This window comes from Nicotiana tomentosiformis, chromosome 1, assembly GCF_000390325.3.
Source record: "Nicotiana tomentosiformis chromosome 1, ASM39032v3, whole genome shotgun sequence".
NCBI classification, from domain to species: Eukaryota; Viridiplantae; Streptophyta; class Magnoliopsida; order Solanales; family Solanaceae; genus Nicotiana; species Nicotiana tomentosiformis.
In genome coordinates this window covers 154,306,343-154,445,293 of record NC_090812.1, presented here as the reverse complement: position 1 = coordinate 154,445,293, position 138,951 = coordinate 154,306,343, and the positions used below count along the sequence as shown (strand labels likewise).

General features: G+C 36.8%; 7 protein-coding genes, 2 long non-coding RNA genes and 4 pseudogenes across 15 annotated transcripts; 6 read left to right on the top strand and 7 right to left on the bottom strand.

Moving 5' to 3' along the window:
• Positions 1–24,304: 24,304 nt before the first annotated feature.
• On the top strand, positions 24,305–24,721 carry LOC138891637 (uncharacterized). The gene has a single exon (XM_070175280.1). The coding sequence runs from the start codon at positions 24,305–24,307 to the stop codon at positions 24,719–24,721; it is 417 nt and encodes a 138-aa protein (XP_070031381.1).
• Positions 24,722–24,778: 57 nt separating this feature from the next.
• LOC138891636 (uncharacterized) lies at positions 24,779–29,515 on the top strand (annotated as a pseudogene).
• Positions 29,516–36,436: 6,921 nt separating this feature from the next.
• On the top strand, positions 36,437–37,431 carry LOC138891635 (LRR receptor-like serine/threonine-protein kinase EFR). Its single transcript, XM_070175277.1, has 2 exons — positions 36,437–37,265; positions 37,424–37,431. Exons 1-2 carry the CDS (start codon positions 36,437–36,439, stop codon positions 37,429–37,431), a joined length of 837 nt encoding a protein of 278 aa, XP_070031378.1.
• A 4,836-nt stretch (positions 37,432–42,267) lies between these two features.
• Positions 42,268–45,551, top strand: LOC104103142 (probable LRR receptor-like serine/threonine-protein kinase At3g47570). Its single transcript, XM_070175276.1, has 4 exons — positions 42,268–42,298; positions 42,343–44,016; positions 44,705–45,071; positions 45,306–45,551. The coding sequence occupies exons 1-4, from the start codon at positions 42,268–42,270 to the stop codon at positions 45,313–45,315; spliced, it is 2,082 nt and encodes a 693-aa protein (XP_070031377.1). The 3' UTR covers positions 45,316–45,551.
• A 1,415-nt stretch (positions 45,552–46,966) lies between these two features.
• Positions 46,967–50,486, bottom strand: LOC104103141 (cysteine proteinase inhibitor A-like). Its single transcript, XM_009611025.4, has 2 exons — positions 50,127–50,486; positions 46,967–47,417 (listed from the first exon to the last, which is right to left on the bottom strand). Exons 1-2 carry the CDS (start codon positions 50,226–50,228, stop codon positions 47,223–47,225), a joined length of 297 nt encoding a protein of 98 aa, XP_009609320.1. The 5' UTR covers positions 50,229–50,486; the 3' UTR covers positions 46,967–47,222.
• Positions 50,487–54,813: 4,327 nt separating this feature from the next.
• Positions 54,814–60,654, bottom strand: LOC104103143 (mannan endo-1,4-beta-mannosidase 1-like; annotated as a pseudogene).
• Positions 57,488–59,999, top strand: LOC104103144 (uncharacterized). The gene is made up of 3 exons (XR_011409095.1): positions 57,488–57,693; positions 58,025–58,681; positions 59,784–59,999. It is a non-coding gene; the product is annotated as an uncharacterized lncRNA (long non-coding RNA).
• Positions 60,655–63,018: 2,364 nt separating the features above from the next.
• On the bottom strand, positions 63,019–70,246 carry LOC104103145 (4-diphosphocytidyl-2-C-methyl-D-erythritol kinase, chloroplastic/chromoplastic). Its single transcript, XM_009611029.4, has 11 exons — positions 69,756–70,246; positions 68,940–69,035; positions 68,638–68,706; positions 68,343–68,447; positions 68,196–68,252; positions 67,900–68,100; positions 66,484–66,576; positions 66,296–66,395; positions 64,930–65,029; positions 63,729–63,814; positions 63,019–63,311 (listed from the first exon to the last, which is right to left on the bottom strand). Exons 1-11 carry the CDS (start codon positions 69,969–69,971, stop codon positions 63,205–63,207), a joined length of 1,230 nt encoding a protein of 409 aa, XP_009609324.1. The 5' UTR covers positions 69,972–70,246; the 3' UTR covers positions 63,019–63,204.
• On the top strand, positions 68,640–69,015 carry LOC138904131 (uncharacterized). The gene is made up of 2 exons (XR_011413364.1): positions 68,640–68,773; positions 68,902–69,015. It is a non-coding gene; the product is annotated as an uncharacterized lncRNA (long non-coding RNA).
• A 1,483-nt stretch (positions 70,247–71,729) lies between the features above and the next one.
• Positions 71,730–74,380, bottom strand: LOC104103146 (probable E3 ubiquitin-protein ligase RHC1A). Of its 5 annotated transcripts, none has more exons than XM_009611034.4 (3): positions 74,232–74,347; positions 73,841–73,914; positions 71,730–72,910 (listed from the first exon to the last, which is right to left on the bottom strand). In XM_009611034.4, the coding sequence occupies exon 3, from the start codon at positions 72,891–72,893 to the stop codon at positions 71,943–71,945; it is 951 nt and encodes a 316-aa protein (XP_009609329.1). In that variant the 5' UTR covers positions 72,894–72,910; positions 73,841–73,914; positions 74,232–74,347; the 3' UTR covers positions 71,730–71,942. The 5 variants fall into 5 exon arrangements, with proteins under 5 accessions (XP_009609329.1, XP_009609328.1, XP_009609326.1 ...); XM_009611033.4 differs by having other exon boundaries at positions 73,861–73,914; XM_009611031.4 differs by lacking the exon at positions 73,841–73,914 and having other exon boundaries at positions 71,730–72,952; positions 74,232–74,380.
• Positions 74,381–75,732: 1,352 nt separating this feature from the next.
• Positions 75,733–120,502, bottom strand: LOC104103148 (THO complex subunit 7A-like). Of its 3 annotated transcripts, none has more exons than XM_070192594.1 (4): positions 120,401–120,502; positions 89,044–89,651; positions 76,505–76,662; positions 75,733–76,001 (listed from the first exon to the last, which is right to left on the bottom strand). In XM_070192594.1, the coding sequence occupies exons 2-3, from the start codon at positions 89,635–89,637 to the stop codon at positions 76,528–76,530; spliced, it is 729 nt and encodes a 242-aa protein (XP_070048695.1). In that variant the 5' UTR covers positions 89,638–89,651; positions 120,401–120,502; the 3' UTR covers positions 75,733–76,001; positions 76,505–76,527. The 3 variants fall into 3 exon arrangements, with proteins under 3 accessions (XP_070048695.1, XP_070048694.1, XP_070048693.1); XM_070192593.1 differs by lacking the exon at positions 120,401–120,502 and adding an exon at positions 106,997–107,171; XM_070192592.1 differs by lacking the exon at positions 120,401–120,502 and adding an exon at positions 90,831–91,003.
• Positions 101,684–106,985, bottom strand: LOC104085960 (ABSCISIC ACID-INSENSITIVE 5-like protein 2; annotated as a pseudogene).
• On the bottom strand, positions 115,088–120,379 carry LOC138904130 (ABSCISIC ACID-INSENSITIVE 5-like protein 2; annotated as a pseudogene).
• Positions 120,503–138,951: the final 18,449 nt, after the last annotated feature.

Here is a 138,951-nt window from a genome sequence, read left to right as displayed (position 1 = left end):
CTTGAATCTAACATGGTATCAGAGCAAGGATTATGCATCTGCTCGCTCAGCTCTTTCGATCGGTACTAAATTCACACGATTCTGCGGTGGTTTGCTCAATTTTGGTTTTGATTTCAATTTTTGTGGGAAAATTCGTCATTTTATGGTGTGTAAGTCCGTTTCTAGAGATTTGCAGTGGTTTCAGGCACTTTTGTGGTCTTCCTATTAGCTTGTGATTTTCACGAAGAGTTCCGTTAACACCTTTTGTTCTAGGGTTTCACATTTATTTCCAAGGTCTTATTTTCTTCAGGTAGCGAAGCAGGATGATAACGATTCTCTTCGCTTCTACTAGCATTGTATTGCAAGTTCTCCTATTTGCATGTTTTCAGTATCTTCTAGTTGTACTTAGCTATTTCAGCCATGAGTAGCCCCGAAGCTAATTCTCATTCTTCGACAGTAGATGGTTTTGAAGGCTTTGTTATACCTCCTTCTTATCCCTTTTATGTCAATCTCTCAGATAGCCCAGGAACTCACCTAGTTTCTCCCCAATTTGATGCGAGTGGATTTCTTATTAGGAGAAAGAACATGTTGGTTGCTCTTTGCTAAGGATAAATTAGGCCTCATTACTAGTAGAATTCTTAAGCCATATTTTGATCGCCTTATTGTCCTTCTTGAAAATATTGTAATGACATGGTTATTGCTTGGATAACCAACTCATTGTCTAGAGAGATAGCTACTAGTGTGATGGGATATGTTACCGCTAGGGATATCTTGACTGACATTAATAAAATATTTGGTCAATCCAATAGATACAAATACATCCAGATACAAAGAGAGATTAGTAGTACTTCCTAAGGGCCATCAAACATTGTTGCTTACTTCACTAGGCTAAGAAGTCTATAGGATAAACTATCTAAAGTCTATGTTGGTCGAGTATGCTCCTGTGGAGCCTTACCAAAATTCATAGAAGAACAGAAAATTTTCCAATTTCTTTGTAGATTGAATAAGTCTTTACTCAACTTGCAAAAGTAACACCCTGATGATGCCTTCTCTGCCTTCTTTAAGTAACGCATACTCCATGCTCCAAAATGATGAAAAATAGATAGAAACTTTTGCTCCTATGCCAACTTTTTCAAATAAGTCAGATTCATTCATTTCTCCTTCTAGTCCTATTAATGCCAACACTAGGAAGTTCACCCTAAGAGTCCAATTTTATCAAAAAAGGGTACTATATCAGGTTTTTAATTGTCCTGCAGGTATTGTAAAACTTTCAGTGTAACGATCCAGTCGGTCGTTTTGTATATTGTAGCCTCATTTTCCTATTTATTGCTTCTTCTATATTCGTTTGTGATTTATGTGACTTATCGGAGTGGTTAAATTTGGTTCCGAGTTGGTTCAAAGTGAAGTGGGACACTTAGTCCCAAGGTTGAAGGCTTAAGTTGAAAGAGTTTATTAGAGTTTAAATTTTTGTGTAGACGACTCCGGAATAGAGTTTTGATGATTTTAATAACTTCGTATAGTGATTTTGGATTTAGGCATATGTCCGGATGTCGATTTGGAAGTCCGTAGGCTGGTTTGAGGCTTTTTGGCAAAAGTTGGAAGTTGAAGGTTTGGAAGGTTGAGAGGTTTGACCGAGAGTTGACTTTGTTGATATCAGATTTGAATTTTTAAATTCCAGAAGTTGGAAAGGCCCGTTATGTCATTTAGGAATTGCATGCATAATTTAAGGTCATTCGGAGATTTTTTGGTATGGTTCGGCCTTAGTTTTGGAAGTTGGAAGTCCATTAGTTTCGTTAGGCTTGAATTGAGGTGCAATTCCAGATTTTGGTGTTGTTTGATGTGAGTTGAAGGTTCGAGTAAGTTCGTATAGTGTATTAGGACTTGTTGGTATATTTGGATAGGGTCCCGGATACCTTGGTTGCAATTCGGATGATGTGCGGATCATGTTTGGACTTAGTAGAAAGGCTGAAGGTTGCAAGTTCTGGTGCAATCGCACCTGCGAGGAATTAGCTGCAGGTGCGAGACCGAAGGAGTGGCCCTGTGGTCGCAGAAGCGCATTTTGGCTGGAGCTGGGAAAGCCGCAAATGTGAGGTATTTTTCGCATCTCCGAGCCCGCAGATGCGAGGAATGTTCCCCAGAAGTGGATATAGACCGGATGAGCTGGAGTCGCAGAAGCGGAAGGTCTCCGCAGGTGCGAGTGCGCAGGAGCAAGGTTTTGACCGCAGAAGCGGTCCCACAAGTGCGAATTTTGAGCCGTAAATGTGAATGGTCGGAGTTTAATGAATTCCCGCACCTATGATGGTTTTTCCGCAGGTGCGGCACTGCAGGTACGACCTTTTGGACCGCAGATGCGGTATTGCTGGGCAGACTTATAAATCGAAGGGTTAGAGTATTTTCTTATTTTGGGAGATTTCGAACTCGGCTAAGGGCAATTTTTGAGAGGGTTTTTGCTACAATTGAAGAGGTTAGTGAAGTTTAATCACTTTTGTTGTTAGATATTGATTACTCATTGATTATTACACCTAGTTTATGTAAATTTGAAGTTAAATTTGGGGAGTTTAAACCATGTGGTTGGAGAGCAATATTTGGTGATTTGGGGGTCGACTTGTGGGTGGAATTGGATGAAGTTAGTATGGTTGGACTCGTAATTGAATGAGTGTTCGAAATTTGTGAATTTTGTGAGATTCCGGGGTGCGGGCCCGAGGTTAACTTTTTGTGTTGACTTTTTTATTTGAGTTAAAGATCTTAGCTTTATCATTTGAAATTATTTCCTATAGTTATTATTGATGGTATTAAGCTATTATTGTGCTCATTGAGGTAAGTAACACATCTAAACTTGGATTTGAGGGTACTTGACCCTGGGGACTATGTTGTATGAAAGGTATTGGGGTGACAAATGCGCTTGATGACGGGTCTGTATATATGCACCGATGTACTCATGGCTTGGAAAGGCTTTTAGACTATTTCCGGACTTGTTTTGCTATCATACCCTATTGTACCCATGTTTTCCCTACTTGATCGATTATTTGAACTGTGATTCATGTTAGATACCATGTCTAGGTTGTGTGCTAATTGTTTGAGACTTGATAGGGCTATTCTTGCTGTTATGAGCTATATGCCTTAATTGTACACATGCTCTCAGTCATGATACTATACCCGTATATGAAATATGTCTCACTACTTGCTTATTTGATTCCTCACATATGCCTCATATGTGCACCATTGTTGAACTGGGTATTGTGAGACGTGATTATCTGAGACTTGAATAATTTATGACTGAGTTTGGCCATAAAGTCGATTTGGTATTGATTTTGAGGTGACACATACGCCAGACCCATATTGGGCTAAATGTTATTTTTTTGAGGTGACGCGTGCACTAGGACACACTATTGGGCTATATGACTATGATTAGCGCTTGGGCAGGATTCGCCTCTCCAGAGTCTGATATAGCAACAGTGGGCGTAGGCACAATATTTTATATACGTGCTTGATGATGGGCACTTATGTCAGGCACCCTTATAGTGCTAAGTGTGAATATTTTGATAGATCCATTATGATATTGTTGATTGACATGTATACTTGACATGTAGGCATAAAGATGTAGTTTCTCATGCTAACTGATAATTGAAATGCTTTATATGTGTTGGGCTTTAACTGTTATATTCGAAAGTGTGCCTAAATTCCTGAAATGTGAACAAGTTAAACACAATATCATTGAGCTACATGTTTCTACTAGTTTCCCTTTATATTTTAAACTATTACTAGTTGTTAATATTGTCATCTGTTTATTATTTCTGAGCTCGTCACTACTTTCAGCCCAAGGCTAGTGTTGTTACTTATTGAGTACATGCGGTTGATTGTACTCATACTATACTCTGTACTTCGTGTGCAGATCCAGGTACATCTGGCCGAGGTGATTTCCAGAGTTGAGTTGCTATTAGCTATTGGGAGACTACTGTCGCGCCCCATTTTCTCGCGAAAGCGGGTTTCGACGTGTGACAACTCTTTTAAACGGGTATTAAAAGAGGAGAGTCGCCATCGAACGATTTTTAAGGTGAGTTAGGGCACCTATTTATGAATGACTCTGATTTACTAGTCAACGCCACCAAAGATCGGGTAAGGGCTCAAATTACCTCAAAGAGAAAGTATTAGGCACTCTTCGAGGTCCACAATTGTAGGGTCCCGGCCGAACTTAAACTGTGTGGATTATGTAATTAGGCTAGGTGATCAAATAGACAAAGAAAGTATAAAAGCCGAAGAGTTTTATTATAACACAAAGGGAATTGATACAAATCTTAGCTATTACAAGGGTACATACATATTGGTCTATGTTGGATGACTAAGTGTAAATAGCAAGTATATAAAAGGAAGGGGGTCCTAAGTTTTTTAGCCTAAATGATCACCCCGTGCAACATAAATAATATTTTGCAACTCCTTTTAGATAGGAGTTTCTCATATTATTCAGCGGGCACAGACTATCATCTCCTGCTACTCGATTACTATGTTAAAGTTGTTTACCTAAAGCGTTCTAATTCAATTCTAAGTCGCATCCTATGCGTGCACTACCCGTCCCATGCCTATGATCCAGGAGGTTTTAGACCTCTATTGGGGTGGTTCTAGACTTACTTAGGTTGCTCAAAAATGATAAAACTAATCGCACATTCAAAAACAAATAGGACCGCACATAATATCAAAGAATGGCTCATGTTAGCCTCCACGTATAAACAAAGAAGCACACAGACTGATTTATGGTATTAGGCAGTAGAACATCTCAAAATTAAGACTTAGAATTCTTTAGTCCTATAAGCATGATCTCTATATGATTCCGGTATCAAACAAACAATGTTGCATTTTTTAGGCTAATGTACGGGCAGATTAGATGGTTATAAGTCCTATAGACATGGTTTCTAAGTGATTTTGATTCCACTAATACATGGACAGTGCAACAATTTCTGGGTTAACGCATTGGCAAAATGGAATGTTGCATAGTCCTATAAACATGATATCTAATCGTTTTGCGTAAAAAAAGTTAGTGGAAACAATCATAGTTCTGAATTATTAATGTTGGTTTTATAGGCATGCATCTTAAACAGGCGGCAATGTAATAGAAAACAATGGGAACACTCGATTAGAATATTAGAACCCTATAGTCATGATATCTAGATGAGTAGTACACTAAAAGTAATTGAAGCAATTGATTGATTGATTATTCAAAGTCCTATAGGCATGGTATCTAGATAAGTGAGGCATGTGCTATTGCATCCTATAGGCATGTTGTCTAAGTGTGCACAGTAGTGAAGACAGGTTAGCAAATACTTGAAATAACATGTTTTGACAAGTTAAGTGATGGGTGTGCGCGTGACTCCTATAGGCATGCTTTCTACACATGAAATTAAAAGCGTGTAAAGAAAATAAACAAATAAACCACATAGGTCCTATAGGCATGCTTTTTACCCATTTTTATGAGAATTAGAGTACCCTACCCCCTTTATACTAATTCCACCATCTGTTTTGTTTGTAAATTATTACAGGCCCAAAATAATGAATACAAATGCAAATATTACATATTGAAAGACTATAGGACCAATAAACAGAGCAGGCCCAGAAGAGAAATAACCTAGTAACACCTGGGCCTTCAGTAAGCTCACACGAACAGTAGACCCAAATCCAAGCACACCTCAAACGTGAGAGTGTATCAATTACACAATCCAGGATCACACACGAACTCGCACCAGTCTTAGAGGGAGGGACCATACATGGCAACTAATTGACAACTCTAAAGTCTATTAACAGTGATACCTCATAGAGGCACGATTACATAAACATATTATCATTCTTAGAAGCTAAGGGAATAAGATTGATCAAACAAGAGGGCTTGAACATGCCGACTAGGTGGATAACTTTAACATAGAAAAAACTAACACCATGTTGAGCAATTATTCAACAAAGAAAAGGGTGTAGCATGTTGAACACATTTACACTTTAAGAGGGCTTAAGAAGCAAGTCTATTAAGCTAACAGGACAAACACACACACATGCTAATTTCCCAGAAATTAAGTTTAGCACAAAGTATTAACCAAATTGGCAAGAGAAGACTTTAAACAAGAGAGTCTTATTCAAAATAATTATAGTTAGTGGGATATGCAATTTCACATGAAGATTTCTAATATGGGAGCCTGACATGACCACAAACAACATAACAACAAACTAGTAGCATGGTCTACAACAAACCTCAACAGTGTCCTAACTCATGAGAATATACAACACTTAAGGGGAATGAGACAGGCAAGCATAGTCATTCGTACCAATCACCTAGAAAGAAGGGAAACTGACATAGAAATTTTCCATAGAATCTATTCTAACAGACCAAACATACAACAGAACTTAAATAGCATGGAAACATGTTTAACTAATTAATACAGCCACAAAGATCTATCATATTGTGCAAGAAGAACTCAACAAGGTCTATAACACAAACATAGAAATACAGGATAAGGTAGGGAACCCATATTAGTCTAGAAGCACTCAAGAAAGCTGGAATCCACTCCGATAATGAAAGCATATTACATGTACTGAAGCCTACTGAATTCAACTGATAAAGACCATGGAAATGCAGGGGATTGTTAAAAACAATATCATGGCAGCAGAGAATACAGTATCAAGGATCCATGAATAGCAAGGAAACTGACTCATGCTTACGAGATTTAAACAACATTAGCACATAGAACACACATGTCACAGACAGACAGGAAAGAAAATAGTTAACATTGTAAGAGTCAAGGACACTAACCAGTAGCAAAGTTAAACGAACAAAAGAGTGAGGAGTTTAGAATATTGTCAGGGATTCAGTAGCATCAATTAAAAGAGAACCCCAAATCCCCGATGCTTCAGAGTTCACAAGAGCCTCGAGAAGGGCTCCGAGTAGTGATTGCACCGGAGGAGGTCATTTTAACAATATTATGGCCTTGGCTTTCAGCCGGCCAAGAATCCAATGATTTCAGAAAATATTCAAGTGTCTCAGAAGAAGTGAACGAGTGATGGAAGAGTATATCGAGTGTAATAGCAGTAAATTCGGTCCCCTTAAAAGGGAAATCGGGAAGGGTTTATATAGTAGCCAAAATTAACATAAATAAGGAAGCAGAAGCATGCAAAATTGTTCAGAATTAATTTAAGAAAAAATCAAGTAAACCCTAGTTCAAAAGGAAAGCACAGATGGTCAAAAATCTCATTGAATCAGACCATATAGCCTGGTAGTGAGTGCATATAGACGAAATAACGTCTAAATATCAAAGGCTGAAGGCGGTGGCACCCGATTTGGGGATTAGTACTTGCCAAAATTGAGGCAAGTACTATGTAACACCATAGCCTTGTAAGAAACGATGAGATGATCCACAAAAGGTAAGAGAATCGTAGGAAGAATCCATGATTGATCGGATTTGGGATAGATTTGAGTGAGGCGGCTAGGGTTTGAGAGGAGAGAGTAGAGAGGATTTTAGGGTGGCGGTCTCAGAGAAATGGGGTTAGGGTTTATAGGTTAGGTTAGTTAAATAGGGAGAATAAACGATAACCGTTGATCTTGAGAGATCAACGACCAAGATCTTAAAAAATTAAACGGGGCGGGTCATGGAGATGGGTACCGACCAGGTTTATTAAAGGGTCATTTGGCTTGGGATGGATCTATTGAGCTAAGGATTTGGGCCAAATTTGGTCCGAAAATTATTTTAAAACTGGGCCATAATTTAAATACACAAAATTTATCAAAAAATAATTTATAAAAGTAATTAATAAATAATAAAATATCACTTATACAATAAAATGATTGAAAATAATAACTTACATTATAAAAATATAAAATTCTATTTTGGCACAAATAATGTAATAAAAACGTAATTATACGTGGATATAGGCTATTATTGCAAAATTATGTAAATAGTTTTAAAATACAAATGTAATTATATGAAATGAAGTAAAATATTATGAAACATATATGTAGATGAAAAATAGTAATTTGGATTATTAAGTCATCATAAAATAATTTAAGTAATAATTATTAAATATTTAAATAATTTAAATGCAAGAAAATTAATTTTAAAGCCCTAAAATCATGAAAAAATTATAAGAATATCTTTATAAATCTTGTAAATTGAGTAATGATGCATAATGAAAATTTGAGAATATATATACTATTAAAAAAATATGAGAGCAAAATTGGGTATCAACAACTACGAGGTATCTGCTATGTCGTCCGATGTCCTTGAAGTTCTCTTTTAGTTATTTTTGTCTTTACTGTTCTATTGTTCAGACAATTGTATTAGAGAATTTTTCTTGTATCTTGTTATTCAATAGTCCTCGTGTATTCGTTGACACCAGGTTTTGGAGATAGTTGTAGTAGTATTATGGCTATGTTTTCAGATATTTTTTGATATTTTTTGGTAGTTGAGTTATTAAACTATGTTATTCGATTTCATAGTTATTATGTGACCACTGGCTTACCTAGTGGGTTGGGTTAGGTTCCATCACGACTAGCGGATTTTTGGTCGTGACACCTAGTCACACTATTGAGAAGTGTTTCAAACTTTATGATTTCCCTCCAGATTTTATGTTCACTAGGAATAAAAAGGTTGCTACTTGTGTTCAATCTGAGGGTTATTCAGGATTCTGGGGTCTCTATTAAACAGTCTCTTGAGCACTGATCATGGTTTGAGCAGGGAATATTATTAGCACCTCATGACCTTATTTCAACAAGCTCAGTTATCTGCACATAACGATAACACATGCTTTGCACATTTTGCAGGTGTGTACTACCATCCTGTTGTTAATTCTGTTGTTTTTATGCATGTGCAGTGTCCTAATTAGGTACAAACCCTTGGATCATAGATTCAGGTGTCGCCAATCATATGGCACAATACAAACACCTTCTCCACAATCTCACACCACTCACCATACTATTTTTAATTACTCTACCTAATGAATATATAGTGAAAGTCATATCCGCTGGTTCTTTGCATCTCAGGCAAGATATGACTTATACACAATGTTCTAGTAGTTCCCTCCTGCCATTTTAATCTACTTTCTGTACACAAACTTCTTAGTAAATATAAAGGCATTGCAACTTTTATTATTTATGTTTGTATTTTATATAGGCCCCTTCTCGGAGGAGGCCACTGAAAATTAGTAAAGCTGCCAATGGATTATATTTCCTTCACTCAGATGATTCAAAATCTATTCCTTCATTTCATGTTCCTATTTCTAATTCTGTTCAGTCTGATGTCTCTAATTCTATTCCTTGTAATGTTGCTTCTATTGTAAGTCATTGTTCACCTGTAATTCCCCAGTTAATACAGAAAACTGATTTGTTTTGGCACCAAAAATTGGATCATATGCCTTTCAATAGGATGAAGTGCATTCCTTTCTTGTCTGATTAAATATCTTCTAAGCAATAATTTTTATGTGATGTTTCTCCTATGGCAGGGCAACAAAGGCTTTCTTTTTCTGATAGTAATATTCATTCTTCCACTTCTTTTCAACTAATACATATTGATATCTGGGGTCCCTATAATACTCAGAATTATAATGGTTTAAGATACTTCTTAACTTTGGTTGATGATTTTCTTCAGTCACCTGTACTCATTTGCTTTCCTGTAAGAGCAATGCACGTTCTGTGCTTAAAGCTTTCCTAGCCATGGTTCAAGATCATTTCAAAACTAATATACAACGTTTCAGATATGATAATTCCTATGAACATAGCAGTTCTGAGGCACAATAATTTTTTTTTGCAAATGGCATTCTTCATCAAACAACTATTCCCCATACCCCTCAACATAATAGAGTGATAGAAAGAAAACACAAACATGTTTTGGAGGTCTCTAGGGCCCTGTTAATTCAGTTTAAATTTCCCTCATGTATTGGGATGATTGTGTTCTCACAACCACTTATCTCATCAATAGGATCCCTTCTTCTGTCCTAAATAACCTTTCTCCTTTTGAGAAGTTACATGGATCTACTCCCTCCTATGATCATTTAAGGTCATTTGATTGTCTTTGTTATGCTGCTAGTCCAAGACTTGGAAATGACATATTCCAGTCCAGAACTATTCCTTATGTCTTTTTGGGATACCCATGTAGTAAAAAGGGCTATAAGTTGCTTAATTTGTCTTTCCATTCTATTTTCTTTTCGAGAGATGTGTCCTTTCATGAACATATCTTTCCTTATCATCATCCATCCACTTCTTCTTTTCCTCCCCTTACTACTTCATTTCATGTATCTTCCTCTATACCTAATCAGTCTTCCTCTCCCACTTCTGTTCCTACCTCTAGCATATCCTCTTCCTCTTCACCCACTTTTATTCTTCTCCAGTTCCACTAATTTCACCTTCTTCCCCAATCCTTAGAAGTTCTGTCCGAACCACCCATCCTCCTCCTCATTTAGCTGATTATATTTGTCCTTCTCTCCCCATTTCCAACTCTTCTTCTTCTATGACTGCCAAGGTTTTTACTGTTGCATTACAAATGCTTGAGCCTCAGTTTTACTAGCAGTCAACTTCTCACCCTACTTGGCAAGAGGCCCTGCTCAAAGAGTTCCACGCCCTTGAGGAAAATAATACATGGGATTTTGTTTCTGTCCCATCTCACAAGAAGCATATCGTAATTTAATTTACCAACGAGTCACCTATATCTTACAGGATCGCTAAGCAACTCCCCCTACGCTGGTAGAAGTTTAGAATTCGGATCCATAAGAGTATCAACTGGTTTACAACCTGTCATTTATTTCTCCTCAAAAATGTCTAAGGCATACTTCTGTTGTGAGATCATAATACCTGAGCTAGACTGAGCGACCTCAATACCTAGAAAATACTTTAATCTGTCCAGATCCTTAGTCTGAAAGTGTTGAAAGAGATGTTGCTTCAACTTAGTAATACCATCCTGATCATTGCCGGTGATAACAATATCATCAACATAAACCACCAGATAAATATAGAGATTTGAAATAAAATACCGATAAAACTTAGAGTGATCAACTTCACTACGAGTCATGCCAAACTCCTGAATAACTGTGATGAACTTATCAAACCAGGCTTGAGGAGATTGCTTTAGACCATAAATGGACCGGCGCAACCGACACACAAGGCCACTAGACTCCACCCTGAGCAACAAAACTGGGTGGTTGCTCCATATAATCCTCTTCCTCAAGGTCACCGTGAAGAAAAATATTCTTAATATCCAACTGATAAAGAGGCCAATGGCGAACAACAACCATGGATAGAAAAAGGCGGACTGATGCTATTTTAGCCATGGGAGAGAAAGTATCACTATAATCAAGCCTAAATATCTGAGTATACCCTTTGGAAACAAGACGAGCCTCAAGTCAATCAACCTGGCCATCTGGACCAACTTTGATTGCATATACCTAGCGACAACCAACAGTCAATTTACCCGAAGGAAGAGGAACAAGCTCCCAAGTACCACTCGTATGTAAAGCAGGCATCTCGTCAATCATAGCTTATCGCCATCCTAGATAAGATAGTGCTTCACCTGTAGACTTAGCGATGGAAATAGAGGACAAAGATGATACTAATGCACAATGGGGTGATGACAGACGATGGTAACTTAAACCGACATAATATGGATTATGATTAAGTGTAGACTGTATACATTTTCTTAGTGAAATCGGTTGACTAAAAGGAGACAAGTCCGCAGTATTAGAAGGGTCAGGAGCAGGACGTGAATCAGATGGGCCTGATGATGGGCGTGGATGGCGACGATAAGTTAGGAGTGGTGGAGCTACAGAAGGTTACATTGAACTAGGTGGTGGAGCTGTAGAAAGTTGAACTGGACTAGGTGGTGGGACTGGAGCTGTAGGTGGTGGAGCTGCAACTGGAGCTGTAGGTGGTGGAACTGGAGTTGTAGAGGAAGATGAATGGGAGATAATGACTGAATCTTCAAAAGATGGAACTGGTAGCACCTCAGAAATATCTAAGTGATTACCTGGACATGTAAAGTATGATTGGGTTTCAAAGAAGGTAACATCAACGGACATAAGGTACCGCTGAAGGTCATGAGAATAGCATCTATGCCCCTTTTGCATTCTCGAATAACCCAGAAATATACACTTAAGAGCACGAGGAGCCAACTTATCTTTTCCTGGAGTAAGGTTATGAACAAAACACGTGCTCCCAAAGATACGGGGTGGAAGAGAGAACAAAGGTAAGTGGGAAAAGAGGACAGAGAATGGAACTTGATTCTGGATAGCTGAAGATGGCATACGATTAATAAGATAGAAAGATGTAAGAATTGCATTCCCCCAAAAAATGCAACGGAACATGAGACTGTATGAGTAGGGTACAAGTGGTTCCAATAAGATGTCTATTCTTTCTTTCAGCTACACTATTTTATTGAGATATGTACGGACAAGATGTTTGATGAATAATTCCATGAGAGTTCATAAACTGTTGAAATGGGGAAGACAAATACTCTAGGGTATTATCACTACGAAATGTGCGGATAGGAACCCCAAATTAATTTTGAATTTCAGAGTGGAGGGTCTGAAAAATAGAAAACAACTCAGACCGATTTTTCATCAAAAATATCTAAGTGCACCTGGAATAATCATAAATAAAAATGACAAAGTAGCAGAATTCCAAAGTAGAACTGACCCCACTAGGACCCCAAACATCTGAATGGACTAAATTAAAAGGTGACTCTACTCGATTATCAAGACGTCGAGGGAAATGGGAGCGGGTATGCTTACTGAGCTGACATGACTCACACTCTAGAGTGGACAAGTGAGATAAATCAGGTACCATTTTCTGAAATTTTGACAAACTGAGATGTACCAACCGTTTATGTAATAAATCCGGTGAATCAGTAACAAGAAAAGTTGTTGAAGGAAGACAAGAAGTGAGTCTATGTGATTTTACAAGGATAAGGTAATAAAGTCCATCTGATTCACGCCCGGTACCAATGATCCGCCCTGCACTGCATTCCTGTATAAAAACAATATCATCAAGAAATAAAATAGAGCATTTAAGTGATTTGGCTAAGCAACTAATGACTATGAGATTAAAAGGATTATCGGAAACATAAAGAACTGAATCTAAAGGTAAGGAAGGAAGTGGACTTGCTTGACTTATTCCAGTTGCCATGGTTTGAGACCCGTTGGCCATTATGACTATTGTAAGAGATTGAAAATATGAAATAGTAGTGAAAAGAGATTTGTTACCAGAAATATTATCAGATGCACCTGAATCTATGACCCAAGACTTAGAGGTTGAAAAATGGGAGACACAAGTCACACTACTATCTGTTTGAACAACGGAAGCTATCCTTGAAAATGTGTGTTTACATGCTTTATACTGAAGGAGCTCAATATAATCCGGTAAAGAAACCATCAGTATTGGATCCAACGGATTGAGAGTCAAAGGCTTTTAATACGAATGCCATTATAATATTTACGCCGGAAAAAGCAGAAAACTTCTGGAATTACTGTTCACAACGAAAAAAATCACTGCTCGCACCAAAAAAATATATAAGTGGTAGAAATTTAATTTGAATTAGATGGATAGGCTCAGAATTGTGAGGAGAGCAGACTCTACTGAAGAAGTTTCGTGAAAAAATGGTCGGAAAGAGGTCCACGCGCCGGTACGTGGGTCAAAAGCCTCGCCGGAAAAGTTTCTGTTGCCGGCACGCGGCAGCTTTCCTGCTGGAGAAATATTTAGGGATTGGTCGCTGGAGGGTGATCTACCTCGTGGTGGTGTTAGTTTTTTGCACAACACCTACAGAAAGTGACTTTCACATAGACGGGTCTTAGGTCACCGGAAAAATTGCACGATGACTAAGTTCTTTCTTCCCGGTTAACGCTGGAATGACGCACAATGATCTTTTCTCACTAATGCTCTAATACCATGTGAGGAAGTATGAGAGAAAATATTATTATTATTAATATTAATTATAATACAATGAACACTTTTTATAAGTACACATAATATATAACCTACTCCTATTACATACAGGACTCGGACTAATTACATATATATTCACAAAGCTATTCTAACATCAACCACTCACACCACATGTGGAAAAATCTTATTGGTTCTGGACAATAACTATTTAGTTTAATGCCTACATGTAAAAATGTGATTGGTTAAACTCCTTTATTTTACTAAAACCAAATAAATATACTATGGCATAGGACGTGGATATGTATTTTTTCAGGTAACAATGCTTCAACATCACCCATCCAAGTTGATGGCATTGAAACTAGGTCTCTAAATAGTATGAGAGTTAAAACTCGTACCGCAAGAAATTGAAATTGATTAAACAAAGGTAATTAAAATGTTAGAAATAGGATATCGAACATGGAGAAGGTGGCAGTTAGACTTGGAAATGAAGTGGCTTATCTTTTGTCTAAGGAAACTTCCAAGCAATTCAATATAATTTAGTCTATTTTGAAGTTCCACCTCTACTCGTCAAGTCCAAATTATTGGCGAATAGAGAAGGAATACATGTTATTAAACTTATTTTGAATAGTATCTGTATTAAGTTGGCTGAATTTGGTAATCAAAATGTCCTAAGAGACATAACTATGTGTTGTAATATTTCTAAACAATATAATGCTCATACTAATATAAATTTTCCAGATTTAGGATTATTGAGTTTGTATGATGCTTTACATGTAGAGACTCATGGTAACGACATCTTAGAATATGCACTTGCTTTTTCTACTATTCATCTTGAATCTATAGCTCCATATTTGAAATCTCTATTTAGGAAACAAGTGACATATGCCCTTGAGCGACCTTAGGGCGTTCCAAAGTTGAGACGCGATTTTTCATCTCATCAATCTATGAGAAGGAATAATTGACGAAAAATATGTTACTTCGATTTGATTGCCAAGTTGGATTTCAATTTGCTTCAGATGTGGCACAAATAAGAACTTGCTGAAATATCAAGGTGCGATATAGAAAAATGATAAACCCATTTTGGTTGATCATTTATTAAGTACTGATGTTAATTTATTATGCTGCAAATGATGGAACAATTTGGATTTCAAGACAACACTTCCACATGCTAGAGATAGAGCAATTGAATGCTATTGTTTGGGCATTAGGAGTATATTTTGAGCCACAATATTCTCAAGCTCGCGTCATGCTTGTTAATACCATAGCAATAATTTTTATTGTGGATGACATCGTTGATGCTTATGATACAGTAAAAAACTTGACACATACACGGATGCCTTACAAATGTATGAACGTCATCAAATCAATTATTTGGATATTCCTTGAAAGTGAATATCGTGAAAAAGAATAAGACAAGCTTATACTCATTATACTTATGCTTTTTAAAACAAATAAATTTGCCTTAATTTTTTCACCTTGCAGATGGGATATTAGCGAAATTGATCGACTCCACAATTATACAAAAATCAGTTATAAAGCTCTTCTAAATCTTTAAAAGATTATGAGAAAGAATTGTCTGGTGATGGAAGATGTCACGACCCAAACCGATGGGCTGTGACGAGTGCCCAAGTTCTACCTACCGAACACCCCTAAGCATACGTCTAAGATATAAACATGAAATAAATGTAGGTCATGCATAACATCTGCCTCTAAACTCCTGAATCATGTAAATAACATACGTGAAGAGACATACTCAAAAGACATATATATATATATATATATATACATATACATGCGGAATACAATAGGGCAAGCCGACAAGGCCACATACTATCCAACTATACATGACTGTCTACAGACCTCTAATAGAGTGTAAACTGTATAAAGAGTGGGACTGGGCCCCGTCATACCCTTATATATATACAAACGTATCGTACAAAAACCCAATAGCAGCTCCGGATCAAATGGAGCACACCAACTCTCGCTGAGCTAGGATCCTAAGGAGGGGGGTCGTCAGCCTGTCTACCTGCACCTGCGTGCATGAAACGCAGGCCCCCAAGCAATAGGGGAGTTAGTACGAATAATGTACCGAGTATGTAAGGCATAAAAATCAATATATAAAAGGCTTGAAAGAAACATGGAGTAAAGAACTCAACCTGTAAGTCTGAATAGCTCTGTGAATCATGAAAGTATTTATAATATCATGCGCATGCGTATAAATATCATATCATGCATAGGTATATGTATACATAACATCATCAAGCCTATGAGGGCATCCCATCATATCATCTCAGCCTTTGTGGGCGAAATCATAAACGTATACCAGATGATCAAGTGGTGGTGCGTATATAATGCCATAACCTTTCCTCATATCCCATATACATATAATATACGCGCATATAACGCTATCTGGTCATGTGTCAATGTACATGTATAAATGAATGCAATGCATAAGGAAGTAAGTCTATAAGATTCTCGGAATATCATAAGACCCATGGACAGACGATATGATAGTAAGACATATGGGGAATCAAGAACATATGCAACCCTAGTACTTCTAGGAATAGAATCATTTGTGAAAGTTGCGTGCTTGCTCATTTCATTGCATCATATGGATCATGCCAAAAGGAAAGAAGGGATAGCCTTAACATACCTGTATGATCTCTTCCTTATTACTCAACCAAGCTCAACACAACTTCTTGCATCTACAACAACTGAAATGATATTGTTGTTAATATATAATGTCGTACCATCGTATTTGGCTAGTCGTATGGCTTAAGGAAAATTGGGCAGCAACTCCCCAATTTTTAATACATCCCAAAGACTACTAGGGATCATCAACAACCTAACAACAACAACTATAACCAACAATAGCAACAACAACAATATAATCCAATATGAGTTTCTCCGATTATCTTAACAATCATATTTAGCGGCAAGCTCGTTTTTACTCATAAAAAGATACAAATTGAATCCAACTTTTAATCCATAAATTAGTTTATAACCTTCAGAACATCATACCTATATGTACTATATTATTTCTAGTTCAAAACATCCACAAAATGCCTTCCAAAACAGCCCCATACGTCTAGCACCTTAATTATCGTCAATCACTTATTTTTCATCTTTTCTTCTTCAATCAACTTAATTAACACCTAGAAAATCTTAACAAGAGCAGCCACAATTATCAAATTATTTCTTAGAATTTCCAGCCACCACAAATCATCTATTTAGCCACAAAATAGTCCAACCAAAAAGACAACCACATATCATATTCTTTCAAGTGCTATCTTATGTTTTCTCACTCAAACAACACAACCAACATAAGATTAACCTTAGGCACAATTAATAAGATATTATACATACCTTGGAAAGCAGCTACAACTCGAAACCCTGTCTCAACTTAGCTCACAATAGCCCTCAATCACAGCACAACATCATAGAAGCATTCTTTTTTAGTCTTTAACACCTTTGATGATGATTTGAGTTGATTTCCCTTGAGTTTGGTTCTTGGGATCTTGCGATATGTTAGGGAGGGTTTTGGAGAGCCGTTGGACGAAATTTGGGTGAGAAATGACCCAAATGAGGCTGAAAAATATTTTAAAAGATGTTAGGTAGGTGGTCTTCTCAAGTGGGTCCCAACCGAGGTGCTTGCGCAGTCTCGCGAAAACGTAGATATCTCTATACTCCGATGTCGTATTGACGAACGGTTTAATACCCACTTCTGCCTCTACCACGACCAGCTGGTTCTTGTGAACCTTGCCCAGGGGGCGTACTAATGATGACGAACTGGCTACAGATCTCACTGACTGAACTATACCTCCACCACCTCTCGTCGGACAATCTCTCATAACATGGCCTGGATAACCACAAGTATAACAAACACCCAACCCTACAAGGCACTGCCCGACATGCTTCTTACCACACTGAGCACATAGTGGCAAGGGTGGCCTCATCTGACTTGACTCACCCTTATACTGAGAACTAGATGAACTGGAACTCTGACTGGGCCTTGAATATGTGGAACGATCAAATCTCCTACCGGTAAACTGAGGGGGTGCACTAGCCGATAGCTGGGTTGGATACCTTGGGTACTTCTGTCACTGACCACCTTGAAACTCACTAGAAGGACCTGAAGATCTCGCTCTCTTACTCTGGACCCTATCATGCTCACGATCGGCCCTATGCTTCTGCTTACGCTCCTCTACACCCTGAGCGTATGCCTGAATACAAGAAATATTTATGCCTGGCTAAAGTGAGACCGACATACAATTATTAAGCAAGTACAGCTTCATCCCCATCACGAACCGGTGAACCCGACCCTCCATCTTAGCTACAGTAGTGGGAGCATACCTAGACAAAGAATCAAACTGAAGGTTGTACTCCCGAACACTCATATTACCCTGTCGAAGGGTCAAGAACCTGTCAACTCTGGCATGTCTAAGATCTGGTGGCAAATAATGGTGAAGAAAATCCTCTATAAACTCTTTCCATATTGCTGGAGGGGCATCCTTACCTCTGGACAACTCCCAAGACTCGTACCAATTAACTGCAACATCCCGAAGTCTATAAGAAGCTAGCTCAACTGACTCAGTTGCAGTGGCCTTAATTACCCTCAAAGTTCTCTGCATCCTATCAATAAATACCTGAGGGTCGTCGTTTGGATCTGCTCCAGTTAATACTGTAGGGTCCAAATTAATGAAATCGTGAACCATTGCACTGATGGCCCTATCTGCATGACCGATACCTACCTCCTGACGCCGAGCCTGTGCGATCACTAATCGAGTTATTAGTTTAATATCATCTCGCATCTCCTGACCCGGTACATTTGGATGAGGAACTGGGGGTACTGGAGCTGGTGCCCCTCGGATCTCCTCCAGAGAGGGTAGGGTATGTGAAGTCTGAGATGGAGTCTCACTATGTGACTCTCCCCGAGCCCTGGTAACTCGTGGCGCTCGACTTGTAGTCTCATCATCCACAGACTTGCCCTTCTGGGCAGCTATAGCCTTCTTGGGTATCGCTGAAAACATAACATATCGTTATGAAAATGAATTCTTATATCGCACGATCTAAGATAAGAAGGGAGGGTAACATCCTATATGTCCTGTAGCCTCCTGTTTATAAGTGTGGTGCACAACACACTCATAAACAAGACTCTACTAGACACGATCTGTAGATAACCCTAGGATAGAACTGCTCTGATACCACTTTTGTCACGACCCAAATCGATGGGCAGTGACGAGTGCCCGAGTTCTACCTACCGAACACCCCTAAGCATACGTCTAAGATATAAACATGAAATAAGTGTAGGTCATGTTTAACATCTGCCTATAAACTGCTGAATCATGTGAATAACATACGTGAGGAGACATACTCAAAAGACATATATATATATATATATATATATATATATATATATATATATATATATATATATATATATATATATATATATATATATATATTTTTGAGTATGTCTCCTCACGTATGTTATTCACATGATTATATATATATATATATATATATATATGCGGAATACATAGGGCAAGCTGACAAGGCCACATACTATCCAACTATACATGACTGTCTACAGACCTCTAATAGAGTGTAAAACTGTATAAAGGATGGGACTGGGCTCTGTCATACCCTTATATATATACAAAAGTATCGTACCAAAACCCAATAGCAGCTTCGGATCAAATGAAGCACACCAACTCTCGCTGAGCTAGGATCCTAAGGAGGGGGACCGTCATCCTATCTACCTGCACCTACGGGCATGAAGCACAGGCCCCCAGGCAATATGAGCGTCAGTACGAATACTGTACTGAGTATATAAGGCATAAAAATCAATATATAAAAGGCATGAAAGAAACATGGAGTAAAGAACTCAACCTGTAAGTCTGAATAGCTCTGTGAATCATGAAAATATTTATAATGTCATGCGCATGCGTATAAATATCATATCATGCATAGGTATATGCGTACATAACATCATCAAGCATGTGAGGGCATCCCATCATATCATCTCATCCTCTGTGGGCAAAATCATAAACGTATACCAGATGATCAAGTGGTGGTGCGTATATAATGCCATAACATTTTCTCATATCCCATATACATATAATATATGCGTATATAACGCTATCTGATCATGTGTCAATATACATGTATAAATGAATGCAATGCATAAGGAAGTAAGTCTATAAGATCTCTCGGAATATCATAAGACCCATGAACAGACGATATGATAGTAAGACATATGGGGAATCAAGAACATATACAACCCTAGTACTTCTAGGAGTAGAATCATTTGTGAAAGTTGCATGCTTGCTCGTTTCATTGTATCATATGGATCATACCAAAAGGAAAGAAGGTATAGCCTTAACATACCTGTATGATCTCTTCCTTATTACTCAACCAAGCTCAACAAAACTTCTTGCATCTACAACAAGCGAAATGATATTGCCGTTAACATATAATGTCGTACCATCGTATTTGGCTAGTCGTATGGCTTAAGGAAAATCGGGCAGCAACTCCCCTATTTTTAATACATCCCAAAGACCAATAAGGTTCATCAATAGCCCAACAACAACAACTATAACCAACAATAGCAAACACAACAATATAATCCAATATGAGTTTCTCCGATTATCTTAACAATCATATTGAACGGCAAGCTCGTTTTTACTCATAACAAGATATAAATTGAATCCAAATCTTATTCCATAAATTAGTTTATAACTTTCAGAACATTATACTTATATGTACTATATTATTTCTAGTTCAAAACATCCACAAAATGCCTTCCAAAACAGCCCCATACGTCTAGCACCTTAATTTTTATCGTCAATCACTTGTTTTTCATCCTTTCTTCTTCAATCAACTTAATTAACACCTAGAAAAGCTTAACAACAGCAGCCGTAATATTATCAAATTATTTCTTACAATTTCCAGCCACCACAAACTATCTATTTAGCCACAAAACAGTCCAACTAAAAAGACAACCACATCCCATGTTCTTTCAAGTGCTATCTTATGGTTTCTTGATGTGTGGCTATAATTCCATAGTTTCGTACATTATGTGTCTTGCATTTTACATGCTTTAATGATAAATTACACTTTATTTGTGCATAATGGAGTCTATTTTATGTGTAGGTGAATTGGAGATTAAAGTAGAGCAAAAGGATACTTAAACATTGAAAGTGTGCTCGAGAACAGTGAAAAGGAGAGACCAGGCTTTAGCCTGGCGAGGCCAGCCAAAGGCCAGGCTGAACCAGGCTTTAGCCTGGCGAGGCCAGCCTAAGGCCAGGCTGGACCAGGCTTTAGCCTGGCGAGGCCATCCAGATTTCAGGCGTTAGGCTGGCGACGCCAGGCCTAACGCCAGATCCAATCCGAGTTTTGAAGACTTAATTCGTTCCAGGTTTGACTAGGACCCGACCCACATGTTTAGGGTTTCTTCTACACATATAAATAGACCTAAAACACCACTTGAAGACTAGTTTTTGGAGGAGCCAAAACGTTTTTGGGCAGCTAGAGGCAAGAAGAGCTTGTGGAATCACTCCTTAGAGTTAGAAATATCATTTTTACACCTTTTCATCTTTACTCTCTATTTTAATTATGCAAAATATTTGGGATATTGTTACTATGAGTATGAGTAGCTAACTTTCTAATCTAGGATTTTGATGGAACCTATTGAAGGATAATTTTCTTGTTATGTTAATATAGATTTGCTGTAATATTTTCTCTATTTATTCAACTATATTATTCTTGTGGCTGATTGAAGGGCTCTCAATTAGCTGTGCCTATTTAGTATGTATTACTCGGGAGAGAGTGCATATTTAGGTAGTTGTTGAACAACATCACTCCTAACCGTATATGAGGGATCAATACGGAGGTTTAAAGGTGGGCTTAGGGATAACAAAACCTTGGTGCGATCTGAGTGAGCTGTGCTTAATGCTAGCTAGCGTAATTCAGGAGAATATGTCTAGTAAATTGTAGTAATTACTCGGGAGAGAGTTACGACAGTTAGAGTGCTCATGGTCGATAGAGAAGACTTAGGCAAATTTGTAGAAAACGTAGCGAAAAAGATTCCGACAATTGGGGAAATCATAACTCTAGACCTCCTTAGTCTTGTCTAGAATTCCGTCCATGTTGGTCGATAATTTTACTGCTTTATAATATTTTCTAGTTAATTAGTAGAAATAAAAATTAAATCTTTATTACTAAAAAATTATTTGAACTTGTGTTTCTTTGCAATATTGAACAGTTGTAGCTAAGCCTTAGTTCTCTGTGGGATTCGACTCTGAACTTGTAAACCAGATTATATTTGTAACGACCGCTTAGTCCTTTTTATAAGACATAGTTGGGTGTGATCAAATTTTGGCTCCGTTGCCGGGGAGTTAACGGTATTAATTACAGCTAAAAAAAGTGCTAGAATTCTTAGTGTAGTCAATTTTCCCCATTCTAAACCAAATACATTGAAATTTTAACGTTTGTGGTCTTGGGTGTTACAGGTACATGCCTAGGAATTCCTCAAGAACTGGTGAATTGCTTGAAGCGATATCAGATCCTGAGAAAGTTTTCAAGGCACTAAATCGTGCAAACAAGATAAGCAAACAACAACGAAACTCGAGAGAACAAATCGAACCAAACATGGCTGACGGAATAGAAAATCCAATAAACAACAGAAACAATGAGAATGAACCAAACATTCGGGGTGTGGTGCCTCTTGTACCAGAAACAACATTATATGATTGGGCACAACCCACCGCCGACAATCTGGCAACCGCAATTGCAGTCCCTTAGATACAAGTAGAATCACTCCAAATCACAAATAACATGCTACATTTGTTGCGGAACAAGAGACTGTTCTCTGGGTCACACATTGAAGATCCTCAACAGCACCTGAAGAATTTCATGTCAATATGTTTAACGCAAAGGCAACCCAACGTAACACCAGACGTAATAAAGCTTTTGTTGTTCCCATTCTCGCTGACAGGAGAAGCTCAGACTTGGCTTAATTCGCTCCCCATAAATTCCATCACTACTTGGGAGGAATTAGTCAAGCAATTTTTGAACAAATTCTACCCACCAAATAAAACTGCCCAACAGATTGATGATATATTGAGCTACAGGCAGAGACCAACAGAATCACTATAAGAAACATGGGAGAGATTCAAGGGCATGTTGGTTAAGTGTCCACATCATGGTATCCCAGATCAGATGTTGGGGCAGAGATTCTACATGGGATTGGCTGACAGCTTAAAGGCCAATGTTGGTGCTTCAGCGGGTGGAGCATTTCTGAGTAAAACATTCCCAGAATGCAAGATCCTACTTGATAAGATGGCACAAAACTCAGGTTGGATGACTAGAGCTTCCACGATCACTTCGGTAGTTCACTCAGTGGCGTTGGATCCAAACAACTCCATAGCTGAGAATGTGGCCATCCTAATGACACAAATGAGTATCCTCACCAAAAAGATTGATGAATCGGGCCAGAAGCAGCAAGTTCACATAGTTGACACAACTAATGGGGGCTTATGTACACCATGCATTAACCAACCATATGTTTGCTCGTGGAGTGCGAAAGGTGATAACCAACAATATCATGAAGCTATAAATTATGTAGCCAACTATGGGGGACAAAGGCAAGGTGGTTTGAATTGGGGTCAACATAATCAACAATATAGACCAGCGCAGCAACAGTACAATAACAACAACAATGTTGGAGCTATGCGACCAACTGGTTAAGTTGTGCCTTACCAAAGGCAACAAGGTTACATCCAGCAAAATCAGCAGCTGACTTATCAACAACCTCAACAACAACAGATTATGAGACCAGAGGATGGATTTACTAAACTTGAGGGAATACTGCAACAATTGATTGGATCCACGAAAAAAATGCAACAGAGGGTAGACTCGCATGAATCAACAATAAAGGGTATTGAGATTCAATTAGGACAGATTTCTATGGCCCTAAACAATCGTCCCCAAGGGGCATTACCTGCAGATACACAAGTCAATCCAAAAGAACAGGGCCCAAAACAGCTTATGGCAGTGAGTCTACGAAATGGTAGAGACCTAGATCTGGAGCAAGAGATGGCTCGCGAAAGCCGGCCTATTGAAACACTTGTGCCTATACCCATCGAGATAGATGACTCAACGGGGTTAACAGAGGTGATGGTACAATATGCGCCAGTCGAAACAAGCAAAGAAAAAGAAGTCGCAAAGGAAACTGAGTCAGAGCAAGAGAAGGCAGCAGAAACAGTGCCAGAGCAGCTTCAAAATCAAAGCACATTAAAGAAGCGGCTTCCAGCACCCTTCCCCCAAAAATTGGCCAAATATCAAAAAGATGAGAAATATAAGAAATTCTTGGAGATGTTGAAGAAAATTTAGGTAAGCATTCCATTGATTGATTCCTTAAAGGAAATGCCTGGTTATGCAAAAATTATGAAGGACTTGATGTCTTGGAAGTTCGACTTTCAAGACTTGGCCACGGTTACACTGACTCAGACATGTAGTGTTGTTGTGAAAAGACCCATAGCTGAGAAGTTATCTAATCCAGAGAGTTTCACAACCCCATGCACAATAGGCAACTATGCGTTTGCTAAGGCACTTTGTGATTTGGGGGCAAGCATAAACTTGATGCCCTTGACTATCTACAAAAGGTTAGGTATTGGAAGAGCTAGACCCACGTCTATGTTGTTACAGTTGGCCGACCGGACAGTGAAGAGGCCCTCTGGTATCATTGATGATGTATTAGTACAGGTGGGGAAGTTTGTTTTCCCAGCAGATTTTGTCATTTTAGACTGCCGGGTTGACGAGGAGATCCCCATAATTTTGTGAAGGCCATTCTTGGACACTGGGAGAGCCCTAATTGATTGTGAAACTGGAGAGCTAAAGATGAGATTGAACGATGAAAAAACGTTTAATGTGCAAAAATCTATGCGGCGACCTAGTGAGTTTGCTAACTGCTCTATGATAGAAGCTGTGGATGTGATCTTGGAGGAGGAAGATGAGACTCTGAATGCAAAAGACCCTCTAGCAGCATGTCTTATGAACTTAGAAGAAATGAATGGTGAAAACTTGACATAGTGGGTTTTGGCCCTTGAAGGGCGAGGGTACTGGAAAAGAGAGCTCGAATTCGAGCCCTTACACTTGGAAGAAAGAGAAATATTTCCAGCTAAGCCGTCAATTGAAGAGCCACCACAGTTGGAACTAAAACCATTACCTTTTCACCTCAGGTACGCTTTCTTAGGACCTAAATCCACTTTACCTGTTATTATCTCATCCAGTTTGTTAGATGTGCAAGAAGAACAACTTTTGTAGGTGTTAATGGAATGCAAGACTGCAATTGGCTGGACCATTGCAAATATTAAGGGGATCGGCCCGACATTTTGTATGCATAAGATTCTATTGGAAGATGGCACAAACCTTCCAGAGAACATCAAAGAAGGCTAAACCCCAACATGAAAGAAGTGGTGAAGAAAGAAGTGATCAAGTGATTAGATGCGGGAATCATCTTTCCAATCTCTAACAGTAATTGGGTTAGCCCAGTTCAGTGTATGCCAAAGAAGGGTGGAATGACTGTAGTGCCCAATGAGAATAATGAGTTGATCTCAACTCGTACAGTTACGGGTTGGCGAATTTGTATGGATTATAGAAAACTGAACACAGCCACCCGGAAAGACCATTTTCCTTTACCATTCATTGACCAAATGTTGGATAAACTGGAAGGGAGGTCTCACTTCTGTTTTTTGGATGGGTATTTGGGGTACAATCAGATTTCTATAGCCCCTGAGGATAGAGAGAAGACATCATTCACTTGCCCGTATGGTATCTTTGCCTTTCGGAGAATGCCATTTGGCCGATGCAATGCACCGGCTACCTTTCAGAGGTGTATGTTAGCCATTTTTACTGACATGGTTGAAGATATTATAGAAGTCTTTATGGATGATTTCTCTATGGTAGGGGATTCGTTTGAAGACTGTCTGCACAATTTAAGAAGAGTATTAAAAAGGTGTGTGGAGACAAATTTAGTGTTGAACTGAGAGAAGTGCCATTTTATGGTACAAGAAGGTATAGTGCTGGGGTATCGAGTGTCCAGTAAGGGTATTGAAGTTGACCATGCTAAGGTTGAGGTGATTGAGAAGTTGCCACCGCCCTCTTCAGTTAAGACAGTAAGAAGTTTCCTTGGGCACGCCGGGTTCTACAGGCGATTTATAAAGGATTTCTCAAAAATTGCTAACCCCTTATGTAAACTCCTTGAAAAGGATCATTCTTTTGTGTTTTCTGATGACTGCAGGTTAGCCTTTGAGGAGCTGAAAAGGAGACTGGTGACTGCACCAATCATCGTTGCACCCAACTGGGAGCAACCATTTGAGCTCATGTGTGATGCAAGTGACTATGCTATAGGAGCAGTTATGGGGCAGCGGAAGGACAAACTGGTGCACCCAATTTACTATGCAAGCAGAACGCTGAGCGGTGCACAACTCAATTATACCGTGACTGAGAAAGAGATGTTGGCTGTGGTGTTTGCATTTGACAAATTCAGGTCTTATTTGATTGGTTCAAAAGTGATTGTTCATACTGACCATGCAGCACTTAGGTACCTGATAGCAAAGAAGGAGTCAAAGCCACGCTTGATTTATTGGGTTCTTTTGCTATAAGAATTTGATTTGGAGATTTGCGATAGAAAAAGGGTAGAGAACCAAGTGGCAGACCACCTTTCAAGGTTGGAGGGAGCTGAAAAGAAAGTCGAGGTAGAAGATATAACTGAGACATTCCCAGATGAACAATTGCTAGCAGTGATATTGGAGGAAGCGCCATGGTATGCAGACATTGCAAACTATCTGGCAAGCGGTATTATCCCCTATGATCTTTCCTCTGTTCAAAAGAAAAAGTTCTTTCGTGACTGTCACATGTATTATTGGGATGAGCCTTACCTGTTCAGAATTTGTGTTGATAACATGATCTGGAGATGTATCCCCGAGATAGATCAATCTTCTGTTTTGCAGGCTTGTCATGCATCACCATATGGTGGCCACTTCGGAGGAGTAAGGACCGCCGCGAAAGTGCTGGAATCAGGCTTCTACTGGCCGACAATGTTCAAGGATGCACACTTATGGGTGAAAGGTTGTGACAAATGCCAACGAACTGGGAATATTTCCCGTCGACATGAGATGCCTATGAACCCAATTCAAGAGGTAGAAGTGTTTGACGTATGGGGAATCGATTTCATGGGGCCTTTCATCAGCTCATATAGCAACAAATACATACTCGTAGCTATGCACTACGTGTCGAAATGGGTGGAGGCTGCAGCGCTCCCGACGAATGATGCTAAGGGAGTAATTGGCTTTTTGAGAAAGAATATATTCACCCGATTTGGCACTCCAAGGGCGATAATCAGTGACGGAGGCACTCACTTATGTAATCGAGCCTTCGCAAAGCTGTTAGAAAAGTATGGTGTACGTCACAAAGTTGCCACCCCATATCATCCTCAAACGAGTGGGCAAGTAGAAGTGTCGAACAGAGAGATAAAGAGTGTTTTGACAAAGATTGTGAATGCTACAAGAACGGATTGGGCAAGAAAGTTAGATGATGCACTCTGGGCCTATCATACAGCTTTCAAAACTCCGATTGGTATGACGCCATATAAATTGGTATTTGGGAAGGCATGTCACCTACCAGTGGAGTTGGAGCATAGAGCTTTATGGGCACTGCGACAGTTGAATCTTGATATAGAAGCTGCGGGCACAAGTAGAGTCACAGAGCTGCACGAGCTTGATGAATTTCGTTACCACGCTTTTGAGAGCACAAGATTATACAAGGAGAGAATGAAAATAATGCATGATAAAAATATTCTTGAGCGGAGTTTTAAACCCGGAGATAAGGTATTGCTATACAACTCGAGGTTGAGGTTATTCCCGGGTAAGTTAAAGTCACGATGGTCGGGACCATTTAGTGTGGTGGAGATTCACCCCACCGGAGCCATAGAGATTGTTGCATCAAATGACTCTCGCACGTTTAGAGTCAATGGGCACAGGTTAAAACATTATTTGGGCATGGAAGATGTGAAGGTAGTATTGGTGACTCATTTGCTCGAGCCACCAAGGTTAAGTGAGCCTAAAGTGCAATTATCTGCGTCGTGCCACGACGTTAAATCAGGCGTTCATTGGGAGGCAACCCAATTCGTAGTTGGTTTTAGTGTAGTTAGAATTTTTCATTGTTTTGTTTTTGTTTTTAGGTACTAACAAGTATGCAGGCGAGTTGGGAAAGTCGAACAGCGTTTCAGCATCAACTGACGGATAACAGGCGCTGGGGCTGGCGACGCCTGGCTAATGCCAGGTACTGGGCCAGGCGACGCCAGGTAAGTTATTTCAGCCCAACTCACGATATTTTAGTCGAACCTCCTCACATTACACCTCCCTTAAACACTGAACACAATACACATAACCCTAACCTCACTTAAACCAAAACATATTAAGCTTTAGAAAAGAAATTCACAAACACACACATCTTCTCATCAATGTTGCTCTCAACCAAACACACTGCATGAATTGCCCTCATCCACAAACACTCAACAACACATTGCCATAGTGGTATCCCCCATACCCATTGAAGTCAAGTTTAGTCTTGCTATTCTTTCACACTAATCAGAAATTCTCAGGCAGCTTCTTCCACTCAAAAACTTCAAAGGTATGATTTCACTTCTTCCCTTTGCAATTTCGGCAGAGGTACATGTATAATATTACACACAAAAATTGGTGGTTGTTCTTCATTGTGGTATTGAGTTTGTGTGCCCCAACCCCATGAAACCCCATAGGAATGGTGCTGCGACTATGAAAACATATGGTAGTACGGAACCCCCAAGCCGATTTGGGAGGATGAGGCAATCCCTCATGTCCATAAGAAATACCATGGCACTATTGCACGTTAAATATTTGATATAATGCCTCAATGGCATTCCTTGTCCCCATTGGAGCCCGAGTTCCGGGATTAATAGTGTTATGAAGTCATACACCACGATAAAATCTTAAGTGTGGGGTGTCTCGCGGGTAACCCATATATTGTTCTTTGATTCTAATATTAAGGAAATACGAGGTGAAGTCTGAGTAACCTCGGAAAGCCGGGAAAAATTATGTGTGTAGTGTGTAATGCAGTTTGATCTGACTACTGCTTATTTGTGTAGGAACAACGATGCCTCCCAGAAAAGACACCGGAAAAGCCAAGGCTACTCCCACTGCGCCGGCTAAAGTAAAGGCGACCTCAGCACCTCCCCCAAAGAAGAGAAAAAATGGAGGGGGGAGGGGGAGAGCTACCTCCAATCTAAGTGGAATACAATCTGTGGCAGCTATGCGTCAACAACCACAAGGCCAAAGGGAGTTTGGCATCAACAGCATACCACCGCACACTAAGGATTGGTACATGCGTTGTAGGCCTAAACATGTACACCCGAAAGCAGCTATCAATGAACACAGCTTGAAAGCAAAGTATCAGGCAATTTGGAGGGGCATTCAGGATATGGGGTTGAGTTATGTATTCAAGAACACAGGGAACATTAATCTCAACTTAGTCCGAGAATTTTATGCAGGGTTTGATCTGCAGAGTACTGAACAGCTGGTGCCGATTCGTGGATGATTGATAGATTTCTCACCCACGGCCATGGGTAACTTTTTAGGTGCTTGGGATGTTCCTGTGGAGCCATTAGACCACTTCATTTGCCGGCCTACATACAGAGAGTTGAGACACATGCTTTGTGGTGCCGATTCTACGGCAGCATGGGTCCGGGATAAGATAACTAATCGCCACAAGAGGTTTCCCAAAAAGAAGATGAGGGCGGAGGCTCAAGTGTGGCTTAAACTGATAAATGCACGGCTCCTACCGTGCAATCATGACACACTCATTAGCCGTGAGAGGACTTGTGTACTCTACTTCCTCATGACGGGTCAAAGGGTAAATGTGGATCATCTGATTCGCTACCAGATGTCTGTAGTCAGAACGAGTAAAAAGATCGATCGAATGCCATTTGCCAATTTTCTCACTCAGTATTTAAGGCACGAGGAGGTTGAGGAGGAGCCAGAGTTTGACCACACCATTGATCAGCCCCTACGACAAACGGACATCACTAGCCTCTGACTGAAAGAAGAGACTGCCATGACTTCGTTGACAAGTACCGAGCGCAACGCTCGGGATGATAGTTTTATGGCCCATCTCTATGGGATGATGGATTTGCAGCTAAGGATAGGAGGTCGACAGGCCACATCTGAGGAGAGAACTGAATTGGAGCACCGGTACCCGCTCAATGCTCATGCCCAGCAGCTGGTTGGGTTAGGAGATGGATACAGACTACCCAATGATGATGATATCAACACACCAGAGCAGTCTGAAGCTGAGCCAGAGCAGTCAGATGGTGAGGGAGATGATGATGATGAGGAGGACGAACATGATGAGGAGGACAAACATGATGAGGATGAAGCGGTTGCTTGATCAGGGAGTCTCTTCACACCCTACTCATTTTTCTTGTTTTGTCATTTTGTGCATGTACTGAGGACATTGCATGATCTAAGTGTGGGGTGGGGACTTGTACATGGTTAATTTTAGTCATTTAGTTATTTAATGTTAATCGTGTTAGTATGTGTTGTTAGTAGTTTAGTAAGTGATTTGGCTTAAAAAAAAGATTTTTTTTTGTTGTGTGCAGGTAGTGTAGTAATTTCCCCTTGGTTTTTCTTTGGGCCGCGGTTCTTTTTCAGGGGCGTAGTTAGTTTTAACTTCTAGGAGTAGAAACCACAAAGCTATGCATTTAATTGTAGCAATATCTCTTAGCTTTGTTATGCCTTGAGAATAGTTAGCACTAAGGTTGTGACGCTTAGGCTCAATTTTTGAATCTCGCATAAGTACCTTAAATCGTAGATTCCTAATTTTGCTTAGCTGCTTTAACTGGAGTGTCGCGATGAAACCAATCCTGAGTTAGTTATGTGCCATGCGTGTGTGAGTTTTGTATGTATTCTGTGCATTGCATTTGATGTCTAGAACTTGTCCTGTGTGTGTGCAAAGCGAAATAGTAGTCTTGTTCAGTCTGAGAAGTGATATAGACATTTCTTTGTTAAGCCAGATATATATAGTTTACCCACCTAAAAGTTATGTAACGTAGTTAACCCCTTTGAGCCTATAATCCTGTTTCTTTGGCAACCACCACACTACAAGCCTTACCCAATTGTTTGAATTAACCGTCTATTTGAATCTTTTCACCTCGAATGAGCACTTGAATTGTTATGAACTTTGTAAAAGTTAAAGTGTGGGGTGATTGGTTTGGTTTTTGAGTGGAACCAATGAAATAAGGAGAAAGGTGAACTGTTTTGAAAAAGTAAGAGCTGCTTGAATCGAAAAATAAATAAAATAAAAATAATTAAAAAAATAAAAAAATTGAAGAGAATATTCGTTGAAAAGTGGCGACTCTTAATGTAATTATGCTTAAAGAAATATGGGGTAATATAAAATGAAGTGAAGGTGGAATGTTTGGTTTGGCACAAGTATGGGATGTGTGTTAAAGTATATGTATTAAAGTACTAAGGGAGGTGTAGTCACTCATATCCAAATGTATCATACCCGACCCGCAGCCTACATTACAACCAATGAAAGTCCTACTTGATCTTAGACTGAATGAACTCGATTCGTAGAGTATTACACTACGGGCAAGCCTATGGTGCATCATTTGTAGCATATAAATATTATTTTTGAGAGCGAGTGAATTTTGTCTATCTTGAGTTCCTATGTTCTTAAAAATTCATTGTGTGTGGAACTAAGCTCTTTGATTGGGTGAGGGCACATGACTCATAAAGGAAAGGTAATGTTGTTGATATCCATGTCAGAGTAAGTAAGTGAATTGTGAATAAGGCATGGTATTTGTGAGTCGAATCTTGAGGCGAAGATGTCACACTTGTGGGATTAAACTGTTTTAAAAATTCTTGGTATAATGAGTTAGGATAATTGCTTAAAAAGGCCGTATCTATAAGTGTAGTTTGATTGCTCGAGGACGAGCAATGTTTAAGTGTGGGGTATTGATGTGCGGCTATAATTTCATAGTTTCGTACATTATGTGTCTTGCATTTTACATGCTTTAATGATAAATTACACTTTATTTGTGCATAATGGAGTCTATTTTATGTGTAGGTAAATTGAAGATTAAAGTAGAGCAAAAGGATACTTAAACGTTGAAAGTGTGCTCGAGAACAGTGAAAAAGAGAGACCAGGCTTTAGCATGGCGAGGCCAGCCTAAGGCCAGGCTGGACCAGGCTTTAGCCTGGCAAGGCCAGCCAGATTCCAGGCGTTAGGTTGGCGACGCCAGGCCTAACGCCAGGTCTAATCCGAGTTTTGAAGACTTAATTCATTCCGGGTTTGACTAGGACCCGGCCCACACATTTAGGGTTTCTTCTACACATATAAATAGACCTAAAACACCACTTGGAGACCAGTTTTTGGAGGAGCCAAAACGTTTTTGGGCAGCTAGAGGCAAGAAGAGCTTGTGGAATCACTCCTTGGAGTTAGAAATATCATTTTTACATCTTTTCATCTTTACTCTCTATTTTAATTATGCAAAATATTTGGGATATTGTTACTATGAGTATGAGTAGCTAACTTTCTAATCTAGGGTTTTGATGGAACCTATTGAAGGATGATTTTCTTGTTATGTTAATATAGATTTGCTGTAGTATTTTCTCTATTTGTTCAACTATATTATTCTTGTGGTTGATTGAAGGGCTCTCAATTAGCTGTGCCTATTTAGTATATATTACTCGGGAGAGAGTGCATATTTAGGTAGTTGTTAAACAATATCACTCCTAAACGTATATGAGGGATCAATACGGAGGTTTAAAGGTGGATTTAGGGATAACAAAACCTTGGTGCGATCTGAGTGAGCTGTGCTTAATGCTAGCTAGCGTAATTCGGGAGAATATGTCTAGTAAATTGTGATAATTACTCGGGAGAGAGTTACGACAGTTAGAGTGCTCATGGTCGATAGAGAAGATATAGGCAAATTTGTAGAAAACGTAGCGGAAAAGATTCCGACAATTGGGGAAATCATAACTCTAGACCTCCTTAGTCTTGTCTAGAATTCCATCCATGTTGGTTGATAATTTTATTGCTTTATAATATTTGCTAGTTAATTAGTAGAAATAAAAATCAAATCTTTATAACTAGAAAATTATTTGAACTTGTGTTTCTTTGCAATATTGAACAGTTGTAGCTAAGCCTTAGTTCTCTGTGGGATTCGACTCCGGACTTGTAAACCGGATTATATTTGCAACGACCGCTTAGTCCTTTTTATAAGGCATAGTTGGGCGTGATCATTTCTCACTCAAACAACACAACCAACACAAGATTAACCTTAGGCACAATCAAGAAGATGTTATACATACCTTGGAAAGCAGCTGCAACTCGAAACCCTGTCTCAACTTAGCTCACAATAGCCCTCAATCACAGCACAACATCATAGAAGCATTCTTTTGTAGTCTTTAACATCTTTGATAATGATTTGAGTTGATTTCCCTTGAGTTTTGTTCTTGGGATCTTGGGATATGTTAGGGAGGGTTTTGGAGAGTTGTTGGACAAAATTTGGGTGAGAAACGACCCAAATGAGGCTGAAAAATATTTTAAAAGACGTTAGGTAGGTGGTCGTCTTAAGTGGGTCCCAACCGAGGTGCTTGCGCAGTCTCGCGAAAACGTGAATATCTCTATAAGAACGGTTTAATGCATTCAATTTGATATATAATATGTCCCAAAAAGACCCCATACAACACATGAAATGTATTGCTTAAAAAGCTCTGTTACAAGGCAAATCCTTAGTCGGTGTTTCCGCAACTTTAATCCGATTTTTTCCAAACTTTATATTTTCTATCCAAATATCATATATAGACATATTATGACTTTAAACTCATTGAAATAATGATTAACAAGTCTCATATTCATTACGTCACCTTGGGACGCACAGGGTGTAACAGAATATCTCTTGTTGTCTACCATGCAAAAGAAAGAGACCTAATTATCCTTAATTTATTTCACACTTTGTTTTACTTTGCGTATATCTTTTAGTGATCATAAACCTGAAGCCGTCAAATTAAAATTTTCTAACACTTGAATTCATATGATTGTTGTTCATAGATAAAACAAGTAGTAAGGAATTATAATGTTGAGTCAAAATAGTTTATTGAAAGATGCATGCCACATGCTTCTGAATACCTAAGCAATGCACTAGCAACTACCACTTATTATTTTCTTGCGTCAACATCGTATTTGGGCATAAAGTCTGCTATACATGGAGAAGAATTTTGAGTGGTAATCAAAGAATCCTAAAATTCTTAAAGCTAGTGTGATTATATGTCGAGTTATTGATGATATAAATTACAACACGAATTGAGTGTTGCATGAGAGATTATAGTGTATCAATAAAAGAGGCAATGGATAAATTTCAAGAAATGGCTGAGGCGACATGGAAGGATCTTAAAGAAGGAATTCTTAGGCTCACTCATGTCGCTACCGAGTTTTCATCTCATATTCTCAATCTTACTCATATTAAAACAATTTAGATGGATATACTCATCCAAAGAAAGTCGAAAAACCTCATATTATTGTCCTACTTGTGGACTCCATCAAAATTTCTGCTGCCAATTGTTGCACATCTTAAGGAGACCTGGTTCCTTTGTTGAGAAAGTAAGTACATATATATATATATATATATATATAGGCGTGTGTGTGTGTGTGTATTTATTTATTTATTTTTACCTGTTGTATAGAGTTGTTAGCGGAGCTGCTTCTGCGATTGTGTAATCCCTGACTAGGAAAGAAATGTGATATATTGCATTGCATTGAAAAAGTAACTAGTCAATACTACTGTGGAATTCTTGAACTGAATATTTTATTTCAATATTTTCTAAGTTAATAAAAGATTTCAGCTGGAAATGATAGATTTCTCTTAAAAGGATGTCGAAGAATTATCTAAAAAGAAAAGAAAGAAGGAAAGATGAGAGAATGAAAAGAAAATTTTCGGAAGTGCCGTTGTTCAACATCTACCTAATCTTATGATTTGTTCCAAGTAAAATATGATATAATGACGCGTTTAATTGAGAGGTCTTCAATTAAACAAGAATTAACACATAGTTGAACAAACGGGATTAAAATGACTCGATTAATAGGAAAAACAGTCAAAGAATTCAACTAACGGTCATAAAAAAAAACTAGATAATGAGTTTAGCTACTCATGTTTAAAGTAATAACAACAATAAAATAATAAGAACTTATTATTCACAGTGGAAAGATTAATACAAATCCAGTGACAATGATAGAGATGTTGAAGATTCCTCTCCAACGTGAAAACCTTCCTATTGTGTTACTCAATTGCTTTTACGAAACAAAAAAGATAACCTAAGTTATAAAAATTGTTCTATTTATACTCCAATCACTTAATTAAAAGACTTAATAAAAGCTGGATGTCAGTGCCTGAATTACTCCCTAACAAAAACGGGTCTATACAAAAGGTTTGAACTCGAGATTTGTGATTAAAGTAGCTATCATTTAAATTGTTAATTCTTAATAGCTAATGCTGAATTACATTGTTACAAGTTCCTAATTTTTGTGGGTACGCCTCCTATGAAATAGTTGACCAATGATTCGATGCTTCATGCACTTGCCTAAATATAGAATTAGATGAATTAGTATTTAAATTAGATTAATGAAGGATTGAAGGATTAATGAAGTTCCTAAATATTAGCACATGCTACAATCAATACCGTTAGTCATTACTATTATCAGCCACTATTAGCCATTATCACCACCAACTATATTTTATTGATATAGAATTAGATGAATTAGTATTTAATTTAGATTTTATATTTATTAATTTTAAATCAAAATAAGTTATATACATTCAGATGTTAAAAAAGTAAACAATGTTAATTATTCATTATTCAGATCTAATTAATTCATTAATATCTATATGGTATTCAGAGAACATGTCAATCTTAATACATATTTTAATATTCAAAGTATTAGTCTTAACAAAAACAAATGAAGCCTAAATATAAAATCGTTGCAAAGGTGGTGAAGATTCTTTTTCATGTGTTAGCATTTAGTACTAGATCTTGAACATATTTTCCACCTTTTTAATAGCATGAAGCGTGCATAACGAAGTTAATAATTGCTAGCATTATATTCTTAATTAGTTTCAATAATAGAACTTCTTAGCATTATCTTCTCAATTATCATTAATCAGTTCCAATACATATAGATTACGGTCAAACTTTTTTATAACAATTGTGTTTGTTCTAACATATTTTAGTTGTTATAGTAAAATATTGTTATAGAAGACATATATTACAACATAATATAAAAATCGGTTCTGAAAAAAACTGTTGTCTTAGAGAGAAAGACCGTATAGTGTTGCAGAGATCCAACCAACAAACACACTTCCTTTCAATGGAGAAATCCTCCTCCTCCTCCACCTCCGCCTTTTCGCTATTAGCATTGTTAGTAATATCTCTTCGCGTTATAACAACATGCTTAGCCATGAATATAAGCACAGATCAATCTTCTCTTCTAGCGTTAAAAGCGCGCATCACTTCAGATCCTAATCACATTCTTTCAACAAATTGGTCTTCTTCAACCACAGTTTGTAAATGGATTGGAATCACTTGTGGCTCTCGTCATCAACGAGTTACTGTACTGAATATTTCAGGTTTAGGGTTTAATGGTACTATCCCTCCACAACTTGGAAATCTCTCTTTTCTTGTTTCACTTGATCTAAGCCACAACGATTTCCATGGCGAACTTCCACCAGAAATTTCTCATTTACCAAGATTGAGAGCCATTGATCTTAGTAACAACTACTTAACTGGTCAAATTCCTTCGTTTTCGGGTGATATTCGAATGTTGTCTCTTGAAATGAATAGTTTCAGTGGGTTCATTCCTTCTTCTATCTCAAGAATGAAGAATCTTGGATTCTTGAAATTAGGTTACAACAATTTGGAAGGAAATATTCCTAGAGGAATAGCTACTAATCTTCACAGTTTGAAATTGTTGAGCTTTGGATTCAATAAACTCAATGGCTCTAATGTGCTATCTGTGTTCAACATCTCATTACTAGAAGATTTGGATCTTGAAAAATCTGGTTTAACTGGTAATCTTCCATCTGATTTGTGTCGTCGCCTTCCCAGATTGCGAAAGCTTGAACTTAACTTTAATAAGTTAAGAGGACAGATACCAAGAACCATTTCTGAATGCTCACAACTTCAAGTCCTATCTTTGATGGAAAATAACTTAGATGGAATAATTCCAAGAGAACTAGGTAACTTACAGCTGTTGCAAGATTTAACTCTTGGAAATAATACGTTAGAAGGTATGTGTTTACCATTTTTCTTGGGAGTTCAATTTTTGGTATACTATTATAGAATTTGACATATATATATATATATATATATATTGACAATTTTTACAGCATGTTTGTCAAGTTTCTGGGAAGCTAATGTTTTCTTTCTTAAAATGTGCTTATTTTAGAGAATTGATATATGTAGCAGTTGTAATGGTCGAAAAATATACAAGTGCCCTGAACACACAGTTTTTAACCTAGCAAAAGTAGTTTTTCTGCTATGAAGAAGCCGAAAGAAAGTAGCTTTTCCTTGGAGTCAGAAGCCATTTTTAATTTTTTCCATCACAAAGATACCCTTCCCTATAAATACAAACCTATTCTCCTCTCTATTTTTTTTTTCTAAGGTCCTCTCATCACAAACTAAACCTTTGAACCGTAGAAGATAATAGCTAAAAATAGTAACGGTGAGAAAAGAGACGAGAGTTAAAAATTTACTTGTTTTTCACTAACTATTTAGTGGGCGTTTGGACATAAGAATTGTAAAATTTCGAAAAAAAGTGAAAAATATTTTTTTAGGTGAAAATGATATTTGAAAATTAGAGTTGTGTTGGGACATGAATACAATTTGGAGATGTTTTTGAATTTTAGTGAGTGATTTGAAGTGAAAATTTTGAAAAACTATTTTTTGGAGTTTTTAAAATTTTCGCAAAATTCCGAAATCCAAACTTCAAGTGAAATTTGAAATTTTCATGGAAAAATACCGATTCTGAAAGAAAATGAAATTTTTTTGAAAAAAAAGTAAATAATTTCTTATGACCAAACGGACCCTTAGCTTCTTCTGATGTAGCTTTGTACTCCCTCCGTCTCATATTATGTGTCGTGTTTCTCTTTTACATGCCCTTAAAAATATTAATTAGGAAAGTGATTGGACTATTATACCATTATTTATGTTATAAGATATAATATCTCTTCATTGAATATTTATTCTATTCATGTGTTATCTCCATCTTCAAGAACGATTATTACTAAGGGTAAAAAAGGAAAAAAATAATGAATTTGTCTTGAACTTCTAAAATGACAAATAATTTGAGACAACTATTTTTAATAACCACAACTGTTAATATGAGACGGAGGGAGTATTCTAGTAGTCAGCAGCCGATATTTCTGTCAAGCCCTAGTATTGTAGGGCATGAAACATAGCATGTAAGAGCATTTATAGCTAAATTGTAAGAATCATATTTCTTTTCCCGAAGACCATAGCTAAACCGTGACATGCCTCATGAAATAACGCTCCTACGATTCACTGCGCTCAATTCAGGGTCGGTTTGGTATGACTGAAAATAGTTTGCATGGAAAATATTTTTCATACTTTTTCTCTAACGTTTGGTTACCTAACAGAAAATATTTTTTTGAAAAATATATAACTTAAGCATATATTAGGGACAAGGGTCAAGGTCGAGATCATGAACAGAAGTTCGAGTTTAGGAACGAGGTTGGGGTTGTGGCCCAACTCAAGTAGGAGTTCGGGGTCAGGAGTCGCGGTTCAGGATTAGAGTGGGGATCAAATCGGGGTCAGGGTCAAGGATGGATTCAGGGTTGAGGTTCGAGGATCGGGGTCGAGATCGAATTTGAACCCGAATCCCTACCCCGACCCAAAACCTCAACCCCAACCACAGACCTCGAACCCGACCCTAAATCCCGACCTCGACCCCAATCTCCGACCTCGACCTCGACCCTGAAACCGACACATAAACTCGACCCTAACTTTGAACCTAAAACTCCAATGCTGACCTCGAACACCAAACCCGACTCTGAACTTCGAACCCGACCTTAAACCTTGATCCCCAACCTCGACTCCAACCTCGGTTATAAGCTTGACCCTGACCATGAATTTCGACCTTGATCCTAACCCAAAAATCGACCTCGACCTTGAACCTCAATCTCAAAACCCGATCATGATGTCTAATCCTCGATTCCAACTCTAATCTCGATCTTGACTCCAACCTAAACCTTGGACCCCAATCCTGACCCCAAGTCTCGACCCCGACCTCGACCTCACCCTAGGGGAAGGGAAACAGGGAAGAGTGGGTGGTAGGACGGGGTGGGAGGTTAGTCGGGGCAGGGGGTTGGAGGGTGGGTGGAGGATATAGTGGTGGTGGTGGGTTAGGAGTATGGGGGTTGGGGTGGTAAGGGTGTGGATTGGGGGTGGGGAAGATAGAAAGAAAGTTTTAGAAAATATTTTTTCTCCTCTCTTGATAGGAAAGTTATTTTTCTCCATTTGGAGGAAAATGAGTTCATAAGAAAAATATTTTGCAAAATATTTAAGCCAATAAAATATGAAAAAATTAAAAAATATTTTCCTTCATACCAAAAACATAGCCTCAATCTTAACAAACATAACATCAATTTTATCAATTCAAATTCCACATAATCTGCTTGGGCCTTAGTGATTGGTTCTAGCCACCAAGTCTTCACTTTTAAGCTTGAAGTGAAATCTTGATATGCCAACCCATTCCCCCTTATTTGAAAGGTCTTAATGCTACTTGGGTTATAACAAGACCCAATTATTACTCAACATTATTCATCTTCTTTTTTAACCTTCCAACTATCATAAATTCTATCTTCTCTATTGTGTTAATTCTATTATCGCATACCAAATCCTCTGTCATGCCTAGCTCCTCTCTTGCCTCCCCTTAAACCATGTTGATATTATATTTATTGCATCACAGCTTGCAAGATGTCGTCAGCTCCTTCGGCTTGAACTGGAGTCTTAATAACCACTGGAACTATCCTTAACGCCAGACATTCTCTCAGAATTATAATTTTTTTTTCTAATCATGTTTATCTTCCTCACTCTCTTGGAAGCCCCTCAAGGTTCGAACCGAACTCAAAAATCACATATGCTTCAACTACCCAACCATCCTTTCTTCTCTCCACTTTTTTCTTCAAAAACTTAAGCTGCTTAGACTGATGCTAGCGAATATCCGGACCTGGGATGCAGGGGGTATATAGCCAAAAAAAGCATCGAAGGGGTCGGATTACCCTGGTTGCTAAAGAGTCATCCGGAGTATGCATATATTGGCTTACCAACCTCACAAAATAGGTTATGTCAGGTTTAGTGATAGTAAGATATCTAAGTTTTTTCACAAACCTCGGATGCTTGCATCATCCAAGGGTTCCTTTCTCTTTTTTTCAAGTTTATGATTTTCTTCTATAGGCTTTTTCACATACACCGGGAGAAAAGGTTACGATAGCAAGCCCCTTCCCTGCGGAGATCTCAAATACAATGAGGCAGTGATCATAATGAATTTCTTGAAATCAATTTTAAGAGTGGAGTTATGCAACCAAGAATCGGACTTTAAAAGCTAAAGACATGAGCCAAGAAAATTATGTGAAAACAATGAGAAAAACACGAACAAATTGGTACGAAAGAAATAATTAGGTTTCAAATATTAAAAACTATTTAATGTAAACTAGCACTATATATGTTACTTATGCAAGGGCAACTCGACATAATATAGGGCCAAAGACGAAAATAAAAAGTGAGGCCTTAAGTTTTTGTAATTATTTTTCTCTCTTATAATTTATCGAAATCTAAAGAAGTTATAATCAATTTTAATTATTGTCAATGTCTAACCAATTTGTTTAATATCTCTTGTGTTATCATGTTGAACTTTATTGATTTAGTTTTGAAAAACTTTTTCAGCCGAGGCAATGATATAAAAATTGTTAATGGTAACTGAATTAATACTTTTTACCTGATTGAATTTGTCCATTAGAGTATTTTTCTACTCATACGGTTTTCTCTTAGTACTTTTAATTCTAAATACAAGTTGAAACAAATAATACTTTAGTAACTACTATGTTTCAAGAGTCATTCCACGTTAAGGACAAATTTTAATAGTTACTTATCAAAGTAACTTGAAAAATGTCTATAAAGACACTCAAAGAATTAAGAAAAATTATTCGATCTAAACTAACATTGTAAGAAGATCGATTTAAGTTGGGACAAATTAAAGATAGGAAACAACTAGTAACTACAATTTAAGATGTGTAAATTATTTAGCTATAACTATTTTAACCAAATGCTTTAAAAGTTCTATCAATAGTGCATAATTATTAAATATTATATATATTATTTAAAGATTCTGGGCCCTAAGTATTTTGGGTCCTAAGGCCATTGCCTTATGGCGTTAGGCTCCAGCCTGCCCTGTGCTTAAGCTATTGTCAGCTGCAAATATATTATATATGGTTGGTTTGATTTTCTATGAGCATTATTGTATAGAATTAAGCTTTTGTTAAATATATGATTTTTTTTAATGTGATAATTTTTTGACAGGCACAATTCCATACGAGATTGGTCATCTTTATAACTTGAAGCTGTTAGTCATGGAAAAAAATAAATTAAAGGGCTCGATCCCTTTAACCATATTCAACATTTCATCACTTGAATTTTTATTTATGAGTGGTAACATGCTTGAAGGACCTTTACCAAGAGACGTTGGAAATTTGACTATGCTTACCACACTTGATCTTGGAAATAATTTCCTAACAGGTATCGATAAAAAATCCAATCCACATAATTTTACAGTTCAGTTTTATATTTATTTATAAAAAAAGGGAGTTTGGTACACAAAGCATCTCGCATTCACGCAGGGTACGGGGAAGGGTCGCACCCCAATGGGTGTAACGTAGACAGCCTATCCTAATGCAAGCATTAATAGTTGCTTCCACGGCTCGAACTCGTAACCTATCAGTCACACGAATACTCTGAAAAAATATGACAGTTCTTTTCTTTCACCTTTACTTTTTGCAGGTGTAATTCCAGATGAACTTGGTAACCTTCAAGAGTTGGTGGACCTTTCATTGTATTTGAATAACTTTAGTGGTTCTATCCCTATTGGTATCTTCAATATCTCTACTCTTGTATCTATTTCACTATCAGATAACCACTTTTCAGGTCATCTTCCTTCCACTATAGGCCATGGTTTACCTAATATTGAAGGAATATTTCTAGGTGAAAACAATATTAATGGTATATTACCAAGTTCCATCTCAAATTTGTCTAAGCTTACAGTTCTTGAACTAGGTGGAAATGAACTTACAGGTTCTATTCCTAAATCTCTAGTAAACTTAAGACTTCTTGAAGTTCTCCACTTACAAAGCAACTCCTTTATTGGTGAAACTTCAACACTGAGCTTTATTACTCCTTTGATAAACTTAGTAGATTTGAGGTTATCTTTCAATCCCCTAAATGCAGTGCTTCCAAAGTCTATTGGCAATCTTTCTCTTCAGTGGTTTTCGGCGATAGGTTGTAACCTCAAGGGCCATATTCCAAATGAAATTGGAAATTTGATAAATTTATCTTCTTTGGAGCTAGAAGACAATGACTTTACTGGCATTGTCCCGACGACGATAAGTTCTTTGACAAACCTTCAACAACTTTCACTTGGTGTAAATAGAATAAGTGGTCCTTTTCCAAATGGTTTGTGTGAGCTATCTAGCTTGTTTTTTCTAAAACTTTCACAAAATCAAATGAGGGGAAGTATTCCTACATGTTTAGGGGATTTGACTTCCCTAAGGGAGGTTTATCTTGATTCAAATAACCTCACTGCTAACATACCTTTAAGTCTATGGAATCTCAAAGACATCTTGAAGTTGAACTTGTCCTCTAATTTCTTCAATGGCTCTCTACCACCACAATTTGGAAATCTCAAGGCTGCAATACTTCTAGATCTTTCTTGGAATCAATTATCTGGTAACATACCTAATACATTAGGAAGTCTACTGAAGGTGACTCAACTATCTTTGGCTCATAACAGAATTGAAGGATCAATACCTGAAACATTTAGGAAACTCGTAAGTTTGGAAGCGTTGGATCTTTCATATAACAATATGTCTGGTGTGATTCCAAAGTCATTAGAGGCACTTCAGCAACTACACTCCTTTAATGTATCATTCAATAGGTTACACGGGGAAATTCCGAGTGGAGGACCTTTTGTCCATCTTCCTTTCCAATCTTTCATGTCGAATGAAGGATTATGTGGTAACCCTCAAAAGCATGTCCCAGCTTGTCCTTCTAATTCAAAGAAAAGAAGATTGATATGGATTTTAGTTGCCTCTTTGGTTATCTTTGTAATAGGGGTTGTTTCATCAATAGTTTTCATATTGATGAGACGTCGGGTTAAAACAGTCAATGCTGAAGATGAGTGGTCGCCTGAGATAGCGCCACAAAGAATTTCTTACTATGAACTTCAAAGAGCAACTCAGGGATTTGATGGAAATAACTTGATAGGTAGTGGAAGTTTTGGTTCTGTTTACAAAGGGACATTGGCAGATGGGATGATAGTAGCTGTTAAAGTTTTTAATGTGCAGATGGAAGGTACATTTCAAACTTTTGACAGAGAATGTGAAATCTTGCGGACTCTTCGCCACAGAAATCTCACCAAAATCATAAGCAGTTGTTGTAACTTGGATTTTAAAGCACTGATACTTGAGTACATGCCAAATGAGAGCTTAGACAAGTTGCTACATTCGCGAGATTATTGTTTAAATATAATGCAGAGATTGAATATCATGGTTGATGTTGCATCTGCTCTAGAATATCTCCATCATGGTTACTCAGTACCGGTTATTCACTGTGATCTGAAGCCTAGCAATGTGTTACTTGACAATGACATGGTGGGACACCTAACTGACTTTGGCATTGCTAAACTTTTGACTAAGGAAGAATCTATTGCTCACACTACAACCTTTGCCACTATTGGTTACATTGCTCCAGGTGAATTCTTTATTTAACTTTGTAACAATGTAATTGATTAACGCAACAACAACAACAACATACGCAGTGTAATCCCAAAAGTGGGGTTTGAGTCTTACCCCTACCTTGTGCAGGTAGAGAGATTGTTTCCGACAGTGGTGAAGCCAGGAATTTCGCAAAGGGTGTTCAAAAGTTAATATACACAAAAAATAATTTTTGACCTATATACAAAATATATGTTTCTATATATACAGTTTTTGCTTTGGTTGTCAGATTGGTTTGTTTGTTATTGCCCCACCCCTTTTTCCTTCTTGAGCTGAGGGTCTACCGGAAACAGTCTCTCTGCCTTCTTAAAGGAAGGGGTAAGGTGTGTGCACATTCTACCCTCCTCAGACCCCACTTGTGGGACTACACTAAGTATGTTGTTGTTGTTGTTGTTGTTGTTGTTGTTGTTGTTGATGATGATGTTGTTGTTATTGTTGTTGATGTTGTTGATGTTGTTGTTGTATATACAGTATAATTTTTCGATGAAGGGTGTTCGGTTGACCACCCTTCAATACATGTGGCTACGCCACTGGTACTTTCCAATAGACACTCGGCTCAGGAAAAACAAATTCACAGCATAGTCAAAAAGAGATACGATAATAAAATGTAATTGATTAACGCGTTATAAGTTTACTTGCTGACATATTTTTCTTTTCTTTGTTAGAGTATGGTTTGGAAGGCATTGTATCCAAGAGGTCTGATGTTTATAGTTATGGTATCATGTTGCTGGAAACCTTTACAAAGAAGAAACCTAATGATGAAATGTTCGGAGATTTGAATTTGAGAAGTTTCGTGCATAATTCGCTTCCTGATGAGCTGAATAAAATCATAGATGCCAACTTACTAACACTAGATGAAGAAAACTTAAGTCAAAAGCTGCAATGTGTATCAGCAATCATGGAGTTAGCCATGAATTGCACAGCTAATATTGCAGCTGAAAGGATGAACATGACTAATGTTGTAGCAGCATTGAAAAAGATCAAACAGAAGCTTTCTTCATGTTATCGAACGACCTTACGACATGACATCAGGTATTTTAATTTCATATTCGTTTTGAAAGAAAAAAGTTATAAAGTTCAGTAGCATTTGACCATATCAGTAGTTGTTCGACGTAGGCGGATGTAGCATGAAAGTTACGGGTTCACGTGAACCCAGTAGCTTTTGCTCAGACTCTATATACTCATGTACTAAGAAATTCTAAACTATCTATAAATATTTGACTCTTATCCCAGTTATTGTTGTATATTAACTTGAGATCACTGCAGGAACCAATAAACTTCAAATTCTAGATCCGCCTTTGGTTGTTCGTCGAATGTTATTGCTGGATTCTATAGTTATTGGAAGTTAAAGGATGGAGGCTCATCTACATAGCTTGTGTACCATTTTCTTTTTCTTGACGATCCATATTTTTTTAAGAATTTAAAACTTTATACTTCAATTCTTGCATAACAATAAGTATTTTTTCCTTTTCCTTGTTCTTTACTAATCTAATATTATACTACTCCATGGCATGTCATACTCTGTATTTCTTGTGTAGCAACAAAGAGCCTTTCCTCTACCTAATTCTCTCAACATATCATCAACATCACAATACCACTACTTGTTAGCACTAGTGGCAAAGCCAAAAATTTCATTAAGAATGTTCATATTTGACCTATATATACATTATAATTTTCCAGCAAAAGTGAAAGATGGTCAGTTGACCACCCTTCGCATGTTGTAGCTCCTCCCTCGGAGAGATTTATAGGATAATTTTTAGCAGAATGATCTCTGCCTACCTATGTTGCTCGGACCCTCTGAAAATTTCTCCGGGTGCGTGTCGGATCCTTCAAAAGTAGTGTATTTTTGGAGGATCCGACACAGGTGAGGCAACATTTTGAAGAGTCCATGCAATATAGCTGCCTACTATCGACCAATTCAAGAACTCCATATTGATGACCACAATAAAATTACGGCACTGCCAAATCAACTTTATTTTTTTGACTGGAGAAAAACATTGTAAACTATTCAACAGTATCGAGACTGTAACAATATGCTACCAAACTCGCAACAGGAAACGTCTTTAATTATATGTTTTCATTCCCCCGCTCTAATTCTCGCGTTCATGGATGGCACGGAGGTGGAAGAATAAACATTTCATATAGCCAGAAAAACCTGAGAATGAAACTGTGACAAAATCAACTGTGCTACAAATGAGTTTTTAGCATTTCTGTAGTTTGTTGTACTAAATGTCTAAAACCTGCCATGTCAGGATAATAAGCACAAAAGAAGTATATCTACATCTTCACGCCAACATAAGAAAAAGAATGAATTATGAAAATTTCGATCCATCCAGCCCAACCAACAACTCATGACGATTACAGATCCTCAATCTGTACAACAAACAACAACAACAAACAACAACAACAACCACCCAGTAGTGTCCCATAAGTGGGGTCTGGGGAGGGTAGTGTGTACGCAGACCTTACCCCTACCGTGGGAGGGTAGAGAGGCTGTTTCCAATAAATACTCAGCTCAGGAAGGAAGAAAGAAATAGTAGAAACAAGCATTACCAACACCAAGTGCTAGCGGCAACCAGGTGCACAACGCATCTCGCATTTATACAAGGTCCGGGGAAGGGTCGCACCCCAAGGGGTGTGTAGTAGACAGCCTACCCTAATGCAAGCATTAGTGGCTGCTTCCACGGCTCGAACCCGTGACCTATAGGTGACACGGAGACAACTTTACCGTTGCTCCAAGGCTCCCCATCCTATTGGAAAGCATTTAGAAACCAAATGTCGAGTATACTGCACCAAAGCAAAGCAAACAGCTTGAAGAAACAATTATCCATGTTCGTTGAAACTTTTAGTAGGGACCTGAATGCATTCATTAATATGAAGATTCATTATAACTATTTTTATGCTGGTTGTTGACCTACACGCAAAGCTCAGGAAAAATGGCAATTGCTTATGCTTCTCAGATATATATTAGCAACAGAAAAGCAGTACATATACAAGATATAGCATAGAACTATCATATGGAGGACCATATAATATGAAATATGGAACATTGTAAAGTTACAGATCCCTGTAACTTAACACTACGGCATAGTTAAAAGCTTACTTTACGATATTCAAATATTGGCAAGCTAAAATATGTTACCTTTATTTTCACAAACATAAGAGGCATTCATTTAGCAGTTGTTAAGCACTAGTGGCATCCCCAATAAGCTTGAAGTCTTCAACTTGCTTGAAGTTCTGCCACGGCTTCACCCAGACCTTGGCTTCGTATGCTTTCTTCTTACCACCTTCAGTTGCTTCCAGTGTTATGTAGTACATGGTTCCAGCAACCACTTGTTCCTTCACATTCACAACCTTCCCGAACTCCAAAAGAGCATTCTGATATAGAACATTGTTCAAAAAGCAAGAATAGTGATCCATGAGTGCTGAAGCAATCAATCTCTGTCGTAACGAAGTGCAAAGAAGATAAAGGCTGTCCCTGTACATGCTTAATCACAGAGACACTAGCAAAGATTTATGCAATTCAGACTTACTAAAGTGGAAGGGGAACCTTGGCGTAACTGGTAAAGTTGCCATGTGACCATGAGATCAAGGGTTCGACCGTGGAAACAGCCTCTTGCAGAAATGCAGGGTAAGGTTGCGTATACAATAGACCCTTGTGGTCCGGCCCTTCCCCGGACCCCGCGCATAGCGGGAGCTTAGTGCACTGGGCTCCCTTATTTTTTAGACTTACTAAAGTGGTAAAAAAACATAAATATGTGCATCAAAAAGACTAAAATACTTATTTTGTTATTTCTGTTTGGAAGAATGCAGCTCTTCTCTTCTCTTCTCTTGGCTCTCATTCCCACCATGAAAAAGCACTATCTAAACTACCGCATCCTAATGAAAAATGAACTTAAACAAGATAGAAGTTTGAACATTTGTACAAGCTTATCTCAATTAGTTTAGCAACTTATAAGCTAGTACTCACTTTGTTCCAAAACTATGAGATGCAATTCAACATTCAAGATTCAAAAAGATGAAACTCCGACTGAAATTTTCTTTAAATCATTACCTATGAAGCTAATGACTAAAGGTCTAAATCATTACTATAAATGATGTTGTTTCAGAATATATCTACAACATTTACATTTGAAAAGATTAATAAGTTTATCGCTTGTTTGAGGCAAACTGATCAAATTAACTCCTGAAAGACAAATAGTGTCACATAATTTTGGATCAAGAAAATATCTTTTTGATAACCGAGAAATTCCCTGAGTGCTGATGGCGCTAGGTTCGGCAATGGATCCACCCATCTACCCTTCTCTACTTACCCAGCTCTTAGCTTAGTAGCCTTAAAACTATTCATAAGCAGGTCAGGCATTAAATATTTGTGCTAAATGGTCAAACCACTTGTTCATACAAGTTTTTGGTGTAACCACTAGATAGCCACTTATCATAGTTGGCACCTAGCTTAAAACTTCAACTAACAATGTAGGTGCTTGGAGGATATTCTGTTATCAGTACATTATCACAATTCGGCTTGTACATGAGTTTAGATCTGGGATTGTGGAGATTTTGAGGCTTTACTTCCTATTCCAGAAAGATGTTACTTTGCATTAGCATATTGTATCTATACATATTATTTTCTTTTAAAAAAAAATTAATCTACACATATTCATTGACATCTTTCGATGAAGCATTGTCATGTTCGATGATACCGCTTGTAATAAGGTATCCGCCATTGAGAAGGAGGATTGCAGTAAGTTGAGTTCACCTAATTTAGAGAAAATGATCTCTCGTACGGCTGCACCCACTTAAGATTTTTATAGAAGAAATTGCTCCAACTATGATCTCTTGTGTTTTATGTAAAGATCTCCGTTGTTATTTTTGCTGATCTTCAAGGATCATATAACTAAAAATAACATTTGTAATGAACTACAAAATCAAATCTCCCTTTTAAAGAAAATTGAGACATAGTGGATTAATAACTTGATTTTTTTTTTAATTTTGTTTAAGTTACATACAACTTCAGTTTAAAAAATTTTTTACACTATCAAGTCATATTTACATGTTGTAGCAAGTAACCTATCAAATCACACATTTTAAGAAGGCTTACAGTGACAGTGAGTACAACAAACTCATTTTTATATAACAGTTTCTTTTGTTTTAAAAAGTAAAATAACACAGGTAAAAGAAACATTTGAACATGGGAATATTTGACAAACACATTGCAACCCTATGTAAATATAAGAGGAACAAACAAAATCAATTCCACAATCAGGGGATAAAAACAAAGTTCAGCTCCAATTAGGGGTGTCAAATGGGCGGATTGAATCGATTTTGGGCGGTTAAAATGGTTGGAGTTAATGACCTGCTCAAATGTTACTTGGGTTGGGTCAAGAAGGGCTAAAATTTAGGTCATAGCCCTACCCATCCAACTCTTACCAAAGCTTTAATTAAGATGCATTGTTTTCTTATGAATTGAATATTTCTAAGATATTTTGGGTCAAAGTTACTCATGTATTAATTGGGGTTAAAAATCAACCCAACTTTAAATGGGTTGAGATGATTTGGGCTAAGATGAACTGAGTTCAATAAATAATCAGTCCAACCTTGAGCGGGTTGGGGTGAAATTCAAAAATAGCCAGATTTACTATTGATAATTAAAAGATAGCCACAGTTTCAAAAGTAATCGAAATTTAGCCACTTTTCATGTAAAGATAAATCTGAACGAAAACACTGTTCAAAATCCAAAAAATATTCCAGCATAATATATTGTTGTTCCAATATAATATACTGGAGTTCCAGCATAATATAATGGTCCAGCATAATATGACGGAAGTTGATGCACACGTGCTCCAATCTCCAGTATATTATGCTGGAACAAAAACAGCATAATAGGCAGGAATAGTGACTATTTTCCAATGACTTGGCAAACGCGGACTATTTTTCAATTACCAGTCCGAAAATTGGCTAGCTCGTGCTATTTTCACAGCGGGTCATTTGGGCTTTTGCCAAATTTGACAGCCCTAGCTCCAACAAATTCACAAATAGGAAATATAACCACAAAATATAACAGAATAAGGAAAAGCAAAAAAGAGGGACCTGTTTCTTGTTGTGTTCATCAACAGCAAAGCGAGCAAGATCATTGATCTCAAGGCTGTTCTCAGATCCTCCTGCCTCACGAATTCCTCCTAGAGTTGCCATTAATTGTCAATTTTTGCACTAATTTTGGGTTTTCTGTAAATGGGTTTTTAAGAAGAATAAATATATAGAGACTAAAGCAAGTGCAAAGAAGATGAAAGAATCGTCAGTCACTGTCTACGAATCTAATGGTAATGGAACGCGTTTTGATTAAAGCTGCACTGAATAATTCCTATTCCGTTTTACAACTGGTATATTGTACAGTTATTCTAAATATAAAATTTGTTTTGATAGTGACTTAAAATTTTATATTTAGTAGTGAATATACCGTGCTTCGTTATAAAAGATATCAATAAATTTGCCAAATGTTACCTTATAAATATAGTTGATATATAAGACATAAAAATTTCATATCTATATGTATTTACAAAAATAAATTTTCTAAAAAAAGAAAGGTACATTTAGGAAAAAGGAGCAAGAGTACTTGCTTAGCACCTTCTTAACCCGATATTAAAGAGATATATACCTTATTAAAATAAAGACCTATTAGCAGTGTCTTTTTGAAGCATTTGTTTCAAAGTATCCAACATAACTTTTAGTACCGCAAACATCTACTTTTAGCTTTCAAAGTATCCACGCACTTATATATATTAATAATTCTACTATATTTAATAGTATATATTGTACCGACATAATCAAACTTACTAAAAAGCAAATTCTAGCAGACTATGAAAAAATATTCAAAGCACTATATTATATAATCATTTCCAATCTTCAAACCGCAAAACATACTACTCCCTCTTTTTCAAACATACCACTCCCTCTTTTTCAGTTTATGTGAACCTATTTTTTTTTGGTCCGTTAAAAAAAGAATGACCCATTTCTAAATTTGATAATAATTTAGCTTAAACTTACAATTGTACCCTTAATGATAAGCTTTTATAACCACACAAATATTCTGGGCCCATTTTTGGCTTGTTTAGGACCATAAATTCCAAGTCTTAATTTTTTCTTAAACTCCATGCTCAGTCAAACAGGTTCACATAAATTGAAACGGAGGGAGTATATATTTTAAATCCATTAAAATACACAAGAAATAGTAAAGAAACTTAAAAAATTTCATTAGATAGTTATTATAATATGTATAGGTGAAATCATAAAATAGAAATAATAAAATTTTACACTTTCTTACTTACTTTCTAACTTCTATAGATGTGTTTTACTTGGTGTTATGTCTGTCTATCATGAAAATGATGTAGTAGTTTACATGACAATAATAGATCGGGTGAAAATTTTTCTAAAATAATTCAAAAAATAATAATTATATATGATAAAGGGATGGAACAAATATGAAGGGACAAAGAAAATGTATAAAGTCAATCTATTGTAAGATAATATGTGTTCTCGTACCAAAATAAATATAGAATTACTTCAAGCATTTATTTTATGAAATTGCTTATTGATCTAAAACTTTTTCGAAACACACAAAATACAATATGCAAAAGCATATGAAGAAAAATTAAAATGTACAAGGAAAAAATTGCATACGAAGAATAAAACAGGAAAATATGACAAAGAAAATAATAAAAAAGAAATTATTAGTAAAAAAAAGGCACAAAGAAATAATGATATTATTCATCCCCTAAATTAATAAGGTTCTCATCCGAGCAAAAATAATACTATCTCTTGTATCGTTTATCATTTTTTATTCTTTTTCTTTCTTTTCCTACGGCTAATTCCTTTTTCTCTCCTCTTTTCTACTGTTACTGAAAAAGACAGAAGCTTTGGCCCATCCCTTCACCCTCTTCATGCCTATAAAAGTTTTATTTTCTCCTATTTCTCTGAGAAAACATTCAAAATTGCTTCTTTTGTTTCAAGATAATATTTTTTGTTTCACATATAAGCATGGAGGAAAAAGTATCTAGTCGAATTCTTTTAGAGTTCTTGTTTCTTTCTGCTCCACTAACACTTCAAAATTATTTATCCTTTCACATTATTAATACAGACTTTAAAAAATATGTAACAAAACAGTTCAAACTTATGATGTTACCATGTAAATAGTAAATCATGACAACTTCATATAATCACATTAATATTGCTCAGTTGTAGTAATCTAAATAGAATAAAAGAAAATATTTGAGGGATAATATAATAATTAGAAAATGTGAGAATACTTATAAAAGAGTTTACTTTAATTCTTTTACGTTAATTATGGTATCACAAAATTTATCTATACGCAATAAAATCTAATATTTAACATGAAGAAAATAAAAAAGGTTACTTGTAATACTATTTACCAAAAATCTTGTTCTTGCCGGTCTTCATGTTTTTCCTACAAATCATCTCCTGAATTGTATCATTAAAAAAAAGACTCCATTATAATTAATTCATCAAACAACCTTTACTAACTCTTCTTGTGCTCTGTTTCTTCGATCCTTCTTCCACTGATGCTATGTAATGCATCTGTATTTTCTAATATACAAATGTAAATGTATGTGAAACTGTGTGTGAGAAAGAAGAAAATAAAAGAAGCGTAATTAAGTAGATTAATGGGAAGAAAAGGAAATCAAGATTTTTTGGCTTTCTTAGGGAAAGCAAACGTATAATTGAAAAGGTAGAAGGAAGATTTGAAACGGTGCTTTAATTGTGACTCAATAAGTGAGTGACGTTTCAATGAAACGTTTGGCTAAATGGTTTACCAATGAGGTAAACGGCTAAAATAAGAGAATAATCCAAAAAAAGTGGGAAAAGATAAATGGAATTCCTAACTTTTGAGAAGTGCCACATCAACACTCTTTCCCCCTCAATTATATAGATATATAGATTAAAGGTAGGATACAGAATAAATATGATTATTTAAAAATAAGAAAGATGAGAGAAAAAATAAGGTAACAATGCAACCACATTAAATCGGTCCTTATATAAAGTCACATTTTTCATCGTTACGTAACAACATATTTATAAATATAATATAATAAAATTTAAATAACAATTAAAAAAAATATTATATTTAAAATAAGAGAATCTTACGAAAATATCTAAAATAAGCCCAAACTTAACCAGGTCTAGCCAAAACTAGTTTTTATTTTTTATAATTATAGTTTCCTAAACTTACGTGCAATCCGACTATTCCACCGAATATGTACTTGGTAACTCCAAGACTTAGGCAAATAAGGCTTCACTTAGTCCCTGTGGTTTTGACACATACTTTGATCACTAAGATCAATTGATGTATACGCTGGTTACCTCAATATATCATTTATTCAGAGATTAACTAGTATGGTTTGGTGTAAAACATTGATGTAAATTTCTTGAACACTGTATAGCTAGTACTAGTGGTGTCAATGGTTTGGTTCGGTTCGGCCGGTTATTTTCTAAAATTAGTATCACGCCAATTTTTCGGTTATTCTATTATGTATAACTAAAATTAGACTTTTCAAAACCGTCTCAATCATATAGGTTTCTCTTCGGTATCGATACGGTTCGGTATCTATTATGAAAGATGGCTGGAGTATAGATCGATCAACTATTCTACAGCAGCGTAAAAGAAACTAAGCAAATTAATACAAAGAAAATATAAATCACACGAGTGGAAAGACGTTAACCTAGCTGGAACTGAGACTCAAGAATAAAGTCTATAGAAGATTGAATATTCAAAAAGATAAATCTAAATCATACGAAAGGAAACATATTCAATACATTGTAGTTTGCTACTCATAATCGCTACACTACCTTGTGTCTTAGCTTGATAGTGATATGCTTGAAATAATTTAGTTTCAATAGGAGTATCATAATAAGTTTGGGAATTAGGATTTTGAGTTTAATTACTTGTTGGCTTGTAACTGGTTTCATAATTCCAAGACCCATAGAAAAATTTAATGCTTTATTATTTTTAAAATTAATATATAAATATATTTTTCACATGTAGATTTATTCGGTACAATTCGGTATTTTTTCGGTTTATTTTCATAAAATAAAAAGTCTATCCTAATTATCGGTATGATTATAGATTTATATAAAAACATACGATTTTATTAAAAGAAACCTAAAATTCGATTCGATACGGTACGGTTCAGTCAATTTAGTCGGTTTCAAATATCCATTAACACCGCTAGCCAGGACTTGGTATATTTGTTTACTCATGAGCTGACTCTAATTTGTAAATACATCATAGTCAAAATATTTCCAGGATAGTGTATCGTAGACTTCATGCCCACCGATTTCATTTCGCATATATGTTAAATACTTACCTTTTTCATATTCTAAAACGAGTTTGTGACAGTACCCTGTTTGAAATTCTGCCACAAAAATTAAACAATCTTCAATAAACTTATATTTTATAAATTACTCTATATATTCGGTTTTCAATATAAAGATCAAACGCTCGATAAAAAATAATCTCTCCACCGCAATTCCTGCATTATTAATTATTCTCTTCACTATTAATCCATGTCTTTAAACCAAACGACCCACGAGTGTTTGCATTGCAATTTGAGTTTTGCTCACTTGCGGTATACGCAGCATATCAAGAAGATGGGTGCACTATTACCATGAACTCAATATTTAATCTTTAGGATGTCAAATCCTATCATAAATTGATTAATTTTAAAATCATAAAAATAATTATTGATAATCTTCATGCCTTCAGTCAATGAACTAGATGAGCTAACGACGTTATGGACTACGATTAACCTGAAATTATTCTTGAAGTTGAAGAATTTTGTCCCAAAACTATACAATAACCATCATCATAATTCTCCATTCCTTGTGCCATAAGTTGCCATACTAAGCTTCCTGCCATTGTTCCACCTTCTTTTTGCCAAATCATAGACATTTCTATATACACTACTCATAAATGTGTCTCTTGAACTAAGATTGTATCCTTGACCTCTGCTAGACTTTCCAAATTCAGCTAGAACTAGAGGTTTCTTTAGTATGTTTCTTGCATCTTGCCAATGGCTTGTAATCCATCTTTGCATCCATGCCAATTGGGTATCATCGCTCTGTCCGGATACCCTGTAAATGTAAAAACGTTTTATTTACTGACAGTATAATAAATATGTACACAAGTAGGTCACTTATAAGATAATTATATAGGTAAATCTCTATATTTAGTTTTGGTAACTTGATAAAATGATAACTGCTAATAGGTTAAACTATACTAATCGTGTACAATATATTTATATTGCTAACATATATAACTTAATTAGATCCAAAGATTTAAATATTTTCCTATAAGCAAAAATATTTGCCAAGTCCACGTGATCACTAGATAGCATGTGCATTATTTCGTAGTCTCTTTATAACTTGTCTAACTAGTAAGATAAGATAAAGGATTCAATTCTCTTTTTTTCCCTGTAGTTTAGAGTTCTTTCCTTTTCATAGTATATATATATTATAATATAACGGAAGTATATGAATTTTTGAGTGGAGAAAATATGTTAATATACCATTGGTCAGTGTAAGCGCGGATAGTGGCAAAATCAATCTCATTGATAAGATGGTTACTAATGAAATCTGTTCCAACTTGATAATCAGGATTAACTTGTTTCCTTTCAGGAATTGAATCGCCGTAAAATACCTCCATTCCTACCTCCAACAAGTGTTTGTTGTCTAGTAACTTCACAAAACTTGCCATTTCTTGAACCCAAACCTAGAGTAATATCAGTAAAAAATCAAAATTTCACAGCAAAAAGTCAGTCATTGATATTTTTAAACTTTAACTAATTTGGAATTAATTAAAAGTCATTACTTGAGACTCACATTAACAGTTTTTCCAGAATAATCAGCTTGGTCACGTGGCTCATTAATGAGTTCCCACGCCATAATTGTTGGATCATCTCTGTAAGAAACCCTAGTAATGGTATTGAACCTCGTAATTACTTTCTGTAGTAATTTCACAAAAACATAATTTTATTAACCACTAAACTAGCTTCTTCAAATTTACTTAATAATGAAGATATTATGCAGATTAAGAATTAGATTGCATAAATATCAAAAAGTTGTTATTTAAGTGAAAAAAGTTCCATGTATTGCTATCAATACCTTAATGTGGTTCTTATAATAATCTTTGAGTGTAGGATGAGTATAGAAATCATCGTCACTATTGATCTGAGTCCCTGCATTTCGCACCCACTAAACATATTGAGTTTTCCCTCCAAAGTCATTCCAGTTGTTTACAAAGCTCAAGATTAAGCGAACACCATATTTTTTAGCTTCCGAGATCACAAAATCCAAACCCTAAATCCAGAAAATACACAATAATAACCCTAAATTAGAAACAATTAAAAAAAAGTGTCTAATTAACTAATGACACACTTCATATTGCTTAAATAATTAAACAAAAAAATATCTAATCACGGAATTTAAGGTATACACATGTGGCGATGACAAAGGATTCTTACATTATCATAGCCTAACTTAATGAATTACAACAACATCAATAACATTTCCAGTATTATCTCACACCGTGGGATCTGGGAGGGTAGTGTGTACGCAGATCTTACCCCTACCTTGTGAGGATAGAGAGGTTGTTTCCAATAGACTCTCGGCTCAGGAAAACATAAGCACTACATTAATGAAAACATAGATAAGAAGGGACAGTACCAAAAAGCCATATAAAAGCAAAATAAAAACAACAAGATAGCAAGGTGATCAACAATGAAATAAAACAACGGTTAGTCATAAAAACCTACTACCAACAGAATCATCGACCTACTCTACTACCTTAATCATCGACCTCCATACCTTCCTATCAAGAGTCATGTCCCCGATTAATGAATTATTACTCTATATATATATTTTTCGGGTTATCATATCAGATTATATATTATATAACAACATGTATGTTGTTGTATGTTAACTTATCTTGGTAATATAAATTCTTATACAGTCATTGGACAGAACATAAACCTTTACCTGAAAAACACGTTCATCATAAACACCAGGTGATACTTGTAATGCTCTGTGACCTCCATTACCAGAAATTTGGCCTATGGCAACAGTTTTCTAGCAACGGTTATAAGACCGTTGCAACAGAACCTCTATTGCGACGGTTGTAGTCGTTGCATAAGCCTTATGGGAGGAACAATTCGAAACAAAGCGTTGCAGTAGTAAAATAACCGTTGCAATAGAGTAGCCTATGGCTACGGTTTTGGAAACCGGGGCAGTAGGTGACCTTGTTGCAACGGTTATGCGAAAAAAGGGCTATCGAGAAGGTTCTTACCCCCCCCCCCCCCCCACACACACACACACACAAAAAGGGTCATCAATAAAATACACAGCCACGACCTATTTTTTAAATAGCTTTTTTGGTTTTTCTAAGTCTTAATTCACCTAAAAGGCTAAAACCCCTTGCCCTAAAACACTTCTCACACAGCCAGCATCGACGCTGCAGCGAAGGCAAGGCGACCTACGACGTAGACTTCCCCTCTGGCATAGGTTTCCCCTCCACCATCTCCTTCTATTCGTTGTTCTTGCTTTCTCTCATCTATGACTGAGATTGAGGATTTTGGAGTTTGAACAAGAGGTAACTTTTTTCTCATAAATCTGTTATTCTTGTTTAGAAATTTCGTGCTTCTGTTTCTCTTTTTCTTTTGTATTATGCCGATACATTTTGTGATTATGATTTCTAATTTGGAAAAAGGGAGTTTAATTTGGTAGGGTTTCTAGTTTGAGAAATTAAAGTTGAGTTGGTGGATTTTAATTATTAGATCTGCCGAAGACGAAATTTGGATGCTGTATATTTTTTCTCTTAAGTTTTATTTAGTCCTATTTCAAGATATGCTAAGGGGAAAAGTGTACTACTGCTATTTGTGGATTTGATTTGTTATTTTGGTATCTGATTTGGTTGATTACAGAAAGAATGAAGTGAAAATGAAGGGAAGGAGGAAGTGAATATCAGTCAAAAGAAAAATTATTTGTTCCTAGTGCAACTGGGAAGACACTGGAAAGAGGATTTTTTAGCAGCTTCTATCAAAGAGTTTAATTTTACAACTGAAGGTATGGTTCACTATACTTTATTCAACAAAAACCTAAGGTATGTTGTTCATATTGTCATAAGCTGGATATGTCATCTGTGGTAGTGGTGGGACATTTTCCTTTGGCTCCTCCATTAGTTTCTCAGTTATACTATTACTTAATGCCATATTTGACTTACTTGGGCAGTTTTTCTTCATTTTTTAATCTCTTCTGTTGGATTGTATATTATTTAGTATGGCAATATTTTGCATAAGCACACATATATGAAAAGGTGACTGGTATGGTAGGATTTAAGAATACTAAAATTTTCACTTCAGATATAGAGAAAGTATGGAAATGGTAATGTGAAATCCCACTTCAAGCAAATCTTTTAATGAACTTGTGTTGTTAGTAATTAAGTCAACTTCATTTTCTCTGAAAGATTGTCACCTTGCTGCAGTTAATGGGATTTGACAAAACTCGGGTTAGAGATAGATGTAATTCTCTTGCTTGAAAACTGCTGGTAATGGTGATAGTTCTCTTCTTCCTTTGATAAGGTAAGAACTTTAATATTTTTTGCTGCCACTTTGATATGTGATGGTGTGTTCTTTTCAACATCTCTTTTCGATATATGCACATTTATATTCATATATATGATGTCTTCATGAGTAGTTGTAGTGGAATACTGCATTTTCATAGGACAATCTCTTTGGACTTCATGGGAAAAATCTGAGGGAAGTATTTCTAAGAAGTCGCATGCTAAAATCAATTGAAAGAGTTAGACTTGTCAAAAGACTGTCACTCACAAAAGTTAATTTGACGGGCTTTTATGACAGTTGCACCTTAATATTAATTTTTTACTCAGTAAAAGTTCATGTTCTTACAAATAAAAGAATTGTCAAAATACTCAATTACCCCAAGAGCTGTGTGGTGGGAGAGGTCTTTTTGAGACGTTGGCATAGAATAAACAACGAGAGAACTACCAATTTATGAATAAAGATAGTTCATTTTCCCTCTCTTGTATAACAACACCTTAAAGTTTTTAAATTAAAAATGATAGTTAAACAAGTGAGTGCAAAACCAAGAATCAGTTCTTCCCTATCTACAATTTGTAGAATTCATTATGTTTTAGAAGCTAGTGAGCTTTATGTACCCTGTGCCAAAACTTTTATCCATTATCACCTACCTTTATCATCCAAAAATGTTAAGCTCTTTTGATCTATTATTTTTTATGCTTCATAATTGGTCAGTCTTTCTGGTGTAATGCCCTTTTTATAAGCTAGAACTTGGTACTTCGGTTGTTTCTTAAGTTGGAGATTGAGGTCATTTTAAGAACTATTCTGAAGACTTTGGTCAATGAGTGGCTTAATAGTTAACTGATAATAACAACAAAACAAATAGTTAATTGATAGTAACAATAAAAAAGTTAGTTAACTCATTGTACTTGAGCTTCTCTAAGTATAGTGGTTCTATGTCCATCAAAAATTGCAATAGAGTGGTTTGGCTCTTGTAAATATAACAGTTACAATATAATGAACCTTTTATCCCAATTTCTAATATTTGTTATATCACATTTTCTTTTTAGTTGTTATCTGAGTCTATAATTGTACAGTTATATTTGCTCAAGCTTTTCTAATATTTAGTTATCATCTTTTGTAGGTTGATCAAATAAACAAGCAGAAGATAAAAGCAGTAAAGATACTTAAGATTTGGTTGATCGGTGCTAGACTCTTGCATGTTCTATGAATCTTTTATTTATTTGAAACTTTGTTCAAGCTTCTGTAAACTCTTAAATAGTTAAACAATATTGTATATTTTACTTTTATATGTGAATAATAATAGTTGGATATTTTGGAATATAATTTTGTTGATTAATACTAGTTTCCTTTGATGATTATATAGGTAATCAATTCATCTTACTTTATTATACAGTTTCCATAAATTTCATTAATTGTTGCAATAACCTTAAAAAAATCGTTGCGCAGCACTAAATAACTATTGCAATAGCTACACAACTGTTGCGATATGTATTCAAACCGTTGCAATAGACACAAATAGTCGTTGCTTAAAATGCTATTGCAATGGTTTTGAACCGTTCCACTTGAATAAGACATATGGCGACGGTTGTATAACTGTTGCACGAAACCGTTACAATAGACCTATGGCACGCGAGCCGGTGGGACTACCGAGAACCGTTACAATAGGGATATTGCAACGGTTTTCTTATGTATTGCAACAGTTTTATTAGCGTTGCGATAGGCCAAATTTCTGGTAGTGTGCATCACTGAAAGCCCACGTACGACAAACAGAAATACCAGCGACAAATGCATCTTTAAGAACCTCAGAGACTTTGTACCTCTGAGCATCATTAACTGCTATAAACCCTGCATTAGCATTTCTTGGAACCGTAGCTTCATATGCAAGAGCTAAGAACAAGAACAAGATCCCAGAAATACAGCTTGTTTTTGTAAAAGACATTTTGTAATTTAATTTCTATAGAGAATATTGGAAGAGATGTGATATGTTAGTGAGTTTATGATGAGTTGAAGATAAGGAAATTTACTAAAAATAGCAAATTTGCAGGAGCTAAGAAGACTTCCCAAGCGGAAGGAAACTGAAATTTTGCAAGTTATTTGATAGAAGAGGAAGGAAGTTATTTGGTTAAAGTAGAAAGAGACAAATTATGGGGAAAAAAGAAAAATAAAAAAAGAGAAGGAAAAAGAAAACGAAAAGGTGGAAAGGTGGTTGAACCCTAAGTTGCTAGGACTCTTCACTTTCAGTGCCGCACCCGTGTCGACACGACGTGGGTGTGGGTATGGGTGTGGGATCCGTGTCGGATCTGGTCAACCGATTTTGGGTGCTTTGACCAAAATCAACGGAGAAATTTGGGACAGATACAATAATTTTTTAAAACAAATCAAAAGTTAGGGTGATATGGAAGAAAATAGAATACCCTGTATATATAAATTTCTATGTCAGTCCTTTTTCTTTTATCTCCTTCTAAAATTCTACTCTTGTTCAATATTTTTTCCTTCTCGGAATACCTTGTAAGTTTTTCACATAATGTCTCATAATTTAGCCATATTTTTATAACTCTATTTTTAAATAATTGAATTATTTTTAGCCGAATCCCCGCACCCGTATCCGTACCTGGATTCATACCCCCGAATCTTTAAATTTAGATCATGAAGAATCTGAGCTCTAGATCAGCATCTGTATCGGACACTCGCACCCGAGTCCGAGCAACTTAGGTTGAACCTATTATATTTTTAAAGGTGGAAAGGTGGTTGAACCTATTATATTTTTAAAGTTATGTGTTCATATTTACGATTTTTGGCAATTTTAATGAATTTTTATATATATATAATTTTTTACTCCGCCTAAAAAGTTATGACTTCAGTTAAACCCGTCGGTAATAAACTACATCTGCCCCTGCCTGAGTTTGTGGATGGAAACTGAAATTTGCAAGTTCACCTGAAAATATTTTATTTTTAAAGTTATCATGGTATGTTGATAGAAGAGGAAGTTATTTGGTTAAAGAAGAAAGAGACAGATCATGGGGAAAAAAACGAAAAGGTGGAAAGGTGGTGTAATATATATGGGTGATGTATTGCAATTTGCATCTATTTGGTTGGTCTTTAAAGTTTGATCAGTACTAGATTTGATAATAAAATATATATAAAAACGTGTACTCAAGTAATTGCAGTTAGAAAAAGTTAGTTAAATTTGCAACTAGCTACATTGAGTTATTTTATTTGGAAAAGGAGAATTTCCAGTTGGGGTTCATGTTTTTAGCCCTTCCTAGTTGGTTTTATTTTGACATTCTTCACTTCCATTTTTGCTTCTATGAAAGCACTTTCACCTGTATGAAAATATTGAAACTTACAACTTGTTGGATGATTGTTACGTGTTATTTCATAATATATTATATTGTATTGTATCGTTTTAATGTATATAATGTTTGGATATATTGTATTATTTATCGTTTTTTCATGACATCATGCATCAGCAATATAAAAATTAAACTTGCAATATTACAAAGAAAAAGTAAGGTACGGGTAGAATTATTACATAAAAAGATATGGTAAAAGAAATAATAAGGAAGGGAAAGATGAGAGAAAAAAATAAGGTAACGATGCGACCACACCAAATCAGTCGTTACATAATGTGGCAATACATAACAATGGATTTTATGATATAATACAATAAAATTTAAATAACAGTCAAAACAAACATTGAATTTAAAGTAACAATATGACACAATACAATAGATAACAACCATCCAAACAAGATGTTTATACTAAATCAATAGTTGCGTGACTTGTATTTATATAGTAATTTCTATTACTTGATCATGGTTATTAATTAATACATATTCCCATCCTCCTTAAATTACTTAGTCATGGTAAGCTGATGTGGAAGTTTTTACCATGCGGTAACCAATACTCATCATTTGCACTTTCCTTCTTAATTTTGATAGGCATATAAAGGGAAGTTCAATTGCAATTAAGTTTGTCATAAAAATCCTGCAACACTTGAATTACTTTGGTTAGTTAGTAGCTTAGAAATATTTATGTGACGGTATTCGAATTTCGCGAGTCAAACGAATTATTCTTTTATCATAATTTTTTCATATATTTTTTAAATATTTTAAATTATTAATTACTATGACTTATAATACTTTTTATGCAATTTCTAAATATGTAAATCTTATTTCAAAAAGTTAAAAAAATTATGTCCAAATGAACGGTCAAAATTAAAAATTTACATCTCGAAAAGCAAAAAGTGTCATAAATTGAGACAAGAAGCACTAGTGCCATATTTTCTAATGATGTAGTTTAGTTATATTATAGAATATTCTAAATTTGCCCTTGATGACTAAAATAAAAGAGCATAGACTGAATGTGTATCTTCCTTTTTTAGCAACATGAAATAGACTGTGACTGATTTTTCTCTATCCATTTTTGAATAGTGCATCATCCGAAGTGAAAGGATGAGATTACAGAAATTAGTCCTTATTGCACATTACATATACAACTACACACTTATCCTAATTGCTTCAATTTATAGGCTCTGAGGCCTAAGAATCTTCAAATGATCTGGAGAACTCGGCTTGATCACCACAATTGCTAGCTGAAACAGGTTCCACGTACCATTGATCGGGTGCCCGAGTGATGAAACTAGCTTCTGCAATTCATAACAGCGTATCTCAAAAGAGAGCGGATGCACAATTATGCAGAAAACAATTGATTTCTATCGCGGGCTATAAATTTCTGATAACACCAGTAGCGTAGCCGCATACATTGATGGTTGGTCAATAAAACGTCCTTCATCCAAAAATTATACTGTGTATATAAAAATTTATATTGTGTATATAGGTCAAAAATTATTTTTTATGTGTAGATTAAATTTTGAACATCTTTTGCAAAATTCCTGGCTTCGTCACTGGATAACACACATTATTTCCAAATGTCTAGAGTAAACTTCACAATCAAATATTGTGATCATAGCAAAGAACGATAAGATCTTTGTAGAGAGTTAGAATAATGAGGACTAACTAGATGCAGATTGCGTTATCATGTAGTCGCGATGTTTGTTATTTACCTGACAAGAAGACATCCTTGTATTCTTCATCGTCGTAGACAAATTGTGGAGGATCTGGAGAGCCAACTCCTACTATTGTGCTTCCACTGCATTTCAGTTTTGGAATTAGTAACATTCTAAAACTAAAGATAAAGTACAGACAAAAGACGCCATTTAAGTTTTATTGTGTCAGAGACAGCAAAGAAGATAAATTGTCAGCCATGAGCTACGGCTTACAGGACCATGCGAGAAAGCTACGACATATAACGCCATTGTCCAATTTGCCCTTAGGCATTTCATACCTTCCTCCCAAGTGGTTGGTTGCAAAAGGCTTAATACTATATTTCCAAAGAAATGCTCGTCCACTAAGAGGGATGTGTACAACTTACACAACTAAAACTAGTCATTAGGCATTTATGATCAAGTAAAAAGATCACTTCATATAATACATTATTTGAAAACATTTTTGCAAATTTTGCTCCCTTAGGGCTAGTCAATGGTGTCTTGTCTTAGATTGCTAGTATTACATGTTGTTTTCGTAGTACCTTGCCGTTGTTACTGCTTGTTGCTATTGCTTTCTCCCATCTATTTTTCTGGCTCTTAGATTGTTGATATTATCTTTCTGGTCTTTGTTGTTGTTATTGCTTGTTTCTATGGTTTCTTTTCATCTTCTTGAGCCGAGGGTCTATTGGAAACAACCTCTCTACCTCCCAAAGGGTAGGAAAAGGTCTGTGTACACACTATCCTCCTCATACCCCCACTTGTGGGACTCCACTGGGTTTTTTTTCGTTGTTGTTGCTAGATAATTTAATTAGAGTGGTTCGATCAAACCTTCAAGAATGATTATATATCATTTCAATTTAGTTGCAATTTTTGTCGTATGTATTAACCATTCAGCCTAACTCTTGAGTTCAGTAGTTGAAAAGCCCCTCACTTGCTATGATGATAAAATCTGCAGGCATGACTTAGTGTTTCTATTAAAAATTTAGAGCTAGGAATAAATTACCATAACGACTAATAGAAACAACTTCTTCCATGTGAGATCTAACTCCAACATTGGCACAACACTCTTAATTTCGATTTCTCCTATTGTCTCAACATGCCTAATTCACATTGTCACACCCATCTGCTTGAAAACCCTTAAGCGCGAGCAAAGTGTTAAAATTACGACAATCTAGAAAGAGATAGTAAGAATATGAACCAGACTAAGACAAAAGCATACCTTCCAGACATGAAGACGGCATCATACTGTCCTCGGCCGGCAGCAATCACTCGCTGTTTTAACCTTTTAAGAGATGGAAGAACTTCAAAGGCAGGAGGTTCTGCAAGAAATATCGATAATGTCAAAGGAGTGTAATTCTGACCGAAAAAATCTACAAAGTTAAAAAGTGCAAGATCCACTCTGTTGCTTCCCGAATGGAAGGATATACAAAAGTTACATTCTACCAATAATGATTCCCAAATCGCATATACAGACTCAATGACCTAGGATGAAAAGTAATTGATATTCTTTCAAAAACGTAAGCATGAAAAAAGAACTGCTAAAAAGAAGAGGTTGGCTTCGTAATTTACTTCATGTGTTCAATTTAGCAGTCTAGTTTTTGAATCTGGCTTATATTGCCAGCAAAAACAAATGCTAGCTGCAGCAAAAGAGGAAAAGGGAATACTAAAGACTATCATCTGTTTACTTTGCCTGCACAACATACAACTGTGGCCGGTAATCGACAAGAAGGCCCTTCAACAAGGACCTGAAATATGTTTCACAACTGTGTTCAAAACTGATCTATCATTATAAGGAGAAAAGTTTTCAGATTCATATTGCATGATTGCAATCAATTGAGTGAAGTGCTCATCTTCACACACTACATGAGGAGATATTCTCAAGTAGAGAAAGGAAGATTAGTCCTTTCCACTGTGAAATCAAGGAATGAAGAAAGTATGCTTTCAGAATTTTGGCTCTAAGTTAGTGATCAGCACCAAGTCTATGAACAATAACAACAACAACAACATCCCATGCCGTAGGGTCTGGGGCGGTTAGTGTGTACGCAGACCTTACCCCTACCTTGTGAGGATAGAGAGGTTGTTTCCAATAGACCCTCGGCTCAGGAAAGCATAAGCACCACATTAATGAAAATATAGACATGAAGGGAAAGCACCACAAAGCCATACAAAAGTAGCATAAAAAAATAACAAGATAGTAAGATGACCAAAATGAAAGAAAACGACGGGTAGTCATAGAAACCTACTACCAACAGAATGCGAGAGTGTGTACTAATACTACCGGTATGAACAATCTAGACCACCTACCCTACTACCCTAATCCTCGACCTCCACACCTTCCTATTAAGGGTCATGTCCTTGGTCAGCTGAACCTACGCCCATACAACATGCCGGAACTGGAATGAGCAACTACAAGAATGGTCTTCTTTAAGAAGTTTTCCTATTTTTCCGAGCTTGGTCACAAGCAAAGTTACTTCAACACACATGAAGCTAGAATAAATACATAAATACACACACATATATATGTATATATATTTTGGTAAGGTGAGTTTGAACAAATGTTAATGTGTTTAATCTTCATCTCGTACCTAGATCATTGACACACACATCTTGAGATATTCCACTAGTTTTGATCTTCTCCAGCAAGCTCAAGGGATCAACTTTACTAGTCTGATCCAATTGAAAACGCTGCAAAACCAAATCTTCTCTTAGATTTTGACAACCAAAATCATATAGTTTCATCCTAAACTTGTTCGCTAACTTCATTTTGTATCACCTTGTAAACTTCAGCAGTAGAGCATTCTTGCTGAGGCTTTATGAGAACCATTGGAATGTCAAATGGTATGGGCGATGGGATATCTTGAACAATCTGAACAAACAAATGCACATTTCAATAATTTGAATTTATGAGAGACAAGTTCAACTAATAACTTTCTAGCAATTCCCAAGCCATTTCTCATGCAGATCACTACTGCAGCTCACATGCACCTCTTTTTTTTTTTTTATATATATAAACAAACATGTAACTTTGGGAGGTCATGACTAGATAGCTAAAGACAGAAAGGCAGTTCCAAAAAATTTCAAGAAGTTTTTCCTCACTATCATTTTTGCAAGGTTTCAATTTCCCATCAAATTTGAGTTTATTGGTTATATGTGGAATCTCGCGCCATTAACGGTCAAATCTCCAATCTATTAAGTGACTATCGCATTACTCGTTAAAAGTAATTATGTGATATTAGCTCATTTTTACATCAATATTTTCTTTTTACTTTCTTTCCCAAGAAAATGTGATTAGACCCTGCTTGTCTGAATAAATTACACTTGTACCTCTCACTATCGCATAAGAGACATGCTTACTAGTTCGAAATTATAATTCACAGGTTAAAGGATGGAGTTGCAAAAAAGTTCCAAATCTCTTGTTAACTGCAAAGTAAGGGATCTGCCTAAGGTTTCCATACATTACATCAACTCCCTAAATTACAATTCTATCTGGAAATCACCAGAAATTATACTTCTCAAGTGAAAGGAATGAGTGGAACAAGGTGCTAATCTGATACTAATACAGTTTTGTGGATGTAACCCAATCTGACTTCTCATAAAAAAAAATTGCCAGCATTAATGAATCTGAAGTTTTGTTAAAGGATTTAAAGCACAACAACTAGTCCTAGTTTAAATGTTTCTAACCTTCAGGCTAGTAAGAGTCAAATGACCTCATTTACCCCTCTCTAGCCTCGCCATAGTTTTTATTTTTACTTTTTTTAATAATGGTGGTGTCTGGGTTAACTTGCATGCAGCTCGACTATTCCATAAGGTACCTTCTACTTCCCACCAACACATTTACGGGTAACTCTGGCCCAACACGGCTTAGAGTCTCGCCATAGTTGAACAACAGCTTTCCACCCACACGTGTTTTTCAACATTCTTCTTGGCAATACAGCTTTCCGCCTGTTAAAGAAATGAACCTTGAGCATAACTCAACCCCAAAAGCTAGCTCATGAGGTGAGGATTGGCCAACACCATATAAAGAGACCATCCCACCCCTTTAGAACCGGTGTGGGGCTCAACACCACCCAACTTATCAAAGACTGATTAACGGCAATAGAGATCCGAAGATATGCAAGAAAAACCACAATCTCACCCAGATTTGGAAGGAATAAGACACTTGAAAGTAAGTACAACGGCAAAAGCATACCTCACCCCTACCCGTGCAGTAAGCTGCTCCATGGGAGAAAAAGAAAGAAATATCAGAACCGATCTCACCAGACCACTCTTGGAGCTCCTTTTCAGTGGCAAGACAACCACTGAACTGATTTGCTGCCCACAGAGCTGTTGCCGCATTACTGCTCCCACCACCAAGACCAGCCCCAGTAGGCACCTTCTTATCAAGATGAATCTGGTCATCCAAATATGTCATAAAGTTAACTCAGTCGAACTTTATCCAAAAGCTATTGCAAACGGATTAATTTGCTGGCAGCTGAAAGACTGTACCCAAAAGTAATTGTCTGTTCCAGTTTTTTTCCTATACAGATTGAGGGCCTTTATAATCTGCAAAGGTAGTGGCAAAATCATGAATCTACCAATAATATAATTGTACTTGACGAGTATAAGGATAACCATATTAGCTTCTTGCGTTACCAAATTTCTCTCGTCGAGGGGAACTCCAGCAACATTAGTAGATAAACGATCCTTTGATTTCGATGGTGACAGCGAGAATTTTATTTTATCTCCTAGACTGATTACCTGAAGGAACAAAATGGATTTCATAAGCTATATATATACCTAATAGTTCATTAATAAATACCATAGTAACAGGAACTTGAAATATAGTAATATGGTGTAATCCCAATTGAATTCTTTGAAGCTTTACCATATTCTGAGTTCTCTCGAGACAAAAATCAGAAGCAGAAAACAGGAAGTGAAGAAAACTTACATGAAAGAGAGATGCCAAATCATGATATCCGTCGTCCCTCTTGCCCGTTATTCTCAAGAAAACATTTATCTGCGACACAAAAAGACGGCAAATTTTCCAAGAAAAAAGAAAGAATAAGGGTAAAATCCACAAAGGAGTTCTGATCAATGTTGCGCGCAGTCTCAGAAATGATGCCGCACCCGTGTCGGATCCTCCAAAAATACACTATTTTTGGAGGATCCGACACGCACCCGGTAACATTTTCGGAGAGTCCAAGCAACATAGGTACTGATACTCAAAGATTGTAACTTGATATGCATTACCTTGCAAGGTGAAAAGAGAGTAAGTCTTGAAAGTCCAGCCTCTCTGTCCACTTCATCAGCTAACTTATTAAACTTCTCTTCAGGATTATATGTTATCTGAGCACCCCAAAACAAAATTTACACAAAGCTCAAAACCTTTTACACAATTACAGCTCAAAAGAGAAAGAAAAAACAAGAAAATCAAATACAAACTACAAAAGCCAAAAAACTTTATATAATTACAGCTCCACTCCAACAAATGAAGTCAAACTCATGATCATATGTTATCTAAGCACCCCATAACAAGATTCACACAAAGCTCAAAATGTTTTACACAATTACTCCTAAAAAGAACAAGAAAAATCAAATTCAAACCTAGCTATAGAACAAAGTTCAAAACCCCCAATTTTTTGTACAATTACAGCTACATTCCAACAAATAAAGTCAAACTCAGGATCATATGTTATCTAAGCACCCCAAAACAAGATTCACAGAAAGCTCAAAAACTTTTACACAATTACACCAAAAGAGAAGCAAGAAAATCAAATTCAAACCTAGCTATAGAACAAAAATTTACAAAAAAACCCAAATTTTTCAATAAAATTACAGCTCCATTCCAACAAAAATAAAGGCAAATTCAAACCATATACAAAATCTGGGTTGCCACTTATCTCTATTTGTTTTCTGCTAGCTCTTGAATCCAAGCTCAAAATATTTTACATAATTACAGCTCAAAAAGGGGGGGAAAACAAGAAAATCAAATTCAAACTACAAAAGCCAAATTTTTTAATAAAATTACAGCTCCATTCCATGTTTTCAACAAAACAATAGGGTTACCTCAACTTGTTTTCTGGTAGTTCTTGAATCTGAAGCCTTCACTATAACAAAATTGCTTCTTCCAATTTGAGAATTCTTGTGAAAATAAGATGACCCATTTGGCCTTTTTGACCAAGATTGAGAAAAAGAACTCTTTTTAAAGGAACCAATGTGGGGTTTTTTGACATTACAACAAGTGTTAAGCTGGTAACTACTTAGAAAATTACAAGAAGCCATGGTTATAGAGTGAGTTTCAATTTGCTATTTTGTGCAGAATTTTAAGTGAATTAAACGCAAAAAATGGAAGTAGATGATTCAATTAGTCAAAATTCAAAACCCCATTTCAAGAAAATGTGTTTCTTGTAAAAACAATTAAAAAGTTTCAATCTTTTTTCAGTGTACAAAAGTTATTATTTTTGGTAAGTGCACGTTTCAAAGATGATTTTTTTATGGTTCTTGTCGTTATTCAATCTCTGTACTTAAGAATTTGAAATAAGGAAAGAAGTTTTGATGCTCTTTTTGTTAGGATAAATTGAGACTTAAGAGAAAATGAAGCTGAAAGTAAAAGTCAACTGTTTAGTGAATTCATCAGTCAACACATCTAAAATTTCAGTGTAAATTTGAAGGTTGGTTTTTTACAAACAATAAAGCTTAATATTGTACAGTTGAAAATAAGAAGAATTAAAATTGAAAAAAAAAACTTGTTTGACCCTCCAAATGTCGTGTCATTTGGAGAGAAAAAAATGTGCTACTTATCCAAATTTAATATATGCATCAAATTGTGTTCATTTATCATAATGATTTTACTTAAGAAAATAATACATATTGATTAACTGTGTTAAGTGATAAACTATGTAGTATTTAAAAGGCACAGATCATGCACTTATTATGCACATGAAAATACTCTTAAGCATACTGTTAAAACTGGTTTTTAAAAATTTATATATATATATATATATATATATATATATATATATATATATATATAGAGAGAGAGAGAGAGAGAGATAAATCATGCACTTATTATGCACATGAAAATACTCTTAAGCATACTGTTAAAACTGGTTTTTAAAAATTATAAATATATATATATATATATATATTCATAGAGAGAGAGAGAGAGAGAGAGATAAATCATGCACTTATTATGCACATGAAAATACTCTTAAGCATACTGTTAAAACTGGTTTTTAAAAATTATAAATATATATATATATATATATATTCAACAAGTAATGTGTGAATGTGTGATACCATATGTCCCTCTCTAATAAATACTGAATAAGTCCACAATATCAGCTTCTTACTTAATATTAATGAGAAGTAAAGTGAAAGACATTTCATTAAATTAACTAGTCATTAGAGTCAACTATATGTATGATAATCTTCCCTACAAGGAAGTGTTGTGCCTACAGGCTACAGATAAAGAGGGGAGATTTACCTAACATTAGGCAGCTCTAATAAAAGATAAGGTAAATTACATAAATTGTTTAATTATCGCACACAAAAATTAGTCCGCACTCGTTATTTGATACTTAACTACAGTTAGTGACATGTAGTCACTTTAATTTTTATTTTTATTGTTTGATTTTACGTAATAAGTACAGAGTAAGTATCTTGGTCACTACACTCTCCTTCTAGTTCAAATTGCACTAGTTTTTCAACTTTATTACACATAGCACGTTATCCTGTTATCAATTTTCCCTAAAATAATTCTCATGTACGTCTATATTTATATAGTACTAAGTTTTCCTATAACCTTTCCCTTTTATAATTCAAAGAATGCCTTGGTAAAGGCATCATTTTAATTCGAAACAGTTTGTGTGCACTTTGAAACACGATCCATCCCTATTTTTAGTTCGGATCAACTTGCGCACACCTTGAAGCAGGAACCATCTCTATTTTCCTCCAAGTGTGTAATACTTGTAAAATAAGTGACAATTTAAAGATTGAACCTCGACTATCTCACCAAATACCTGCTAACTAAAAGCAAAATTATTATCAACAGTAATGTATCATTGACATTTCTAGAACATCATTTACATAAGTCCTTTAAGCATTTCAAGATGTTTTCCACCTATACACCTTTCAAGAACAGCTTCCATCCCATAGTACAAGAAATTGTAAAAACACTTCCAACACCATCTAAGGATAATTTATAGTCGAAAATAGGCAAAATCCAAAGATGCTGGAAACAAAACTTAGTAACTAAAAACGCCAAGCGGGGTAATTCGCTTCATTGTTCTCCTCGTAGGGTGCTGTCGAGCTGCTTCCTCCTCTCTCAGCATAATTGCCTGTGTTTTGGTTGGACGAGCGAAAAGGCCACAAAAATGAAAAGGGGTTCCTCCTCCCCTGGCTCTGAGCAGAGTTGTCCCTGCCGCTACTGTTGCTGCCACTGCTAACATTTCCAGTTCTTGAACTCAAATTGGTCGGGGCACTTCCAGAAGGTCGCGAAGGAAGCTCAAGGCGGCAAACAGGGCACGAGTTGTGCCGAACCAACCAAGGTACAATACAATCTGCATGGTAAATATGCTTACATGGCATCTGCCTTGCTTCAGAACCCAATTCAAAGTTATCTTGACAAACTGGGCACTGAGAATCCGTGTTGAGGTGCCTCTGTATGATCTTGACAGTAGGCAAAGCATCTATTGCGGAACGAGGTGCCGGGGGTGGGCCCTGCCTATCATTCATACTGAGCTGCTCGATTAACTGTTGCAGACCGGGCCCCATCAAATCATCCAAATTAGGTCGCCGCTGCCCCATTCCCGGGCTTCCATTGAAAAAGTACTCAAATGCATCGTTTTCGGTCATACTAACAGGAGTTTGGCCGTGAAAAATCAACCATGGACCAGAACTGAAACCCCTCCCTTGTCCAGGAACAATGCCAGATCTTGTCCTAATGTCAAAGTTCGGGTTTCTTCCTGCCATTCTCTGCCTCATGAATTGAGCAAGGGCGTCCATTATACCAAATCTTGGGTCCGGGAAAGGATCCATTAATCCAAAATGAGGATCATCCTCAATAGTAGATCTAGCACCTAGCATGTCATCAAGCTCTTCAACGAAACCTCCACCACAATTTGGGCAAAGACAGCTAGCCCCTCGAGGCCGAATCGGTTGCGTGCAACTGTGGCACCAGTGTGTGTAGCTCCCACTCGACATCCCTTATCAGCAGTTTCCTGAACAAAACTTGAAACTTTTAAACCAAGCTGCAGATCATCCTACATCCACAAACTAACAGTTCAACTATAATAGAGATTATTACCAGTTTCATTACATGAAATAAGACAACCATGTCAGATAAAGAATCAGGCAATGCACAAAAGTGATCTCATACGTCAATCGCATTCACCAAAAATCATCATATTAGACCATCCAAACCTTAACCCCCCCCCCCCTTCCCTTATTGAAAAGATCTCTCTTTTTTTCTGTCGGAGCTGGTAAATCCACCACCCCAAAAAAGGCTCCCCCCAGAGACCTCTCAAGAGAATCGATGACAATTTGTACTAGTATATCTGAGGCTTCTTGATTAGATAAATGTAAATTGTGGTTTATCAACCTCTTCCCTCTAGAGGAACCCTCACTCGTCAAGAATGTGGTGCTTTTTTTTATAGATCTCTTTGCGAAGATTTCTTAAAGAAGTAAACCACAAATTTGAGCATACTTCTAACGAAACCAGAATTATAAATTTCACTAACATTTAACTTTCTTCTTCATCCCAGTTTTATGGTGAAGAATTCTCAAAACCCCAATTATTAATTCACTAAAATTTCAACAGTCGGTGCAACACTACAGTTGCTCCTTGTTCCATATAGAACATGGATTTTGAGCAATGGATACATCCTCTTTGCATAAATTCAAGGGGAAGGCAGCATATTATATGCACACATTTCTCCTCCTACCCCCCCCCCCTGGTAACGACGGTGGTGTACGAGTCAGCTTGTGCACAGCTCGACAATTCCCCGAGGTACCTGCTACCAGGGGCGAAGCCACCTTTTGCCAAGGATCGTCGAAATATTACGAAAAATTACATTGTGTATATAAGTAAAATATTGATTTTAGATGTAAATAACATATATTGAACACACTTTGTCGGAAAATTTGTTTACTTCTTTCAAGTCTGAACAACCTTGGGAAATTTCTGGCTTCGACACTGACTGCTACCTCACACGACCACAAGTACCTGGTAACTTTGTAAAGTGAGGCCTTTGCCAAAAGGTATTCTAAGCAGAATTTAAGTTATTAGCAAAATATACAGTAACTAACCAGATATAATCAATCCAAAAACTACCCTCTTAAAATTACTAACAAAGCTAACTCCTTTACACTTTAATCAAATCATAACATACATATAACACAAAATCTTGAAGAAAGAAAAAATCCCCATCAAAAAAAAAAAAAAAAGAAATTCACAAAAAGAAAAAAAGTCAACTTGATGGCAAATTGGAATTAAAACCCATGAAATATTATGTAAATTAAAATTGAGATTTGGGTTCTTACCAAGAAGATGAGCTGAAGATGAACAGTGTGAGAGAGAGAGAGAGAGAGAGAAAATGGAATGAACCCTAAAAAGAAGAAAAAGGACAAAAAGGGGATGAGATATGTGCTGTTTTACAGTAGATATATGTACTAAAGTGTTTCCTATGTGCATTTTTTATTTATCTTTTTATATATTCTCACCAACTACATGCCAAAATGGTGATGGGAGAGGTTAACAAAGTTAATCATTTTGATTACAGAAAGCTACACTTTGGTACCATAAGTTTGTGTTTATTCAAGTTTGAAGTGAAAAGAGTTCAAACTACATGCCAAAACGCCTAGTGGACTGGTAAGGTTAACAATAAGTCATTTCAATTAGAGAAAATTACACTTTGGTACCATAAGTTTATGTTTTTCCACCTCAAAGTGAAAATAGTTCCATTTCGAGGAGGTTTTTTGTTGATTGTTAATAAAGCCCATCTCTAGGAGGTTAAGGTTCTAATCTTGAGGTCCTTGCATCGTCGAAAATAAGAATATTAGTAATAGCAATTAACCACATCTTAATTCCAAAATAATTATAGTCGATTATAAAAGTAGTTTTTATTCACGTCCATTTCAATTCAATTGAACTCTTGCTCATCTTATCGACAATTTACATCCAAATTAACAAAAAAAAATACACAATGAATTTTACATCTAAGACTTTATTCTATGACACTCCTTAAGGCTCAATAAATCTGATAATTTAAATAACTGGTCACAAATTGGACTTTAGATCAAGTTAATTAATTAAAGTCCATTTAGAACTTTTTAAAGTTGGATAGAGTCAATCCTTTCATGTTTAAGATTTTGACTATCTCAAATTAAGTGAATTGGACAAGAAAATCAAATTACAAAACTGAATGTGGCATCTCAACCAAAATCAGAAGGTCCCTCAATAATAAAAGAACTTAGATGTCAGGGTGACTGTTCTCTATCAGAATTTAATCCATATTTCGTTTTAGCCACACCAATTTGTGCATGTCAAAATCAGAGTACATTAAAAAAACTGTCATATCCAGCATTTCTACACTATCATACAACAACAATGTGTAATCTCACAGTTCCACAAGTGGGGTCTTGGGACGTGGGGTTTGGGGACGGTAGTATGTACTGCATTTCTACACTATCATAGAAATGCAACATTGTTAAATAGCATGACGGAAAGCTACTAGTACAAGATTGTAATGAAATGAGGAAAGCTACTAGTACAAGATTGTAATGAAATGAGTAGAGCTATGGGAGACCCCGATTCAAATATCACCAGACCAAAAAAAACACAAGGCAATTTCTTCCGATCTGCCTTAACTTGGTGGGGCAGAGTTATTCGGTATCTATACTAGTTGAAAACACCAAGCAACAGGTAGAATAGTCCATATATACATAATGTATACTCAAGTTGATCAAATACCATCTTTATCACAAAAAGGAAGAAAGAGAACAGTTTGGGCATTGGGTGGGGGGAGGGGTTGGGGACAGAGGAGGGCTCAATGATTGATATTTTATAGGACTGGAATCAACATGATATCATAATTCTGAAAGAAATATCAAAATTAGTAGAGGCTGATTCTCAGGCACATTAGAGGTCCAAGTAGCCAGGTCCTTGAACTTACATCTCTACATTTGGCATCTGATAAAAAGTGACATAAATTTACAATATGCCTTTAAAAGTTTGGAAATTTTCCAAGTAAAATACAGACATTGGTAGGAGCTATTTGTCATCCGGCCAAAGTCTTGTCCTTAGTATGCCAACTGCAACAATGAAAACTGAAGTCATTAAACTGAAACATAGAAAGACAATAAAATATTCTCTATTGATAATCTTAAAGATCTTAACATTCTTAGATATGTGGTGCATGTAGGTGAAAGGTGTGTCTAAGATGCCAGAAGATGACACTTAAAAAGCTACATGTGCAGCATAATGTGATATGTTATTTCTCATGCTCAGTTTTCACAGCACCTCGACCCTACCAAACATGATTCCTGCAGACTATCTTCTACTACAGGACAAGGTTGTGACCTGGTGACAGCACCAAATCAAAATGAAGCCAACTTATCCTATACTTCTAAGGATAAAGCTCAGATTGCCAAAAGTCATTGACTTGACTCTGAGCAATCTCGAAAGGGTTAAACTTTGTTGACAATCAAAGAAAACCTAGGTATAACCTGAAAGAAAGTGTTACAAAGAAGAAAAGCATCACAGAAAAGCTACAGCACTTAAAGGCTTGAATTCCAATAAGAGAACTTATAATTACGGAGTCTAGGCGTAAATCACTCGCTAATCCACAGCCATTGCTTCAAGACCCCCAGTAGCATCCTCCAGCCCACTCTTACTATGATCATCAACTGCATTCCTCATCTCTTCAACCAAACTCCTATGTTCTTCCTCTATCGTGTTCTGCAACTCATCAACCTAAGGAAGAAGTTTGAACATCAGCAAAATACATATAAAATATTAAGCATTTACAAAAACTTTAACTACCTATCTATCTACAACATGGAAAATTTGACAATTGATGTTTTACAATGATCCAGTCATCTGCTTATCACACATAGTTGCTTATCATGGGTGTTAGAAAAATTCTACCGAAACTTAATATATAGTAATTGGAAGTTACAATAGCTGCAATAAATTAGAGAATAATTGAATATGTCTGAAACTGTGAAAGCTCAGAGCGTGAATCGGGAAGATAATAGGAGGAGGAAGGGATCAAATTTTAGCATAGCCCTTCACAGTGATGGAGCAGCAGTGGAAGATTTGACACGATTTAAGTCCCTCAAAACCACAGTAAATAGAATGATCAGTAAAAGGTGCTATGAAGGCCCTTCCAATCTCTATTACGTAGTCCTTCTAATCATTGGACACTCAGCCCATTAATCTTAAGAAAAGGGAAACTAAAGGCATGGATGGAAAAATAAGATTCTTGCCAATGGCCAAATGAGGCCTTGATCTAGTAGTGCTGTAATTCAACCTGTGACACTGTGAGTATGAGCCTATGAGGTCTCAGTTTTAAGTTCCATATTATTTAATTATGTGTTGGCTCTCCTTCCACTAGTATGTAGGTGTTTATCCAACGTGTAAATAGAATCATAGCTGATCCTGATGCAAAGATGGGAAGAGATCTCCCAACCCCCCACCACCCTGGGTGGCAGGAGGAGGAAGAAAAGAATAATAGAATAAATATGATAGAACGAGCCACACAGAAAAGAAAAGAAGGTTGTGAGGCCCAGAAGGCGGGTCATAGAAGGACTAGCAGACTTCAAAGGGGTGCACATGATACCTTAGGCGAATTCAATTTCCAATCGGAATGAGAGGAGAAAGTGGAGAGTTTTATAAGGCATAACATAAGTTCACATGGTATGCTTGCTTTTGGGCACGACGATGAGGGACAAATCCGTGAGGTTCATTTGACCAAAGAGGACAATACGTGTCATGGGCTTAAGCAGTGACAGATATAGTATCAGAGCCGGATACTCCCTCAATACGGTGGTAGTGCAAACCTCTTCCTCGTTGAATCCCTAAGGGGGCGTATGTGATGCCCATGAAGGAGGGCAGGCCGATAAGGACAGGTCATAGAAGAACTGGCAAGCTTCTATCTGGCAAGCTTTTACATAAGGGGTGCAAATGACACCTTAGGTGAATCTTACAACTGAATGGGAGTAAAATGAAAAGCTTTATCATGCATAACACAAATTTACATGGTACGCGCGCTATTGGGCTCGATGATGGTGTAGCCCAAGGGAAAAATCCATGAGGTCTATGACGAGCGCAAAACACATACTTAAATTGTGCTCACTAGTCAAAGATAAGATAGTATGATATCGTATCCACAGGGATTGGATTTAAACAGTATTCTCGTAGTTTCTAACTTGATTGCTATGGGAGGATCAACAGTTGAGATTTATATGACTAAGAATCTAAAATCTACAACTATTGACTATTGAAACAAGGAATAAGCAATTAAGGTTATCGGTGGGAGAGGATAGGGTTTTGACGGAATAAGTGCAAGATAATTGTTCGGGATCTAACTCTAAAAAATTCACTTCCAATGTTCAAGTGATTCTCTCGAATTCACTCTATTATTAGTTCAAACGTTTAGCAAAAACTCCTCTCTCGATTAAGTCTTAACCTCACAAGATGAACCAATTTAAGCACTGTGAAGATATGCAAGAATGCGTAGTGGATCGGTCTTTGGGAAAACCTCTTTCGATTATTTTCCTAACTAGGTTTAATCAATGATTTAACTAGCCTCTTTCGATTACTTAGAAGAATCTATGAACTCAACCAACAATATAATGCAAAGATATCACAAGTTATGCCTCTCTCGATTACATGAACTAGTGAATATAGATGCAACAATTAAATCTTCCAAAACGATTCAAATACATAAAAATAGAGTCATAATCCACAAACAATCATCAATACACCAAATCCATCAAAACCCAAAAGGAACTACTCCATAGACATGGATAAGTTCTTCACAAATATAACTAAAGTATAGGAAAACATAAATTCAATCCAAACCCGGATCTTGAGTGAGGAAGGAATGATGAAATCCTTGTGTTCTTCCCACTCCTCCTTAGGTCGAAAAATATGTCAAAAGTCCATCTAAAATGGTGTATTTAAGCCGCCCTCAATAAACCCCGGACGAAATTACCCTTTTTTAGCGGAAATGGGAAGTTACTCTAACATTTTTGTGCTACCGCGCCGCGCCATGTAGAGAATTCCAGAACATTTGCAAAATTCATTTCTGGCCATATTTCTTCTTGCCACGTCGCACAACGTGACTCACAATGCGTCGTACCAATTGTATTGGTTTTGTTGCCTTACGCTATTGCCTTTGGAATTTTAAATCAAAAGCTCACTTTAATGCTTTTTGCCTAACTCTCCATTATCTCTTTCCATTCCCAATTATTTGTGTTTGTCTTCTAATATTAGCTTTAATCCTTTGTATGATGCATTTTTCCACTAGCACCTCATTAGTCACGTTAGCTTGCACCATAAATTCATCCAGTTTCTATGCATACTCAGTTTTCGACCCCAAACTCGATCCCGACTTAATCCCTTGGGCCTTTACTCAGACTTCAAAGCTCCATAACATCTACATAACTCGGAATCACTCATACAAGGCATAAAATACACAATAAGTATAAAACACTACCAATTAACGCTCAACACAAGTAAAGTGCAGTGAAGTGCAATAAGCGACTAAAATACGAGATTATATTAGAGTAAGTGAGCAGGTTGTGAAAAATGCGTGGTGATATTGAGTCAACTCTTGAGGCGAGGATGTTACGGTATTGTGCTTAATCTGTTTGGTTATTCTTGGTACGATGAGTTAAGAGAGTTGTGGTCGTGTCTATGTGAAGTGTAGTTTGATTGCTCGAGGACGAGCAATGGTTTAAGTGTGGGGTGTTGATAGTAGGCTATAATCCCGTATTTTAGTCGCTTATTGCACTCTAATTCGTTGCACTTTAATTGTGTTGAGCGTTAATTGGTAGTGTTTTACACTTATTGTGTATTTTATGCCTTGTATGAGTGATTCCGAGTTATGTAGACATTATGGAGCTAATTCGAGCTATTTGGAGCTTTGAAGTCTGAGTAAAGGCCCAAGGGATTAAGTCGGGATCGAGTTCGGGGTCGAAAACTAAGTATGCATAGAAACTGGATGAATTTATGGTGCAAGCTAACGTGACTAATGAGGTGCTAGTGGAAAAATGCATCATACAAAGGATTAAAGCTAATATTAGAAACAAACACAAATAATTGGGAATGGAAAGAGATAATGGAGAGTTAGGCAAAAAGCATTAAAGTGAGCTTTTGATTTAAAATTCCAAAGGCAATAGCGTAAGGCAACAAAAGCAATACAGTTGGTGCGGCGCGTTGTGCGACGCGGCAAGAGGAAATATGGCCAGAAATGAATTTTGAAAATGTTCTGGAATTCTCTACAGGCGCGCCGCGGTAGCACAAAAATATTAGAGTAACTTCCCATTTCCGCTAGAAAGGGGTAATTTCGTCCGGGGTTTATTGAGGGCGGCTTAAATACACCATTTTAGATGGACTTTTGACATATTTTTCGACCTAAGGAGAAGTGGGAAGAACACAAGCACTAGGATTTCATCATTCCTTCCTCACTCAAGATCCGGGTTTGGATTGAATTTATGTTTTCCTATACTTTAGTTATATTTGTGAAGAACTTCTCTATGTTTGTGGAGTAGTTCCTTTTGGGTTTTGATAGATTTGGTGTATTGATGATTGTTTGTGGATTATAACTCTATTTTTATGTATTTGAATTGTTTTGGAAGATTTAATTGTTGCATCTATATTCAGTAGTCCATGTCATCGAGAGAGGCATAACTTGTGATATCTTTGCATTATATTGTTAGTTGAGTTCATAGATTCTTCTAAGTAATCGAAAGAGGCTAGTTGAATCATTGATTAAATTTAAACCTAGTTAGGAAAATAATCGAAAGAGGTTTTCCTAAAGACCGATTCATTACGCATTCTTGCATATCTTCACAGTGCTTAAATTGGTTCATCTTGTGCGGTTAAAACTTAATCGAGAGAGGAGTTTTTGCTAAACGTTTGAACTAATAATAGAGTGAATTCGAGAGAATCACTTGAACATTGGAAGTGAATTATCTAGAGTTAGATCCCGAACAATTATCTTGCACTTATTCCGTCAAAACCCTATCCTCTCCCACAGATAACCTTAATTGCTTATTCCTTGTTTCGATAGTCACTAGTCAATAGCTGTAGATTTTAGATTCTTAGTCATATAAATCTCAATTGTTGATCCTCCTGGATAGCAATCAAACTAGAAACTACGAGAATATTGTTTAAATCCAATTCTTGTGGATACGATATCATACTATACTATCTTTGACTAGCGAGCACAATTTAAGTGTGTGTTCTGCGCTCGTCAATCTATTGGACCAAAGAAGACAATACGTGCCATGGGCTTTGGCTGCGTCAGAGGCTAAACTTACAAAGCAAAATGATAAATGTAGAATCACAAAAAAGGTAAAAGAAATTGGAAATAATTTTGATGATGCAATTTATGTGCCACAAACTCTCAAATCTCTCCAAGACATAAACTGCAATCTTTCACCTTTTACACACACATATACATATATATATATTATATATATATATATATATATATATACACACACGTGTTTTCACTTCTTTTATTGGAGTATTAGGTATCATGCGGTTTTCAGTTTTCTCAAGATGGGAATTATTTTTAATTTTGTCAATTTTGTAGCTCTACACTTATCATACTCATAAGGTAAAAATACTCAAATTTTGACGAGAATGTTATTCCACCAAATGTCACATTCCACTTCGCTTCTTTAGACCCGTCTCATGCTAATATTAAATAAATAAGGTTTTCTAGCCCTTAAAGTTTTCTACATTTTTTTCTGACATACAAATTCTTTAACAAGATCAAAAGACTCCTAGCAAATATTGGACATATGCGAGCACACCAACGAGACTAAACTTTAATCTCAACTAGCTGGTATTGCCTATATGTATCTTTTTATTCTATTGTGTTTTACTTTCCACCAATTCTACATGGATTCCAACACAATTCTTTCTAGACAACTTCTTCCCATGTGATTTGTCTCTCATTCTTTAACACTTTCAACTGTCATCATTTCACCCTTCGTAGAATACGACCAAATTATCTTCAGCGACCTTCTCTCGTTTATCCTCTATGTATGCTACTTGCCCCTTTTGTCGAATGTACTCCCTCTGTCCCAATTTATATGGCATTTTTTGACTGAGCATTGAGTTTAAGAATAAGTGAATGAATTTAAAACGTGTGGTCTAAAACATGTTATAAACATGTATGGCTATAACATCATATCACTAAGGGTAAAATGGAAGTTTAAAGTTCATTAAAATTTTAAATGTATAAATGTGTCATTCTTTTTTGGACGGACTAAAAAGGAAACATGCCACATGAAATGGGATAGAGGGAGTACTCATTTCTAATCTTATATGACAACACATCCATCTTAATACCTGTATTTTTGTAGTATCCATCTTATGGATATATTGGACCATAGAGGCTCAATATTCACTTCCATAAAAATTACCGGCTTTAGACCGTTCTATAAAACTTGCATTTCACGTTGGCTTGTATCTTCCTATCAGATAACAATCTAATAGCACTTCTCCATTTCGACCACTCTATTTTAATTATGCATTCATCTTCATCCCATACCATCCTTCTGGAACATCAAGCCAAGATAATTAAATTATTTGTATTTAGGCACCATGATCCCGCCTAATATCACTTCAATTTGATTCTTCTGATTTAAACTTGCAATGCATATATTATGTCTTTTCTTTTATCTTGTTCAAATTTCAGGCACCGTAGTCCCGACTAATCTCGCATCAATTTAACTCTTCTGCTTTAAACTTGCAATGGATATATTATATCTTTCTCTTTTTATCTTGTTATCAATCGGAGCAACTGGCGGATCGTGGCAGCAATAGTGCACATATTATGCCTTACTTTACCGAAATTTTTAGAGCTCCTCTTCGTAGTTCAAACTTTTGGTTAACACCCTCGCTAGTTTCATAACACAAATGTTTTCTGCAAATAGCTTACACCATAGGATCTTATCTTGTAAACTGTTAGCCATCTCATCCTTAATTAGGATAAACAAGTACGGGCTCCATGCAAATTTGGTGTAGACCTATGGCTATAGGAAATTCTTTTATATCTTACCACAACCTTTTGATGACGGTGGTGATCTCTTACTGCGATTAGTAACCTTAAAGTCCATTCTTTGAGTATCTTATATTATGCAAGACCACATTGTTGGCAAGCTACTGCAAGAGGTAAAGTGGAAATGAACAAGATGCATTTGGCCACATGTCTTCTGTCATGGGCTGCTTTCCATCATCGACCCATGACCCCTTGGACGCGCCCCGTGGCGTCCCGGCAAGCCTCCCAACGCCTAGCGCCACGGTCGGCCCCGTGGTCTCGGCAGCGCCAAGTGACAAGCGAGCATGCGCCTCTGTCGCCCCACCGATAATCAATGCCAGCGCCCAGCGGCTGGCCAATGCCATCAGTGTCGCGCGCACCGACAATGCCGCGTGCACAAATCATCCTGTTGCCATCAGCGCCGCACACCCAAACAGTGCCCCGCGCGCAGACCCAATGCCAAGCACCAGCGCCCAGCCGCTGGCAGATCCAAATAGTGCCGCGCGCGCCCACAGCAATGCGCGCGCAGACCCTGCTGCTCAAGACAAAGTTGCTGCCATCGGACTTGCTTCCATAGAAGACTAAGTCCTTTTCATTGTAATTATAGAGTAGTTTTACTTCATTCATTTTCAGTGTGCTTCTACAGCTTTCTTAGGTCAACTCATGTAACTTTGGTTTATTTTTTTTAAGCATTATTAAAGGGGGACCAAAGCATTCAAACAATTCTCTGTACTGGTGTCTCTCCCCCCCGACACCGCATTTCATCTTGTAATAGCTTTCATCATCATCAATACAATCATCAGCTTTCATCATCAATTGCTCATTTTCCGCTGCTCAATTGCTCACGACATTGGCTTTCCCGTACGGCACTGACAATCTAGTCTAGCGTACGGCGAGGGCCTCAGTTGGCGCATAGCAACCGCACTGACATCGGTTGCTTAGCCTTACGTCGCCCTTCCAAGGAACTTCAGGAAGGCGCCGCGTAACAGTTGGTATCAGAGCCTAGGCTCGACATCGGACGAGGGAACTCATTGGCATCATCATCACCATTTCTGACCATGGTGAATCACGGGGATCGCATCACGACCCTAGAAGAGACGGTTGACGCATTACGGCCCATCGTGGATACGTTGCCTGATCTAAAAACCAGCCTAGTGCAAAGGTTGGACGACCTGGACCGCAGAATGCGGCAGGCCGAAAATGACATAGCAAACATCAGTCAAGACTCTGAGGAAGACCGACAAACGGCTGCCGTCGAGGCAACCAAAATTCATGGCCAATTCGAGGACCTCCAACAGGAGCGTGCCGAGGATTTAGCCCATCGGGAACTAGAGGCAGACAGACTGACAGTCATGCAGCAAACCATAGACAACTTGACAGGCCAGCTCAATGTTGTCAATGCTGCACTACAAAGCCTGCTCAAAGGAGGCGAAAACCACATCAGGGGTGCCATGAACATTGCCCCCACTCCACAAAAGCTGAAAATTCCGGAGCCCAAGCCATACAACGGAGCCCGGGACGCTAAAGAAGTGGAAAATTTCATCTTCGACATCGAACAATACTTCGATGCCGTTGGACATTTGGAAGAATCCAAAAAGGTAGCAACTGCTGCCACGTATCTTCAAGGCGATGCAAAACTCTGGTGGCGAGTCAAATACGAAGCCATCAGGGCCGGTGAGGATACTCTCCAGACATGGGCAGAACTGAAGGCCGCCATACGCCTGCAGTTCTTCCCCGAAAACGTGGAATACAATGCACGGAGAAAGTTGCGTGAACTCCGCCACACCAGGTCGGTGCGGGACTACGTGCGTGAATTCTCCGCACTCATGCTAAACATACGGGATATGGGGGACAAAGACAAACTATTCGCATTCATAGAAGGTTTGAAACCTCATGCTCGTATGGAACTGCAAAGACAACGGGTAGATACCCTTCCCAAGGCCATTCAAGCTGCAGAGTGCCTTGGGGATTATCAGTTGGAAACTCAGAAGGATAGGCCCCAGCCGCCTGTCCGAAGGGGATATAACGGGAGCCAACCTAGCAACGGTGGCCCCAACAGAAACGGAGGAGATCGAGGTACATCCAAAGCCAAGACTCCTTCCTCAAGCAGTAACACTACTATATCAGTCAACAATCATCAGGGGAGAAAGCCCCCATCAGAATGCCGTCATTGCGGCGGGGAACATTGGAACAATCAATGCCCCAATACACAAGTCAATGCTCAACAAACTGTTGACGATGACGAGACAAATACCGACAACTCAGACGGCGCCGATCAAGTAGGTGCCTTCAACGCATTTGTCGGCTCCATTCATGACACCTCGGCGGGAACCAGCACTGGCAACCCCAAGAAGAAGGCATTCCCAATCGACAAGAAAGGGAAAGGAAAGGCGGACGAGAGGCCTCCCACATCACAAAAGAGGACCTTAATGTTCGTTGACATGAAAGTAAACGGCAGACCTATTCGGGCATTGATAGACACGGGTGCTAGCCACAACTACCTGGCCTCAACTCAGGTGCAACGCCTCGGTCTAGCAGTGCAAAAATGCAAGGGTCGTGTCAAGGCTATCAACTCTCCATCTCAGCAAGTGAGTGGAATAGCCAAAGAAGCGCCAATCCAGCTTGGCCCATACAAGGGAATATTCGACCTACGCATAGCTATCATCGATGACTTCGAACTGATAGTGGGATTGGAATTCCTCAGGCAGACCAACACCATCCCGGTACCATATGCCAACATGCTCCTAATGATGGGAGACAACGGGGCCAAACCCCACACCATACCGTGCATATCCAAGAAGATGGCCGCTGGAAACATCACGGCCATGCAGTTTAAGGAGGGAATCAACAGACCTGAACCCACAGTTCCGGCTGCCCTCAACATCATCAAACAGGCATCACATCATCGGGGTCCAACAGCTCATGGCGCCCCTCATTGTGTGAAGACTTGTCAAGCATTCCCAAAGGACAAGTCGGATCACCCAGCACAAGCGGGACTCTTGGAGCCGCTACCTGTCCCACAGAGACCTTGGGAAAGCATTTCCCTGAATTTCATCACAGGATTACCCAAGGTCGGAAATCATGCAACCATCATGGTGGTAGTAGACCTGTTTTCCAAGTATGCTACCTTCATCGCAGCCCCACAGAACATGTCGGCAGAAGAAACAGCTCGACTCTTCTTCTCCCATGTTGTCAAACATTGGGGTATGCCCAGCAACATCATCAGTGACTGCGACCCACGCTTCACTAGCAAGTTTTGGACCCAACTCTTCAGTTGCCTCGGATCCAAATTGAGTTACAACTCAAACCATCATCATCAGCAAACACATGATCAAGCAGACCGGTTCAATGACATGCTGGAGGAATATCTCCGCAAATTTGCTACCGGGTCACAAACACATTGGGTGAAGCTTCTGGATGCTGCTCAGCTGTGTTTCAATTCACAAAAGTGCGCCCATACAAACAAAAGCGCTTTTGAAATTGTTACCGGACAGCAACCGCTACTCCCACATAATGTGAATGCACCAACCATACCATCATCTCATCGAGCTGCCAGTTTCTCTACAGAATGGGAACAAACTTTGAAGATAGTGCGGAGCTATCTTGTCAGGGGCCAAGACAGGGCAACGAGGCATGCCGAACAAAACCGTCACTTTGCCCAACATCAAGCAGGGGACAAAGTGATGGTAAAAACCCCAAGGCGGAACTTGTTTGCAAAGAGGACCCAAGATCCTCGCCTATTGCCAAGCAACATCGGGCCTTTTTCCATTGAAAGGCGCATCGGGAAATCCACATACCAGCTGAACACACCAGCCTGGTGGAAAATCCATCCAGTCTTCCATGTCAGCCGCCTCAGGCCACTTCAGAAATGCATGGAAGATCATTCAGAAAGACATCTCACAGCACCGAGGGGAACAGACCTCCCAGCCATCAAGAGCCTGACCAACCATCATCATCCTGCAGGTAAGGCTCCGAGGACGTCGCCAACTCAGGTGGGGAAGAATGTCATGGGCTGCTTTCCATCATCGACCCATGACCCCTTGGACGCGCCCCGTGGCGTCCCGGCAAGCCTCCCAACGCCTAGCGCCACGGTCGGCCCCGTGGTCTCGGCAGCGCCAAGTGACAAGCGAGCATGCGCCTCTGTCGCCCCACCGATAATCAATGCCAGCGCCCAGCGGCTGGCCAATGCCATCAGTGTCGCGCGCACCGACAATGCCGCGTGCACAAATCATCCTGTTGCCATCAGCGCCGCACACCCAAACAGTGCCCCGCGCGCAGACCCAATGCCAAGCACCAGCGCCCAGCCGCTGGCAGATCCAAATAGTGCCGCGCGCGCCCACAGCAATGCGCGCGCAGACCCTGCTGCTCAAGACAAAGTTGCTGCCATCGGACTTGCTTCCATAGAAGACTAAGTCCTTTTCATTGTAATTATAGAGTAGTTTTACTTCATTCATTTTCAGTGTGCTTCTACAGCTTTCTTAGGTCAACTCATGTAACTTTGGTTTATTTTTTTTAAGCATTATTAAGGGGGACCAAAGCATTCAAACATTCAAGCATTCAAACAATTCTCTGTACTGGTGTCTCCCCCCCCTCCCCCCGACACCGCATTTCATCTTGTAATAGCTTTCATCATCATCAATACAATCATCAGTTGCTCATTTTCCGCTGCTCAATTGCTCACGACATTGGCTTTCCCGTACGGCACTGACAATCTAGTCTAGCGTACGGCGAGGGCCTCAGTTGGCGCATAGCAACCGCACTGACATCGGTTGCTTAGCCTTACGTCGCCCTTCCAAGGAACTTCAGGAAGGCGCCGCGTAACACTTCTCATTGTCAAAAAAAAATGCATGTATAAGATGAAGAAAGTCAAAAGGAAACAAAAAGAAAATCAATTATTTTCTCTTCCATAATACCTAATTCTGACAATAAGAATCAGCAAGGATGCTCTAAACTATTTCTTCTTATCTGTTAGTTATGTTCAAGTCACGAAACCCTTCATGAACATTCAGATCATGTAACTTGAAACCGTATAGACCCCCGATAATGCCAGGGTAATGGAAAGAAACCAATTTAAGAGACTAAAATCCAGGGAAGTCTCTTCATAATTGTTAATCAGACAAAAATACTTAAAACCAAGTTCCCTAGTTGGTCTTACATAACTTTCACCAAACATCTTTGAGATATACTAATATTTGATGATTTTATAGATAAAGAAATGCAATTGTTTTAAAAAAGAAAGTGTGTGATTGACTTTTAGGCCAAAAACTAGAATGCTAAGGCAATGATGAGAGCAGCTAGCTAAGTTTAGAGGATTTCAAGATGATGCTTAAAGTTGTCTCCAGGTGACCTATAGGTCACGGGTTCGAACCGTGAAAACAACCACTAATGCTTGCATTAGGGTAGGCTCTCTACATCACACCCCTTGGGGTGCGGTCCTTCCCCGGACCCCACGTGAGCGTGGAATGCCTTGTGCACCGAGCTGCCCTTCAAGATGATGCTTAATAAAGATAAACAGTACTAGAAAGTCATGAAAACTTTGAAAAGCCTGGGATTTTCACCTACTGTTGATGGTTAATGGTTACTTTTTCATATAAATTCATTCAAAGTTTCACCATTGGTCTAGCGACAATTAGAGAGTTGACAATAATACCAAAAATACAAAAAATAAAAACAGTCAAAGCCAATAGGAAAAGTCAGCTCAAGAGAGTCTCTATCCGATTTTACAGGTTTAAAGAACATAATAAAGAATGTGAAATGTAAATGCCGAAGTAAAAAGCTTATTGAAGGAGAATTATCTTGCAATTCTCTAAATAAGTTGTGGACCTGTTGGTCATTAGAGTGTTATGTCAGTTATCTCTAATTCCTAAGTCTTTCGCTACTATATACCTTACCAGGTAGGGGTAACCAGGTAGGGGTAAGGTCTGCTTACACACGACCCTCACCAGACCCCACTTGTGGGATAAAACTGGGTCTGTTGTTTGGCTGCTATATAATTCAATCAAATCTATTAACGAATTTCCAGTGAAAAATCAACAGCGCAAACAAGATGGATTCTACGGAAAGATACATACCACGTGTAATAGAAGCGCAAATTGCTTTTTACGAAGCTCTAATGTTCTTGAACTAGCAGTATTCTCCGCCTCCAACATGGCTATCTCTTTCTCAAGGTCTGTAATAACTTTCTGAGTTTCAGATCTTGGAGGCTGCATCGCAACCAACTTCCTGATGGCCTCACACTCTTCTTTATGCTGCCTCTCTATCTTGCTTTCTTCAAGTTGCCTCTTGAGATCTTCTATATCGGCCTGAGCTTGTAATATTTGTCCATTTATCTCATCTTTCAGGTCATTGAAATTCTCCTTCTCTCTAAGGTTTGCATCTATGACTGCTTTGCTCTTTAGGAGCGGAATCTCAAACGTATTTAGCTCTTGCAAAAAAGCTTTGGCAAGTTTTTCACAATCGCCATAGTTATCAGCTTCCTTCTCTACCTCCGAAGCAAAAGCATTAAACTTTTTCTGAAGTTTCTTCAACGGCGGTTCGCCTCTGGTGGTTGTTGTGCGAGTAAGAAGTCTATGCTTAATAATAAAATCATCTTCAAGTGGGCCAAAAGCATAATGTGCAGCCACTGTCTCCCCCTTCCCAGCAACTTTTCTGCCTCTGGCCAACATTTAGTTTTCCTATCCTGAAAGAAAAACCATCTCCGACAGATATGGATTCCGTTTTTGAAGTAGCAACCTCTCTGAGTGACATCTAGACAAAAAAGAAAAAGAAAAGACAGCAAGATCTATGCAGAAGTTTTCCTAAACATTGTCTTCAACTAAACCTCGATCCAAAACTAGTGGTAGTATGTTCTATGACTCCTCTTATATAATCTTTAGAGATTCAACGTATTATGACTAACATTTATGTTGCATGTCAACTTGTTGCAACCCTCCTCCTTCATTTAGGCTCAGGCCAGCTATCCAAAACTCACATAGACAGAGTTCTTCAATAATTTTTGTTAGATCGAAAAAACAATTTGGAATCACTGTGATTGGTAACAAACTTGAAGAGTAGAAAACACTCATTTTCTCTTTTGTAGGTAACTTGAACAATAAAATCTTTCCACAAGGGAAATTCCCTAAAGACGTTGATAAATTAAAGGGTACCCTATAAGAATACGAGAAGGACAATTTGACACGTGTAGAAAGAAAAACTTTGCAGACCAACAAAAGCCAATTGAGCTCCGCCCATGCTAGTAGCACAGTGTAAATATAATAGTAAGATAATAGTAAGATATTTCCCTATTAGCACAGTGTAATTTTTTGACAAAGTAGATTCAATTGAACGCCCCTTTCTTCAATTTAGCTCCAGCCATGCTAGTAGTTTATAGGAATACCATAAGTCACCACTTCTATTAGAGTCGGATCCAGGATTTAAACTCTATGTGTTCAACTTTTAAGATTTTTAACATTGAACCCATTATATTTTTAAAGTTATGGATTCATATCCATTATTTTTACAATTTTAATGAATTTTACACATAAATTTCTACTCCGCGTAGATAGTTATGGGTTCAATTGACCCCTGACTTCTATATCCAACCAAATACTAAAAAATGATCCAAAAATAATTTCTCAAGGTACAACGTCTTTCAAGGAAATCCATACAAAATGCACCACTAACCCTAAACAAGGACAATTTAGAGAAATAACAAAAACATGGTGAACTACAAATAAATCAAATAGTCTGAAATTGGCAATATGAATCCTCCAAAACTATTTTATTTGTGAACTATAAATAAATCAATTACAGCTGCAAACAACAATTACTGTGTGTGTGTGTGTGTGTGTGTGTGAGAGAGAGAGAGAGAGAGTTATACGTGAATGTGTGAGATAGAGAAAATCTTTGCGAGCAAAACCCTCGTGTTCTTCACTGTGAAAAGCCTTTGTTCTTGCTTCTCGCTAGTCGGAGGATTAAGGGCGAGATCTCAGGGGTTTTGGCTTCTTTTTTCTTTTGTTCTTGTAAACCCCACTTCTGTCTTTTCTTCCTCTTTTTTTTTTTTCCTTGGATAAGGTTAATCTTTTGATTCAATATTCCATATAACTAGTTAAATTGCTAATATGTTAAATTTGTTATGAAATAAAAGCAACTTGGTAAAATATGAATAAGACATGTTGTTATGAAATAAAAGCAATTTAGTAAAACATGAACAAAAAATGGAGATAGAGAGAAGGAAGAGGTTTTCTTCTTCAATTGTGTGTATTTTCCTATCTATTACAAGGCCTTTATATAGGCATGAAAAAGTATAGAAATATGTCATTGAATATGTCATTAAGCATTTGAGAAGATCATGGAGGAAGAGTAGACATCCACCATAATTTGATTTTTCTTATAACACTCCTCCTTGGATGTCCATAGATAATGTGCCTCGTTAAAACCTTATTAGGAAAAAGCCCTATGGAAAAAAAATCCTAGTGAAGGAAAAAGAGTACACATGTTTAGAAATACGCCTTTTGGTTGCCTCGTTAAAAACCTTGCAAGGAAAACCCAGTGGGATAAAACCTTGTAAAAAAAAAAGAGTACAACGCGTATTAACTCCCCCTGATTAGAGCATCAATTCACATCCTTGAGCCTTCGCATCCCAATCTTGTACACTAGTTTCTTGAAGGTTGACGTCGGTAGAGATTTGGTAAACAAAACAGCCATATTATCACTTGAACGGATCTGTTGCATATTGATATCACCATTCTTTTGAAGATCGTGTGTGAAAAAAAAAAAACTTTGGTGAAATATGCTTTGTCTTATCCCCTTTTATGAATCCTCCCTTCAACTGGGCTATGCATGCTGCATTGTCTTCATACAAAATTATGGATAATTTGTCACACTTCAAACCACATTTGTCTCGAATAAGATGTATTATAGACCCCAACCATACACATTCTCGACTTGCTTCATGAATAGCGATTATCTCAGCATGATTAGATGAAGTAGCCACGATTGATTGCTTAGTCGATCGCCAAGATATGACAGTGCCTCCATATGTAAACACATAGCCTGTTTGAGATCGAACGTTTTGTGGGTCATATAAATACCCAGCATCGGCATAACCAACAAGATCAGGACTGCAATCATTTTTATAAAATAATCTCATACTGGTAGTCCCTTTTAGATACCGTAATATGTGTTTAATTCTATTCCAATGTCTCCTTGTAGGAGCAGAGATATATCTTGTTAAGACATTAACTGAAAAAGTTATGTCATACCTTGTAATGTTAGAAAGATACATTAGTGCACCAATTGCACTAAGAAATGGTACGTTGGGACCAAAAAGCTTTTCATTATTTTCATGAGGTCGGAATGGATGTGCTTTATCCATATAAAATCGCTTTAAAATCATTTTAGTGTATGTTGATTGATGGACAAAAATTTTATCTTTCATATACTCAATTTGTAGACCAAGACAAAATTTTATCTTTCCAAAATCTTTCATTTAAAATTCTTTCTTTAAATAGTCTACTATTTTAGGAAGCTCTACTGCTTTAGGAAGCTCCCTAGGAGTTCTAATGATATTTAAATCATCAACATACACGGTGATTATAACAAATTTAAATTCAGATCTTTTTATAACGACACAAGGACAAATTGAATCATTCTTGTACCCTTCTTTCAACAGGTACTCACTCAGGCGATTATACCACATGTGCCTTGATTGTTTCAATCCGTATAAGAATTTTTGAAGCTTTATTTAATAAATTTCTTGGAAACCTTAATATGCTTTAGAATAATTTAAATCCTTCAATGATTTTCATTATACGCATATCACGTTTTTTTTTGTATTGCCAGATTAAAACCTGAAATGACGATATCCACCACATGAGAACATGTCTCTATATAATCAATGCCAGGATATTTACAAATCTTCTTGTGACACAAGTCGTCTTTATGTCTATCGACTTGACCCTTGTTTTCCCGCACAAGAACACATTTATACTTCCACTGGCTTTATACTTTCAGGTGTTGGGACTATCTGTTCAACTTCATATTTTTCATGTGAAATCAATTTTCATTGCGTATTTTTCATTTGGCCAATCATTTATCTGTCCAAATTTCATGACAGATTTGAGCTCAAGATCTTCGTCAATATTAATAATATTGAGCGCTACATTATATTAACAATATTGTCGACGATTATTTTATATCGGTTCAACTATTACCCAATAAAGACATAACTTATTGAGATCTCTTTATCTTATTATTTTCAGGTACCTTAGTCTCTCCCATGAGGTCTTATAAAGTGTTATGTCGTGGTGCTCTTTTAGAGCACTTGCCTCCTTATTATGACCATCTTGAACATTTGCTCCTCTCCTTCTTCAAGGAGTTTTATCTTTGGAACCGATTAGTCTATTATGCTTTATGCATGCCATGGACTCTATTCATTATGAACTTTATTTTACTTGGAGCATTAGCAGCTGAATATGACATTTAGCTTTGGGTCAGCAAATACACCTGGTAATATTTTATAAATGAATTATCACTTGAACTTCAAGTCCACATTTTGTCGTACGAGGATCTCGGTGTACACATAATAATTCATTATATGCATTACTTTTTCAGCTGCCCATTTTCTCCCCCTATTGTTGGGATCACCAACACATATCACTAGCCTTATTTGGGGATCCATCTTTGTGCATTGTGTTGGAACAATTAAATCATGTAGCACATTCATATTTCTAGATGGAAATTATTTAGTTCCTGACCCCTGAACCGATTGTGGTAGGGAGAACTTATCATAACTTGGCTAGATGCGTACAAGTGCTGTTGTATATTAAATAATACATTACATACCAAATTTTATTTTTGACAATTTTGTTCTCATAACCAATGGTTTAGATATAATTAGAGGTATATAATTTCTGTTAAACAAACTTGGATTTAAACCAGTATTATCAAGATAAATCATCATAATTTATATTCTGGAACTGTGCTCTAATAATTTGAGCAATCAATCTTGTAAAAGCCAAACTACAAGTCGATAACAAATGCACATGTGACCATAGAATAGATGCATCTATTAAAATCATATAATAGTAAACGGTCCACGTGGAAGATGACTGGGCCCATATATTTATCACCTTTTATTCATTCCAGAAATCAAGAGATTCAATCCCAACCTTAACTGGTATATCATGAGAATAAGCAGCACAGAAAAATTCTTGAAGAATCTTACATTTCTTCAATATATGCCAATATAAATTTCAATTAATTTTTCGCATCATAATTGAACCGAGATGGTCAACCGGTCATGCCAGCTAATATTTGTTTTAGTAAACCTCTAGTTTACCTGCGACATATGATTCCATCATCATGCTTATATTTGTGTAGTACAAATAGAAAGAAAATCGGGTAATCTTTCATATTTATCCGTTATGATTATAGAAATATGAAGATATTCAATATTTCATTCATTTATAGTCTCAAAATGCCAACCACTTTGGCTTATACATTTGAAACTCAAAAAGTTTCTTTTGAGACTTTATAATATTAATATCGTGAATAATTTTATTCATTCGGGTAGTAATAAATTAATTTTTCCGGAGCTCTTAATAACTTTTGTACTACAAGATCTTTTATCACACCATTCATATGATAAATGTCTCCTTTACAGAAAAACTTATATCTTAATAAATTATCATGGTTAAAATCATCATAAGCAAAATCACTTCTTGCTTTAATTTTGCCTTTAATAACCTTTTATAAGGCACACCAATTTTTTATTTTTTTTTGGCGTATCACATGTACCCGACCAATGACATATTCATGTAACCACACAATAATATTTATTCTCTCTATTTCACTCAAACCTCCCTCAGAGGTGAGTTGTGTGGTATTCATCTAATCATGCATTGCATGTCTTTATTTATCACTTTTATCATATATTGCCACATTCACCTTTAGGAATGAGTCTTCATTCTTAATGCTTATCACAAGTCACATTCTCTTTGGATCATAATCAACGCCGTGCTTTATTATTTTTCATATCAATTTAATGGTAAACATTGCCTTCATATTTTGAAGGACTATTTTGAGAACCCATATTGTTCTCCTTTTATAATCATAGTGATAATTATTATTATTTTGATATTTGGAACTCAACCACTTGTCTTTATTTAGACTTGTTATGTGCCACTACCACATTCACTTCAAGAATGGAGCAAATCAAGTGGGGCAATATTCATGCCTTTTCATGAAAAATATATTAAATTTCTTTAGTCATTATTATATCATCAATATGGTATAGTGGGACTCAAACCTAATATCTTGCCAATATAAAGGCATATTAGGCCATAATGAATTGTGACTCAAACCCAACTCTTATCATCATGGAGCATCAAGACTTGATCCTGATGTCTTACCCTCATGGTTCATTGTGACTTGAACTCATTGAAGTTGATATCATTAATAGCAAATGACAAAAATAATTTCAAATACGAAAGAAATGCTTACCTTTTGTGTTAAACTCTTCATAATATCATTTGGATATAATTCTCAATAATAGACTTTTCGTTTACTCAAATCAGCTAAGTAATTAGTGTCAAACAGATATATGAAAATATAAAATAATATTGAAAATTCACATGTGGTCTTTGCTGCAATAAGCTTACTTCAAGATGAAAGTGATATGACCAAAACATTAAAGAAAAATGATATATCAAATAGAATAATATAGTACTACTAGTTACCATATATTTTTGTGAAAATTAAGTATTATGCTCTCTAGAAAAATAAAGAGATATAGCAGAACCTTTAGGTTAATCAGGGAATCAAAGAAAAATTAGGGGACAAATCTCTCTCTACTATCTACTACTATATGCTTTTCATATAGAAATGATTCAACGTGTTAATCTGATAAGAACTATCACAAATGAAAATTTTGGTGTAGTACATACTTCTTGTACTAATATTTTATCTTATTAAAATAAAATAGTTATGAGTATTATTATTATTATTATATTTTAATGGCATGAATCATTAAAATAGTAAAAAATAATTTTCTACTTATCCTACTCAATCCACAAATAAATTTTACTAAACATTAAAGCTACTTTTGATATAAGAAGACAACAATGCTCTAATCAAATATATATGGAACACAAGTGTTAGGAATTCTTTTTCTTTTCTAACCATGTAGGCATAAAAAAATAATTGAAGCTAAGTGTCACACATATATGTAGATTAAGATTTTTGGTTTGATTATCATGTTGTCATATTGCATATAAGTGTAAACTCAAAGCTAGACATGAATTAGCAAACATATGCTGACATAAGAATTTAAAAGTAAAGCTTACTAAATCGAAAAAAAATTTGACTAACTCTGGTTGAAAGAAGATAAAATTCGATTAAAGCACATAATCTCAGTTGGTTAGAGCATCGTGCTGATAACGTGTTATGAAATAAAAGTAACTTAGTAAAACATGAACAAGACATGTTGTTATGAAATAAAAGCAATTTAGTAAAACATGAACAAAAAATAGAGATAGAGAGAAGGAAGAGGTTTTCTTCTTCAATTGTGTGTATTTTCCTATCTATTACAAGACATTTATATAGGCATGAAAAGCATAGAAATATGTCATTGAATATGTCATTAAGCATTTGAGAAGATCATGAAGGAAGAGTAGACATCCACCATAATTTGATTTTTCTTATAACAAAATTTTGTTATTCCCGCCATTTTAATTTACACTTGTAGTATTCTAAAATATTATAATATTTTTATGGCTCTAAAAATTTCTCAGTAATAATTAAATAAGTTAAATTATTTTTAAATATAAAAATTTATCATCCTTATTTGGATTGAATAATAATAAGATGATGTCATAAATTAAAATTAATGGAGTATTTAATTTGTGAAGAGAGTTTCTTTCCAAATGTTATCAAATTTCCACTATAGGTTATAATAGGAGACTCCCATTTCTAAAATTAAGATACTGTCAAAAGGAATCCAACAAAATATGGAGGTAGATTTGCTCGACATTTAATTGACTTCAAAATAAGTTATTACAAATATAAGAGCGTGAATGCATTGGTCATTCATATATTAATTTAGGCACAAATATAAATTATGAATACTATCAGAAAATATAAAAATGTAAAAATATATAAGTTACACCAATCTCTTGGCGTGTTTTCCAACATAGGGTACACCGCTCTCTAGTTGATTGAGCTTAAATACGGGGCATACACTCCCAAATATCTTTGTTAATAGAGGGTACACCACTCCCTAGTTGATCGATCTTAAGTGCAGGGTACACCACTCCCTGATATCTTTACTAAATAGGGTACACCACTCCCTGGTATCTTTACCAGTATAGGGTACATCAATCCCTAGTTGTGTTTTCCGAAATAGTGGACATCACTCCCTAGTTGATGATCTTAACTGCATGGTACATCATTCCCTAATTCCGTTATCAATATAGGGTACACCATTCCCTAGTCACATTTTAAAAGGTACACCACTCCCTAATGCTTTCTTTGCTTTCAATTAAAAAAAAAACTTATTTCAATAATGTTACTTAAAGTGAAAATACTCATTTTTTCGGAAAAAAAAGAGGTGTGACAATGGCTATCAAAATTTCTCATTAGTAATAAAATTAGAAATTTAAAATTAAATTATTTTTAAATATACAAATTTATCATCCTAATCTGGTTTGAATAATAATAAGATGATGTCATATAAATTAAAATTAAAAGAGTATTTAATTTGTGAAGAGAGTTTCTTTCCAAATGTTCTCAAATTTCCACTATCGGTTATAATAGGAGATTCCATATCTAAAATTAAGATGTACTATCAAAATTAAAATATGGAGGTAGATTTGCTCGACATTTAATTGAATTCTAAATAAGTTATTTACAAATATAGAGCGTGAATGTGTTGATCGTTCATAAATTAATTTAGGCACAAATATAAATTATGAATACTATCAGAAAATATAAAAATAGTTATGGCAGAATAGGCCAAATTGATCGTTCATAAATCAATTTAGGTACAAATATAAATTATAAATACTATCAGAAAAATATAAAAAAGATTATGACAGAATAGGCCAAATTGATCTTTCATAAATCAATTGACACAAGTACACACACATTCTACTGTATGTATATATTTAGTGTCCATTCATACATCAATATATATACATAGAAGACTTCACTCACACAGGAACATATCTATGTAGAGGAGAGGGGGGTGATATATGCCGCAAGCTCAAATAAAATTTCATGTATACCTTTCCCCTTCTTTTTTTTTTTTTTCCTGTTCTTCTCTTTTTTAAAAAAAAAAAACTTTTATTTTCTTCATCTGCGTATTTCCTCTTTTTGTACAACCCCATTTTTATTATATTTTTAAAATATATTATTTGCTTCCTTTTTCTTTTTCTAAATCTCAACAAATACTTATTTGAATATGATCTTAATCATCTAATGTTATTTTTCCCTTTATTTCAAATAAAGAACCAAACATCTTCAATTTGGTTATTATATATTTATTTATGCACCAAAAATATTGTAAAGAGAAAACAAATAATTCAAAATGAAACCCGAACCAAATTAATTTAAGACATAGGGACCCGACCAAATGTATACTCTAATGCAATCTCTTTGACTAGTGGTAGACTTGCATTAAATATTGTGACACTTGTAGCTATCAAATCTTAATTTCATCTTTGCTAAGAGGTACCCAATGGCGAATGCAGCTCATTGTCACCGGGTTCTTTCTATGCCTATTTTAAATATGTGTAAAATTTATGAAAAATACATAAAATAATAGATATGAACCCATAATTTTATAAATATAATAGGTTCAATGGTAAAAACTTTAAAAATTGAACTCGTAAAGTTTAAATCTTGAATCGGACTCTGAAGGTACCAATAAGTCATGTCTCATGGACTCGAAATGGGGCTAGAGTCAAGTCTTCTGACCAGTTCACTAGAAGAGCTGGAGTTGATATTAAGAAACTTATCTTTGCAAACGGCTCAGTGCGGCCAATCTGGTATTCTTCGGTAGTTTTTCCCGAGGAGGAGGTGCAGTGCACAGTATATGAAGTCTATTTATGCTCCCAAATCGCAACCAAATTACGGGGCAGAATAATGTAATGACAATAGCGGCTCAATAGAATTGGTGACCTTTAGGACTATCATATAATGATTTAAGTGATTTATAAGTATTATTATTATGGTGAATTCGTGTGTTGTATGACCGATCATTGACAGAAGCTCATTTGGATCTGAACTGAATTAACGCTAATGAAAATGTCATAGTTATCTATATTCCTATTTTATTTTCTGTCTTTTGATAGTGAATGTCAGTTTGTTGCAAAGCAGTTTTGGTGAACGAAAGCTGAAATACTAACTTTAGTCCTAGTAAAATTCCCCTTTTTTTCATCAAAAAAAAAAAAAATCCCCTTTTCATTGTATATACATTTTGTAATAATTACAAATGCATACACAACTACTCTAGTTTGAGATAATAAAGAAAATCTATGTTATTTTATCAAATGTCAAAAATTATTTGGTTCCCTTAGCGATATCTTGAATGACCACTTCATCGATTATAGAACTACGAAATTAAAGAAATTATTGTTTTTTTTTTTTAACCACTAATGATGTCCAGATCAACGTACATACATCTTGAATAATATACTGAATACCAACATCCTCAAATATTACTAAACAATTTTCAAAAGTAATAAACATTCTAAAATGACATCATTATGCAATTAAAGTTGTAAATCGCTTAAAGAATGCAACAATACTTAATATTATTTTAGTGATCGGTTGATTTACTTTAATTTAGTTAAGCCTGACATGATTAGGTACATAGAAGTCATATTTCATTAGATTAAGATACATTAATAACGAAGAATACAAAGATAAAAAGTCATTAGGTAAACTCTAGATTCAACTTCAATTCTGATTAATTAAAGTTCAATCATGTGTCTCATTCTTAAGTGTACGTGCTCGTGCATGAAATATCTTTGTACGTCCAAACATCCGTTATCAATCATATACCTACATATACGTGTTCTTATTTTGTTTTATCAAAATAATCAATGTGGTTGTTCATTATTTGCATCATATTTGGACTTTATTTACTTGTAAACTATTTTATTATATCATTAGTGAGTTGTGAATTTTGATTCAATTTCGTAGTAGCTAAAGTTTTATATATTATGATCCATCCAATGGAATTTTTTTTCTAGAAGAAATATATAATTATGCTTTTAAATGGCATAAAAATCAGTTTACATAACGTAGGATATAAAGTGCTACTTTTTTGTTCTCCGTCTACCATTTTCTATTCGTTTTCGGGTCTAAATAATTAGGATTCTTTTCTTTCAAAACTTTGGAATTAATATGGAACATATTTTTATCTTTGCCATGTAAATTAAGAGGAGATCACTTATAATTGAAGCTTAAACAAAATGTTAACCCAAAAAAGCAAGAAAAAGAAAAGGAAGAGTGATGAATTTTACTAATTTTAAGAAAGTTAAAAAAGATCATCAAGTTAATTAGTTGTGTACTTTAGCAAATTAAATGAACAAAGGTTTTCCTCAAGTTTTTCATGCAAATCTATTATACGAATCGCCCATTATCTATTTAGGAGTAATATAGTAAGCACAAACAAAAATATAAAAAGTAAAATCGAAAATAAGCATATTCATGATTGAGAAATGTCCAAAAAAGATGTTTTGAACATTTATTGTAAATAAAATAAAATAAAAAGTTAAATGCTGTGTACTATCCAAATAAAGCTAACAACCATTTAAAATATTGTAAAATACTCTCGGTAGTCGGAACCAAGTTACTCAATAAATGAAAAAAGAAAAAAAGTTTTAAAAACTATTAGTACTACACTATTTTTGGAATACCCGAAACAATCACAAGTCTTATTTTATACTCCTACTTGAAAAGTTATCGAAAACTTATGGCAAAATATATAGTTTATCCCCGGAACTAAGGATCAAATCCCTATGACACACCTTCTGAGCACGGACAACCTTTTACACATGTCATAACTCAACTGTAAATAAATATATATTAAAAAATAAACCTTAATTGATTAAACTTTTTCCAACAAAATATTATGTCACCTTCCCCCTCCAAAATCTTCCCCAAGCCTCCCCTCCCCCACCGCCATCAACCCTCTTCTCCAAGCCCCCTTCCCATCGGCTTCCTCCTCTAAGGGTTTAATCCCCCCCCCCATTGTTTAGGAAAATGGAAAAAAATAAACAATTAAGAAAGAAAATATTTTTTTACTGTTCACGCACCTTATTGTATTGGTAAAACACGTACCGGCCACATCAACAAGAAAGTGTATCTTTAAATAAGTTAGGTGTGTAAAAGGTTGTCCGTGCTCAGAAAGTGTTTCATGGGAATTTGATCCTAAGTTAAGGGGGCAAACTATGTATTTTGCCAAAACTTATTCTTTCTTCCTTACATAATAAACCCAATTGTTTTTACTGTTGCAATTGATTAATAATAAAATATATGGGTCTACTTTCTGTTGCAATTAATGAATAACTTTATATATATATATATATACAAGAAGATCGCGGAAACTCATACAGTATATGAAAATTTTAAACAAGAGTAAAAAGGCAGTCCTTTATCTGGGTTTCTTTAGGTAATAAGACCACCTGTGATTTCAGACTTGTTTACCAAGTGAAAAGACACTGATTTCTCTTTCTACTGAATGTAGAGTCCATTTTCCTGTCCATTTCATCATCAGTTTTTCTAAATAAAACATATACATATAAACAAAAAAACTAAGTTATGGGATGGGAAGCAAAGCACATCACCAACAGAAGTAAAGAGGCTAAGATCTATCTCCAACTTTTAATAACTTTCATAGAGGATACACAATCCTATGCCTATCAAAACTACAGTAACTTCTACAAAATAACTAGAGAACGCACTCTCATCAGATTGAACTCGTTCGTCTGAGCTGGTATCTTGGTTCAGATGACAACTCGGATAACATCTTCTCTAGCTCCTGCAAGGTATAGTTCAGTAACATATTGGTTGAAAAAACAATGCAAGATGTAATGCTACGCTTAGGAACAGATGTAAGTAAAGGTGTCTTCTATAACATGTAGATGTACCGCGTGTTGCTAAGTTCGGACTGATATACACACCACTATGCGGAATTAGCCCTAGTCACAAGACATCTAGAAAACTGAGTAGGAAATATACAACAAGATTCCAAGTATTCAGCAACACTGTACAAGCCATTATAAGCAAGACTTGGTCAAAAAAAAAATAATCGCTGTTATAACGTAGCATCATTTTACATTTTGCATGTCTTGTAACACTCTTCGACAAGCGACAGAACTCAAGAATGGCATCCACAGGAAACAGGTGCTTATCCAAATATCTTAGTCAGCACGAAACTAGATACGGCAAAAGATCCTCGTCATCATGTAAGATCAGAGCATGGAGCAACTAGATTTGCCGCACCAAACAATAGGACTTATTAATACACCAGAAGAAATATATACATCGGCATCCACTAAATGCTTAATGTTATCAGCACCAATGAAACAGCTAAAACGGCCAAAGCAGCTATTGCGGTAGGATTTTCACAAACCCCCATTTGTCCAAGCATTGGTGGACAAAATTACACAATACCTGTGCTGGTGTGAGGCAACAGGTACCCCATGGAATTAGTCGAGGTGAGCACAAGCTGGCCCGGATACCACAGTTATCAAAAAAAAAGCGTCACAAATTCCCATAAATCAATTATGAAAGACATGGTCTGGAAATTCTTAAAGCATGAACAAAGGCACTAGTATGATTAGTTACTTGTTTAAAGATTCATATACATAGCTTATGTCTATATGATACTAGGAGAGGGATATCAAACATGTATAACGTCAAAGGTCCAATTTCTTAGAACGCTAATCCTATGGAACCAACACCACAGCCATCCTCGATTTGGCAGATACCATGATTCAATACCCCTCAGCTTTAGGCTACTTCTAATTAGTCACTAGTACGACTAGGCTGTCAGGCTTTCTTTTCTAGAGAGAGAGAGAGAGAGAGACTCGAAAAAAAGGCAGAATAAAACAAACTTTCAAAGGCAGCATTCACTTCTCACATCAATCATCAGAGGCAGCATTCACTTTCACCATTGCGTCAATTGTTCAAAAAGGCAAGAGTTTCAACTTGGGTAAAAACTAAAAAGCAAAATATTCTAAACACACCCCCTACAACCACTCCACTAAATTTATTAAAGACACTGGTGATGACAAACAATACTTTTAACCACATAACTAAGTGCACATTAATTGGGTAATTGGGTACTTCATTTATAATAGAGAGCTTCAAAGCATTACTAATAAAATAATATTCTCAAAGCATTTATAAGATGATCTCATACTCACTCTAATCTAATGCAACTGCTTTTCACATATGTAGTAAGCTAGCTTGTGGTTTTGTTTTTTAGCTAGCATGTGCTTCACGTTAAATTTAAAAGGTGGTTCCTTATCCATGGTGATGCATTTTTATCCTCCATCTTTGGAGCATGGTCAAAATATCAAAATGCCAACAAACTAACCAGAAATTTGAGGAATATGTACCTCTGCACCTTCCAAGTTAAGCTACAGAGATGGGCACCTGCACCCCATCACTAAGATCGACTTTGGAGGGGAAAGGGGAACTTAAAACCAAGTTTGAACCTACCTTTCCAACCCAAATGACATGTATACATAACAACTCCCTTGGTTCCATTTGATGAAAACTTTTTTTTTCCATTTTATGACATCTTTTTTTAGTCAGCTTAAATTGACCTTTCTATACTTGTAAACTTCTTGATCTTCGAATTCGCATTTTTCCTTAACGGCCAAAGGTTGAACTAGGATTTCAGCTCTAACCCAGATCAAGCATAAACTCGGCGAATGAAAATGTGACTTTTCTACCCGAAGAAAACCCATTTTCTGCCTACACAGTACAAAACTAGAACATTCCTCCCCTTTCAGCTCTCCCCACCCCCCAAAAAAAAGAACTAGGGATCCATGCCAAATCACAAGGTTTATTCAAAGAAAGCTAGCTAATCACGGACATTCATAAACTTTAGAACGATTACCGGTGCTAACAGCTAGTTTGAGGAAAAACCTACTAGATTATTTGATATAACATTAACAAGAGAAGTATCTTAAATCGTGTACTTCAGACATAAACTGCTACTCATGACCAGTCTACTCTTTTTTTTTATAAAGACTCATGACCAGTCTACTTTTACTTCTTTCTTTGAGTTACTAAAAAAATACAGGATATGTTTGATATGATTTAAGGCTCAGCCCTTTTTTCACATTTTGAGTATTCTCTGGTAACTCCACATTCTTTACAAGCCTATTTATTAATGACCTCTCTAATTCCAGTGCAAAGCCAGTAGTCCTTCAGATATTAATTATCTCACTTCTAAGACGATTCATCTTTCTACCGTCAACAACTGTTCCCTTTAAGATAAACTATTGATCATCAGAGATCTCCAAACTGTTATTTGAGACAAATGGCACAGGGAATATAAGGAGTTATAAATCAGCTTGCTAAGCTCATGAATGAAATCAGAAGCCAATAACACAACAAATAATCCTTCTTTAAAATATATATAACTAGGGGTTGAAGCCTCATATACATGATGAGAGGATCCCTACCTTCTCTTTCTTAAGCTTCATGTTCTCCTCTTCCAGATGTGAGACCTTGTTCACGAGCTCATTCTGGTAAGCCTACACCATGCAAATAATAGATTAAAATGTGAAGTACAAATGCAAACTGAGATTGCGAGCAATAAATTAGTGGACAGCACACCTGTTTTCTAGCTCGCGAGCGTGCAGCTGACTCTCTATTCTTGATCTTTCTCCTTAGTCTCCTATCAAGGGTCTTATCGATGTCCGTAGCATGCCTCTTCCGACCAGAGAACGGTGTATCGGACAGCGCATCAATCGAAGGAGATGGTGACAAGCCTATTGGAGGCACAAAATTTTGCACTGCCGTAGGATTATCCAATGACATTGTATGTCCTAAAGAAGCATCAGCACTGAAAAGCCCAGCTTTCACCAAGTAGTCCTCCAAAGTTGTCTCACCAAGAGTTGGCTTTCTCTCTTGATCGTTCATGCCGTCGAGATTTCTCACCGTTTGGCCTTGTTGTATGTCTCTCCACACTTTATCAACTGTATTACTACTAATTGCCTTCGCCAGAGTTAAGCTAGCCTGATGCTGAAAAGAAGTCGGTAGGGGAAGTATTATCAATATCCACACCAGCAAACTGATTTAGATCTGCATTCCACACACTCATTAATAACTCATCAAGATTCATGCTGCCCGGAGGCTTACCTAAATAAACAAACTGGTTCTCAACCTCGTCAACTGTGAGGTTAAACCATAATTTTTGCCTGCCCAATAGTGTAAATGAGATTGTCGCACACTCCCATGAGATTCATGGTCTGAATCCCCATTCATCAAAACCTCCAACCTTAACCCCTAATGGAAAACCTACTCTGTTAAAAAATAACACTTTTGGTCAAATATAAAAGAAAATACATTCTTGATCATCCCCATTATGACCAAAACAACCAATCAATCAACCACACATTAATTTTTAACCCCTTTTTTATAATCAAGAAATCCCCAAGAACCAGCTGGCGCACGGCTCGAGACTTGGTAGATAATCGCCTTCCCCATACCCTTCTCTACTTAAAATACCAGGCTTTTGACCACGGCATGGTTTGAACGTTTGACTTTCACCTAACCCCACACATTACTTATGCTCGTACTACTGAACCAAAGCCTGGGGCATCAATCCCTTACCTATCTAGGAAAAATATAAAAAAATTGACATAATCCCAAACTAGTTGAATTCTACTAAATGAATCCTCCATAATCCATATCTATTCTGCTCTACTTCAAGCCCATTTCCCCATCAAGACCAAAAAGGATAGATAGATTTTACTTGTATATGCAATCTTCACTATCAAAAAGCTTCAACTTTGCTGGAAGATCTACCTTTGTAAACCCCCTTTAAAATAAGTTGAAACCAGTTATAACACACAGACAACAACAAACCTAGTTAATCCCACAAGTGGGATCTAAGGCGGGTAGTGTATACGCAGACATTACCCCTACCTTCACACATGTGGTTTCCGATAGACTCTACCTTGTGAAGATAGAGATGTGGTCTCCGATAGACCCTCGGCTCAAGGAAAATTGAAACGAGTTATATGAATATTAAATCCTATATATCCATTTAGCTCTAATGAGGCCCATTTCCCCGTTAAGACCAAAAAGGAAAGATTTTTACCATATTTGCATCCTTCACTACCAAAAAGCTCTCACTTTTCTGGAAAAATCTTCCATAACCCCACCCCACCCCAAAAAAACCCCCAAAACACACACACTCTTTCCCCATCCCCACTAGTTGATGGGTGGGTACTATAAACGGGATACCTTCCTGAATCATACATAGAATAACCCCTGAACCCTCCTTTTGCTTATCCCACAACAACAACAACAATAACCAAGTCCAAGTACGAAACAAGTTGAGGTCGGCTATACGAATCTTCACTCACCAAATTTCCCTTTTGCTTATCAAAATAAAAATAGAATAACCAATGAATCCCAAATAATTAAAAGACTCAAAAGCAACTAAAATTGCAACTACTACGTCTTAATCTCAAACTAGTTAAATTAGCTTTACAAATCCAGAATACTAATTCCACTCCATTTTGAACCCCTCTCATTCCAATATTCAACTAGTTTGGTTCACAATTTAACATAATAGAAAGAAATATGCAGACCCATTAAGGAACAATACAAACTATACACAAATTTAAAGAAGATCAGAAGTAAAACGAAACAAATAAAACCCCAGAAAGCTCAAAGAAATTTTTATTTTACTAGATGACTGAATAACAGACTAATTGTTTTTTTTCAACAAAAAAAGGGAAAGAAAAATAATTATTGGAAAAAAGGAAGAAAGAGAGAGGGTATTACCTGGCAGAAGAAGAGGATGAATTAGTGAAAAAAACACAGGGAACTGCTTATCGTTCGTATGGGGAATCCACGTATCAGTGTATTTTTGTTCAAATCTTGAAACTGCCTTTCTCCTTTTTTTCCCCACCTATATGAGTTTGTTGATGGGGCCGGCCCATTGTCTTAGTGAAGCGAGAAAGCAAACAATTGCTCACAACTGGTTTTGGCATAATGTCCCTTTTTAAAACAATCTTAGCAAAATATTTTCGTTTTTTACTTGAACACCATAACTTTTTATATTTAAAATAAAAGATTTTTTTTGGTAATTAAATATTTTCGTATAACCAACCAATGTAAATATTTGCAAAGCATAGCAAATCACCATAACCTGCTTCAAAAACTGAAAACTAACCTTCAAACAATAATTCCTATCCACCTAGCCTCATTTATACAAGTAAATAAACTAAGGATCTTACTACCTACTTAATATTTACATTTACTAAGTAGTAATCATAGATTTCCCTTCAGCCCTAATGTTGCATATACAAGCAATCCTCCTAGCTAGGACCTCCCATGGAATTTATGTATGTTCAAAGATCCTTGCATTCCTCTCGAGCCACACAATATGAATAAACTCTGTATAGACTAGTTTGAGCAGCCTGGCTAAATGTGATCTTCCTTTAGTCTTCAGAATGACCCATTGTTGGCATGAGCGTGCATATGAGTGTTGGATTTGAATCCAATGCATCAACATGTTCCATAGATTTATGACATATCCACATTTTGCAAAGATGTGGTTTTTTTTATTGTTTCATGAGCATGTTTGCAGAAACAGTGTCACGCTCCGATCTCGGGGAGCATGACCGACGCTCAACCGAGATGTAACGATCCGACCGGTCATTTTGAGCTCCAGCGCGTCATTCAGCGGTTTGAGACCTTGAGTAGTTTCACTTCAGGTATTATGACTTGTACGCGTGGTCGAAATTGAATTTCGGAAGTTCAGAGTCGATTTGGAAAGAAAATTCTCATTTCAGAAGCTTTAAGTTGGAAGAATTGACCAAGGTTGGATTTCGAGTAAGCGACCTCGGAATCGGGATTTGAAGGTTCCAACAAGTTCGTATGATGATTTTGGACTTGGGCGTATGTCCGGATCGGGTTTTGGATGATCCAGGTGCGTTTCAGCGCCTATTGTGGGAGTTGGCATTTTGAAAGAATTTCATAAATATGGGTTGAAGTGCATTTCAATGTTATCGATGTCCGTTTGGGATTCCGAGATTGGGAATAACTTTGGGAATAAATTTTAGCCAGCAAAAAGCGGAGCAAGTGCAATAGTGCATAGATAGCTGATTTCAGAATTCTTATTTAAGGTGTGGCAGAAGTTAATAAACTTTTGTAAGTATAGTCACTTTAGAATTTATTTTAATTCAGATATACAAAGACTGAAGTTGAAAAAATCCCCGTCTGAAATTACAAATTGGATCTAGAGTTTAACATATTGCTTGTGTAAGCAAACTTCAAATATTTTTGTCTGGACAATTTAAGTATACGCGACTGAATTTGGGCTTACAAATTTATGGCTAATCATGTTTGTGCAGTTGTTGACAAAAATGACTGGAATTTTAAATATTTGTTAACTAGAAGTCTTTTCTGCTTCTGGCCAACATTTCTGCTTCTGGCCAACATTTAGTTTTCCTATCCTGAAAGAAAAACCATCTCCGACAGATATGGATTCCGTTTTTGAAGTAGCAACCTCTAAGAGTGACATCTAGACAAAAAAGAAAAAGAAAAGACAGCAAGATCTATGCAGAAACATTGTTTGATCAACTAAACCTCGATCCAAAACTAGTGGTAGTAGGTTCTATGATTCCTTCTTATATAATCTTTAGAGATTCAACGTATTATGACTAACATTTATGTTGCATGTCAACTTGTTGCAACCCTCCTCCTTCATTTAGGCTCAGGCCAACTATCCAAAACTCACATAGACAGAGTTCTTCAATAATTTTTGTTAGATCGAAAAAACAATTTGTAATCACTGTGATTGGTAACAAACTTGAAAAGTAGAAAACACTCATTTTCTCTTTTGTAGGTAACTTGAACAATAAAATCTTTCCACAAGGGAAATTCCCTAAAGACGTTGATAAATTAAAGGGTACCCTATAAGAATACGAGAAGGACAATTTGACACGTGTAGAAAGAAAAACTTTGCAGACCAACAAAAGCCAATTGAGCTCCGCCCATGCTAGTAGCACAGTGTAAATATAATAGTAAGATAATAGTAAGATATTTCCCTATTAGCACAGTGTAATTTTTTGACAAAGTAGATTCAATTGAACGCCCCTTTCTTCAATTTAGCTCCAGCCATGCTAGTAGTTTATAGGAATACCATAAGTCACCACTTCTATTAGAGTCGGATCCAGGATTTAAACTCTATGTGTTCAACTTTTAAGATTTTTAACATTGAACCCATTATATTTTTAAAGTTATGGATTCATATCCATTATTTTTACAATTTTAATGAATTTTACACATAAATTTCTACTCCGCGTAGATAGTTATGGGTTCAATTGACCCCTGACTTCTATATCCAACCAAATACTAAAAAATGATCCAAAAATAATTTCTCAAGGTACAACGTCTTTCAAGGAAATCCATACAAAATGCACCACTAACCCTAAACAAGGACAATTTAGAGAAATAACAAAAACATGGTGAACTACAAATAAATCAAATAGTCTGAAATTGGCAATATGAATCCTCCAAAACTATTTTATTTGTGAACTATAAATAAATCAATTACAGCTGCAAACAACAATTACTGTGTGTGTGTGTGTGTGTGTGTGTGAGAGAGAGAGAGAGAGAGTTATACGTGAATGTGTGAGATAGAGAAAATCTTTGCGAGCAAAACCCTCGTGTTCTTCACTGTGAAAAGCCTTTGTTCTTGCTTCTCGCTAGTCGGAGGATTAAGGGCGAGATCTCAGGGGTTTTGGCTTCTTTTTTCTTTTGTTCTTGTAAACCCCACTTCTGTCTTTTCTTCCTCTTTTTTTTTTCCTTTGATAAGGTTAATCTTTTGATTCAATATTCGATATAACTAGTTAAATTCGCCATTTTAATTTACACTTGTAGTATTCTAAAATATTATAATATTTTTATGGCTCTAAAAATTTCTCAGTAATAATTAAATAAGTTAAATTATTTTTAAATATAAAAATTTATCATCCTTATTTGGATTGAATAATAATAAGATGATGTCATAAATTAAAATTAATGGAGTATTTAATTTGTGAAGAGAGTTTCTTTCCAAATGTTATCAAATTTCCACTATAGGTTATAATAGGAGACTCCCATTTCTAAAATTAAGATACTGTCAAAAGGAATCCAACAAAATATGGAGGTAGATTTGCTCGACATTTAATTGACTTGAAAATAAGTTATTACAAATATAAGAGCGTGAATGCATTGGTCATTCATATATTAATTTAGGCACAAATATAAATTATGAATACTATCAGAAAATATAAAAATGTAAAAATATATAAGTTACACCAATCTCTTGGCGTGTTTTCCAACATAGGGTACACCGCTCTCTAGTTGATTGAGCTTAAATACGGGGCATACACTCCCAAATATCTTTGTTAATAGAGGGTACACCACTCCCTAGTTGATCGATCTTAAGTGCAGGGTACACCACTCCCTGATATCTTTACTAAATAGGGTACACCACTCCCTGGTATCTTTACCAGTATAGGGTACATCAATCCCTAGTTGTGTTTTCCGAAATAGTGGACATCACTCCCTAGTTGATGATCTTAACTGCATGGTACATCATTCCCTAATTCCGTTATCAATATAGGGTACACCATTCCCTAGTCACATTTTAAAAGGTACACCACTCCCTAATGCTTTCTTTGCTTTCAATTAAAAAAAAAACTTATTTCAATAATGTTACTTAAAGTGAAAATACTCATTTTTTCGGAAAAAAAAGAGGTGTGACAATGGCTATCAAAATTTCTCATTAGTAATAAAATTAGAAATTTAAAATTAAATTATTTTTAAATATACAAATTTATCATCCTAATCTGGTTTGAATAATAATAAGATGATGTCATATAAATTAAAATTAAAAGAGTATTTAATTTGTGAAGAGAGTTTCTTTCCAAATGTTCTCAAATTTCCACTATCGGTTATAATAGGAGATTCCATATCTAAAATTAAGATGTACTATCAAAATTAAAATATGGAGGTAGATTTGCTCGACATTTAATTGAATTCTAAATAAGTTATTTACAAATATAGAGCGTGAATGTGTTGATCGTTCATAAATTAATTTAGGCACAAATATAAATTATGAATACTATCAGAAAATATAAAAATAGTTATGGCAGAATAGGCCAAATTGATCGTTCATAAATCAATTTAGGTACAAATATAAATTATAAATACTATCAGAAAAATATAAAAAAGATTATGACAGAATAGGCCAAATTGATCTTTCATAAATCAATTGACACAAGTACACACACATTCTACTGTATGTATATATTTAGTGTCCATTCATACATCAATATATATACATAGAAGACTTCACTCACACAGGAACATATCTATGTAGAGGAGAGGGGGGTGATATATGCCGCAAGCTCAAATAAAATTTCATGTATACCTTTCCCCTTCTTTTTTTTTTTTTTCCTGTTCTTCTCTTTTTTTAAAAAAAAAAAACTTTTATTTTCTTCATCTGCGTATTTCCTCTTTTTGTACAACCCCATTTTTATTATATTTTTAAAATATATTATTTGCTTCCTTTTTCTTTTTCTAAATCTCAACAAATACTTATTTGAATATGATCTTAATCATCTAATGTTATTTTTCCCTTTATTTCAAATAAAGAACCAAACATCTTCAATTTGGTTATTATATATTTATTTATGCACCAAAAATATTGTAAAGAGAAAACAAATAATTCAAAATGAAACCCGAACCAAATTAATTTAAGACATAGGGACCCGACCAAATGTATACTCTAATGCAATCTCTTTGACTAGTGGTAGACTTGCATTAAATATTGTGACACTTGTAGCTATCAAATCTTAATTTCATCTTTGCTAAGAGGTACCCAATGGCGAATGCAGCTCATTGTCACCGGGTTCTTTCTATGCCTATTTTAAATATGTGTAAAATTTATGAAAAATACATAAAATAATAGATATGAACCCATAATTTTATAAATATAATAGGTTCAATGGTAAAAACTTTAAAAATTGAACTCGTAAAGTTTAAATCTTGAATCGGACTCTGAAGGTACCAATAAGTCATGTCTCATGGACTCGAAATGGGGCTAGAGTCAAGTCTTCTGACCAGTTCACTAGAAGAGCTGGAGTTGATATTAAGAAACTTATCTTTGCAAACGGCTCAGTGCGGCCAATCTGGTATTCTTCGGTAGTTTTTCCCGAGGAGGAGGTGCAGTGCACAGTATATGAAGTCTATTTATGCTCCCAAATCGCAACCAAATTACGGGGCAGAATAATGTAATGACAATAGCGGCTCAATAGAATTGGTGACCTTTAGGACTATCATATAATGATTTAAGTGATTTATAAGTATTATTATTATGGTGAATTCGTGTGTTGTATGACCGATCATTGACAGAAGCTCATTTGGATCTGAACTGAATTAACGCTAATGAAAATGTCATAGTTATCTATATTCCTATTTTATTTTCTGTCTTTTGATAGTGAATGTCAGTTTGTTGCAAAGCAGTTTTGGTGAACGAAAGCTGAAATACTAACTTTAGTCCTAGTAAAATTCCCCTTTTTTTCATCAAAAAAAAAAAAAATCCCCTTTTCATTGTATATACATTTTGTAATAATTACAAATGCATACACAACTACTCTAGTTTGAGATAATAAAGAAAATCTATGTTATTTTATCAAATGTCAAAAATTATTTGGTTCCCTTAGCGATATCTTGAATGACCACTTCATCGATTATAGAACTACGAAATTAAAGAAATTATTGTTTTTTTTTTTTAACCACTAATGATGTCCAGATCAACGTACATACATCTTGAATAATATACTGAATACCAACATCCTCAAATATTACTAAACAATTTTCAAAAGTAATAAACATTCTAAAATGACATCATTATGCAATTAAAGTTGTAAATCGCTTAAAGAATGCAACAATACTTAATATTATTTTAGTGATCGGTTGATTTACTTTAATTTAGTTAAGCCTGACATGATTAGGTACATAGAAGTCATATTTCATTAGATTAAGATACATTAATAACGAAGAATACAAAGATAAAAAGTCATTAGGTAAACTCTAGATTCAACTTCAATTCTGATTAATTAAAGTTCAATCATGTGTCTCATTCTTAAGTGTACGTGCTCGTGCATGAAATATCTTTGTACGTCCAAACATCCGTTATCAATCATATACCTACATATACGTGTTCTTATTTTGTTTTATCAAAATAATCAATGTGGTTGTTCATTATTTGCATCATATTTGGACTTTATTTACTTGTAAACTATTTTATTATATCATTAGTGAGTTGTGAATTTTGATTCAATTTCGTAGTAGCTAAAGTTTTATATATTATGATCCATCCAATGGAATTTTTTTTCTAGAAGAAATATATAATTATGCTTTTAAATGGCATAAAAATCAGTTTACATAACGTAGGATATAAAGTGCTACTTTTTTGTTCTCCGTCTACCATTTTCTATTCGTTTTCGGGTCTAAATAATTAGGATTCTTTTCTTTCAAAACTTTGGAATTAATATGGAACATATTTTTATCTTTGCCATGTAAATTAAGAGGAGATCACTTATAATTGAAGCTTAAACAAAATGTTAACCCAAAAAAGCAAGAAAAAGAAAAGGAAGAGTGATGAATTTTACTAATTTTAAGAAAGTTAAAAAAGATCATCAAGTTAATTAGTTGTGTACTTTAGCAAATTAAATGAACAAAGGTTTTCCTCAAGTTTTTCATGCAAATCTATTATACGAATCGCCCATTATCTATTTAGGAGTAATATAGTAAGCACAAACAAAAATATAAAAAGTAAAATCGAAAATAAGCATATTCATGATTGAGAAATGTCCAAAAAAGATGTTTTGAACATTTATTGTAAATAAAATAAAATAAAAAGTTAAATGCTGTGTACTATCCAAATAAAGCTAACAACCATTTAAAATATTGTAAAATACTCTCGGTAGTCGGAACCAAGTTACTCAATAAATGAAAAAAGAAAAAAAGTTTTAAAAACTATTAGTACTACACTATTTTTGGAATACCCGAAACAATCACAAGTCTTATTTTATACTCCTACTTGAAAAGTTATCGAAAACTTATGGCAAAATATATAGTTTATCCCCGGAACTAAGGATCAAATCCCTATGACACACCTTCTGAGCACGGACAACCTTTTACACATGTCATAACTCAACTGTAAATAAATATATATTAAAAAATAAACCTTAATTGATTAAACTTTTTCCAACAAAATATTATGTCACCTTCCCCCTCCAAAATCTTCCCCAAGCCTCCCCTCCCCCACCGCCATCAACCCTCTTCTCCAAGCCCCCTTCCCATCGGCTTCCTCCTCTAAGGGTTTAATCCCCCCCCCCATTGTTTAGGAAAATGGAAAAAAATAAACAATTAAGAAAGAAAATATTTTTTTACTGTTCACGCACCTTATTGTATTGGTAAAACACGTACCGGCCACATCAACAAGAAAGTGTATCTTTAAATAAGTTAGGTGTGTAAAAGGTTGTCCGTGCTCAGAAAGTGTTTCATGGGAATTTGATCCTAAGTTAAGGGGGCAAACTATGTATTTTGCCAAAACTTATTCTTTCTTCCTTACATAATAAACCCAATTGTTTTTACTGTTGCAATTGATTAATAATAAAATATATGGGTCTACTTTCTGTTGCAATTAATGAATAACTTTATATATATATATATATACAAGAAGATCGCGGAAACTCATACAGTATATGAAAATTTTAAACAAGAGTAAAAAGGCAGTCCTTTATCTGGGTTTCTTTAGGTAATAAGACCACCTGTGATTTCAGACTTGTTTACCAAGTGAAAAGACACTGATTTCTCTTTCTACTGAATGTAGAGTCCATTTTCCTGTCCATTTCATCATCAGTTTTTCTAAATAAAACATATACATATAAACAAAAAAACTAAGTTATGGGATGGGAAGCAAAGCACATCACCAACAGAAGTAAAGAGGCTAAGATCTATCTCCAACTTTTAATAACTTTCATAGAGGATACACAATCCTATGCCTATCAAAACTACAGTAACTTCTACAAAATAACTAGAGAACGCACTCTCATCAGATTGAACTCGTTCGTCTGAGCTGGTATCTTGGTTCAGATGACAACTCGGATAACATCTTCTCTAGCTCCTGCAAGGTATAGTTCAGTAACATATTGGTTGAAAAAACAATGCAAGATGTAATGCTACGCTTAGGAACAGATGTAAGTAAAGGTGTCTTCTATAACATGTAGATGTACCGCGTGTTGCTAAGTTCGGACTGATATACACACCACTATGCGGAATTAGCCCTAGTCACAAGACATCTAGAAAACTGAGTAGGAAATATACAACAAGATTCCAAGTATTCAGCAACACTGTACAAGCCATTATAAGCAAGACTTGGTCAAAAAAAAAATAATCGCTGTTATAACGTAGCATCATTTTACATTTTGCATGTCTTGTAACACTCTTCGACAAGCGACAGAACTCAAGAATGGCATCCACAGGAAACAGGTGCTTATCCAAATATCTTAGTCAGCACGAAACTAGATACGGCAAAAGATCCTCGTCATCATGTAAGATCAGAGCATGGAGCAACTAGATTTGCCGCACCAAACAATAGGACTTATTAATACACCAGAAGAAATATATACATCGGCATCCACTAAATGCTTAATGTTATCAGCACCAATGAAACAGCTAAAACGGCCAAAGCAGCTATTGCGGTAGGATTTTCACAAACCCCCATTTGTCCAAGCATTGGTGGACAAAATTACACAATACCTGTGCTGGTGTGAGGCAACAGGTACCCCATGGAATTAGTCGAGGTGAGCACAAGCTGGCCCGGATACCACAGTTATCAAAAAAAAAGCGTCACAAATTCCCATAAATCAATTATGAAAGACATGGTCTGGAAATTCTTAAAGCATGAACAAAGGCACTAGTATGATTAGTTACTTGTTTAAAGATTCATATACATAGCTTATGTCTATATGATACTAGGAGAGGGATATCAAACATGTATAACGTCAAAGGTCCAATTTCTTAGAACGCTAATCCTATGGAACCAACACCACAGCCATCCTCGATTTGGCAGATACCATGATTCAATACCCCTCAGCTTTAGGCTACTTCTAATTAGTCACTAGTACGACTAGGCTGTCAGGCTTTCTTTTCTAGAGAGAGAGAGAGAGAGAGACTCGAAAAAAAGGCAGAATAAAACAAACTTTCAAAGGCAGCATTCACTTCTCACATCAATCATCAGAGGCAGCATTCACTTTCACCATTGCGTCAATTGTTCAAAAAGGCAAGAGTTTCAACTTGGGTAAAAACTAAAAAGCAAAATATTCTAAACACACCCCCTACAACCACTCCACTAAATTTATTAAAGACACTGGTGATGACAAACAATACTTTTAACCACATAACTAAGTGCACATTAATTGGGTAATTGGGTACTTCATTTATAATAGAGAGCTTCAAAGCATTACTAATAAAATAATATTCTCAAAGCATTTATAAGATGATCTCATACTCACTCTAATCTAATGCAACTGCTTTTCACATATGTAGTAAGCTAGCTTGTGGTTTTGTTTTTTAGCTAGCATGTGCTTCACGTTAAATTTAAAAGGTGGTTCCTTATCCATGGTGATGCATTTTTATCCTCCATCTTTGGAGCATGGTCAAAATATCAAAATGCCAACAAACTAACCAGAAATTTGAGGAATATGTACCTCTGCACCTTCCAAGTTAAGCTACAGAGATGGGCACCTGCACCCCATCACTAAGATCGACTTTGGAGGGGAAAGGGGAACTTAAAACCAAGTTTGAACCTACCTTTCCAACCCAAATGACATGTATACATAACAACTCCCTTGGTTCCATTTGATGAAAACTTTTTTTTTCCATTTTATGACATCTTTTTTTAGTCAGCTTAAATTGACCTTTCTATACTTGTAAACTTCTTGATCTTCGAATTCGCATTTTTCCTTAACGGCCAAAGGTTGAACTAGGATTTCAGCTCTAACCCAGATCAAGCATAAACTCGGCGAATGAAAATGTGACTTTTCTACCCGAAGAAAACCCATTTTCTGCCTACACAGTACAAAACTAGAACATTCCTCCCCTTTCAGCTCTCCCCACCCCCCAAAAAAAAGAACTAGGGATCCATGCCAAATCACAAGGTTTATTCAAAGAAAGCTAGCTAATCACGGACATTCATAAACTTTAGAACGATTACCGGTGCTAACAGCTAGTTTGAGGAAAAACCTACTAGATTATTTGATATAACATTAACAAGAGAAGTATCTTAAATCGTGTACTTCAGACATAAACTGCTACTCATGACCAGTCTACTCTTTTTTTTTATAAAGACTCATGACCAGTCTACTTTTACTTCTTTCTTTGAGTTACTAAAAAAATACAGGATATGTTTGATATGATTTAAGGCTCAGCCCTTTTTTCACATTTTGAGTATTCTCTGGTAACTCCACATTCTTTACAAGCCTATTTATTAATGACCTCTCTAATTCCAGTGCAAAGCCAGTAGTCCTTCAGATATTAATTATCTCACTTCTAAGACGATTCATCTTTCTACCGTCAACAACTGTTCCCTTTAAGATAAACTATTGATCATCAGAGATCTCCAAACTGTTATTTGAGACAAATGGCACAGGGAATATAAGGAGTTATAAATCAGCTTGCTAAGCTCATGAATGAAATCAGAAGCCAATAACACAACAAATAATCCTTCTTTAAAATATATATAACTAGGGGTTGAAGCCTCATATACATGATGAGAGGATCCCTACCTTCTCTTTCTTAAGCTTCATGTTCTCCTCTTCCAGATGTGAGACCTTGTTCACGAGCTCATTCTGGTAAGCCTACACCATGCAAATAATAGATTAAAATGTGAAGTACAAATGCAAACTGAGATTGCGAGCAATAAATTAGTGGACAGCACACCTGTTTTCTAGCTCGCGAGCGTGCAGCTGACTCTCTATTCTTGATCTTTCTCCTTAGTCTCCTATCAAGGGTCTTATCGATGTCCGTAGCATGCCTCTTCCGACCAGAGAACGGTGTATCGGACAGCGCATCAATCGAAGGAGATGGTGACAAGCCTATTGGAGGCACAAAATTTTGCACTGCCGTAGGATTATCCAATGACATTGTATGTCCTAAAGAAGCATCAGCACTGAAAAGCCCAGCTTTCACCAAGTAGTCCTCCAAAGTTGTCTCACCAAGAGTTGGCTTTCTCTCTTGATCGTTCATGCCGTCGAGATTTCTCACCGTTTGGCCTTGTTGTATGTCTCTCCACACTTTATCAACTGTATTACTACTAATTGCCTTCGCCAGAGTTAAGCTAGCCTGATGCTGAAAAGAAGTCGGTAGGGGAAGTATTATCAATATCCACACCAGCAAACTGATTTAGATCTGCATTCCACACACTCATTAATAACTCATCAAGATTCATGCTGCCCGGAGGCTTACCTAAATAAACAAACTGGTTCTCAACCTCGTCAACTGTGAGGTTAAACCATAATTTTTGCCTGCCCAATAGTGTAAATGAGATTGTCGCACACTCCCATGAGATTCATGGTCTGAATCCCCATTCATCAAAACCTCCAACCTTAACCCCTAATGGAAAACCTACTCTGTTAAAAAATAACACTTTTGGTCAAATATAAAAGAAAATACATTCTTGATCATCCCCATTATGACCAAAACAACCAATCAATCAACCACACATTAATTTTTAACCCCTTTTTTATAATCAAGAAATCCCCAAGAACCAGCTGGCGCACGGCTCGAGACTTGGTAGATAATCGCCTTCCCCATACCCTTCTCTACTTAAAATACCAGGCTTTTGACCACGGCATGGTTTGAACGTTTGACTTTCACCTAACCCCACACATTACTTATGCTCGTACTACTGAACCAAAGCCTGGGGCATCAATCCCTTACCTATCTAGGAAAAATATAAAAAAATTGACATAATCCCAAACTAGTTGAATTCTACTAAATGAATCCTCCATAATCCATATCTATTCTGCTCTACTTCAAGCCCATTTCCCCATCAAGACCAAAAAGGATAGATAGATTTTACTTGTATATGCAATCTTCACTATCAAAAAGCTTCAACTTTGCTGGAAGATCTACCTTTGTAAACCCCCTTTAAAATAAGTTGAAACCAGTTATAACACACAGACAACAACAAACCTAGTTAATCCCACAAGTGGGATCTAAGGCGGGTAGTGTATACGCAGACATTACCCCTACCTTCACACATGTGGTTTCCGATAGACTCTACCTTGTGAAGATAGAGATGTGGTCTCCGATAGACCCTCGGCTCAAGGAAAATTGAAACGAGTTATATGAATATTAAATCCTATATATCCATTTAGCTCTAATGAGGCCCATTTCCCCGTTAAGACCAAAAAGGAAAGATTTTTACCATATTTGCATCCTTCACTACCAAAAAGCTCTCACTTTTCTGGAAAAATCTTCCATAACCCCACCCCACCCCAAAAAAACCCCCAAAACACACACACTCTTTCCCCATCCCCACTAGTTGATGGGTGGGTACTATAAACGGGATACCTTCCTGAATCATACATAGAATAACCCCTGAACCCTCCTTTTGCTTATCCCACAACAACAACAACAATAACCAAGTCCAAGTACGAAACAAGTTGAGGTCGGCTATACGAATCTTCACTCACCAAATTTCCCTTTTGCTTATCAAAATAAAAATAGAATAACCACTGAATCCCAAATAATTAAAAGACTCAAAAGCAACTAAAATTGCAACTACTACGTCTTAATCTCAAACTAGTTAAATTAGCTTTACAAATCCAGAATACTAATTCCACTCCATTTTGAACCCCTCTCATTCCAATATTCAACTAGTTTGGTTCACAATTTAACATAATAGAAAGAAATATGCAGACCCATTAAGGAACAATACAAACTATACACAAATTTAAAGAAGATCAGAAGTAAAACGAAATAAATAAAACCCCAGAAAGCTCAAAGAAATTTTTATTTTACTAGATGACTGAATAACAGACTAATTGTTTTTTTTCAACAAAAAAAGGGAAAGAAAAATAATTATTGGAAAAAAGGAAGAAAGAGAGAGGGTATTACCTGGCAGAAGAAGAGGATGAATTAGTGAAAAAAACACAGGGAACTGCTTGTCGTTCGTATGGGGAATCCACGTATCAGTGTATTTTTGTTCAAATCTTGAAACTGCCTTTCTCCTCCTTTTTTTTTCCCACCTATATGAGTTTGTTGATGGGGCCGGCCCATTGTTTTAGTGAAGCGAGAAAGCAAAAAATTGCTCACGAATGGTTTTGGCATAATGTCCCTTTTTTTAACAGTCTTGGCAAAATATTTTCGTTTTTTATTTGAACGCCATAACTTTTTATATTTAAAATAAAAGATTTTTTTTGGTAATTAAATATTTTCGTATAACCAACCAATGTAAATATTTGCAAAGCATAGCAAATCACCATAACCTGCTTCAAAAACTGAAAACTAACCTTCAAACAATAATTCCTATCCACCTAGCCTCATTTATACAAGTAAATAAACTAAGGATCTTACTACCTACTTAATATTTACATTTACTAAGTAGTAATCATAGATTTTCCTTCAGCCCTAATGTTGCATATACAAGCAATCCTCCTAGCTAGGACCTCCCATGGAATTTATGTATGTTCAAAGATCCTTGCATTCCTCTCGAGCCACACAATATGAATAAACTCTGTATAGACTAGTTTGAGCAGCCTGGCTAAATGTGATCTTCCTTTAGTCTTCAGAATGACCCATTGTTGCATTACAGGGCATGAGCGTGCATATGAGTGTTGGATTTGAATCCAATGCATCAACATGTTCCATAGATTTATGACATATCCACATTTTGCAAAGATGTGGTTTTTTTTATTGTTTCATGAGCATGTTTGCAGAAACAGTGTCACGCTCCGATCTCGGGGAGCATGACCGACGCTCAACCGAGATGTAACGATCCGACCGGTCGTTTTGAGCTCCAGCGCGTCGTTCAGCGGTTTGAGACCTTGAGTAGTTTTACTTCAGGTATTATGACTTGTACGCGTGGTCGAAATTGAATTTCGGAAGTTCAGAGTCGATTTGGAAAGAAAATTCTCATTTGAGAAGCTTTAAGTTGGAAGAATTGACCAAGGTAGGATTTCGAGCAAGCGACCTCAGAATCGGGATTTGAAGGTTCCAACAAGTTCGTATGATGATTTTGGACTTGGGCGTATGTCCGGATCGGGTTTTGGATGATCCGGGTGTGTTTCAGCGCCTATTGTGGGAGTTGGCATTTTGAAAGAATTTCATAAATATGGGTTGAAGTGCATTTCAATGTTATCGATATCCGTTTGGGATTCCGAGACTGGGAATAACTTTGTATGGAGATTCTGGTATTGGGAGTGCGTTCGGAAGTGGATTCGGAGGTCCGTAGGTCATTTTAGGGTCATTTGGCGAAAGTTAGAAATTTGAAGGTTTTTGAGAAGTTTGACCGGAAGCGGACTTTTTGATATCAGGGTCGGATTCCGATTCCGGAAGTTGGAGTAGATTTGTAATGTCAATTATGACTTGTGTGCAAAATTTGAGGTCAATCGGACGTGATTTGATATGTTTCGACATCGATTGGAGAAGTTTGGAATTTCAAAGTTCATTAAGTTTGGATTGGAGGATGATTCATAGTTTCGATATTGTTTGGCATGGTTTGAGGCCTCGACTAAGTTCTTAATGTGTTTTGGGACGTGTTGGTATATTTGGTTGAGCTACCGAGGACCTCAGATGGATTCCGGATGGTTAACGGATCGAGTTTGGACTTGGAAGAAAAACTGAAGCATCTGTCTTCTGGTGTAACCACATCTGCGAGGTTTTGGCCGCTGGTGCGGAGCCACAGAAGCGGCCAAGAGGGTCGCAAAAGCGGTTCTGGTTGAGGTAGGCTGGGATCACAGATGCAGTCGAGTTCCGCAGAAGCGAGACCGCACCTGCGCACGTGGAGTCGCAGAAGCGCGTAAGGGGCGCATATGCGGGGGATGTTGGGGCGAGCTTGAACCGCACCTGCGAGGGAATTTCCACATGTGCGGAGCTGCATGAGCGGCTATTGGACTGCAGAAGCGAGAAGTCGGGCTGGGCAGTGTCATTTTAAGACGAGATTTGGCCATTTTCCTCTCTTCTTCTTTTGGATGGGCGATTTTTGGAGCTCTTGGAAGGAGGATTTTCGTCATCTATGTCAAGGTAAGTGATTCTCACATATTGTGAGTTAAATACATGGTTTATATAAGGAATTAAACTTGAAAATTTGTAGAATTTTGGGATTTTGACCACGAAATTGGACATGGAATTTGGAATAAATTATATGTTTGAGTTCGTAGTGTCATGGGTAAAGTTTATCTTCGAAATTTTTTAGAATCCAGGCATGTGGGCCCGTGGGTGATTTTTATTGACTTTTCAAGCGGAGTTAGGAGTTGTAGTAAATTGAATTATAATGAGTGTTATAGTATATATATTTATGGGTTTACACATTTATTGAGTAGTTTTGGAGCGTTGGGCATCAGTTTGGGTTGTTGGAAGGGATTGAGAGCCGGTTATGGAATTTCGGAGCGAGTTAAGTCTCTTTTCTAACCTTGTAAGAGGGAATATACCCCATAGGTGAACTTAATTAATATGCACGAAGTGACGAGAGTCCGTACGTAGCCACTATTCCTATTTGTGTCAGGGTAGTTTTAGGTTTACACTATGCTTGTGGACACTGTTATTTGATTATATTTGTTAACTGTATCAAATGGAACTGAGTTGAGTATTTTTAAGGATTTAAAAGCTTCGAGTCGAATTGTCTTTATTTTGAAAAGAATCAAGAAAGGGTTATGATTTATTGATAAATTTATATTTGATCGCGTCGCATGTATGATTCGCGAGCGGGATAATAGATGCATCTATAGTTCGCGTTGTTCGACCCTCGGCAGTGCACAATTTACATTTATATTGCATCGGGCCGAACATTCTCGGTGGTATTTATGTGTGATAATAGAACTGGAAGTTCCTTTTATAATTGGTATAAATTCATTATTTGAAATATTATTTGTTTTAAATGAAGGAAGTGATTTGGGTCCTTAAATAGGGTGATGAATTGTTTAGTTATTTCTTGTTCTGAGTTTTATTGTTATATATATCATGCTTAATTAGAATTTCATATTATCATATTGTTGGCCCTTAGTAACTGTCGAAGTCGACCCTTCGTCAACACTTCTTCGGGGTTAGGCGGGATACTTACTGGGTACACGTTGATTTACATACCCATGCTACACTTGTTGCACGTTTTTGTGCATGTGCATATATGTCTAGTGGCCTCGTGGGCGCAGAGGCGCGATTATTGCGGGGACTTAGGTGAGCTGCATTCCACGTTACGAGTCCGCAACCAGCAGAGTATCCTTCAGAGTATTTATATTTTCCTTTCCAATTTGTATTCCGGATATATGTTGTATTTTATTTTATATTCCTAGTTGATGCTCAAGCACTTGTGACACCAGGTTTTGGGCGATTATGGGTTGCACTGTGTTGGAATTTTTAAAGATATTATTATTTATTTTGTAAACTCCATCTTTTACTATTTAATTGAAGAAAATATGATTTCAGAAATATTAAAAATGAGAACCAAATTAAGTATTTATTTTTCCCTTGCCTGACCGCGGTGTCCGGCACCATCACAACCTTTAATGGATTTTGGGTCGTGACGACATGATATCAGATCACTAGGTTCACTTAGGTCTCACGAATCATGAGCGAGTCTAGTAGAGTCTTGTGGATCGGTACGAAGACGTCTGTACTTATCTTCGAGAGGCTATAAGACTGTTAGGAGCACTTCCCTTCTTGATTCCTCATCGTGCGGTTCGATTCCTTTGAGGCTTATGCCTTCATTCCCTTCCTATTCAGTCTTATGCGACGTGAAACGCTTGTTATAAATTGGGAATTGAGGAATTTTAATGGTACTACAGATGTGGTGTAGGATGTTTCTCCCTGCGTATTTGATTGGGCTATTGTCGTCGCCTTGCGGAAGGTCGTTCTATCGTTGCAGCTCGGTATCAGTATTACCTAAGGTTTTGAGATTTGGCATGGATTGTTATGACAATTCATGCATTCCTATCGCACCATGTTTGTGTAATGGTAGGATGTTTATCTATGCATCTAAGCGGTGAATGACTTGGAAAAAAGGTTTACTCAGTGTATGATTCGGATATCCAATATTTTATTTCCGGTGAAGTAAAGACAATCAGACTATGAATGTTCAGGTTTGGGTTGACGGAGTAACGAGACTTGGTATTTCGAGCTTGGTGGAATTTTCATCTGTGATGTGGTGTCGTCGCCCTGGATTGAATGTGTTAAGTTCGTTGGTGTTATGGTCTTCATCAATTTGCCTTCGGGCAGGGTGGTGTGAAATAGTGCTGGGGAAGTGGCTGTCAGAGATCGCATTGTGCGGTGGTTCAGAATTTAATCGGTGGTCCGTGTGTTGAGGGCTCAAGGAAGATGATCTTCGAAAAGGTTTAAAGTTGGTAGCGATCGATTGGTTCAAGTGCCACAAAGGTAGATTTTGAATTAAGGTAACAACTGGGCAGCGAAGGATGAGGAAGAACACGTGGGATGTGTCTTGCAGTGGTTAAATTTCTAGAAGGCCAAGTGTGAGATACAGAGTCGAGTAGGTTCTTAAAGAAGATGGTTTGACCAAAGTGGGAGAGTGGCACAGTAGCAGATGGGTTCTGTTGTAGGATAGTCATACACCTTGGGAAAAATTTAGAGTGATTTGGAACTCATGGTGGACAGTGACTAAGTCTATGAACTTAATTTGGAATATTGGCTGCTATACGGAGAAGGGTTGGATACGACGGAAAAGAGTTGCATGATATGAAGAAGGATACATCATCACTTTGGATTGGAATGTATCTGTAACACCCCGGAAAATTTCGAAGTACTTAAGTGTAAAGCCCGGTAAAATATGCAAAAAAAATAATGTTTTATGGTGTCGGACTAGGCTTACGTGTTTGAGGATTGTAGAAATTCTTCGGCTCGGAATTTTTGGGTTGAACAATGCACCGGAAAGTAAAAGAAAATTTTTGGCGGAAAAGTGCATTTCTGCGGTCCATTATGCGACCGCATAATTACTCTACGGACCGCATAATGGCAGCAGAATGAGGCAATTAATAGGGTTAGTTGGAAGCAATTATGTGGTCGACTATGCGACCGCATAGTGACCGTATACACAAACAATTTTATTTTATCATTTTGTCAGCAATTATGTGACCGAACCGTTCCGGAGCTCCATTTTTGGATTTTTAAAACCCGACCCTATTTCATTAAATACACTCTTTGGGCCATTTTTGAGACATAATCTGATATTTTAGAGTGAGAGAGAGTGCCCTAGAGTGAGAAGGTGTTATTCAATAATTTTTTTCTTCAATTCTTGCTCAAGTTTTGGAAGATTAAGAAGGGAAGCTCACTAGGTCTTTATCCTAGAGGTAAGATTCTACATCCTAAACCCTAATCTCGAAATCTTTTGAAAATGGGTAACTAGCAAGATAAATTTTGGGCATGAGAGTTGTTTATTTTACATGCATGTGTTATCAAAGGGTGTAGGAAGATTGTTGAGCTAAAAATGATAAAGATTGGGTTGTGGGATGATGGAATCCTTCATAAAAAGGACATTAAAACCTTATACACACCTAGTGTTTGATAAAATGCTCAAATGAGCTAGAACCATGACCATCTTCCTAATTTTGATTCAATTTGTTATATTTCTAGAATAGATTGAAGTTGCTAAGAATTCCGGGATATTTTAGAGTTTAAGGAAGCTCAATTGAGGTATGTTGGCTAAACTCTTCTCTTAGAATTGAATCCCACGATATTCATGTAAATTATGTAAGTCCCGAGCGATTCATTATGAAACTGGCTATTCCGAGTAAGATTGGGTTAAAAAATATATGTTCAACAAGCATCCCAAATGCTTTATTCATGTTATGTTACCAATTGAGGATGTATTAAAATACGGGTTGTGCATTAATAATATTTCGACTTTAAGTCAAGTTCAAATAAAGACTATTATGCCAAATTTTGTGAAATATCTCTATGTGCCTTAGATTCTAAATTGCTCACATGTGTACTACACACCTTGATTTGAATTGTATTTGTTGTTGATGATGATAATGATATTTGAAATTGATAAGGTGAGCATGAAATATTGAATATGGCCAACGTGCCAAGAATGATCTTATAATTATGGCCATTAGTGCCAATGAAATGGAAAGATGTGAAAGTAATATAAAATGCGATGATTGATATAAAAAGGTTGATGTCTCAAATAAGACAGCCTAGCCGGTCGGATCGTGATCGGATACCATGCCGCACACATGGTGGTGATTGTGCTGGAAATTATAATTGAAATTGTGATTGTGGTCGATGTCCCTAATGGATTGCCTAGCCGATCGGGTCGTGATCGGACTCCGTGTTAAAGACGGTGGTATTGATATTGAGAGAAATTGTGGTTGATGTCTCTAATGAGATAGCCTAGCCGATCAGGTCGTGATCATACTCCGTGCTAAGAGTACGGTGGTACTGGTTTTGTGAATAATGGTATTGTGGACAATGGTATATCGATACTAAAAATCTCTTAATGTGAGATATGGAAATTAATTTGAACACTGTCTTGATCCTAAATTTAGGTTTGATGTTGATTAAGGCTGTTATTGATATTATGATAATCTTCTTTGTATTATTTGTCATTCTATTAAGAGGGTGTTTAGTTATACATACTAGTGTTATTCGACGGTACTAACGTCCTTTTTGCCAGGGGCGCTGCATCTTTAAATGGATGCAGGTGGTTCCACAGCAGGAGATATTGATCAATGATAGCAGTACACCTTTTTCCCAGCTGACTTGGTGAGCCCCACTTCATCCCGGGGTCATATATCTTTTGTACTTTGTGTATTCGGTTTGAGGTATAGTCGGGGCCTTGTTGCCAGCATTATCATTGTACTCTTCTTTATCTATAAAGGCTCCGTAGACATAGTGTAGGTTATGTATTTGTGCTGAGAAAAGACAAACTATGTTATGTTATGGTTGTATTACTTGTCCATTTGAGACTTTAAAAATGATGAAACTATTGGAAATGAATTGGTATTATAGACATGAACACATTTTCGTCTAATTAATAAAAATATGTATTATCTCAATTCGTGGATGAGTTTGGGTAGAATGAAATCTATCAGGCTTGCTCGGTTGAGTTCACTTGGTTGAGCGCCGGTCGCGCTCCTCGGTTTTGGGGCGTGACAATATCGCCGCACATCTAGTTGATGTCAATGGGGAGTGAGCGGGCTTGCATGGTTGGTGAATGAGCACATGCTTAGGATGGTTTAAGGATTTCATAGTGATTGTATCGGTGCAACGTTGTTCGAAGATGTCAGCATGGAATTTCCACATGTTGGTTATTTCTGGTAGGCAAATTAACTGTTATGCGGTGTTGATGAAACTTCTACGAAGAATTTTACTGGTTATACGCTAAGATGTCGAATATGTAAATGTGGCTAGTGATTCAAGGCGTTCATAAAATAGTTAACATGAAGATTTCAAGGAATTTGGCTGGTGGATTGCGCAAGGTCATGTCAGTAAGGAAGAAGGAATCTTGGTAGGTTCCAAAGTTATGCAATGGTAGCTTCAGGCTAAGTGGGAGAGCCCCCACCGTCTATAATTGGATTGCATGGTTATCTACATATGAGATTTATGGTTATCGGCATGTTGGTGGGTTACGACTAAAGAAAGAGGACATCAGTGGTGATTTGAGCCAATGATTTGAGGAATGTGTGCTATAGTTGGTCTTATCGATTCATGTTCAGGCTTTGGGAAGACTCGGAGTTTATGCTTTGCGTAGATGTGATTTATAAGGAAAGTGATTCAACCTGGTACTTCTTTGAGAGGGTGTTCATGTGCTAGCAGAGCCTTGGAGTTTGATCATATTTGGGAACAAGTCAGAGTGGATGACTCTCAACATTGGTTCTAGTGGGTTCAAAGCGTGATGCCTAAGGATTTCGAGCCAGTAGTATGGTTAAGTATTAAGCTTTTGTAGCAGATTATGAAAAGTGACTTGGTGTATTCTACGTTATCTTCGGTCTGTGTTGTGGCATTGGAGGAATGGGAGAAAATAACTTTGGATTCATAGAGGGACTTTCAGAATGGGTGTACCAGTTGAAGACGCGAATATACGTACAAGGAGGGCATGAGATGGTTAGTGGGTTTTGGAGACTCGTGAAATGGGGTCACTCAGGCTGAGTGTGGATTGAGTTCGTTATATTGATAAAGGAGTTGTTGTTATTGCTAAGGAAGATCCAGAGTAAATTAGAAGAAGTTGGATTCGGTTAGCAATGGTTGAATTGGCATGATGATGGCAATGATCAATTCCTTCAGCATGTTATGTATACCTGAGATTTGTGGCAGTACGTGCGAGGTTTGACGGCCGCCGTAATTGATCTTATTTGGATGCATGCAAGTATTATGGTCTGTTATGTGTAGATGGAGCTCGAAAGAATTGTGGTGGTTTAAACCACCACTCTAGGTTTGTATTTTCTGCGGTTATGGGAATTCAGTCACGTGGGGTAATGGTTCTTCTGAAATGAGTTAAGTGAGAAGTTTCTATATGATGGAGTGTGTACATTATTGGTGGTTCGGGAGTTATGATAAAATTTTGGTACTCTCACGTATTGGCATGTTAGGTGCAGCGAGCGGCATGAGAGATTGGAGGCTGAGTGGTTCGGTGTTGACAAGAATGTCACGAGCTCGGATGATCATGGAAGAATTCAGATGTTTAAAGTAAGTTGGTATTGTCCTTAGCGTCACCTGAGATCGATGTCCTGTGTAAGAGGCTTTGTGTACTGATTTGCAGCTTTTTGATTTGTTTTACAACATTAGTGTGACCGGTGGTACGAATTTATTAGGAACAACTCGTAACATGGAAATTAGGAACCTGGGCCAACCATACTTGAAACTTACGGGAACATCATGGAATTCAATTCTAAGAGAGAAGTTTTAGCCAACATACCTTTCTTGAGCTTTTCTTAGATTACTATGATGTCTTTACACTTCTAGCAATATCAATCTATAGGAAGATAGCGGAAACTGGATAATAATTAGAAGGATTCTCATGATACAAATCTCTTGGGAATTTTGTCAAACACCTATTATGCAAAATTGACTACAAAGCTCTACAATGGTAATCCCTTCCTCCCCCCCAACCAACTTCAACAAGAAACTACCCAAAATAGTTCAACAACCCCATATACTACCACCTATTGGCACATGCATGGCCTATCTCCAACCCCACAATATACTTAAACCCATAACCTCTTGCACGAAAGCTTAGGAGAAGGACTTAACCGGATAGATGATGGTCTAGTGAGTGGAGTGACTTCCATGATTCTTGAAGATTGGGGCAATAATGAAGGATTAGAATGGCTAGGTCTTCTCACTCTCTCTCTCTCTCTCTCTAAAATCGTCAGATATATGCTCCAAAATGAGCCCAAAAATGCTTTTAATCAAAATAGGGTCGGGTTATAAAAATTAAAAAATGAGCCCTCCGAATTCAACTATACGGTCGTAGAATGGACCGCATAATAGATATGCGTCCCGCAGAATTATCCACGAAAGTGATGCCAAAAATTGGACTGTTCTGAATAAGTCTGCGGTCAGCAGACCAATTATGCGGCCGTAGAATGGACCGCATAATTACCCAACAAAATTCTTCATGCCAAATCTGCGATGGAAGTACGGACCGCGAAATGGATATACGATCGCATAATGGACCGCAAAACGACCTTCAAAATTCAACTATTTTTCTGTTCAACTTCGCGATGATTATGTGGTCTGCGTAATGGTTCGGCGGTCGCGAAATTGACTGCAGAATTACCTTCTTCTGCCAAAAATTTCTATCAACTCCTCAGCACATTCTTCAACCCAAAAAGTTTGTACCGGTGCGAGCTACTACCTCCATACACATTAGTCCACCTCGGCACCGCAAAAACCTTAAATTCTTTGGCGAAATTTTATGGGGCTTTACAAACAGCTTGTATCATCTATTGGAACACCTCATTTCTTCAATCTAACACCGGTGAGGATTCTTCCATGACCTTTCAACCACATGGTAAAGATTGTTTTTGGTCTTGCTTGATTCTGGTACATCAACCTTTCCATGATACTTTTGGTAAGATTCCTAGCAATTGTAAGTATACATGCTTGATTAAATTTCTATGGTTATCTTGTCTGTTGCTGATATGGCTTAGATTATTTCTTGCCCCCAATATTTTCCTAACCATCCAGCTGGATGTTTTGGAACTCACATGTCTGCAAATACCTTACCATTGATGTAGTAGTTATGAATCCATTTAATCCAAAGTTTATCTGTTTATTGGCTAGTTCCTAGCAGGTTTTGGTTATAGCAGCCCTATTCCATAGTGTCAGGTTGATAAAATTTAGATCTCCAACATCTCTAGGTTAACACATCATATCCCAAGCAACTAAAGATTGTTTGGTTATTATATTTACCCATGGCTATATATAGCTCATGCAATAAACTTCAATTGTTTTCATAACTTTGGTAGGTATGATGAAAATTTGAGCCGAGTAAGCTTGTATTCTAAATGTCACTGTCTGGACCAACTAAATTCTGCTTGCATATGAGAGTTTCTTTGTTGTCCATGAGGAGACTTTAGCCACTATATTGTCAATGAGTGGTTGCCACTGTAAGACTGATAGCTTCTTAGTAGCTAATGGTATGCCTAGATATTTTAAAGGAGTGCACCATGGCTGTATCTCAATGTCCATTGGACCTCCTGCTTCTACTCAAGACTAACCCTTCCATAGTAGATTGAGCTCTTAGCCAGATTGACTTTGATATCAGATGCTTCTGAAAAGGTGGTGAGTTTACTGTGAATTAATGCAACAGAGGTAGAATCTCCTCTTGTAAATAAGAGTATATCATATCCAAAACTCAAATAAGTAATATCAAGTCTGAAACACATAGGATGATAATAAAAGGAACCCTCATGTTTAAGTGTTTTCAAATTCTTACTCATGTAATGACCCAATCGGTCGTTTTGAGCATTTGCACTTCGCTTGGTAGTTTACGGGAGTGAGTAGATTTGTATAATGTATTTTTATTTGTGTGAACCGTTGATTTTGATTTTCAGGTTATTCAGGACTGATTTGGAAGAATGATTCTATCGTAGGTGCGAAGGCAGACCTCCAGTGCTTCTCCGCAGAAGCATGTTTTGGTTGCAAATGCGACGCCGCAGAAGCAGCTAATGTGTCGCAGGTGCGAAAGTGCTGGGCAGAATGTTAAATACAAGGGTTCGCGATTTTCGCTTCATTTTAACACTTCCAAGCTCGGATTGAGGCGATTCTTGGAGAAATTTTCATCTTGTGAATTGGGGTAAGTGTTCTCTACTCGATTTTGGTTATATTTCATGAATCTATCTTCATTGTTGGCAATTGGTTGATGAATTTTTAAAGAGAAATTGGGGGTTTTGGCCTAAAGTTTCTAATATGAATTTTTGAGTTTTGAATATCGAATTGGAGTCGGATTTGAGTGAAACTAGTACGGTTGGACGTGTGATTGAATGAGTTGTCGAATTTTATGAGTTTTGTTGGGTTCCGAGGCGCGGTCTCGGGTGTGATGTTTGGCCGGTTTTGGATTTTTATTTAAGGATTTGATCTTTATCATTTGGAATTATTTCCTTGGGCTTTAGTTAATGTATTTGATTTGCTTTTGGATAGTTTTGAGCCGTTCGGAGGTCGCTACACGCGTGATGGAATCTTTGGAGCATCGCTTGGCTTGCCCGATAACGGTATTAGCGTGTTCGAGGTAAGTAACTCTTCTAAACTTAGTGTTGAGGGTACGAAACCCCTTAATACGTGTTATGCGATTGGTATTGAGGTGACGCACATGCTAGGTGACGGGCGTGTGGGCGTGCACCATGTGAATTGGGACTCCGTTGTTTCCATAGCACTGTATAGTGGCCCTATTTTGTTGATATCCGTGTTTTCACCATGGGATAAAGTAATTGAGCTATCAATCATGCTAGATATCATGTTTAGGATTTATGCCGATATTGTTGGGACCTATAGTGGTCGTTTGTTGCTGTCATTTCACTAATTTTGTTGATATTTCGTACTCAGTCATATTTATACATTCATATCATATCTCAGTCTTAGTTGTTATTTATTGATATATCATATCATTGTTGTCGGGCTAGTTTCATGACATTGTGAACCCGTGAGTGAGACTGGAGAGATTGATGACTGAGTGAGGCCGAGAGCCTGATTATGAGTGACAGTTATGGGATCGGGCTGCATGCCGCAGCATGCTATATTGATTTATGCCTGGATCTGGCTTATGATAGCGCTTAGGCTATAGGAGCCCCTCCGGAGTCTGTACACAACCCTAGTGAGCGCGGTTGATTATATTGAGGGATGGATCTTCCTTGGATATGGATTTTGTCCGAAGCATTTATATAACTGGAGATGGATCTTCTCCCTGGGGCCATATTGGCCTTCCTCGATACTGAGTGACTGATGGTCAGTGATGTATATATTCCGGAATGGATCTTCCCTGGGCCGTATGTGCCATATACAGTACTGAATAGTTGATCATGATGAGTGAAAAGTGTGAGACAGTGAGATTGTATACTCTGAGAGTATGAGTACATGATTCATCTCTGAGATACATGGCATTGGCATGCACACATGACATACATACATAGAGATGCATTTTCCTCATACTGTACAGTATCACATCATTCATGACTTTTTACACACATTGATATGTGGGCATAAAGAGGTATTTCACACTTTCTATCTGGAAAGAAAATGAAACATCTTATTTATTGTGGAAAGGATATTTGAAAAAATTACAGTTTTCAAACTTACTCGTATTTTTTGCCATTTTCGGTAAAAGATTTGTGTTTTCACTAAGATACTTGAAAAACATGACTATTTTCTGGAACTGTGAATGGGCTGAGCATTTTACTTCTGAGATACATCTTTTATTACTTGTATTATGCTGTTATGAACTGTTGTGGGATATTGGTATTGGACCCGACCTTGTGTTAGCTCGTCACTACTTTTAACCTAAGATTCGGTTTGTTACTTACTGAGTACATGGGGTCGGTTGTACTTATACTATACTTCTGCACCTTGCATGCAGATATTGGTTGCTGATATTGTTATGTTCGACGGGAGATGGATTGAAGATATATCTGCGTCCAGGTTGTAGCTGCCCCTTGTTCATTAAGTTTCAGCTTTGTAAGTTCTATTCTTAGAAGCTCATAATTTGTACTACTAGTCCTTGAAAAATTTATAAAATTCAGTAAATTACTATTGTTTATTTGACTTGTTAATATCATTGGAATTGGGTAGTTACTAGTTGTCTTACCTAACGGGTTGGGTTAGGTGCCATCACGACTAGTGGATTTGGGGTCGTGACAGATTGGTATCAAAGCTCTAGGTTCATAGGTTCTACAAGTCATGAGCAAATGTCTAGTAGAGTCTTGTGGATCGGTATGATGACGTCCATACCTATCTTCGAGAGGCTACAAGACATTTAGGATATACTTCCCATATTTCTTTCCTTATCGTGCGGTATTGATTCAGCTTGAAGCGTAACTCTTTGAATTCCTTCCACGCATTCGTATGCGCATGTGAGTGCTCGGTATTGGCTGTGCACCGGCGGCTTGTGATTCCATGGTTGAGGTGTGAGATGTGGTTTTGGCGTGCTGATGATGGGCCAGTTCTGGAGGACTTGAGGCTAGGTTTTGACTGTAGCTTGGGCACGAAGATTTTAATTGTGTGAGCATGTGCTTTTGGACTTATACGTCCGGTAGTGTCCCTATGAGTGAAATTTGTGGCTCGATGAGCGGTAAAATGGCTATGTGGTGAGTATGATGTGACTGCGAGATGTGTTCAGATTGTTCGAATGTGACGAGAAGAGTTTACTTGAGATGTAGAAAGGACTATTAGGTGTTTGGTTTCTGTCTTGATGCGACGTATGGTTCCGGGTTATGAGTGTATTGAAGGATATTTCATGTTTCTTAATGCCGGGATGAATTAGGTTCTCATGTCTTATTGTTGAGATCATACTCAGAAAGATTAAGCGATTGCGTAGTAGTTGTGGTTGTGAAAGGGTATGAAGAGATGTCAGATTGAGGCTAAGCAGGTGGGTTATCTCCTGCGAGGTGTCCTGAGGTTGTGTGATCCCTATGTTGTATTGTAAAGAGTTCCCTTTTGTCAGTGAATTATATGTGTTGCAATTTGAGTTTGGATCGCTTATGGGAGTTGACTTGGCTGTTACTAGGGTGAATGTGAAATTTGCAGATGATTTAAGGTACCATGTGGGTTATGTACGTGAGCTTATGGAGGATTTAGTTGAATTTCACTACGGTATTGTGGCAGTACTAGAGTATGGGAATTTTGAGTTATTATGTGTTTTGATCTGTGGCTTTGAGCCAAGTGGGGGAGTCTTTTATCGACGAGTTGATTGCATGGTTATGTGTTGTATTGGTTTCGTTTCAAGGTATACTTGTGAATCGGTTATGACTTGCATAGGTTGAGATCGAGGATGATTCGAGTAAAAGAATTTCTTGATATGGGTTGTACTACACTCTATGGGTAAATGGGAATCATGAAATGATTGAGTGGTTAGTCATGAAGGATGTAGTGTGCATGGAGTAGGAATTTGCTCGGTTGCTTAGGAGTGTGGTTCATTCAGTCTGTTTGGTAGTGGATGACTCTCGCGAATGGTTCTAATGGATTCAAGATTTAAATGTAACGATTTGGAATTTTCAGGATTGGTATATGGCTAGAAACTGAGAGTGCATTGGACGGTGTCGAGACTTGTGGCATTTTTATATCATTGGGGATTATGTATTTTAGTATCAAGAAGGTGAAGAAAATAATTTCAGGTTCACATAAGGTCTCTTTAGAGTGGGTGTCGTGGTTGTGGTGCTTTGGGGTGTTTAAGAGGGAAGTCAGCGGCTTATGGGCCTTTGGGTATTGTGGTTTTATACTAGAGTCTCTTGTGTGGTGAATTTTGGTTAAGGATCGTGGTGTTCCAGCAAGGAGAAGTATTAATTTGAAGGCAATTTGGAAGGGACTTGGAGAAATATGACAACGTGGTAGTAGGTTGGATCAACACAATAATAGATATAATCGGTTCTTTAGGTACCTATGATATGGATAGTCTCCACAGGTATTTCGTGGCAATGCTCTTGGGTTTTGGCGACTTGCATGGCTGGGTTGAGTTAGAGAGATTAGGTTCTGGTAGATTAGTTATGTGCAAATGGGTTTCGAAGAGTTCTCAATGGTTTTTACCATGGTTCGAGGAGTATATTTCCTACCGGCGTGAGGAATATGTTGCGTATTGGGATTTTCTCCGGGATGAGATTAAATGGAAGGTTTCTGACTAATCAGGTATGTATTCTACTTGTGACTCAAAGTTGATTATAAGATTCTTGTACTCTTCACAAGATGACATGGTAGACGCAGTGTATTGTGTGGGATTGAGATTTGCATGTGCAAGGTCACAATTCAGTTTTGAAGGGAAGGACATAAATTCGTAGGCAACATGGATGGTTTCAGATGACTAGGTAAATGATATTACTAATCGGTATGGCCTGATGATAGTATACATTTTAAAAGGGCAATATGTTTTGATTTATGGATACTTCATTGGTATTGCGACACTCTCCTGGTTGATCGACTGCTGATATTCAAATTTTGCTAGGTGGCACAGAATAATTTTAGAAGTAGTCCTCGTGGGATGATCGTGTATGAGAGATGTGTTAGACATTCGGGCGGTGGGGATGGAATCAGATATGGTGATTCATGTGTTTTATGGATTTGGAGGCTGAGAGTTCTCATAAGCAGATTGTTTTATGGTTGTGGACTGTGAGGTTGTGGCCGAAGCTAGCCAGATAATAGTATGTGTTATGATTCAATCATTGTGGACTTTCGTAGGGTTAATTATCTATTTGTGGTTGCCCGGGGGATGATTTGGGGGTCCATTGGTAGGCCCAATTAGGATGTGTATTCTACACCGAGCCGGATTGACTGGCTCTATACTGCTATGGTTGAAGGATGTGAAATTCGATTATTGTTGAGCTTAATCGTGTTCTGAAACGATCTATGAGTTACTCTTCTATGCTACGAGGAGTTGTGATTCATTGGTTATAAGCACACCTGGTGTGGTTCTATTTACGCTTTATAGAGGAATTTGAGCGAGATGAGTAATTGGGTATTGCATGGTTAATGGCGTATGGGTTATGTTCTTTTGGGTTTTGTGTGGCATTGTGTCATTTGCCTATCCGTAGTTATTGATTTAAGCAAGGTGGCTCGAGGTATATAATATGGACTAGCGTTTGGATGGGGTCACGCATTGCAACGTAGTTATGTTAAGGTATGAACCTTGTGTTAGGATCGTGTGATGATTCTACGGTGTGTGATGGAGTTTTAGCATTTCTTTGTGGCGGTACTTGTTATTCTTGCGGGGCAGTTCTCTCATTTGAGTCATTTTCCATGATTGAGTACATTTGGAATGTTGCTTATTGGTGCTAATTGCATGGGTTATGGCTTTAGATTATATTGAAGTGTCATGTCACTAGAGTGTTCGTGTTGGATGATATGAGGTCATTGAACCTAGAATGGATACTATCGGAATTGATTACAACATGGTTGGAAGGATAATATCGAAGGTCGTCTTAGAAATTTGCTATTGTTCTTGTCGAAGGAGAGGGAGTTCCATGACTGGATGATCTGATGAATGGTTATGAGTTTCTGCGTGTTCCTTTCATCATCGGTAGTGTACGAAAGGTTTTAGAATGGAGTCTTGTTTGATATGAGGTTTATTACCGGCGTTGGGTTGTTTCGAGCAGCTACTGTGATTAGAAATCATTGCTTCGAGTATCTGTGTTATGTGATATATCATGCGAATTTATCTTGGGTTATGGTTATGGCTTGATACAACTTATTCAGACTTATACAGAGTATTGATGCAAGATTCTAATCTTATAGAAAATTCCGGATGTTGGAAATTGGATTCTAAGGCTTATGGGCTAAGTTGAATTAAGGAAATTTCAGTTATGTTATGTTATCAGGTCTATATGTAATAGGGTGATATGGGATCACCCCCGGGTATGTGCCTGGCAAGGTTATATGACAGTTTGATGGCTTTGAGAACAGTTCTGGACACGTTCGAGGACGAATGTATGTTTAAGTGGGGGAGAATGTAACGACCCAACCGGTCGTTTTGAGAATTTGCACTTCGTTCGGTAGTTTACGGGTGTGAGTATCTCCTTATGATGTATTTTGATTTGTGTGAACCGTTGGTTTTGATTTTCAGGTTATTCGAGACTGATTTTGAAGAATGGTTCTTAACTAGGGAGCTTTAAATTTGAAAGAGTTGACCAAGATTGACTTTTTGGCATTTGACCTCGGATTGGAATTTTGATGGTTATGTTAGATCCGTTGGGTGATTTTGGACTTAGGAGCGCGTCCGGATTGTGATTTGGATGTCCGTGGTTGAATTTGGCTCGAAATGGCGAAAGTGGAAATTTTGGAACGTTTGAGCGGGAGTGGACTTTTTGATATCGGGGTCGGATTCTAATTCTGGAAGTTGGAGCAGGTCCGTAATGTCTAATGTGACTTGTGTGCCAAATTTGAGGTCAATCGGACGTGATTTGATAGATTTCAGCATTAGTTGTGAAAGTTTGAAGTTTCAAAGTTCATTGATTTTGAGTTGAGGTGTGATTCGTCATTTTGATGTTGTTATGTGTGATTTGAGGCCTCAAGTAGGTCCGTGTTATGTTATTGGACTTGTTGATATATTCTGACGGTGTCCGGAGTGTCTCGGATGAGTTTCGGACGAGGTTCGGATCACTTTCATTGCATAGTGCATTGCTGAAGGCTGCTGGTTCTCGTGTGATCGCACCTGCGGCTAGTTTTGCACAGGTGCGTCGACAAAGGAGCCGCATGAGTGAAGGTGTTTCTGGGAGCAAGAGTCCACAGAAGCGGAGGATTTATTCGCATCTATGAAGGCGCAGATGCGAGAGGCGCATGAGCAAACATAAGCGCATGAGCGCAAATTGGACTCGCACTTGCGTGTGCGCAGAAGCGGAGTTTTTATCGTAGGTGCGAAGGCAGACCTCCATTGCTTCTTCGCAGAAGCATGTTTTGGTCTCAAATGCGATGCCGCAGAATCAGCTAATGTGCCGCAGGTGCGAAAGTGCTGGGCAAAATGTTAAATACAAGGGTTCACGATGTTGGCTTCATTTTAACACTTCCAAGCTCGGATTGAGGCGATTCTTGGAGCAATTTTCTTCTTGTGAATTGGGGTAAGTGTTCTCTACTCGGTTTTGGTTATATTTCATGAATCTACCTTCATTGTTGGCAATTGGTTGATTATTTTTAAAAGAGAAATTGGGGTTTTTGGCCTAAAGTTCCTAATATGAATTTTTGAGTTTTGAACATCGAATTGAAGTCGGATTTGAGTGAAACTAGTATGGTTAGACTCGTGATTGAATGAGTTATCGGATTTTGTGAGTTTTGTTGGGTTCCGAGGCGTGGGCCTGTGTGTGAGT

What these genes read in the sequence shown, in the direction of transcription:
- LOC104103146 (XM_009611031.4), bottom strand. Translation starts at nt 72,893, where the DNA reads ATGTCGAGTGGGAGCTACACACACTGGTGCCACAGTTGCACGCAACCG.
- LOC138891635 (XM_070175277.1), top strand. Translation starts at nt 36,437, where the DNA reads ATGAATATAAGCACAGATCAATCTTCTCTTCTAGCGTTAAAAGCGCGC.
- LOC104103142 (XM_070175276.1), top strand. Translation starts at nt 42,268, where the DNA reads ATGGTATATTACCAAGTTCCATCTCAAATTT. An exon ending in CCAAGTTCCATCTCAAATTT is followed by an intron (nt 42,299 to 42,342) that starts GTCTAAGCTTAC and finishes ATGAACTTACAG; the next exon opens with GTTCTATTCCTAAATCTCTA. An exon ending in TATTGGTTACATTGCTCCAG is followed by an intron (nt 44,017 to 44,704) that starts GTGAATTCTTTA and finishes TTTCTTTGTTAG; the next exon opens with AGTATGGTTTGGAAGGCATT.
- LOC104103141 (XM_009611025.4), bottom strand. Translation starts at nt 50,228, where the DNA reads ATGGCAACTCTAGGAGGAATTCGTGAGGCAGGAGGATCTGAGAACAGC. An exon ending in ATGAACACAACAAGAAACAG is followed by an intron (nt 47,418 to 50,126) that starts GTCCCTCTTTTT and finishes GTTCTATATCAG; the next exon opens with AATGCTCTTTTGGAGTTCGG.
- LOC138891637 (XM_070175280.1), top strand. Translation starts at nt 24,305, where the DNA reads ATGCCTGGTTATGCAAAAATTATGAAGGACTTGATGTCTTGGAAGTTC.
- LOC104103145 (XM_009611029.4), bottom strand. Translation starts at nt 69,971, where the DNA reads ATGGCTTCTTGTAATTTTCTAAGTAGTTACCAGCTTAACACTTGTTGT. An exon ending in ACTGCACGGGTAGGGGTGAG is followed by an intron (nt 66,577 to 67,899) that starts GTATGCTTTTGC and finishes TTGTTTGTTCAG; the next exon opens with ATTGTTCAAGATATCCCATC. An exon ending in CTACTGCTGAAGTTTACAAG is followed by an intron (nt 66,396 to 66,483) that starts GTGATACAAAAT and finishes TTGGTTTTGCAG; the next exon opens with CGTTTTCAATTGGATCAGAC.
- LOC104103148 (XM_070192594.1), bottom strand. Translation starts at nt 89,637, where the DNA reads ATGTTGGCCAGAGGCAGAAAAGTTGCTGGGAAGGGGGAGACAGTGGCT. An exon ending in TTGCGCTTCTATTACACGTG is followed by an intron (nt 76,663 to 89,043) that starts GTATGTATCTTT and finishes CTTCTTCCTTAG; the next exon opens with GTTGATGAGTTGCAGAACAC.